Here is a 110080-nt window from a genome sequence, read left to right as displayed (position 1 = left end):
AGTTACCTACTAACACCCGATCTCAACTAGATAGTTCAATATGAAGACAAATGTAAAAATGCTCACGTCCTACAAAGACAACTATTTCAGGTCACACAATGATCAAATGATTTGATAAAGATTGCCAATGCAGACAAGACTCACGAATACCACTTCACTTTAGGTTTAAGGAAATGTAGGTGGGAAGCTGTGCATAAGTAACAAACAGAGAGCAGTTGGAGGCTTAATGATTTAGCTTTTTTCCGGGGGACAGGGGAGCAATACGCCAGCAATGCATCTGATGCTGCTGTGACTTGGTTGCAATTCACAATGACAAAATTACATACCAGCACGAAGGTAGAGGATTTGATCACTGCGTCCATAGTGTATCACTTCATAGTTCCTCATTGTCTGTCATAATGAAAAAGAACTTTCTGAGTGAAAGGCATTTCAATTTTAGCACATTTTCTTTCCTTATTTCGATTATGGTTTCACAAAAGATTTTTGATAATGTAGACACTACATTTTGAGAATCAATCATATCTCTAGGTTTCTCTAAATAAAAAGACTGTTTTTTAAAAGCTTTTGAATAAGCAGAGAACTTTAAAGTCTGCAGTTTCAAGGAACGAAGCATGAATTAAGTGATGTTGAGGTGTGTCGATGGGCAACGAATGCTACTTTCGCAGGGTTCACTATTCCAATTCTGGAATAAAGTTTTACTTTAAACAATTTTTTGATGATAAGCAAAACAACAAAGAAAGTTGTCTCGATAAATTACTTTGCTGAGTAGTCACATGCTCACCTTTGATGTTGAAGTATAATGATTATCCTGGTAAGGTTAGTGAAAACAGGGCCACCACGTGAAGGTCCCAGGATACCAGCCCCGCACGCTTTCGGCAATTAGCGGGCCCATCGCTGGACAGACTGGTGTTACCCTGTGGCCGCAGGGGCACCATCTGCCACTGTCCGGTCCGCCCTCCCGAAGGAGAGTGCCCTTGCCTACTCACGCGCGCCCCCTCATCCCCGGGAGATGAGAGGACGTACCAGCGCCCTTGCTAACCATCAATGATAACAGGGCCATGCCCCTATGGAAGAAGTCCGCGGCCCTCAACACGAGGAACACAACTACCTGCATCTTTTGCGGCTAACAAAAACGTTGGTAGGGCTAGACGGCGCGCAAGGAGCTCACGCCTAACCCCTTAGGTTCCGCACGTCTCGCATTGGAACCCCCCAGGACTCCAACTGGAGCGAGTTCCAATTTCATTTCGATCTCCGCACCCACCTAAGCCCTAACGACATAGGGATATAGGGGATCCCATAGTCTCTGCATTTCTCAGAGAGATATAATAGATCTCACTGAGCTAAAAGGGAAAAAACTCCTATAGTGAAATGTTCCATTTCACTGCTAACAAAAAATCCCTGAGGAAGTTATGTATGCCCTAGAGATGACCTTGGAGCCTTGCAGCAGGGACGGATCCAGGGGCAAGTCCCCTTACATTACTCTACACATTTTTCTCTGTGATCACCGATTCTCAATTGTCTTTCATACACCAATGAGATATTTGATGCTGTTGCTATGACAATCATGCCATTTCTTTTTTTCTCTCAAAGAGAGGTGTATGACATATGAAGCTTAATATAATTTTAACATGCAAGCTCCCCAAGGAGCCGAGTTAAAGTTGTCCTCCCTTTTATAGCCACCCAAGATCCGCCCCTGGATGGACATAGGGATGTAGCATATCCCATAGTCCTGCTGGTCTTGCGTTGGGGATGTAGGGATATAGAAGATCCCATCACCCGTCTTGAGGACATCGGGATATAGATGATCCCATAGTCCTTCAGATTTACAGGAAATGCTCAATTTGAGCCGATGACCTGTGAGAGACCACCACCCCGCACAATCACAACATGTAGTTGAACCATTCAGGGGAAGTACTAACCTGACTTACAAGTGATCCATTTCACTGCTAAAAAGAACCTTGTCAGACATCAGAAAATCGATTTGAATTCTACAGAAAGTTTTCGAAACCAATTTCAATAAAACATATTTTTTCCGCTGTTGGCCTCTTAGCAACCGTTGTGGACTAGTTACCAAACATGGGAAAATACTAGGAAAAATGCTCTCAAGAGACTTTCTTTCAATGCTTTCAGACTCCCCAAATGGTCCAAAAAGCAAAATTGAAAAAGAGGTTTCAACTTTGCTTAGACAAAAAATGAAGGGCTACTTTACCAGGCCTAGTTGCTATGATCCGGGGTTCTTGTGCATGTTCACGCCTGTAAGAAATGGTTACCTCACCTTATGAACATGCAAGTCTTGAATTCCCCGGTCTCTACTTGGGATGACCCATCTGCTGTTGTACCGTTTCAACCAACAATCCCCTTTGTCCAACATTCGATTAATCCTGCAAAACCAAGCAAAATCAATCAGGCATTGAGACATTGAAAAGTAAAAAGTATATTCAAAGGCGTGATGAACGAATTGGCCAAGACAAACAGGGTCTTTTTGGTGATAGCTTACCTTGTACCAAATTTCTTTGCCTCCACTGATTCAGGTTACTCGTCAAAGTAGAATGTGGTCCCTGTAGAAACGAAAAGCATTGATTAACTTCAGCTGACAATAATGAGAAAGTAAGAAACTATTGCACCTGCTTAGGCATCAAGAAAGTAATGACAATGACTGGTTAAAGAAAGCATATACGGTATTTTTCAGTGCTTAGAGTGCATGTTAATATTGACAAGGCACAACAATAGCTAGATATTCACAGAATTTTAGAAATCTTTACAGCTCAATTTTGTCAGATTCTCATGATATCTTTGGGGAAAAATATTTCGCACTTCAAATTGAACTTAAAGGCAATTCTTTCTTTGGTGGACAAACTGTGTGAATGGTACAGAAGCGTACATAGGACATGACTGAAACAAATCTGCTTTCTATTTCGCCCATGCGGTATAGCAGTTTGGTTGCAATGGGTACAGTCCTTAGACACTCAAAACTACAGAATCTCTGGGTAAAGTGCTATAAAAAAGACTGAATATCTGTAATGAGTAATTCTCACCTTTATGGATATTCCTTCAAGTTGAACGACAATAGCTGCAGTGGGACTGATTCCAGGCATAAGCCATTCTTTCCAGTACATCATTCAGAATCCTCTCCATCTTTTCCTCACTGACATTGTTCTGTTTTTTTCAAGACAGCTTTCTCTATTCAATCACTGGCTTGTGTCATGTCCACGAATTCTTCCCTTTTCATCTCTCAAAGTCAAAGCTCAGAGTCCACTGCGGCAGACAATCTTGATTTCCCTCGTTTGGTAAAGACTATGTATTTATTTTATCCAAGGAACCTTCTGGAACTGATTCGAGGTCGGGCCTCAAAGAATCTTTGACCAGAAAAATTGTCCGGTTACGGCATTTATAGTGATTTTATAAAGACGTTTTTCAAATTTGATTTACGACAAGTTCAACAAATTTGCTGTTGATTTTTGAACACGAACGAGCACATTTTGCGTAGTGCAGTACGTTAACTGCGTGCATTTTTTAAGTCTTTTATAGCAAGTTGATAGATCATTTTCCTCATTTTAATTAGGAAATGGGTAACCGGCAAATGATTTAATAAGGGGTAATGGCCTGTGGTTACATGTTTGTTAATGGTGGGGGGTTAGTGGAGGTTTACACTGTTCACGAAATCGTTAGTTTTTGTCAATGGTTAGTGGTTAAGTTGACATGGTAAATGGTTATGGTTAACGGGGTTATTTACCGTGAATGGTTGATGGTTAGTTGAGGTTCATATGGTAAATGGTTATGGTTAATGGGGTTGTTATTTACTACACGTATCGGTGATTGAGGGTTGGTTGAGGTTAATATGGCTTATGGAGGGTGATTGATGGGATTGTTTTCGTGGCTTTGGGGAAATGATCTCAAAATACTATTTACTGACATGACCCTCAATTCATGAATAGCGATCGAGTCAGTATATCGGAAAGAACAGAAATGGCTCGTATTTTAGAAATAAGCCAATATCAGGCTCAATTCGTTCCATGTGGCAGGCTAACGCTGGATTACGGCAAGTGCAACGATATTGTCTGATCGTAGGCTGTCTCTCTTCCAGTTCAAATGGTGGAATTTTGTCGCATTGAGTCTGATTATGCAGGCATCTTCACCGCAACATTCTTCATACGAGCTCGATATGGGCTCACTGGGCTCTGTGTGGACTATACGTGGGCTCTAGGTGGGCTTTAGGTGGAGTGTTGCTTCCAGCCTCCCTCGCTAATTGAAGTCAAGGTGCACTAGAATCATCTGTAATACAGTGTAACAAAAACAAAATTTGAAATCATTCCCCCAACAGGACTGTACACTACATCCCAATTTTATCTTAAAACTCAACAGCTTCATAAATTTGAGAATTGGAGATGATACACCTCCGTTCGTTCAATCCTTACTTTTAGAACCCTGCAAGTATTTATTTGCCAAAGGATAAACTTTCAATCTTTCTTACAAAATCCTCCACAAAATGGCTCTACAACCCTTTGTGCACAAATAAAAGCATAGATAATTGGGAAGTATATATGACCTTGGAGCAGTAGGAAGTGCTTGACACTTGACACCCTGTGCACAAACCCATGGAACTGTTGAGAAAATTTCTGTTTTCTAAGTAAACGACTAGACTATTTGCCTTCTAGATTGAACTTTTCTGTTTGTTGTGTTTGCTTTCTGATGGCTAATAGGTCATTGCAGGGAGTAATTACAGGGAGTATGGCAGCACGCGCCTTGCCACACTCCCAGTAATTATTTGATTTACACACACATTTATTTCAACATCGCCCTACAAAGACACATAACTAGTACATTGCTATACTTAAAGCCAACACTGCACGTATTGAGATTCAACTACATTAAAAAAAAAAAAATATCACACATTATTCGGCGGAGCCAAATGTTTGTGACGCTGTGCATGAACACTGTGCGATGCATCGTGTAAATGGCCACAGTATGCAGATTGGCGGATATTACTTTGTGAGAGGTTACGTCCAGGAAGAGTTAAGTTCCGTATATGGAACTCTAGCTATCGTTTACAGGGCATTTGTCTTTTTAAGTCTGAAGCAATCAATCAAGATAACATCAGGCATGTTAAAGGAATGCAAATAATTTCAAAGCAGATTGTATGGCCATGATACATCCCAGATTATCTTTGTTTCCTCAGGGAAGTCTTCCTATTACACAAAGGGTTGAAGAGCCATTTTATGGAGGATTTTAGAAGAAAAACGTGGCATTTCAAGAATTCCGTATCCAGCCATCACTTGATGGCACCCTATCATAAACGTCACAAAACTGGTCTGAAAATTCTAAATGTTTTCAAAGTCAATCCTTCAATGTTTGCACAGCTAAATTTGCCGTTGTCGACATGTCTTCGCTTGCTATATGCCTAGTAGACTGCTGCAAGGGAAAATAAGTGATTTCGTAAATTAGGGTCATGGAACGATAAAGTGAACAAGTCACAATCGAAATTGAATTTCGTGCTAAAAGCGCCCGTGTTCGATCTTTCATTAGTTCAGTTTACTCTCTAAAGGGTAAACTATACCACTTTTAATCATGGAGGCCAAAATCAGTTACTTTAGACACAGAAATGGCATACTTACTTTGACTGTGTAATGATGGCGTAGTTAAACTGATGCTCCTTCTAAGGTGCCCGCGAATTTATGAATGCCCATCAGCCCACGTGAGAATTTTATTGTTATGCAGTTACACTGGTTCCCTTCCGCATTCACTCTTTGAAATCATTGCGGCGGAAACCAACCATTGCGCAGTTGAATTCAATTCACTTGATACTCTATTTGTCGAGTAAATTTTACTAGAAGCCCTACTAGGCCAGATATTTTATTTATTTCTAAATTGTCGAATTAATTGTAAATTGACAGCTTTGAAAAAAAATATTTTACAAAGGACATATGATAGGGAAATTCTTATCTTAACACATGCAAAATTTACATCTGCATTACGAACAGCGCCCCCTGAGTGGTTCAGCCTAGACGGGTTCCCGGATCCCGTCACGTACATGTATGTATTCTCCGACGTCTTGCAGACGTCCTCCGAACGTAGTGATCGATGGCGGACAATGAAACCAATGGGGGAATCCTGGCGATTTTACGTAAATGAGGAAACGAATCCCACGAAATGCAGAATCAAACAGGAGCTGATAGAATATTTCCCCTTTTCTTCTTCGTTACAAAAAAATACAAGCTGCGCTGGTGACCACCAGGATGGCCTGAAGTTCAGCGCTGGCTTCATCGTTTTATATTTTGTAAAGTCCCAAGGTGTAGGAACAGAAGTAATCAACAAATGTCACTACTCGAAAAAGGCTGCTACAAATCTGATTAAACTAGGCACAAAATGGGACAGAGGGGTACCCACAACAATTCTAATTCTTATACACACTACAGCCTACTGTCACTTAACACATCCCCCTAGATTTCTGAAAGGAATTCCTGAGATACCAGTATAACAATGACCAACACAAAGGCGGGGGGGGGAGTCTCTCTGTCCCACCATTTGCTTCATATGAATTTGATAACATAAGATCATTGATTCCATCAGACATCTTCTTCCCTTGATTCCATCGCAAAAGCTTGTGTGTGTTTAGTGGACAGCACCATGGATTTTTTGTGGGTTTTTGGAGGACTCTCTTACCTATAATCACCCGCAGACTCATCCAACTACCAACCCATCCACCAAATCAACCTATAAGAACTATTATGCAAATACTATCAGATGTCAAGGAAATGAACACACACCTTCCAAATTAGACACAAAACAAAATAAAATAAAAAATAAAACTTGAAGTATATGCAAATAGCGTAAGGTTGAACTCTATGTGGACAATGTACCGGCTTCCACGGTAACCCACATTACCTCCTCGCGATAGAAGTCAACATATTAATATTTAAGGATGTTTAATCACACAATTAAATTCTTAGGTTGAAACGAGCTGTCTTTAGGTTAACGATGATATTAAAGTCATTAAAAATGACAGTCATGTGGCGATGAACATTGAATAAGTCAAATTCAGTCAACATGATCGAAATAATATGAAATAAAAAAGTCCACTGTGACGTGTCTTTTATGTGGTTCAGTCGAGAAGCGCAAGCATTGTCACCAACAGTTTCGAAGCAAATGAACCATAAATTAAAGACATAGCTTTAGGTTAAATCCACAGAGGTGGATGAATAATTGTTTCTTGGACTTTATGAACACGGCTCAAAAGTTTAACTGCCTCCGGGAACACTGTGACCTTGCTCACGTCTTACAAAGTAGCATTAATTCTGAGCTGTTTCTGACGCAGTGCTGGTATTCAGCATTGTTTTTTTGTTTGTTTGTTGGGATGTTTGTTTGGTTTTTGTTTTGTTTGTTTGTTTGTTGGGGTGTTTGATTTTTTGGTTTTTTTTGGGGGGGGGGTTGTTCAGGAAATTTTACCCTCTTGACTAACTTTGTAGTTTTTATGTTTTTGTCCCAAATGTGCTGAAAAGGTTGGTCCTGAGAAATACACTTCGTTGCATTCCCGGCACAGAAAACACTTCTTATTCTCCTTGTGACAGTTCTCGTGATCAAGAAGCCGAGTGTTGGACAAGAGATGTCGCCCACAGAATTTGCATTGAAGGTTTGATTTAGACCCAGAGCGACGGTTGGTGAGGGTTGCAATTGGGGTCCACTCTCTATCAGCCTCATCAGTGAGGTTGGACTCCTCCTTGCTCGATAACTCGATGAAGTCTTTGCCGGTGGTGGCTGCAGAGGATGATGTTATGGGATACTGTTTCGCACTGTGACGTCGCACGTGTCCTTCATGGTCTCTCTGCTGGGAGCCGTTTGTCCTTGAAGGCGTGCAGCCCTCGGTTGTCCCTTTGGATGATTGGGTACCCTTTTCGACTTCTGGACGTTATGAAGATTTCGTTGAGGTCGATCAGTGTTCTGGATAGACTGGCTACAACTCGATCTATCACTTTCTCTCCTACCTAAGGGCGCTACTCTTGCCTTCCCTTTTGCGGCAGGATATGGCCGGCCAGTTTGTTCATTGTCACCACAATGGTATTCCTTCTCATGACGTTTTCGCGCACATTCACCGAATAACGTTTCGAGCAGTGCCTGCATTTATACAGTTTACGACGGTGGACTTTAACCCAGTGCCTCTTGAGGCTTGAAAGCTCTTTGAAGCGCTTTCTGCATATCTGGCAGTGGTGTGGTTTCTCACCAGTGTGAACTCGCAAATGACGGGCCATGTCCCTGACAGTTTTTGAGCAAGTCTTACATTCGTGCGACTGACGATGACGTTTGAACCCTTGACGAGTTAGAAGAGTTTTGGAACACACATCACATTTATTGAGTTGCTTGTACTTTTTAGAAATCAACTTGGTCGTGCGAAGATGCTTCCTCGATTTGGAACGGTTCGGTGAACTTCTACTGGTGTGAGTACCCAGATAATTCCTGTGCTCCTCCTCGGTTTGAGTGCCACAAGCGTGACTGTCACTGCCGTCGAAAGAACTTGACAGGTCTTCCTTGTGGGCAGCATGCGCTGCCTCTCTACTAGATGTGGCCCCGCTGAAGGTGCGAGGGTTGAGCTGGCGCCCTCCAGTCGTCGAGTGAGAATCGGAGGGCGTTATTATTTCTCCCCGGTATGTGATTGGTAGAACCTCCTGACCTTGGCTCGCCTGTTGCTGAGAGTACTGATGATGGATTTGCCCATCAGCCCCAAACTTGCCTGGTTGCTCACAGGTTTCTGGCGCAGACTTACCATTAATCAACCTGGTAGCACCACTGCTAGTACCTGCCATCGGGGTTTCAACTTGAATTAGTCTCCCTTTCATCCCCTCAGCTTGAATATTCTCTCTTTTGTCAGCAGACTCGTTCCTCTTTGGCTCGTTTCTCGATTGTTCTAAGGAGAAAGGACAAAAACAGCCGTTTGAATTGCAAATAAGCAAATCGTGCACATAGTTGGCCATGTTGTAGGCTGTATGCTATTCTCCTCAATGAAATATTGCCTAAAAGGTGTCCATGCGGGCAAAGATGAGTATACGTCTTATGTTTTAACCTATAGGGGTACATATTTCCTCAATTACCCTCCTTGGTGAGATTGTTCCCTGCTGGGAAAACAATAGCTGGTTATGGAGTTGCTTACTCCACCCTACTAACCCCCACCTTGTGGTTTCATGCAAAAGCAAAGTTCAATCCGACGCGGTTATACATGTGTGTGCTACTCCCTCGTTTCGAGCGTTGACGGCGTTTGGACTGAAAAGACCCGTTTCTTAATAACAGTGAGTAGGTCTACGAGATGTCCATTATTTCCTAAACGTCAATAACCACAAATAATTATAAGGCACCTTAGTTGTTACAGGTTGGGAGAGTAGTTTCATGGTAACTCGACAGCATTTATATGAATATTTTGCAGCTCATTACAGAAGCAGACTTTCAAGACAGTCCGTATGATTTTTGAAATTTCCCCTCCAAAACTTTTTAGCTGGCCTCAAGCCAGTACTTACCTATTTCACCCCCGCTCCGACCAAATAATTGGTAGCAGTCTAAAACGGGCATGGGTGGATTTGTCAAGTTGGCCTTACTACTTCCCATTCGAGTTGCCCCAACCACTTGCTCTTTTGGACAGAACAATAGAAAAAGAGTGGGGAGAAAAGGGAAAATATGCTGCAAGAAAAACGTTCTGTGACCCAAATTGAAATTTGTGTTTCAGAACACCAGGTTAACAGCTTGCATTTTCAATATCCGTTTGGTAAAAGCGCAACAATTCTTTCACATCTGTGAGCTGGTATTTTAAACTGAAAGATTATAGACAAAGGAAAGATTCAACTTTGTACCAGAACTGCGTTTCTGGTATTCTGCTCATGGGGGCTGCATTTTGCAAGCAAGCCTTTGGTCTTTTGAAAAGGGAAATTGAGGAAAAAGGGGAACGCATTCTGGGCACTTCAGGGTCCTTTACTTCAGTTGAATGACAAAAAATCTGACAGGAACTAATGATCCTATTATGTTGTGGGCTAAAAAAAAAACAATCTATGTGTTGTTACTACACTGTACTAAGTTATCGCTAATAAAGGATGGTTCATATTAAGTTTGTCGCAAAACCGACTATTGGGATGGATCTGTGACGTCAGACCCCTCATATATTCGCTGCGCGTTTTTGCTCAAGTATAACACATTCGAACTGAAGAAAACTTTTGCTGGAAATCTTTCATGACTTCAAATTCGATTCCCTTTCACATTCACTTGAAGTTTGACCATACCTAGGGAAAAGCAAGAGCAGATCCAGAACACACGTTTTGAGGGAAACCTTTGGGGGCTGGATTTTTTTATAACCTTTGAAAACCGTATTAATTAGGGGTGAACTTTGGGGAGTTGCAAACTTTGGGATGGAAGTGAAATTAAAAAAAATCCCTTTCTCTCCTAATTGTTAAACATGGGCTCTTTGCCCCAATTTGGCATCTACTGGAAACACGATTCAAAGAGAACGTTTTTATCGTGGCCAATACAATTCTCCCAAATTTCCCCGTCCTCATGCATCATTTTCCAAGCCATAATGCACCCAGAAATCTAAGACCATATCTCCTAGCTGTGGTCTGTCCAATCAGAACAACTGTTGATTATCGAAAGACACCTACCCACCTGGGCCCGGGGGGAGCAAATTTTGAAGAGAAGGACCACATTTTAGTCTGGTGCGGTCACTTCGCAGAATTAACAGAAAATAAGTCTGGGTAATGCTTTCTTGTTCTGTTTTTGTAGTACAGAGCAAGCAGTCCTGGGATGAGTAATTAAATGTAGCAGAATGTTTTCAATATTGTAGACCTTCTTGGCACACCGGTACACAGTTTCCGAACTTCCAGTTCACAGGGAGTGGTGTTACATGGTTCTACAAATACATGTATTTGATCTTACCAGCTAACTCGTTCACTGCTATCACGACAACGTCTTCATTCCTCTCCCACGTCTCCTTGATCTTGTTCAGAACGCCGATTCTGTTGTCGAAGGTCACACCTGGCGCTTCGATCAGCTGGAGGACCAGCCTAAGAGCGGTGGTGCACCTATCAGAGTCTGTCAGCGACGACATCGAGGCATCGGCGTCGGCCATTGTGGGCGAAAGTAGGCCTAAGTCACTGAAATGACTATCCTCCAAACTGAGTAAAACAGAATACTGGGAAAATGACAACTCTGACGCGTGACATTTGGCCAGCTCATAAATGAATATATGAAAGTAAATATGAACGCCATATAACTGCGCCAAATCCATTATTAGTGGTGCGAATTTGCCCAAATGGAACGCATTTTAAATCAGGAGAACACGTTCCTGACGTCAAACTCGTTTGTCTTTGAAATCAAAGTAGAATTTAACTTTTCTGCTTTTGTGATACCGGAAAGGCAGATTTTAAATAGGTGGCCGAAAAGTGGCCATCTGCTTTTCTGTTCTCAGTGGGCAGTGAATGGGATCATGAACCGGTAGGTTACGACCGTTTCCGTTTTGGGAGAGTGAAGACGTAGAAACCAATACCTAACCATGCTTCCTGGGGACCAATCCCACACGGCAGTATCAGTGTCCCTGTGAGGCAGAGCAAATAGCAGCTGAAAGGAAATGCAGTTTTACAGCTATCATCCAATAGACACACAGGCTTGTTTGGGAAACATTGGAATCTTGTATTACAAAAGATAGGTGGACCGTATTTATTGGTAACGTCTTCAATCTCATAGAAAGGAAATGGTCATAACTAAAGGTTCACGACCCCGTTCATGGCCCTTGGATGGCACAAAAGCAAATGGCCACTTTCCAGCCGCCTAAATGTGCTTCTCTGGTATGAAAAATGTACAATTCAGGGTTGTTGTCACAACGTCTGACCCTCCTTTCTGCCTGCTCGAAAGGAGAAAAGCAGATTGGCCACTTCTCGGCTGCCAGCGATCGAACAGAAAAATTGCAAAAATGCACAACCAAACAACGCTTGTTCTGCTTTTGAGGTATAGCAGAAAAGTCGAAAACTGCATGTTATAAAAACTGTGATAAAACTTTCTTTCCTACTTTTCTGGTAGCAGAAAAGCAGGTGGCCACTTTTCGCCCTCCACGCGCCAAACACCCTGTCCACCGCACTCATAAGAACCAGCGAACCGGGAAACAGGGCTAGCCTCCCTCGTTCGTGATGCAATTGCTGACACGCTCAAACCTTTCCCTACTTTATTGCTGGAGAATGGATGACAAATGACTAACCTATTCATAAAACATGTCCACCTCTACTCCTGTTCTCTTGTGCCAAGCATCAGCTAATATTTAAATGTTTAGTTTTTACTGCTTAATTTGTAATTTTGTTTTATAACTCCTGTTACTTTGTTTAATTGTTTAAAGTTAATTTGATTTTTGCATTTTAACGTACAGCGCTTTGAGATGTCATTGACATGGAAAGCGTTTTTTAAATATTTCATCATCATTTTTATTATTATCATTAAACTTTGACTCCTAAATAAAATGTGGACTCACCACTGTTCAACGTTGATTCTAAGTTTCTCCAACTAAGAGAGAGTTGCTGATGGTTTTGCAGCGAGGAATTTCACTGCCAAGATTTCACTCGTTGCACTGAGAATTATTTTAGCGACCCACTTCCTGGAACATGGCGTTCACAGTTGGGCCGCTTATACAAGGAGTCTACGTAACGGTGCAGTATTTTGAACAATAATGTCACGTGTTGGTATCCTCCAATTTCAGTTACACGCAATGTTGCGAACCCATTACTTGGCTATGGCAAGCAGCAACACACGCGTCAATGCTAATTGGCCGTAGTCGCTACGCAGCGGCTTGCTGTGTTACTTCGTGGCTCACGTGTTATTTTAAGCTGCACCCATAACGCATAGGAGGTAGGGTATGGACTTTGCTCAGTCATAAGTCAGCGCGTCATAACATCAACACTGGAATTGTTGCCTCCACGTGAACTTCGACGTTCAGTGTAAAACTGTACGTCTAACAAAAGAAACGCAGTGTACTAACAATGAGGGTCCATTGGTATTTCACCGTACTTCTTTTGTAACATGTTCATAGTGAAAAAGCAGCCAACCATTTTCAAGCAATCTGTAAACATTTCCAATGCGCCTAACTATGGTGGCCCAAGAGGGACATCGTCAATCGTCAATATTGACGTCAATATTCATGACCAAATTCACCACTCGTTCGATCTCCGGTCCCAAATGTTTCCTGGATTTTTTTCCAGCAGGATAGGCGGAAACGAAGCGTGTCCACGCGCACGCGTAATGCGTAAACCTACCTTTTGGCCTGATCTCAAGTGTCCATGCTATTATCACCATCTGTGGTCATGGCTACGGACAGACTAGCAGGCCCAATCTACCTTGCTTGCTGAAAAAAAAAAATCGCGGCAATATTTGCGACAGGGGATACAACAAGTCAAAAAAGTCTGGAATATTGACGTCAATATTTGCAACCGAAGAGCGCTAGAGAGTCGTGAATTTCGGTCACAAACGTGGACGGTAATATTCGCTATTAGAGAGCAGGTCGTGAATATTTACTGCAATATTGACGACCGGAGATCGATTCGTGATTTTGGTTGTAAATATTGGGGTCAATGTTGACGATTTCCAATGTCCCTCTGGGCCCCCATACCTAGCATTTTCTGCCATTTTCAATATTTTATACTGCTTTCCTTACAGATTTCCTGGAGTGAGTTCCATATACGAATGTCACTTTACACCCTGTTCACAAACCCTATGAGGGTGGTCTGAAAAATTCTGTGTTTCCTAACAAAATGTTTCGATATTTTCACTGCTAAATTGGCTACAGCCTAAAAGGAAAAAAATCCATTTCTTGAAGGAACAAAGTATTAAATGAAAGCAGTCGATGTGCAAAGCTCTTCTAGCAAACACAGACTACGTACATTTTATTCATAATGCAACAGCAATGTCCCTACACTTCAGACTTTATCAAAAAAATCATGAAATACCCAAAAGGGTTTTCCTTTAGACTGTCCGATTTCGTTACTGACAGCCAGATCATATGTCACGCGCAGACAAACAAACAGGAGTAATTAAACAACCTCAATTATGGCACCCTTTAACAGCTCTCTCACAAACTTCCTGGAGAGCTGTCGTATTACGGGTCTGGTTCTTGATACGTCCCTAAGACTTCTTGATTACTGATAACGTACGGCTTTCTTCATATCACTACATAGTACAAGGGGCAACTATACAACCATACGGATAATCCAGTAAATCTGTCCACTCTCAAAACGAGTCTTGGGGCTTATTTGTTTGTCTGGCAGAGGTTTAGATGCGTGTTCAATCCTTCCTTGTGCAGGAAAGATTCAAGGAGGTCAGCCGAAAAGTAACAACTTTACCATGGGTATGTAAATAACCGTTACAATGTAAATTACCTACGTCATGATAAATATTCACATTTAAAAAAAACAAAAGGTCATGTTGCCTTTAAATAATACTCAGGCATAGTCTTTGAAAACGTTTTTATTCAGTAAGTGGAATATTGTTGTTGTCAGTAATTAAAACTATGTAAATAAAATCCACGAAAATTAAGCAATTTGTCAATAAAGCTTTTTATAACCTAAATTTCATCTTGCTTTTGCTCCTGCCACAAAGAAAAACACCATTTCAATTTATTTGAGTTCAAAAGAAAAACAAACTGAATTTTGTTTCGAAAGGAGTTGCAAAGGGGAATGAATTAATATAACTCTCCTCCAAATGGTGACATTGGGCCTGTTTTAACGAGGTATTAATTCGTAATATACATTCAACCGCAAATAAGAATAAGGCGGTTCAACACAAAGGGACAGTTTAGTTATGAGGGGAATATTCCTCCTAACATGAGTTCCACATCGACTTTCAGAAATGTACTTCACTATTCTAATGATGAGACCTTCGCTATCCCACTACTCACACAAAGTAAGCTTTTGAGAACATTAAAATTTATGTAAATCTCAATGAGAACAATTTGACTACACATATTTACATAGATATTTAATATTTTTATACTCTCCTCAATTTGATAATCCCCTGCAAGTTGTGTTCATTAAAATGGGAATGATTCTTTTGATGAGACAAGCTAACAACTTCCCCTATCTCCTGTGAGCGCTTACGGTAGGCATAACTCACCAATATTGGGATGCATTTACTACTGTTAAATGGATCTATGAAAATAATTCACATGTCGTGAGGAAATATAGTTAACAATGCAAAACTAACAAAGGAAATTTGTTTAAATGATAATCACTTTTTGTAGCTCCCATACTTTTGAATCCCATCTCAGTGAAATTTTGATGTAGTTTGCTTTCCATTTCTGCTATGCAGTAAGCCTACGCAAACCTTTGTGGATTTAATTTTCTGTTTTTAAAAATGAGTCATGAAATTGAATGTCATTGTTGTTCGCACCGCAACGGTTGCGACTAATGCTATTGCTGTTTCCTCCGAAGAAAGCGGAAGGAAATCGACTTGTTTGTGTTATATTAAACAAAGTCATAAATTTTCACTGAGTAGTAGTCTGCAACTGCCAGTTGCCCATCTGCTGTGAATGTGATTCCCAGGGGCCAGTGCAGACCCTCTGCGATGCAGTGGAGAAAGCCACCTTGAGGGTCATAGTGGTGGATATGACCGGTGTCACTGCCATTATGCATTGCAACATAGACGCCTGTGCTATCTGCGCATACACCAGTACAGCATCTAACTACTTCACCATCGATGGTTGGTTTGATGGTGAACAGTGTATCACCATTCCAATCAACAACAACGACTAACTCTTGTTCAAGGCCACTGATTACGACTCGATCATTGCTGTCAACAGCCAGAAAATAAGGTTCAATCTTGACTGGGATGGTGCTCCCGAGTTCCCCCATCAGTGGGGCTGTGTTCGGTCAGCACCATTCTCTCGATGTCACCTACCACAATGGTCCCATCCGTCTTGACTGCTACACTCTGGAGGTCCACTGCGGTCTCACTGACCTCACTTGGTGGCACTGTGGAGAACTGGAAAGCCAGCCTTTTGTCCTTGTCAAAGACTTTCACGTGGGATGCGTACTGCTCAAGAACCGCCAAGCGATTGCCGGTGCGTGTAGCTGTAATGCCACGTGGCCCTTTTTGGAGTTGAAAGACAAAAAGAAACACATGAACCAACCAACCACGTTCATGAAGAGTTATAAACCCTTGTCCCTTCCTCGAAAAATAGATCCCTGAAACCTGGAATTATTTATTATGAAACAATCAACATAAAGTTCCTGGAAGAAGTTTCAAAGAAACGGCTAACGTGTAGCTACGTCCATGCATAGCAAGTGAACAAGGATTCATGTAGAATGTATATTGAAGCCTCCCCCTCCCTGTCTAGCGAGTCCGTGGAATTTGGAATTTTTCCTTCTCTCACGACAATAAGCCCACCCGGGGCCCCTTCTCAACCTTCGTTGTTGCCAGGCTTGCGTTAAAATATTCGTAATATTAATACACTAGAATGACGGTCGCGTGGCAACGAACTTTAGGAAAAGAAAGTAAGTTTTCCATCAAAATAAGGAGCAAGAGACGTTCTCCTCCTTACCGTCCACTACCTGTGCTGCATAGTATTAAATGGATGAATGAACGCTGGCAAATAGATACTTCAAAAGAACAGAAATGCACTTTGAGCCTTTACAGGAGGAAATGTTGATCATGAACCATTGTGCAGATGCAACGTGTGCAACATTTGTTGCAGTGAATTCGAAGCGCATATCTGTTTTGTCGCTATGTGACATATATTTGCCTGAATGTTTACAAAAAAAATGTTTGATCCGGAATTGAGGTTTACTGGATTTTGTTTAAAGAATCCAGGTATTGTACAATTAAGCCGCTGTGTAGTCTTTTTGGGGAGAAGAAAATTCTCTAAATAAACTTTGCTGCAATATCTGGAAAAATGAATATGTCAATCATTTCTTTCTCTTAGAGCCTCCTCCGTCTGGGTACCATGTGACTCTGCCAAAAGCCTTTAGATTTCTTATGTGGCTTGACACCAGTGGCGTATCCAGCGGCGGCAACTTGCCACCAACTGACGGGTTGTTTAGACTGTTTGTTTTAGATTACCTCATAGCTAAGTAAGAAGAAAGTAATCAGTGTATTTACAAGTATTTATCAAACATGAACAAACCCTTAGAAAACAACACCACGAAATTGAAGCAAGGGTGTTGGGACTGTGAGTAGGCCTAAGGCTTTCGACATTTTGTCTCCCTACCATCATGTTGAATAAGCATTTTGCTTTTGAATTTGCCCCCCAACACACACATCAGGCAGGATTCATCACTGTTTGACATCGTAATTCCAAAATAAATCATTAATTTATTTACAATAAACAAAGCACCAGTGTATCGTTGTGAGCAGTTTCTATCCAAACTTACATCTTTCCATCGGGATTGTGCTTTTCTGGTTACCATCGATGCCGCAGACCACAACTCGTTCGTTGTAGCAGTCAGCCACTGCAACCTCATCCGGCTGACGAGCAGCAATGTCACAAACCCTATCAAACTCTCCTAGACAGCTTCCCTTGCTACCAAACACACATCGCTGCTCCCACTTTCCGTCCGTCACCACCTTGCCCAGACTGATGTCACCTAACCCCTTACTCGGCTTGAACTTCAGAAATCCAAGCCTCTTGTCAACTCTGGGAATAGTTTGACCTGCCAACAATGTCAAGTCTTTGTTGATTGTTGCGTAGAGTGAGAGGAACTCACTATCCGCTGCCGTCCTTGTCACCTCTCTTGCTGTCTCCAATGAATGCTGTATTCTCTCCGATGCCAAACTCATTTTTTTCTCATATTCTGCCAGTTTTTGAAGACGATTGCTTTGGATGTTTTTGATGTCACCAATGATGCGATTTTCTTGAGCTGTGACCTCTGCTCTTATCTCAGTTGCCCTGTCCTGCACTTCTGTCATGACTGCCTTCACTTGAATATCCCAGTCATACTTCATTCTTGAAACAGTCTCGTTAGATTTTTGGAGTTCGTTGAGGAGTTCTTCAAGGGGAGGAAACAAGTCAGTTAATAACTGTTTGTATGTCAGTACGGCTTCCTTTCTTTCAAGGTAGATATGTTCTGGTTTACTGTGATTAATAACGGTACAGTCTCGACAAATTAACGTTTCACACGTTGTGCAGAAGAATCGTGTAACTTCACCCTGGTGGGTGGAACACGTGGGACAATATTTTTCAGACTTCTTTGTCATTTTTATCTTCTCTTGACGAATTTCCTCTAATGGGGGTATATTGTGATTTGCTGAAACAACAGTTCGTAGCTGAGTACTTCGACAATGTGAGCAGATATTCTGTTCACAGTCCAGACAGCGATGCGTTGCCTCATTGCCATCATCACATGTCTCACAGAGCAGCTTCGTCTCACCCGAACACACCAACTTTTCCTGTAGTTCAATCTCCTCAACCAGACCGATCAGATAAAAGTTGGTTTTCAGGCCTCTAACCCCCGCCTGTGGAAGTTGTGTCTCTTGTCGACACACGGGGCAAGGAATCTCTGTACAGCCCTGGTGCTTCGTGCTGCAGTATGTCAGCAGACATTGCTCACAGAAACTATGCAGACAGTCCAGTATCTTGGGTCGTTGGAATCTCTCACTACAAATGGGGCATTCGAGATGATGTCTGCTGATCGTCTCTAGAGCCGAACTCACTGCTGATCCTGTTGCCATTTCTACGTGATAAGGAAAATTAGACACAAAGGTCCTCTATAAATTAAACTTTGAAACTTGTTCTTCTTTGAACAAACAGCCGCATGCACGAGTTCAAAGTGAAGGAAATACTTGAGGGAACAATTTGATTTCTTCTGTTTTTGGAGTCTGTTTCTCCCGGACAAGGCCACCAAACTTCCCTTCCAAATTGCATTTGAGGACCCCCCCCCAAAAAAAACAGGACACTTCAAACTCACGCATTTTTTTGCCAGGAATAATTATTAGATAATGGAAAGAAAAGACCAATGACGTCGAATACAGCAGATCCTATTGCAGCAACACGCAGACGTTTTCAGGCACACTTTCTGGAATGTGTCGGATAGTGCCATCAAGTATGGTCAACATCTCTTGGCTATTTGAAATTGATCGTGCTGATGTGAATGAAATAACGACATGATTCAATAGTTCCATTGCCTAGCCATTGGGCACTGCAATCTTGCAGTTCATCTTGCATGCTTCGTTTTACGCCAAAAGAGCGGTTACAAAATCGTAATAAAGATTACACTCAGGATATCTGAGGCGCCTATTTTTTGTGTTATTTGGAGGTCTTTTGACACATTTTGTATTCAAATGTAACGTGCATAGTTGTAAGCAGGTCTGCTCATAAATAAATGCCAATAAAGGGAGACAGGAGAACGCTTTTAGTAGTGTTTTCCTGCAGTATAATTTGACTATTTGTGGAATAGTTTCCACAGACAAAATTGTTTTTCTTTCTAGTCCGCAGTTCAGTTTCTAATTCATGACGGTAGGCCAGTGAGTCATGAAACATGTTTTTCTCGTGTTTCAATGTGACAAGTTCCGTTTCACATTTTGAACCCCTTTCCTTGCTATAACGTCGTTCTGTGATGATTTACACGGCAACATGGCCTGTCTATTTTTGTCAGAGAAAACGTCGACAATAAGAAATAAATCAGAGGTCCGTTTCATGGCCTGTGGGATTATCTGTACAAGACGCAGATACGTTACAGCTGAAAAGGTTTCCCTCAGGCTTGAAGCCAAGATGTCATAATTGGATGTGATCAGTTTACGGCCTATATCGGAAATTCTTGCCTAAAATTCAAATACAGCTCCGTTGCCCTTCTTTTCAACTGCCTCTGAGATTACATCACAGTTATTTAGGTTCCTTTCAATGTAAAACAAAAGGCCCCAAGGTAAAGATGAAATGAGAATAAAAGAAAATGAAATTAAGGAGACTTGAAACACCATAATGCTATTTGAAGTTACTGCATGGTCCATTTAACGCTAACGCGTTTTAAAAGATACGTAGATGTAGCTCTCGTCCTCTCCAACTTGTTCATGAACTGACTGTTGAGCCCCCATGGTGTGTAAATCCCGGGGGATGGGGAAATATACCCCCCTTGGTGGGGGTATGAGCTATTAAATCATCCCCACTTTTGTTTGTGATGAGAAAAAAATAAAGCGGATTGTGATGAATTTTCACGATTTCCCAACGACTGAAATGCAATATTACTGTATCAGAAAAGCGAAAGTAATTTTAGAAAGCCATAAGTATAATATTTTGGTTAAAGATTCTGCATGAATTGAATACACATCACAGAAGTACACCTTTATCAAGAACATCGCCCTCCCCCATCATGTCGAATTTTCATGACCGGGCAAATCGCCCCCCCCCCACAATTTCCCCGTCCTCCATCTGCCCAGTTTTCAACACAGATTTACTCCACTGTGAGCTCCTTTTAACATTAGATCCCTTCCCCTAATTGTGCCACCTTTTAAACTTTTTGGTTTGGGGAAACTTTGAAGCCATCGGGAGCAGAGTCTGGACTGATCTCGTAGCCCGTACTCTATGTCCTATCGCCGGCAATTACCGATGTGGCAACTTTGCCACGTACCTTTTCAAACAAACCACTGACAAGTTCTTTGAAAGGTTTTTGCAACGGAAGGTATTTCACTTACCATTCAAAGGAACGTCCTTGCTTTCCTTTTTAAATTGAATCGATTGATTTGTCTAGAGTTTTATCGAGATTCTTCCACTCTTGTAATGTAGAAATCACACCTGTAGCACAGATTTTGGAAAGTGTAGACGCGAAGTGTTTCCTGGAAAATGGCGCCGACAAGGTGTGGTGTGTAGGGATACGCAAGCAATGTACAGCGAGTGGTACATAAGACCAGGCCTGCGTTGGTTTGACATTGATGTCTATTCCAAACTGTACAGTACATTCTCAAAGCCGCCTTACGCTTCAGTGCACAGTAATTTGCAAACCACAGTTTGTCATGAACTTCAAAGTCAGTCCCTTCAATCCAGTCTCCCTTTCAACTCATTTCCACACCGTTGTGTCGAGACTCCATTCTGTTGGGACAAACCTAGCCACAGCTGCACTATAACAAACTACGGTAATACACAGTAACGTGCCATTCAGCACTAAACAGTTGGATTACACAGACTTGACGTTGCCAGTCCTGAGTGTGACAGAATGTTTCATTCTTTGTCGGTTTGCGGGGAGCTTGTCAGAACATCGCCTTCTCAGGTCAAGAGATGGATCGTTCAGACCTACCACGCGGTACCATTACGGTTATTAGAACCCCTCTGGAAATCTGCAATCAGCACAAGAAATTAACCAAGATTTGATAGCATAAATTGTCCTTGGTATTTGCGTAATAAGACGAAAACTAATAATGGTGACACATTCTCCTGAGCATAGGAAGTTGTTTCAAAACATTGATGTAATTTGGAAAAGAACAGGAATTTAGAATTATAAGGTCAACATCGTTTAGACGCTACCAGGAGACTGTCCCAATAAGAGGCGAGGACTATAAATGGCACGTAGACAGAGACGGACACAGGATGGAATTTGCCACATTCAACCTTGATTTATTTCCACCTCAACTATGTAGATACAAACTACAGCTATAGGGCCTACGTGCATTTATATCAGATAGTGCAATGTTTATTCTCTTATGAAACTTAGAAAGCCGACAGTCATATTGGGGTTTTCCTTTAGACTGTACAGTTTCGTCATTGACGGTCAGATAATGGCTGTGTCGTGCACAGACACGAAACGAGAGTCCCCAACCCTAACTGTGGCCATGCATATTACACACTCAAATAATCTTTATGGCGAGCCCAGAGAAAAAAAATTGTAGTCCGGTTCGAATTAGCGTTGCTACTACCCCGAAGGCTGTTCATTACACCGAATACACTATACAGGCAACGTACATAGCCAGCTGTGTTTCATGATCAGTTCACTGCATAGCAAAAGGGGTAACTGTACAATAATACGATAAATCTTATTCCTGGAAATTATTTTTTTCTGATGAGGGCTTAGACACTGGTTCAAGCCGTTTTTACGCCGGAGGCTTGTAGCTCACTGGGAGGTCAACCCAAACTTAACAACTGACGCACTGATATGCAAATAACCGAGGCACAACGCATATTATAGCTATGTCATGATACATATTCACATGACAAAATTGAAATGGTCAGGTTGCTTTCCCTCAAGCACGGTCCTATGAAACTATTAAAGCCTATAAACAATGCCAAAACTACAAAATCCATCAAACCTACAGGACTTTACCAATGAACTGTTTTAAAGTTTCATCCTTTTTTATTTTATCTTGAAACTTTTTATGTATTCCCGTAACAGGTCGGCTACCAAAAACAAAACTAAAGGCGTATTAATATTTACACAAGCTTTACTTTCGAGATACTCTCTCTACGGATTTCAATTTAGTTGCCAAGTACTGTGATCGGGAAGAAAACGGATATCTAGAATTATAGGATCAACATGTTTAAAATGGGACGGGACAGGGAAGCCATTCTCAACGTGAATGCAACAAGCACCGGACGTGGTATGTAGACGTAGAGAGACACACAAGATGTCGCTTGTAATACTCAACTTTGATGTATTGACGCAGACAAACAACTAGGAGTAATTAAACAACCTCAATTATGGCACCCTTTAACATCTCTCTCACAAACTTCTTGGAGAGCTGTCGTATTACGGGTCTGGTTCTTGATACGTCCCCAAGATTTCTTTATTACTGATAACGTACGGCTTACTTCATATCACTACATAGTACAAGGGGCAACTGTACATCCATACGGATAATCCAGTAAATCTGTCCACTGTCAAAACGAGTCTTGGGACTTAATTTTTTTATTTGGTAGAGGTTTAGATGCGTGTTCAACCCTTCCTTGTACAGGAAAGATTCAAGGAGGCCGGCCGAAAAGTAACAATTTTACCCATGGGTATGCAAATAACCGTTACAATGTAAATTACCTACGTCGTGATAAATATTCACATTTAAAAAATTAAAAGGTCATGTTGCTTTTAAATAATACTCAAGCATAGTCTTTGAAATCGTTTATATTCTGTAAGTGGAATATTGTTGCTGTCACTAATTAAAACTATGGAAATAAAATCCTCGAAAATTAAGAAATTTGCCAATAAAGTTTTTTATAACCTAAATTTTCATCTTGCTTTTGCCTCTGCCACAGAGAAAAACATCATTTAAATCTCTAACAAAACCTTCATTTGAGTTCAAAAGAAAACGAAATGATTTTTATTTTGAAAGGAGTTGCAAAGGGGAATGAATTAATATAACTCTCCTCCAAATGGTGACATTGGGCCTGTTTTAACGAGGTATTAATTCGTAATGTACATTCAACCGCAAATAAGAATAAGGCGGTTCAACACAAAGGGACAGTTTAGTTATGAGGGGAATATTCCTCCTAACGTGAGTTCCACATCGACTTTTACAAATGTACTTCACTATTTAAATGATGAGACCTTCGCTATCCCACTACTCACACAAAGTAAGCTTTTGAGAACATTAAAATTTTATGTAAATCTCAATGAGAACAATTTGAGTTCATATATTATTTTTCAGTTTTTATACTCTCCTCAATTTGATAATCCCCTGCAAGATGTGTGCATTGAAATGAGTCTGATTCTTTTGGTGAGACAAGCTAACAACTTCCCCTATCTCCTGTGAGCGCTCACGGTAGGCATAACTCACCAATATTGGGATGCATTTACTACTGTTAAATGGGTCTATGAAAATAATTCATATGTCGAGAGAAAATATAGTTAACAACGCAAAACTAACAAAGGAATTTGTTTAAATGATAAGCACTTTATGTAGCTCCCATATTTTTGAATCCCATCTTAGTGAAATTTTGATGCAGTTTGCTTTCCATTTCTGCTATGCACAAGCCTACGCAAACCTTTGTGGATCTAATTTTCTATAAAAAAAAGAAGTCATGAAATTGAATGCAATGTTGTTCACACCGCAACATTTCCGACTAATGCTACTGCATAAATCTTGTTTGTGTTACATTAAACAAAGTCATAAATCTTCACTGAGTAGTAGTCTCCAACTGCCAGTTGCCCATCTGCTGTGAATGTAATTCCCATGGGCCAGTGCAGACCCTCTGCGATGCAGTGGAGAAAGCCACCTTGAGGGTCATAGTGGTGGATATGACCGGTGTAACTGCCATTATGCATTGCAACATAGATGCCTGTGCTATCTGCGAATACACCAGTACAGCGTCTAACTACCTCACCATTGATGGTAGGTTTGATGGTGAACAGTGTATCACCATTCCCATCAACAACACCGACTAACTGTTTCAAGTCACTGATTACAACTCGATCATTGCTGTCAACAGCCACATAACAAGGTTTAATTTTGACTGGAATGGTGCTTCTGAGTTCGCCATCAGTGGGGCTGTGTTCGGTCAGCACCATTCTCTCGATGTCACCTACCACAATGGTCCCATCCGTCTTGACTGCTACACTCTGGAGGTTCACTGCGGTCTTACCGACCTCACTCGGTGGCACTGTGGGGAACTGGAAAGCCAGCGTGTTGTCCTTGTCAAAGACTTTCACGTCGGATGCGTTCTCCTCAACAACCGCTAAGCGATTGCCGGTGCATGTAGCTGCAATGTCAAGTGGCACTGTTTGGAGTTGAAAGACAAAAAGAAAAGCATTAACCAATCACCAACGTTCATGAAGATTTATGAAGCCAGACACCCAGGATCAACCTTTGTCCCTTCTTGACAAATAGATCCTGGGAACCTGGAATTATTTTTTATGAAACACTCAATATGAATCTCCTGGAAGAAGTTTCAAAGAAGCGGCTAACGTGTAGCTACGTCCATGCATAGCAAGTGAACAAGGATTCATGTAGAATGTATATTGAAGCCTCCCCCTCCCTGTCTAGCGAGTCCGTGGAATTTGGAATTTTTCCTTCCCTCACGACAATAAGCCCAGCCGGAGTCACTTCTCAGCCTTAGTTGTTGCCAGGCTTGCATTAAATATTCATAATATTTACGCACTAGAATGCACGGTCGCGTGGCAACGAAACGAAAGTAAATTTTCCGTCAAAATAAGCAGCAAGAGGGCGTTCTCCTCGTCCACTACCTGTGCTGCATAGTATTTAAACATGGACGAATGAACGCTGGCAAATAGATACTTCACAAAAACAGAAATGCACTTTGAGCCTTTACGGGAGGAAATGTTGATCATGAACCATTGTGTAGATGCAACGTGTCCAGCATTTATTACAGTGAATTGGAAGCGTATATCTGTTTTGTTGTTATCTGACATGTATTTGCCTGAATGTTTAAAAAAAGTTTGAGCCGGAATTGAGGTTCACTGGATTTGTTTTTAAGAATCCAGGCATTGTACAATTAAACCGCCGTGTAGTCTTTTTGGGGAGAAGACAATTCTCTAAATAAAATATCCTGCAATATCTGGATTCTTAAAATCAGTGTAATCAGTGTATTTACAAGTATTTATCAAACATGAACAAACCCTTAGAAAACAACACTACGAAATTGAAGCAAGGGAGTTGGGACTGTGAGTAGGCCTAAGGCTTTCGACATTTTTTCTCCCTACCATCTTGTTGAATAAGCATTTTGCTTTTGAATTCCCCCCCCAACACACACATCAGGCAGGATACATCTCTGTTTGACATCGTAATTCCAAAATAAATCATGAATTTATTTAAGATAAACAAAGCACCAGTGTATCGTTGTGAGCAGTTTCTATCCTAACTTACATCCTTCCATCGGGATTGTGCTTTTCTGGTTACCATCGATGCTGCAGATCACAACTCGTTTGTTGTAGCAGTAAGCCACTGTAACCTCATCAGGCTGACGAGCAGCAATGCCCCGAGCCCCACAGAACTCTCCAGGATCGCTTCCAAAGCGACCAAACACACGTCGCTGCTCCCACTTTCCGTCCGTTACCAACCTGCCGAGACAGACGTCACCTACGCCCTTAATTGGCTTGAACTTCAGAAATCCAAGCCTCTTGTCAACTCTTGGAATAGTTTGACCTGCCAACAATTTCAAGTCTTTGTTGATTGTTGCGTAGAGTGAGAGGAACTCACTATCCGCTGCCGTCCTTGTCACCTCTCTTGCTGTCTCCAATGAATGCTGTATTCTCTCCGATGCCAAACTCATTGTTTTCTCATATTCTGCCAGTTTTTGAAGACGATTGCTTTGGATGTTTTTGATGTCATCAATGATGCGATTTTCTTGAGCTGTGACCTCTGCTCTTATCTCAGCTGCCCTGTCCTGCACTTCTGTCATGACTGTCTTCACTTGAATATCCAAGTCATACTTCATTCTTGAAACTGTCTCGTTAGATTTTTGGAGTTCGTTGAGGAGTTCTTCAAGGGGAGGAAACAAGTCAGCTAATAACTGTTTGTATGTCAGTACGGCTTCCTTTCTTTCAAGGTAGATATGTTCTGGTTTACTGTGATTAATAACGGTACAGTCTCGACAAATTAACGTTTCACACGTTGTGCAGAAGAATCGTGTAACTTCACCCTGGTGGGTGGAACACGTGGGACAATATTTTTCAGACTTCTTTGTCATTTTTATCTTCCCTTGACGAATTTCCTCTAATGGGGGTATATTGTGATTTGCTGAAACAACAGTTCGTAGCTGAGTACTTCGACAATGTGAGCAGATATTCTGTTCACAGTCCAGACAGCGATGCGTTGCCTCATTGCCATCATCACATGTCTCACAGAGCAGCTTCGTCTCACCCGAACACACCAACTTTTCCTGTAGTTCAATCTCCTCAACCAGACCGATCAGATAAAAGTTGGTTTTCAGGCCTCTAACCCCCGCCTGTGGAAGTTGTGTCTCTTGTCGACACACGGGGCAAGGAATCTCTGTACAGCCCTGGTGCTTCGTGCTGCAGTATGTCAGCAGACATTGCTCACAGAAACTATGCAGACAGTCCAGTATCTTGGGTCGTTGGAATCTCTCACTACAAATGGGGCATTCGAGATGATGTCTGCTGATCGTCTCTAGAGCTGAAGTCACTGCTGATCCTGTCGCCATTTCTACGTGATAAGGAAAATTAGACACAAAGGTCCTCTATAATTTAAACTTTGAAACTTGTTCTTCTTTGAACAAACAGCCGCATGCACGAGTTCAAAGTGAAGGAAATACTTGTGGGAACAATTTGATTTCTTCTGTTTTTGGAGTCTGTTTCTCCCGGACAAGGCCAACAAACTTCCCTTCCAAATTGTATTTTAGGACACCCCCCCCAAAAAAAAAACCACAGGACACTTCAAACCCACGCTCTTTGTGCCAGGAATAATTATTAGATAATGGAAAGAAAAGACCAATGACGTCGAATACAGCAGATCCTATTGCAGCAACACGCAGACATTTTCAGGCACACTTTCTGGAATGTGTCCGATAGTGCCATCAAGTATGGTCAACATCTCTTGACTAGTTGAAATTGATCATGCCGATGTGAATGAAATAACGACATGATTCAATAGTTCCATTGCCCAGGCATTGGGCACTGCAATCTTGCAGTTCATCTTGCGTGCTTCGTTTTACGCCAAAAGAGCGGTTACAAAATCGTAATAAAGATTACACTCAGGATATCTGAGGCGCCCATTTTTAGTGTTATTTGGAGGTCTTTTGACACTTTTTTATTCAAATGTAACGTGCATAGTTGTGAGCAGGTGTGCTAATAAATAAATGCCAATAAAGGGAGACAGGAGAACGCTTTTAGTAGTGTTTTCCTGCAGTATAATTTGACTATTTGTGGAATAGTTTCCGCAGACAAAATTGTTTTTCTTTCTAATTCGCAGTTCAGTTTCTAATTCATGACGGTAGGCCAGTGAGTCATGAAACATGTTTTTCTCGTGTTTCAATGTGACAAGTTCCGTTTCACATTTTGAACCCCTTTCCTTGCTATAACGTCGTTCTGTGATGATTTACACGGCAACATGGCCTGTCTATTTTTGTCAGAGAAAACGTCGACAATAAGAAATAAATCAGAGGTCCGTTTCATGGCCAGTGGGATTATCTGTACAAGACGCAGATACGTTACAGCTGAAAAGGTTTCCCTCAGGCTTGAAGCCAAGGTGTCATAATTGGATGTGATCAATTTACGGCATATATCGGAATTCTTGCCTAGAAATTCAATTACAGCTCCTTTGCCCTTCTTTTCAACTGCCTCTGAAATTACATCACAGTTATTTAGGTTCCTTTCAGTGTAAAACAAAAGGCCCCAACGTAAAGATGAAATGAGAATAAAAGAAAATGAAATGAAGGAGACTTGAAACACCATGGTGCTATTTGAAGTTACTGCATGGTCCATTTAACGCTAACGCGTTTTAAAAGATACGTAGATGTAGCTCTCGTCCTCTCCAACTTGTTCATGAACTGACTATTGAGCCCCCATGGTGTGTAAATCCCGGGGGATGGGGAAATATACCCCCTTGGTGGGGGTATGGGCTATTAAATCATCCCCACTTTTGTTTGTGATGAGAAAAAAATGTAAAGCGGATTGTGTTGAATTTTCAGGATTTCCCAACGATTGAAATGCAATATCACTGTATCAGAAAAGCGAAAGCAATTTTAGAAAGCCATAAGTATACCATTTTGGTTAAAGATTCTGCATGAATTGAATACACATCACAGAAGTACATCTTTATCAAGAACATCGCCCCCCCCCCATCATGTCGAATTTTCATGACCGGGCAAATCGTCCCCCCATAATTTCTCCGTCCTCCATCTGCCCAGTTTTCAACACAGATTGACTCCACTGTGAGTTCCCTTTAACATTAGATCCCTTCCCCAAATTGTGCTACCTTTTAAACTTTTTGGTTTGGGGAAACGTTGAAGCCATTGGGACCAGAATCTGGACTGATCTCGTAGCCCGTACTCTATGTCCTATCGCCGGCAATTACCGATGTGGCAACTTTGCCACGTACCTTTTCAAACAAACCACTGACAAGTTCTTTGAAAGATTTTTGCAACGGAAGGTATTTCACTTACCATTCAAAGGAACGTCCTTGCTTTCCTTTTTAAATTGAATCGATTGACTTGTCTAGAGTTTTATCGAGATTCTTCCACTCTTGTAATGTAGAAATCACACCTGTAGCACAGATTTTGGAAAGTGTAGACGCGAAGTGTTTCCTGGAAAATGGCGCCGACAAGGTGTGGTGTGTAGGGATACGCAAGCAATGTACAGCGAGTGGTACATAAGACCAGGCCTGCGTTGGTTTGACATTGATGTCTATTCCAAACTGTACGGTACATTCTCAAAGCTGCCTTACGCTTCAGTGCACAGTAATTTGCAAACCAAAGTTTGTCATGAACTTCAAAGCCAGTCCCTTCAACCCAGTCTCCCTTTCAACTCATTTCCACACCGTGGTGTCGAGACTCCATTCTGTTGGGACGAACCTAGCCACAGCTGCACCATAACAAACTACGGCAATACACAGTAACGTGTCATTCAGCACTAAACAGTTGGATTACACAGACTTGACGTTGCCAGTCCTGAGTGTGACAGAATGTTTCATTCTTTGTCGGTTTGCAGGGAGCTTGTCAGAACATCGCCTTTTAAAGTCAAGAGATGGATCGTTCAGACCTACCACGCGGTACCATTACGCTTATTAGAACCACTCTGGAAATCTGCAATCAGTACAAGAAATTAACCAAGATTTGATAGCATAAAGTGTCCTTGGTATTTGCGTAATAAGACGAAAACTAATAATGGTGACACTTTCTCCTGAGCATAGGAAGTTGTTTCAAAACATTGATGTAATTTGGAAAAGAACAGGAATTTAGAATTATAAGGTCAACATCGTTTAGACGCTACAAGGAGGCTGTCCCAATAAGAGGCGGGGACTATAAATGGCACGTAGACAAAGACGGACACAGGATGCAATTTGCCACATTCAACCTTGATTTATTTCCACCTCAACTATGTAGATACAAACTACAGCTATAGGGCCTACGTGCATTTATATCAGATAGTGCAATGTTTATTCTCTTATGAAACTTACAAAGCCGACAGTCATATTGGGGGTTTCCTTTAGACTGAACAGTTTCGTCATTGACGGTCAGATAATGGCTGTGTCGTGCACAGACACGAAACGAGAGTCTCCAACCCCAACTGTGAACATGCCTATTACGCTCTCAAATAATCTTTATGGTGAGCCAAGAAAAAAAAAATGTCGTCAAGTTCGAATTAGCGTCGCTACTACCCCGAAGGCTGTTCATTACACCGAATACACTATACAGGCAACGTACATAGCCAGCTGTGTTTCATGATCAGTTCACTGCATAGCAAAACGGGTAACTATGCAATAATACGATAAATCTTATTCTTGGAAATTATTTTTCTGATGAGGGCTTAGACACTGGTTCAAGCCGTTTTTACGCCGGAGGCTTGCAGCTCACTGGGAGGTCAACCCAAACTTAACAACTGACGCACTGATATGCAAATAACCGAGGCACAACGCATATTATAGCTACGTCATGATACACATTCACAGGACAAAATTGAAATGGTCAGGTCGCTTTCACTCAAGCACGGTCCTATGAAATTATTAAAGCCTATAAACACTATCAAAACTACAAAATCCATCAAACCTACAGGACCTTACCAATGAACCGTTATAAAGGTTCATCCTTTTTTATTTTATCTTTAAACTTTTTATGTATTCCCGTAACAGGTCGGCTACCAAAAACAAAACTAAAGGTGTATTAATATTTACACAGGCTTTACGTTCGAGATACTCTCTCTACGGATTTCAATTTAGTTGCCAAGTACTAATGTGATAGGGAAGAAAATGGATATCTAGAATTATAGAATCAACATGGTTTAAATGGGACAGGACAGGGAAGCCATTCTCAACGTGAATGCAACAAGCACCGGACGTGGTATGTAGACGTAGAGAGACACACAAGATGTCGCTTGTAATACTCAACTTTGATGTATTGACGCAGACAAACAACCAGGAGTAATTAAAAAACCTCAATTATGGCAACCTTTAACATCTCTCTCACAAACTTCTTGGAGAGCTGTCGTATTACGGGTCTGGTTCTTGATACGTCCCCAAGATTTCTTTATTACTGATAACGTACGGCTTACTTCATATCACTACATAGTACAAGGGGCAACTGTACAACCATACGGATAATCCAGTAAATCTGTCCACTGTCAAAACGAGTCTTGGGACTTATTTTTTTATTTGGTAGAGGTTTGGATGCGTGTTCAACCCTTCCTTGTACAGGAAAGATTCAAGGAGGCCAGCCGAAAAGTAACAGTTTTACCCATGGGTATGCAAATAACCGTTACAATGTAAATTACCTACGTCATGATAAATATTCACATTTAAAAAAAATGAAAAGGTCATGTTGCCTTCAAATAATACTCAAGCATAGTCTTTGAAATCGTTTATATTCTGTAAGTGGAATGTTGTTACTGTCACTAATTAAAACTATGTAAATAAATTCCACGAAAATTAAGAAATTTGCAAATAACGTTTTTTATAACCTACATTTCATCTTGCTTTTGCCTCTGCCACAGAGAAAAACATCATTTAAATCTCTAACAAAACTTTCATTTGAGTTCAAAAGAAAACGAAATGAATTTTATTTTGAAAGGAGTTGCAAAGGGGAATGAATTAATATAACTCTCCTCCAAATGGTGACATTGGGCCTGTTTTAACGAGGTATTAATTCGTAATATACATTCAACCGCAAATAAGAATAAGGCGGTTCAACACAAAGGGACAGTTTAGTTATGAGGGGAATATTCCTCCAAACGTGAGTTCCACATCGACTTTTAGAAATGTACTTCACCATTTAAATGATGAGACCTTCGCTATCCCACTACTCACACAAAGTAAGCTTTTGAGAACATTAAAATTTTATGTATATCTCAATGAGAACAATTTGACGTCACATATTATTTTTCAGTTTTTATACTCTCCTCAATTTGATAATCCCCTGCAAGATGTGTGCATTGAAATGAGTCTGATTCTTTTGGTGAGACAAGCTAACAACTTCCCATATCTCCTGTGAGCACTCACGGTAGGCATAACTAATCAATATTGGGATACATTTACTACTGTTAAATGGGTCTATGAAAATAATTCATATGTCGAGAGAAAATATAGTTAACAACGCAAAACTAACAAAGAAATTTGTTTAAATGATAAGCACTTTATGTAGCTCCCATATTTTTGAATCCCATCTCAGTGAAATTTTGATGTAGTATGCTTTCCATTTCTGCCATGCAGTAAGCCTACGCAAACCTTTGTGGATCTAATTTTCTTTAAAAAAGAAGTCATGAAATTGAATGCAATGTTGTTCACACCACAACATTTCCGACTAATGCTACTGCATAAATCTTGTTTGTGTTACATTAAACAAAGTCATAAATTTTCACTAAGCACGAGTCTGCAACTGCCAGTTGCCCATCTGCTGTGAATGTGATTCCCTGGGGATAGTGCAGACCCTCTGCGATGCAGTGGAGAAAGCCACCTTGAGGGTCATAGTGGTGGATATGACCAGTGCTATCACAATTACGCATTGCAACATAAATGCCTGTGCTATCTGCGCATACACCAGTACAGCGTCCAACTACCTCACCATCGATGGTAGGTTTGATGGTGAACAGTGTATCACCATTCCCATCAACAACACCGACTAACTGTTTGAAGTCGTTGATTACGACTCGATCATTGCTGTCAACAGCCACATAACAAGGTTTAATTTTGACTGGAATGGTGCTTATGAGTTCGCCATCAGTGGGGCTGTGTTCGGTCAGCACCATTCTCTCGATGTCACCAACCACAATGGTCCCATCCGTCTTGACTGCTACACTCTGGAGGTTCACTGCGGTCTTACCGACCTCACTCAGTGGCACTGTGGGGAACTGGAAAGCCAGCGTGTTGTCCTTGTCAAAGAATTTCACGTGGGATACGCTCTGCTGAACAACCACCAACCGATTGCCGGTGCGTGTAGCTGCAACGCCACGTAGCCCTGTTTGGAGTTGAAAGACAAAAAGAAAAACATTAACCAATCACCCACGTTCATGAAGAGTTATAAAGCCAGAGACATAGGATCAACCCTTGCCCTTTCCTCGACAAATTGATCCCCGGAACCTGGAATTATTTATTATGAAGCAATCAATATGAAGTTCACGGAAGAAGTGACAAAAAACGGCTAAACGTGTAGCTACGTCCATGCATAGCAAGTGAACAAGGATTCATGTAGAATGTATATTGAAGCCTCCCCCTCCCTGTCTAGCGAGTCCGTGGAATTTGGAATTTTTCCTTCCCTCACGACAATAAGCCCAGCCGGAGTCACTTCTCAACCTTTGTTGCTTGCGTTAAAATGTTCGTAATATTAATACACAAGAACACTCGGTCGTGTGGCAACGAACTTTAGGAAAAGAAAGTAAATTTTCCGTCAAAATAAGGAGCAAGAGGGCGTTCTCCTCGTTACCGCCCACTACCTGTGCTGCATAGTATTTAAACATGGACGAATGAACGCTGGCAAATAGATACTTTACAAAAACAGAAATGCACTTTGAGCCTACACGGGAAGAAATGTTGATCATGAACCATTGTGCAGATGCAACGTGTCCAACATTTGTTGCAGTGAATTCGAAGTGCATATCTGTTTTGTCGTTATGTGACATATATTTGCGTGAATGTTTTAAAAACAAATTGTTTGATCCGAAATCGAGGTTCACTGGATTTGTTTTCAAGAATCCATGTATTGTACAATTAAGCTGCCGTGTAGTTTTTTGGGGAGAAGAAAATTCTCTAAATAAACTTTGCTCCAATATCTGGAAAAATAAACACGCCAATCATTTCTTTCTCTTAGAGCCTCCTCCGTCTAGGTACCATGTGACTCTGCCAAAAGCCTTTAGATTTGTTATGTGGCTTGACACCAGTGGCGTATCCAGCGACGGCAACTTGCCCCCAACCGACGGGTTGTTTAGCCTGTTTGTTTTAGATTACGTCATAGGTGAATAGGAAGAAAGTAATCAGTGTATTTACGAGTATTTATCAAACATGAACAAACCCTTAGAAAACAACACCACGAAATTGAAGCAAGGGAGTTGGGACTGTGAGTAGGCCTAAGGCTTTCGACATTTTGTCTCCCTACCATCATGTTGAAAAAGCATTTTGCTTTTGAATTTGCCCCCAACACACACATCAGGCAGGATACATCACTGTTTGACATCGTAATTCCAAAATAAATCATGAATTTATTTAAGATAAACAAAGCACCAGTGTATCGCTATTAGCAGTTTCTATCCAAACTTACTTCTTTCCATTGAGATTGTGCTTTTCTGATTACCATCGATGCTGCAGATCACAACTCGTTTGTTCCAGTAGTCAGCCACTGCAACCTCATCAGGCTGACGAGCAGCAATGTCCCAAGCCCAACCGAACTCTCCTGGACCGCTTCCCCTGCTAACAAACACACATCGCTGCTCCCACTTTCCTTCCGTCACCACCTTGCCCAGACTGATCTCACCTACCCCCTTACTCGGCTTGAACTTCAGAAATCCAAGCCTCTTGTCAACTCTGGGAATAGTTTGACCTGCCAACAATTTCAAGTCTTTGTTGATTGTTGCGTAGAGTGAGAGGAATTCACTATCCGCTGCCGTCCTTGTCACCTCTCTTGCTGTCTCCAATGAATGCTGTATTCTCTCCGATGCCAAACTCATTTTTTTCTCAAATTCTGCAAGTTTTTGAAGACTATCGCTTTGGATGTTTTTGAGGTTATCAATGATGCGATTTTCTTGAGCTGTGACCTCTGCTATTATCTCAGCTGCCTTGTCCTGCACTTCTGTCGTGACTGCCTTCACTTGAATATCCAAATCATACTTCATTCTTGAAACAGTCTCGTTAGATTTTTGGAGTTCGTTGACGAGTTCTTCAAGGGGAGGAAACAAGTCAGCTAATAACTGTTTGTATGTCAGTACGGCTTCCTTTCTTTCAAGGTAGGTATGTTCTGGTTTACAGTGATTAATAACGGTACAGTCTCGACAAATCAACGTTTCACACGTTGTGCAGAAGAATCGTTTAACTTCACCTTCGTGGGTTGAACACGTTGGACAATATATTTCGGACTTCTTTGTCATTTTTATCTTCCCTTGACGGATTTCCTCTAATGGAGGTATTGTGTGGCTTGACGTGGCAGCGGTTCGTAACTGAGTACTTCGACAATGTGAGCAGATATTCTGTTCACAGTCCAGACAGCGATGCGTTGCCTCATTGCCATCAGCACATGTCTCACAGAGCAGCTTCGTCTCACCCGAACACACCAACTTTTCCTGAAGTTCAATCTCCTCAACCAGACCGATCAGATAAAAGTTGGTTTTCAGGCCTCTAACCCCCGCCTCCGGAAGTTGTGTCTCTTGTCGACACACGGGGCAAGGAATCTCTGTACAGCCCTGGTGCTTCGTGCTGCAGTATGTCAGCAGACATTGCTCACAGAAACTATGCAGACAGTCCAGTATCTTGGGTCGTTGGAATCTCTCACTACAAATGGGGCATTCGAGATGATGTCTGCTGATCGTCTCCAGAGCTGAACTAACTGCTGATCCTGTAGCCATTTGCTGGTTCATAGAAAACCATTAAAAGGTCTTGAATTAAATGAAAATCAACATTATTCACCATCGATAAATGAGAACGTGCAGATGAGGTCTCTCCTAATGTGTATGAAAACCATGGGAAAAATACGCTCAAACATACTTTGCATAACTTTCCTTGTTTTACATCAATTACTCTCAGGGTAAATCCCTGTAGGTCAATTAACCAGAGCCCCAGCAGAGTTTCCTGTAGTAATATGCCTTCGGCAAGCAGGCTGCTGACTAAATCTCTGGTTAAATTTAAATTCATGATGGCCATGAAGTGGGGGGAGGGGTTGTCTGCGTCCTTGGCAAATAAAAGAAGCTGTGAGGGCAACACGCGTCATATGCAGCAAGGTATAAGACGGAGAGAACCTCCCCCCCCCCGCTTTGTGTTGGTCATTGTCTCGCAGGAATCTGGGGAATTCCTTTCAGACATATTGGGGGATGCGTTAAGTGACAATAGTCTGGAATGTGTATAGGGATTGGACATGTTGGGGGGTACCCCTCGGTCTCGTTTCTTGTTGGGTATAGCACCGGTTCATCAAAATGATTGACCATTTTTGTGCATTTCCTTATACAGACATTAATCTTCACATGTATTTTTAAAAAACGTTTTAACGTTCTCATACATAAATGACCTATTAATAATACACAGTTGTGTTGGGCAACGCCTAACGACGCTGAGATAATTTGACGGCCCATCTCCATTTAGCAGAAGATGTGCAGTGCTCATCAGACACCCACTTCCCCCAACCTCTACAGTGTAACGCTCATAATTATATAAACTTTAAACTCCAGTTTAGTCGAGTATGTCCATACGGTAATCATTAATTGATGAAGCACTGAATTGATTGGTGGATTGGCCCTGACATAACTTCTTCCACACAGCTGAAAATCGAATGAGGCTGAGGTGAGTTGAGGTGTCTCTCTCAACCCATCGGCCATCGCGTCAATAAGATACAAACGACTTTGCTTAAAACAGGGGTACTCCTCCCTCCTTCTTGAAGTAATTGCTGACACGCCCTCCTCTTCCCCTACTATCATAACTATGCTATAGTCATATCCTGCCCTTTACATTTCGTGATGGAAAATGCATAACATCACCACAATACAACATGTGCACCAGTCCACTGTCCCTCTTCTCCTTTGCCAAGCATCAACCACTGCACTTTGATTCGCCATATATAGGTTGTCTTAAATGCTGTAATTCTACTCACCGCGTTGAATGAACGTTCATAAAGTAGTAGGGATAGGAGAGTTCCGGATCACACCCCCTTTTTCACCGTTTTTATCAAAAACCCTTGTATAGGTATACAACCAAAAAATCTCAGGGAATCTCTTAAAAATCTAAAATTCTAGATTTTGTCACTTTTCCCTGGGTACCTCATCGACCCCAAAATAAGGGTGTAAATATTATACATTTGTGTCAAAATCTCTTTTATTTGCCACTCGAACCTTTTGCCGCTCGTTCTCACTCGCCCGAAAAAATAAATGGAAGAAACGTGAACAAAGATATGATTATATTGCAACCGCCTTAAGTAAATGCTCTTTGTATAAAATAGTAGTATATAAAAAAAACATGTTGAATAAAATTGATAAAAATTTTAGAAATCTATATATAAAAAGAGACATGAGCTATCAACAACATCGACCTATATTAACGAACTTTATTCGATTTAAGAAGGCGTTTTTGGAAGATTTTATTAAACGGTATAAGATCTCATTATCACCACCTAGACGCAAATATCATACACGATTAGAACTAATAAAAGCTATCAGAGAGGATCAAAAACAATTTAGGCATCTCCCGCGTCAGTCATATCGACAGCTGTTGAAAACGGTACAAAAATATAATATTCCTTATGCAAACAAAGACAGATATGTCAAACAGGACTTTATTGATGCTATTAAAGCTTATACACAACCTCAAGAACTCGAGGAAGTAGACATTAAACGTATATGGCGTTTTAAAAATAATTTTCGTAATTGGGAGTTGATTCCTCGCTTCTATGAAGATGACCTAATACATTTTTTTGATTTTTACAAGCAGTTGATAGAGAAAACAGCGTTGGCCGAACTCAAAGAAATCGGGAGTTACAAATTACAAACACATCTTAAAGTGCAGTTTAGATTGGAAAAAATTGACGGAACGATTGACTACGGCACCTTTCCCTTTCAGAGTGATCAAGACGTAGTAACGAGTAAAGCCGGCGTTAAAAATGCACTTGCTAAGCAACGCGAAGAACAAATCGAACAGGTGGAGGCTCATACACAAAAAGGCTCGGGGTGGATCTTTGACAAAATTGTCGCTTTTTACATCAACGTGGTTAAATATAATCCAGTGGGTTCTTCTTACATTCCGTTGCCTAAGGAATTGTTAGACAAAAAAGCAATCATAAATGTTCAAAATAAAGATCAAGAATGTATTCGATGGGCGTTGAGAGCAGCTTTGAAGCTGTATTCAGACGGAGTCAAAAGTCAGCTAGAAACAAATCCAAAATATAAAATAAATAAGGAGCGACCTTCGACTTATCGGTCAGAATCAGACAGTCTAAATTTTACAAACATAAGCTTTCCAACACCGATTTCACAAATTCCACGTATCGAATCGCAAAATAACTTGGCGATCAATGTGTTTGGTTACACCAAAAAAGACGGTATTTACATTCTCCACAAAAGCAAGCATACAGAAGAAGGAGCGAGTGAAGCGAGCGGACTACGAGCGCAGCGAGAACCGATCAATTTACCTTACTTTAACAAAGGTGACGAAAAACATTACTGTTGGATTAAAAACTTTTCTCGGTTGACGGGTGACATCAATAAACACAACGGTAAAAAACACTGGTGTTTTAAGTGCTTGTCGCCTTTCCAAACGGAAGAAAAGTTAGCCAGTCACAAAGAAGATTGCCAAGGCTTAAACGTTCCTACGTGTAAAGTTGAAATGCCAGTCAAAGGCGAGAATATACTCAAGTTCAAAAATTACAAAAATAAGCAAGACGCGCCTTTTGTCATTTACGCCGATTTTGAGTCTGTTTTAGAAAAATTACCGCCGACCGATACAAACACTCTCAAAACACAGATTCACAGGCCTTGTGGATACTCGTACGCTGTCGTTAGATGCGATGGAGTTTGTACTAGCCGAAAAACATATAGAGGTCAAGACGCGGCTGTTGATTTTGTAGGGTCACTTTCTCGTGAAACGGAGAATATAAACGAAACGTTTAAAAACAAAGAGCCATTGATTTGGAACGATCAATTACAAAAAAATTACGAAAAATGTAATAGATGTTGGATCTGTGAAAAGTTGATAGATCGAGCAAAAGCGGATGAACGAAGTGAGTATGAATCTCACTGTCAATGTGATATTCCAAAACCACCAGAGACAAAAGAAGAAAAAATTGCTTTTTGTCATAAAAATGAAGCTGGGTTCAAAGAGTGGAAATGTTTAGATTGCGAAAAGCCCATCAACAATTTTAGAAAAGTTCGCGATCATTGTCACGTGACGGGGAGGTACCGAGGCCCAGCGCATGCTAGTTGTAATCTCAAGTTAAGAATAGTGCCCGACCAAACACCTATTCCGGTGATCTTACACAACTTGGAGAAATATGATGCGCACTTGATTATGCAGGGTGCTCACGAATTTTACGGGAAATCAATTAAGTTGATCGCTAAAAATACCGAGAACTACATCTCGTTTTCTTTTGGTCAACTCAGATTTTTGGACTCCTTTCATTTTATGGCGGCTTCGCTAGATCGGTTGGTTAAAAATTGTTCACCAGATGATTTTAAATTACTTTGTGAAAGGTTTCTAGCGAGTAAAAGCGCAGCGGGTACGACCGAAGGGAGGACGAGTTTACTCTTGAAAAAGGGAATTTACCCCTATGAGTATATAGACTCCTTTGATCGGTTCCAAGAGAGACAACTCCCACCAGTAGACGCTTTCTATAGTTCTCTGAAGCAGGGAGGGATAACCGAGCAAGAATACACTCGTGCAGAGACAGTATGGGAAGCCTTTGGCTGTCAAAACTTGGGGGACTACCACGACTTATACGTGGAAACGGACGTGCTATTGTTAGCGGGTGTATTTGAAAACTTTCGGAAGGTATGCAAGAAGAACTACGGCCTTGACCCGGCCAACTATTATACGGCGCCAGGCCTTTCGTGGGACGCCGTCTTAAAGCATTCGGGTATACAACTGGAACTACTGACAGACATCGACAAGCACTTGTTCTTTGAAAGGGCAAAAAGAGGTGGTATTTCGAGCGTGGGTGCAAAGCGATATGCAAAGGCAAATAGCCCAGAACTACCCGACTACGACCCCGATAAGCCGGAGTCACAGATCATGTACCTAGACGCAAATAATCTATATGGTTGGGCTATGTCTCAGTTTTTGCCGGTCGGGAAATTTAAGTGGGTCAAAGACTTAGGCAAATTTACGAAAGAAAATATCACTAGGATATCACCCAAGTCGGACGTAGGCTATATATTTGAAGTCACTTTAGAGTATCCCAAACACCTACACGACGCCCACAATGATTTTCCACTAGCGCCCGAAAATATGGCTGTATCAAAGGGATGGTTTTCGGTCTATCAACAGAATTTAATTGGCCAAGGTGAGTTGCCAACCTCGGTCGACAAACTCGTATGCACTCTCAACACTAAAGAAAAATATGTGGTTCACTATCGTACATTGCAAAAATATCTCGAACTCGGGATTTGCTTAAAACAAGTTCACCGGGTGATGTCGTTTAAACAATGGCCTTGGATGAGCAACTATATTGACAAAAACACCGAATTGCGCAAGAAAGCAAAAATGATTTTGAGAAAGACTTTTTCAAATTGATGAACAATTCGGTATTTGGCAAGACGATGGAAAATGTGAGACATCGAGTTGACGGCCACCTCCTAAGGGACAAACAAGACGCCGCAAAATATAAAAAATTAACTTATAAACCAAATTATAAATCGACGGTGCCATTTGAGGACTGTGAGCTTTCGTTTGTGGAGATGTACCGAACCAAAACAAAATTAAATAAGCCAATCTATTGCGGTGTAAGTATTCTCAATATCTCAAAAACGTTGATGTATGATTTCTACTACAACGAACTAAAATCAACTTTTGGTGAAAAAGTAAACCTACTTTATACGGACACTGATTCTCTATTAGTTCAAATCGAGCAAAGCTCTGACGATTTAACTGGTTACCTAAACGAAAAGCGCCATTTGTTTGACTTTAGTAATTATCCACCGGGTCATCCGCTTTACAGCGTCAAAAATAAAAAAGTCATAGGCAAAATGAAAGACGAGTTTGGCGGTAAAACAATTTTAGAAGCCGTTTGTATCAGACCAAAAATGTATTCAATTCTGACGGTAGATCACAAGCGAGCGCCAGCGAGCAAAGCGAGCTACGAGCGAGTGGAACGAGCGAGCTACGAAGCGAGCAAAGCGAGCTACGAGCAAAGCGAGTACTTTTCTTTAAAGAAGGCGAAAGGGGTTTCCAAGGTAGTAACCGAGAAAAGCTTGACCCACGAGATGTATAAAAGCTGCCTATTTGAACAGAAGCAGCATTTCAATAAACAACAACTATTTAGATCGGATAAACATCGGGTGTTCACCATTTCACAAAATAAACTTAGTTTGTCGCCGTTGGACACAAAGCGCTACATATTGCCGAATGGAATCGATACGTTAGCTTACGGGCACTATAAATCGAGTATTAGAGGATTTAAAGCAACTCACTTTGAACGAGCTAAAGAATCTGTTAAGCTGAAGCGAGCAGGACAAGCACAACGCGATTCGTTTATTTATCACTGGGTGTATAACTCAAATTTTAAAGACAAAGAGAAAGCCCTCAATTCAGTTTTTGCACAGTTAAGACTCGGGCGGTAATTCGGTATCCTCGGGTACTACCTGAAGTTCCTCTTTGACGAAACTCCTATTCGGGCCGTTTAATAGGTAGTACAATGTTGGACCCGTTTTGACGCGTTTTCCTTTCACTCGTTTAAACTGACTAGTTCGCTTTTCAATTTGGTAGACGTCCACGGACCATATCGGATCTGTTGCCCTTCTGACGGTGCCACCCTCTTGCTCGCCCGAGTAATAGAGGTACCTAACTAATACACTTGGAGGAAGTTCTCTTTGGATAGTTCTTACAGGTGTACTCGGTATTTGGCTCACTCGGTCTGATTTGACGGCTTCTGCAGGAACGGCATCGATTAAACGCGTTTTTTCCTCGTTTAACGATTTCACGACCTGAGGCAAACGTTCCACCCATTCCACGTTACGCACACCCACGTTTAACATTTCTTGAGCGTATTGGTGACCAAATAACCTTTCGGCTAAAGTACGGTTAAACCTTTCTACGATTCCTTGAGATCTGTGTACCCCAGGTTCACCCACTTGAATTTGTACTTTATTTTTTGTCATTAACTTTTTAAACTCGCCTTTGAATTCAGATCCCGAGTCTACCATTACGAATTTGGGCCACGTCAAAGGTGATCGCCCGTTACTCGCTCCTTCCGGTCGCTTTGCAGCTCGCTTCGCTCGCTCGTAAATTTTCTTTATTGCCTCGCTAACTTGTTCGGCGGTTTTACTAGTCAACGGTTCTGCTTCTTTATACCGCGAACCCACGTCTACCACGGTTAAAGCGTACTTAAACGTTTTCCTTTTAACTCGGTCCCAGGGTAAATAAAGTATGTCCATTTGATGCGCGTAATTAGGTTCGACCGATTCCGATTGCAACATTGTAGGTCTGGGTACGTAATGTGGTGCGGTTAAGTATATTTGCCAAACGGCCTGCTTTTTTAGCCAGTTTCTGATGACCGATTTGTCAGCACCGGTCTTTTCGTGTAGACGATCGACAGCACTTTCTCCTCGCCAGTAACCCTGTGGACTATAAAATAGTTTTTTAAAAGTTTGGTCCATTTTAAAAATACTAGTTTTTAAATTTAAGCGTTACGATTTAAGAGTTACGACCGAAGGGTCTTAATTTAAGAGTTACGACCGAAGGGAGTACCGGTAAGCCAACAACCCGACTATCGCAGTTCCACCTATAATCCAAACAAACTCGCGAATTTTTTGATCTTCGGAAGGCTCGTAAAAATCGGACAAAGTAGGCTCTGGTGGTAACGGGGTAATATTTTTACCGGTTAATTCTGAATAAGCCCGCAACGCTTTGTCCACGTTTACAAATGTTTGCTGACTCGCGCGTTCTTGTCGCATTCGTTCGTTCAAAAAGTCTAGCATGTGTACGCGTTTTTGTTCCCACTCTTGTTTTGCTTGCGCCAGTTGCTCTAACGCGAGGTCGTGACGCTTTCGTTCTTCGTCAACATTATTTTTTGATAAACTGCCAAATAAAAAATTTGAGCCCGTGAATGCTAAGGCGTTTACTATCGCTCCTCCAACCATCATTAAAACACTAGCCATTTTTAAAATAAGGTTAAATTAAATATGGATAACGAAATTAAAGATAAATTAATCGAGATTCAAACCGACCAAACAGAGATTCAGCAGATGCTGGGTGATATGCGCGCCGATATAGATCACATCGGTGATAATTCCCAAAGTGAAAAATATGAAGATCTGTTTTTTGCAGCGGGTTTAACGTTAGTCGTGTTTTCTTTTCTTTTTAAAATTATAAAATAAGAATTGTATTATATAAAAGTAAGATGTATACTAAAAAGCTTAACCCGAGTCGCAGACTTAAAGTTCCTCGCGCGATCAAAGGCGAAAGGCGCGAAGTAACCATTACGCACAACCCGAGTACCGTAGACGCGGGTCACACGTTAAACGTAAAATTCCCTTCCTTAGGTATGGACGAAGTCATGGTACCCGGTACGGCAAAGTTGGCTTTTAAACTCGATCTCGACGGTGCCTCGGACGACAACAGGACGGTCTATAACAACGTGGCGAGAAACTTGGTGTCGGAAATAAATATAAGTCTCCAGGGAAATAAAATCGTAAGTTACTATGACGCGGACGTATTTCACAATTTCAAGGACAATTGGTTACCCCCGTCGCAGACCAAAAATATGGCGTATTTTGGTTTGGAAAGAGAAAACGTAGCTAAGATACGTCTAGGGGCTGACGATGCTAATGCCGCCGCAAACGATGGTAAGGACAAAGCAATTGCTGACGCTTTTAAAAACAGGTACGCGATTCCACTAGACACGCCTATGTTGACGGATCACGCTCCATTTTATCCTTCGTGGTTTAAAGAGCCTCTAACGTATCAACTAACTTTTAACAGGCACGACAAAGTGGTTAATTCGTCAGATACCGCGGCTGAATATCAAATTTCAGATCTGACCCTGGAATACGAGGTAGTCACCAACCGAGACTTGGCCCAAACCTTGAGAAATAAGAAGACGATGTATTATCTATTCGACCGTATTCACTCGTGGAAGAAGCAAGCGGTAAACAAGTCAGATACGCTATGGAACATCAGCATAGACCAGAGTATTAGAAGCCTAAAAGGGGTGTTGATTTTATTCAGAGACCCGGCGATCAAAGATCCGCAAAAATTTTATAATCCACACATCACTAAAACGGTCGTCACAGTCGAAGGAAAACCAAATCAATTGTACTCACAGGGTCTGTTTGAATATCAACACTGGAACGAAGTTACAAAGTATTTCGGAGACTCGGATAAAGAATTGGCTAGAGGGGTCGTCTCGGACTTATCCTTGTTGGGAGTAGACATGGCGGACTATCTAAAAGACAAGTACGGTCTATGGCTCGACTTCCGAAGTTCCGACGACAATTCTGCTCACGGATCGGGCAGACCTCTAGGCGGAGGAGGAGACATATCTATACAGATGGAACGAACGGCCGAAACCGCGGGACCGTTGACGATGTACGTATTCCTGGTGATGGACTCTCAACTAACGGTGGAAGACGGGAACTTTAAAAATCTTGTTTATTAAAAATGAACGAGCGAGTGGAACGAGCGAACTACGAGCGAAGCGAGAACGAGCGAGCGAGTTATGAAAGAAGTGAGAACGACCGGAGGGAGTATGAGCGTAGCGAGAACCAGATGTTTAAGAATCCCCACTGCGCCTTGATCGTGGGCAAAACTGGCAGCGGGAAGACTAACTGGATCTTAAATCTTTTAGAGACAGAATACCGATTCACCTTTGAAGCTATCGTCATTATATGCCCAACGCTTTTTAAGAATAAAACGTATTTAGAACGACTGTGGGTGTACACCGATGAAAACGTTTACCTAAGTGACCTGGACCGAGAAAGACTAGAATTAAACGAGGCCATCGAACTTTATCAGAGAGTATTTGATGGTGTAAATACATTATTTATTATCGACGATTGTGCGGCCGATCAGTTTATTAAGTATCGTAAGAAGTCAAAAAGCGGATCTGTTTGCGCTTTGTCTAAAATGGCTTTTAGCGGTCGACATTATCTTCACAGCTGCTGGCTACTCACACAAAAGTACAATTCAGTTTTAAAGGATTTTCGCGAGAATACTGCCTGGACAGCAATTTTTCATTGCAAGGACCGTGGTTCGTTTGATCAGTGTCTGGACGAGAACGACATTGTACCAGATGAAAAGAGAGGGGAAATTAAAAGGCATCTACGCACCGTGAGATTTAGTAAGTTGGTGTTAAATACCGAATCACCCGCAAGTTACTCAGTCCAGTTGTAAATAAATAATAGGTATGTTATTAATTTGCTTTACTTTGTTGATTAACTAGTTACGCCAGCTGTGCTATAATAAAATTTAATTTAGTTATAGTAAATAGATAACAATGCTACAATACGTTCAACTAGTTATTCAATTAGTTATTGCGGTTAACCTGACCTACTACACCTACGAGTATATACGACTAAAGTATACTTACAACAAATTTAAAGAGTACTTATTATTAAAATGGACGACATAAAAAGCATATTCACTGAATCAAAAAGCGAAGCAATCAGCTCAACCTCAAACGTAAAAGACCGCCTTTGCGCGATAGCTGCCTCGGGCGAAAGCAAGAAGTATCTCGGAAAAGAATACTCGATAAAAGAGATCGAAGCCATGTCACCAAAAGAACAAGAAAAATTATTCAATTTGTACGAAGTTAAGTTTGGCAAAGAAATCGTTAAAACTCTCGGTCACTCGATTTTAAGTTTGTACTCTCGCCTACTAGGAATAGCTACTCCGATCGATCTACTCGGATTCAACGTCAACTTAAAATCAGAGGAAGCGCTGACTAAAGATCTCAACGACGACCCGATCATCAGTCAAACGATGGGTCATTTACTTACAGAGGTCTGTTACAAGTATGGAGTTTATCTTTCTCCACTTACAACAATGCTGATTACAACAAAACACCTGGAGTTTAACAAAAGTTCTGTTATTATAAAAGAGGATGTCAACAAACGAAGTGAACCCAACAGAAGCGAGCAACAACGAAGCGAACTCGAGCAACCAAATTCAGAAAGCAGTTAAGTCAGTTACTAAAGCTAAGAACCCAAAGCGCGTAGAACAAGGTAAGAAGTTGGCGGAACATAACAAGAAGATGAAGCAACAACTAGTCAAGATGAAATTAGCGGACGAACCGAGTGAAGAATCTAGCTTTACCCAAACGGCCTTTGAAAACAGAAGCTTGATACTTGGTGGATTGGGTATCGCTGGTGTTGTGGTTCTCTACTTAATTTGGAAAAATAAGTCGACCAGTGTCCAGCCTAGTTCACGACAAATTAGCGTTCAACCAAAGCAAGAATCGACTAAAGAACCAGATTTGGTTATGGATTAAAAGTTCCTTATTATTAAATATGAGTAACGCTAAATCAATCGACGTAAACGGAATCGCCAATACGGTTTACCACGGCGCAGTTGTTTCAGGAATCTCACTCGGATACGCCATGCTGTCGAGTAAGCTATTTAAAATTAAACCACCGGACTTCAATAAGTTGTCCGCCGAAGATGCATTAAAATTAACCGCTTTGTCCAGCGGCGCACTCTTTACCCAAGGTTGGTTGGTGGGGCAGGGTATCTTACCCTCAACGTTTCCTATGGGCGGACCGAGTTAAGTTTTCTTATTTTAAATGGCAGAAGGGGGATTTGAAATGGATGAGACAACATCTATGTTAGAAAATCAAGATCAAGAAACGTCCTTTACAAACGATGGCTTTATTGATGATACAGCGCTAGAAGATAGGCTTTTAAATTTAAATCCTCCCACAACGAGACCCGGGGCGGGCATCGAAGAACTAAAAGCGCAGAATGATAAAGATTATGAGATTAATCGTGATAGAGAAGTAGATAAATTTTATAAACACTTTAGCGAGAGAGAAGACAAACCACCGAGTTATATCTATTCAAAGTTTGTTTACAAACCTAATAGGGGTTTATTTTATCGTGATGGAAAGGTTGATGATGTTCGCCTAACCAGTAATCAAGCGGGAAAAGTATATCAACCCATAGAGCTTAGTACAATTGTCAGTAATCTTTCAAAAGCTGACTATAAGAAGCCCCAAGCTTTTATTAGAAATGAACTAGGGTTTAAAGACTATGGGTTAAAGGCAGAAAAAGCTTGGAAAACTAAAGCTAAACAAGCACGATCAAAATTAGACACCATTCAAACCGAGAACATTCCAATGAAAGAGCTTCCCAAAACAGCCGACCAAGTAAGTGAAATCATAGAAGACCTCACCCATGACGTAGACGTTCAAACAGAAGGATTAAATTATCGCGAGTTGGCCGCTTTAGATAAAACGTTACAAACGGTAAACGGAGAATTAATTTTAAATCAAGCTAGATTAGATGAGTTAGACGTAGAAATTCAACAAACAAAAGACGAGCTAGAAGAAGCGACGTCTGAAGGAGACCGTAAAGATATCCAAGAAGAACTAGACAACTTGCGAATCGAAAGACGAAGTAGACTAGAAATCATCAATAGAAATACCAATCAATTGAAGAGTCAAATTAATCGAATTAAAGAAACGATTACGACAATATTAGATTCAGATTTAACACTACGCGAACGAATTAATATTTTATTTAGAGAACAAGGCGTCACGATCGTGAGCATTTTAACGGCTATTGGTTTAGCGATAAGTACCATCGTTAGTAGTATCGTGGCTAGCGTTAAGGGTGTCGGAGCTAGCGGAGCGATCAAACCAGCACCTAAACCAACGCCTGCTCCACCTTCCAAAGGCGGGGTCACCGATTGGATCAAACGTCAACTGTGGAACCTAGCAAACGTATTGAAGAAACTCGGGTTGAGTGCCTTAGGAGCTTTGCCCGGGGTCATCGGTAGCATTTTAAGTTGGATTTTTAACGTGGCGAGTAAAGCGGTCGGATGGGTGGCAGAACACGTTTGGACCTTGTTCGTGGGCGCGGGTGTTTTGCTTTTGACGTACATACAAAAGAATGGGTAAAAAGGGAAAAAAATATTCCTTCCTAGATTTAGGAGGGAATATGTTTTCACTTCGTTTCATTTAAGTTAAAACCTTGTATAAAATAAACCCGACGACAACGGCTCCGATGGTTAAAGATAGTTTCTCTTCGTTGTGTGCGTCGAGCGGCTTGATAGGTGCGCTTGGTGTGGTTGTAGCGACTACTGGTGAGTTAAAACCGCCTTCAGTCCCCGAGTTTAAGTTTAAACCTTGTATATATCCTGTCGACATATCTTCAGAGGCGGTCTGTAAATTGTTGTTATAACCCTCAAAGACACCGATCCGTAAGTCCATGTCTGAAGGCACCAGATATAACCCTGGAGCTAATACATAATCTAACGGTGTTTTAGCATTCTGTAACATATCTTGAAAATGATCTACCGATTTTTCTGAATCGGGGCTGTCTGGATGAATTTCCGCTTCTACGATTGTTTTAAATTCTTGTTGCGCGATTAATCCTGTACCATAAGACAAAATACTCACCCTATTTTTAACTTGAGATCCTAATAACGCGTAGACATAGGCTCGAATAGATTCATTTACCTTTATAAACCCTATATCTGTAAATTGCGACTTTTTAGGAATAAAGCCCCACCATCCGGTAGTCGCAACCTTTGGGTCTTGCAAAATATATTCTACTGCGTATTGTCCCGTTACGCCAGAGTCAACCTTAGAGTAACCGAGTTGCATGACTTTGTGCACAAAAGAAAGGTTAGGCGTTCTAGCACCTACCCCGAGACCTAAATTTGTTGCGGTCCAGTCTTTGTCTACCTCGTCTGCATCTAATTTTGGAGTATAATCGTTTCCTGGTACGGGTAACCACTGTTTAACACCCGTATCTATCAAACCGGCTCGGTCAAAATAATAAGCGGTACCAAGACCATTTGTATAAAGATCGACTTTTTGCCTAAAGTTCATATCTGGGTCAACTCCGTATAAAAGACACGTGTCAGAAAACTTCCGATGGTCATAATTATTGTTAATCACGTCAAATACGTCGTCGCTCGGAATGGGTATCACACAGTCGTGAAATATTTTTCGTACGGTATAATATAAGTGAAACCTCATTATAGCCGAGACATATGGATCGTGACTAGACAGTAGATCAGAACCCACACCGCAGGCTGTTGTCGCGCAATAGACCGCAAAATTAAATTGATTTTGATAAAATGCCAACGGATCTGAGTTCCAGCGTTCTACCACTTCATCCGTGGTTACTTTTGGTAGTTTATACGCGCGCGTTAAATTTGGAAACTCGGCTGTAAAGGCATTGTCTTTGTTTACTATGATATCTAGACTACTAAAATTACCTCCCATTTATTTTAAAAGATTTTTAAAAATAATCTTTTACAGGTGCTGTTGGAAGGGTCAAGTTTTGGTACGCAGGTGGATCGCTACGCTCATATCCAACCGACTTTGTAAAACTTATTCGCCAAGTTTTTTCATAAGATCTTTTTTTAAAACCGCCGCTAGCGCTTCTGCTCTTTCGTTGACTCGACGTTCAAATTCTTGCTCGCTGTGAGCTTTGCTCGATTCCAATTTTGTAGATGTACGCGATCTAATCTTTTCTTTCATCTCGTTAAATTTTTTCAGCTCAGATAAAATAAGGGCAAATTCTTCCTGGGATATGTCGCCGTCTTCAATCGCGTGAGATACGTATTCTTCGATTGTATTTAATTTAGCGTCTGCCAACATTCGAATTTGGTCGTGTTTTTTAGTTTTGTGGATGAGTCTACGAGATGCGTACTTTAGAACCGCATAAGCACCAAACGACCGATAGCGACGCCTTCCATCACGAGCCCGACGGGACCAGTGATCACTCCCAAAATGGCGGGAATGCCTACGGCTGCCGATGTGGCACCTAGTGCTTCCACGCCATATTCTACGTACCCGAGCGCGGTTAAGAGTCGTTTGATCTTTTTATAACTATTTTCCCTCGCGTCGCGTTCTCTTTGGATTTGAGATTTAATTTCTTCGATCTTTCTTAGCCTGTAAACCTTTGTCTCCGCTTGTTCGGTTGAAGCTCGCTCGTTCTCGCTCCGGTCATACTCCCTCCGGTCGTTATACTCACTCGCTTCAACCGAGTTTAAATCAGGATATATGTTAGTCGTCATCTTATAATTAAGAGTTTTTAAACGATATTCACCTCGAGCAAAATTCCATCTCCTTCACCGCTTACCAACCTACCTTTGTCGTTTTTTAAAGAAAAGGTGAGCTTGCTTATATTCCGATCTACGAGCCTTTTACAGGTTGGGTTGACCTCTAAGTTACAAAGATCTGTGTCTCTGGTACTGAGTATCGTCGAAGACTTCCCGTCATAAAAGTTATAATTTGGATCGAGCTGCTCGCAGTGTATAAACAGATATTTGATACTATCGATGTCATATTTGCCTTTGTGCACAACTATGCTTTGTAGTTCGTCCTGGGGCAGGCCGAGCAATTGGCCCACGCGTTCATTTAGTTTAAGTTTTAAATAAGGGTCAAAAATTAACAGGGTTACTATTTGGGACTCTTTATAAACTTTAAAAATAACACCCGGGATAGCGTTTAAAATTGAAGCAAACCAGTCAATTCCGTAATACCCGGGTTTGAGAACAAAAATACTACTACTATGAGGTGCCCCTGATGATGTAAGTGTAATTCTATTTATATACCGATGGCCCCCCGTTTTGTGAACAAAATTACTACTATAAAACCCAGATGTGCTTGATGCCTCAGACGCCTCACTAACATAAAGTTGACCAAACTCATAAGGCGTCCCAGAGTGTTTCACAATATCCCATATAAACACCTGTTTTTCTCCAGTTGACTCGGGCGGCCCCTCTACAAGATAACGTTTATAATCTAAATCATCAAAAATTTCGCGCACCGCATAATAAATGGTACCTAATATCGATTGAAAAAAGGGGTTAGTAGTAGACACGCCCAAAAAGCTCTCGTCTCTTCTTGGATCGTCATACATGCTACGCCTCCAACTAAATCTCTTATATCTAGTTGAGAAAAAAGAGTCATAATCTGAATTAAGAATAGATAGCCTCTTTGTTGTCGCAGCAACTCTATAAAGTTCAAGAGGCACATCTTCTTCGGTTGACGAGTCTGCGTCAACCGGAAAATTAATATCAAGATAATAATCTGGCTCATACTCACCACCAAAATAAAAAGAAGAAAAATCTATAAACTTGCGCTTTAATGTTTCTATTATAGTTAACATGTGTGATTTATAGATTTTTATTCGTCTAATGTTATATTCCTAATTTCTAATATATTTTTCCACGTTTGCTAAAAAAGTTCTAGAAGTATAATAAAATCCCATAAAAATATCTATTAAATGTAAAGTCGGTTCTTCAATCTCATATCTTTCACCTGTATATAAATCGCTATATTTTTGTAAAAAACCTGCGTTAATGCCGCCATACATGCCGGGTTCAGCAGGTAAAATATCCCCTAAGTCCCACTCGATCTCTGTCTCTCTCATAATGTTAAAAAACTTTTTTTCTAGCTGAATGTTTTTGACGCAGATACGTTTGCTCCCTTTTTCGTTTTTAATCTCGTTTTTTAGTTTAAATGTTTGTGGATTTTCAGTCAAGTGAAATATATGCGTCTCCATTTTATTAATAAGCATCTAATTCAATCAAGATTTTACCGACGTTGTTCAAGAGTTCATCTCGCTCGTTTCTCAAAGAAAAGGTCAACTCACTGATGTTCCGAGATAATAGCTTTTTAGGTGTTTTATTCGTTGATTCATAAGGGATAACGCCGAGCAGGTTAGAAGACTTTCCGTTATAAAAATTGATAGAGTGATCCAATTGTTGACAGTGAATAAACGTAGGAGTTGAAAGGTATTCACCTATATAAATAACGTCGGGTGAAAGTTTGTTTTCGGGTAAGTTTAACAAGTTAGCCACCTCTCTATTGAGCCGCAATTTGAGATTGGGATCCGTAATGGTTAAGGTCACCCTTTTTGATTCCGAGTGCACCTTAAAACTTACTCCAGGGATGGCGTTTAAAATAAAATCAAACCAATCGATTCCATAGTACCCGGTAGACACCACGATGCTTCCTCTTTGCGACTCGGGCAACGGTTGAGCCAAACTTGGAGCTAGCAAAGCATATATAGGTTCTTTCGTTCCCGTCAAAATAAGTTTTGGAGTCGTCTCTTTTCTTCTTTTTTCGTTTCTGCCCAAATTTGTATCCCATTGAATGTCGGTGTCTTGTGTTACATATAAACAATCAGTTTGAAGCTGAATGTTTTTGACCCGGACTACTTTATCGCCTTTAATGTTGTTAATCTCGTTTTTTAATTCAAACGTTTGAGGATTTTCAGTCAAGTAAAACGTATGCGTTTCCATTTTTAAATTAAACTATTTTTAAACTTCTCCATAGCGTTTTCCCAGTGCCTATCTGAGGCACCAAAAAGTTCTTTAACTTTAGATTCGGTTTCCCCAGTGACGTCTTGATAACAGACTGCAATTAAAGCCTCCAACGGTTTACCTCGAGAGATCTTACCGTTTAAAACTTGGTTCAATCGATATTCTATTTCACCCGCTTCGCCGTTTTAAAAACAGATATTATACTTCTGCAACGTTTTTCTCGATTTTGGTGGCTTGGGTTTTTTCCAAACGTGATGCTTGTAGTATCGATCTCCCGTTTCTGCGGCTCCAAACGAAGAAACCCACCCACAAATTTGACCGCAATTTTTACACGTGTATCTTTCACCCGTTTCAAGTATTTGGTGATCGCAAGGTGGCCTCGGTTGAACATTTCTCGTTGTCCCAATTATGTGTACTTCCTTTAGATTCAGCAAGTGACAAAGTTCCGCATCAGTCATTTTATATAAGGGTTTATTTATTTAAAGTAAAAAAAATTTAACCCTGGGATAACCGAGGTTAAATTGACTTTCGCTAACTTTTATTTACTCAAACGCGTCCAAAAGATAAGGTTTTTCTTCAACCGTTAGCATAGCCGATATGACCCTATACCTAACGCTCACACCGCAAGACAGAGAACCGTGGGCTCCATGATAGATGTCCTTAGGAGAGATCAAAGAGATCGCTTCGCATTTCTTGTTAGCAAAAAGAGCGCGATCGATTTCTTTAAATGACTTATCCACCAAAGTGGCGTCATAGGCGATCTTAACATACATCCTACTTTTATCGGTAAAAGCCGGTTTAACTAAGTAATTAATTTGATCGGGTATGTCGTCTAATCTCTGAGACACCTTAAAAGAGTTACGCGTAATCACGGGGAGTTCTTCCAGGGCTTCGTCCGTTAATTCTTCAAAATGCCTGTAAACCGCCTCATTTATACGTAATAGCAGCGATTCAGTATTGGGAGACAGTTGATAACAAATTTGTTTTTGGTCAGTAGGTTCCTTAGTACCATATTTGTAAACCGGGTTTATACCATAACAAGGGTCTTCGAGCCTAATTAACAATCGTTTCTGTTCTCCATCGTGGGAATAGAGAATCTTAGAAGAATTCTTTGTAGGCCTTAAAATGACTAGGTTTTTAGGGTCAAAGGGGCCATAAGTAATCTTTGGGTTCTTGTTGCCGTCATTTAGACGTTTGTGATCATTTGAGACGATATACATGTTCTATTTATAATAAGGTTTTTTAAATTTTTTATCATTTTTATTTAAAATATAAATTTTAGATCTGTGTCATATTCAATAATGAACCCACTTTTATATAGAACTGAGTCAAGTTTAGTAGCTGAAATGGGTAATAATTCCCCCTTTCGCACAGGTCTCAGCTTTTTAAACTTACCATCTACGCGCGCTACATAATTATACCCATGCAACTCTACACAATTTACGCAACAAGTACAATCGATACAACCAAAACACTTGATACAACTGTTACAATTGTGACAGTCCTCGCAATCATTCAACGCGGTTGAATAACTACAGTCATACGAATTAAAACAATCTACGCAATCTTTACATCTACCACAATTGATGCTAATGACGCAACCCTTACATCTAGCACAATCTTTACAATGGCGACAATTCTTACACAACTTACATTTGACGCAGTTATATAAATTTTTAGAAGCAAAACAACGAGAGCAATCTAAACAGTCCGTCAAGCTCCGAGAACTAATAACGTCTTTGCAAAAATAACAATTAAAGTTTCCAGTTTGTTCTTCCATTTATACAAAGAGCATTTACTTAAGGCGGTTGCAATATAATCATATCTTTGTTCACGTTTCTTCCATTTATTTTTTCGGGCGAGTGAGAACGAGCGGCAAAAGGTTCGAGTGGCAAATAAAAGAGATTTTGACACAAATGTATAATATTTACACCCTTATTTTGGGGTCGATGAGGTACCCAGGGAAAAGTGACAAAATCTAGAATTTTAGATTTTTAAGAGATTCCCTGAGATTTTTTGGTTGTATACCTATACAAGGGTTTTTGATAAAAACGGTGAAAAAGGGGGTGTGATCCGGAACTCTCCTATCCCTACTACTCATAAAGCGTCTGTGTTTGTCAGCCTTAAAAATGTTGCCAAGATTGATCGCTCTTTGCAATGAGAATTATATTTTAGCGATCTACTTCCTGGAACATGGCGTTCAGAGTAGGTCTACTTGTATGTGCGTGGCTACACACGTCTGTGAATTGACTCAGGAGCGCCACTCACTACGTAAACAATAATGTCACAGGTTGGTGACCTTCAACTTCAGTTGGATGAGAAGTTGGCTATGAAATGATTGGCTATGGCTAGCAGTACCAAACAGGCTAATATGAAATGGCTGCAGCCGTAAGGCAGTGGCTTGCATAAGCACATTTGTTATTTCACACCGCAGCCGTAAGACTAGGAAACTGGATACGGACATTGTTCAGTCACACGTCACTGCACCATTACCCCGGTACTGTATTTATTGTCATATGTTTCAGATAAATTTAAAAAAATAAAGCAGTGTAAAAAGGGCGCCCATAGAGGTTCCACAAAGCTCTATAATTTTTCCAAAATACGAAATGAGCCTTTCCGTCAGCGTGAGCGACTGCCTTGGGAGAAACACAACAACACCACAGACAGTAATTCAGATAAACAAAGACGGCCCACGGGAACAGTCATTTGTAACTATTTTATTCTTGAAGACAAATCTCACCTGTATCAAGGAGAGGTCTTGTACAATAAATGAATCGATTAAATGAATAAGTAGGTGATGACGTCTGGAACAACAAACAACATAAGACTGACGGAGAAAACGTCCTTTGTGTTTTTACTTCAACGCTAATTTATATTGCAGGTCAGTAATCACTCTCAAAAAAGGTTTCCGCTCTCTGAAATTCACGTTTTATCTCGAAGGTTCATTTTACGTTTAGAAATGTATAATGTTTTGTCACTAAAGAGCAGTATTATTCTTTCATGAAATTTGTTTCTTTTTTCCAAACGCCCTTACTCGTCTTGTACCTATCCCAGTCACCTTGCCCATCAGCCTGTGCAGTGTAATTGGCGGTTTTATACTCGCCAACATTCCTTCGTCAATCAGTACGTTATCTTACAGCGTTCAAAACTGGAGTTACTGCTACAACCTCAGCAAATCAACCCATGTGTGAAGAAAGAAGCGCCATCTTAGCTCAACATTGTAAGATACGAACATGTCCTGTGATTTTAATTGAGCTAACTACGGAGTTGTTCGTAAAGTCATTTACATTTGCCAAGTGTTTGATTTTATCCTCAAGACTACATCTATTCTATAGGTCTAGCTATACATTGTAAAATATACTAATCAATTTATTGCAAGAGTTGTGCAACAACAGTTGCTTCACTTAACATCCAGAAGTCAGCTTTACTTTTAATCAAACTGAATCAGTTGATTTGTGAAGACGTTTGGTGAGATTGTTCCGTTACTGCAAAGAAAAACTCGCACCCGTACGAGAGTTTTGACAGGTTCAACTCGATATGTTTTTGGAAAATGGCGCCGACAGGGTGTGGTGTAAAGAAAGATACACGATCAATGTATGGGGAATAGTACAAAATAGACCGACGGTGGTTTTTACGATATAGGCCTGAAGCTGCAGTGACACAAACTTCAACTTCCGGCTTTGTCAATTCAGTCTCCCTTTTAACTCCAATTCAACTATTTGTACACGTAGAGAAACTATTTGTTTTTAGGGACTGACACTTCGTACAGTCGGATCGTAATAACGTGTATTAATGCTGTGTGATCGGCCACACTGCACCTATTGGTTGGAATGGTAATCTTGAGTTGGGACAACAATCGTACTTGGGTGTGACCACATTAATCATTCTTTGTCGATCTCGCAAAATGACCAACAAGTCTCTGAATTTCGCTCTTTACGCTCCAGCAAAGTTCCCTCAGACCTAACGCTCCGGATCTGTGCGCTTGAATGTTCTGGAAAACCAGCATTCTGTGCAAAAGGCCAAGCTCTTTCCTGAGGACAGTTTGTTTGTATTTCCGTAACAGATCGGCTACCAAAAACAAAACTAAAGGCGTGTTAATATTTACACAGGCTTTACGTTCGAGATACTCTCTCTACGGATTTCAATTTAGTTGCCAAGTACTAATGTGATAGGGAAGAAAACGGATATCTAGAATTATAGGATCAACATGGTTGAAATGGGACGGGACAGGGAAGCCATTCTCAACGTAAATGCAACAAGCACCGGACGTGGTATGTAGACGTAGAGAGACACACAAGATGTCGCTTGTAAAACTCAACTTTGATGTATTGACCCAACTAACTACCCGGGGTACTGTCATACATACATGTAGGCAGCCTCAGAAACTACAGCCTAGAAGGAAGAAATTCCATTTCTTGAAGGAACAAAGTATTAAATGAAAGCAGTCGACGTGCAAAGCTCTTCTATCAAACACAGACTACGTACATTTTATTCATTCTGCAACAGCAATGTCCCTACATTTCAGACTTTATCACAAAAATCCTGAAATACCCAAGAGGGTTTTCCTTTAGACTGTATGATTTCGTTACTGACAGCCTGATCATATGTCACGCGCAGACAAACAACCAGGAGCAATTAAACAACCTCAATTATGGCACCCTTTAACAGCTCTCTCACAAACTTCCTGGAGAGCTGTCATATTACGGGTCTGGTTCTTGATACGTCCCCAAGACTTCTTGATTACTGATAACGTACGGCTTACTTCATATCACTACATAGTACAAGGGGCAACTATACCACCATACGGATAATCCAGTAAATCTGTCCACTGTCAAAACGAGTATTGGGACTTCTTTTTTTTTGTTTTTGTTTTTTTTTTTGGTAGAGGTTCAGATGCGTGTTCAACCCTTCCTTGTGCAGGAAAGATTCAAGGAGGTCAGCCGAAAAGTGACAACTTTACCTACAGATATGCAAATAACCGTTACAATGTCAATTACCTACATCATGATAAATATTCACATTAAAAAAAAAATGAAAAGGTCATGTTGCCTATAAATAATACTCAGGCATAGTCTTTGAACACGTTTATATTCTGTAAGTGGAATATTGTTGCTGTCAGTAATTAAAACTATGTAAATAAAATGCAAGAAAATTAAGCAATTTGCAAATGAAACGTTTTATAACCTACATTTCATCTTGCTTTTGCCTCTGCCACAGAGAAAAAACATCATTTAAGTCTCTAACAAAACCTTCATTTGAGTTCAAAAGAAAACGAAATGAATTTTATTTTGAAAGGAGTTGCAAAGGAAATGAATCAATATAACTCTCCTCCAAATGGTGACATTGGGCCTGTTTTAACGAGGTATTAATTCGTAATATACATTCAACTGCAAATAAGAATAAGGCGGTTCAACACAAAGGGACAGTTTAGTTATGAGGGGAAATTTCCTCCAAACGTGAGTTGCTCATCGACTTTTACAAATGTACTTCACCATTTAAATGATGAGACCTTCGCTATCCCACTACTCACACAAAGTAAGCTTTTGAGAACATTAAAATTGTATGTAACTCTCAATGAGAACAATTTGAGTTCATATATTATTTTTCAGTTTTTATATTCTCCTCAATTTGATAATCCCCTGCAAGATGTTGGCGTTAAAATGGGAATGATTCTTTTGATGAGACAAGCTAACAACTTCCCATATCTCCTGTGAGCGCTTACGGTAGGCATAACTCACCAATATTGGGATACATTTACTACTGTTAAATGGATCTATGAAAATAATTCAAATGTTTGAGGAAATATAGTTAACAATGCAAAATTGACAAAGGAAATTTGTTTAAATGATAAGCACTTTATGTAGCTCTCATACTTTTGAATCCCGTCTTAGCAAAATTTTAATATAGTTTGCTTTCCATTTCTGCTATGCAGTAAGCCTACGCAAACCTTTGTGGATCTAATTTTCTATTTAAAAAACAAGTCATGAAATTGAATGCAATGTTGTACACACCGCAACATTTCCGACAAATGCTACTGCTGTTTCCTCCTGAAGAAAGCGGAAGAAAATCGATTTGTTTGTGTTACATTAAACAAATTCATAAATCTTGTTTGTGTTACATTAAACAAAGTCATAAATCTTCACTGAGTAAAAGTCTGCAACTGCCAGTTGCCCATCTGCTGTGAATGTGATTCCCTGGGGATAGTGCAGACCCTCTGCGATGCAGTGGAGAAAGCCACCTTGAGGGTCATAGTGGTGGATATGACCGGTGTCATTGCCATTATGCATTGCAACATAGACGCCTGTGCTATCTGCGCATACACCAGTACAGTATCCAACTACCTCACCATCGATGGTAGGTTTGATGGTGAACAGTGTATCACCATTCCCATCAACAACACTGACTAACTGTTCAAAGTCACTGATTACGACTCGATCATTGCTGTCAACAGCCACATAACGAGGTTTAATTTTGACTGGGATGGTGCTTCTGAGTTCGCCATCAGTGGGGCTGTGTTCGGTCAGCACCATTCTCCGGATGTCACCAACCACAATGGTCCCATCCGTCTTGACTGCTACACTCCAGAGGCTCACTGCGGTCTTACCGACCTCACTCGGTGGCACTGTGGGGAACTGGAAAGCCAGCGTGTTGCCCTTGTCAAAGACTTTCACGTGGGATGCGTTCTCCTCAACAACCACCAACCGATTGCCGGTGCGTGTAGCTGCAACGCCACGGGGCACTGTTTGGAGTTGAAAGACAAAAAGAAAAGCATTAACCAATCACCCACGTTCATGAAGAGTTATAAAGCCAGAGACATAGGATCAACCCTTGCCCTTTCCTCGACAAATAGATCCCCGGAACCTGGAATTATTTATTGTGAAGCAATCAATATGAAGTTCACAGAAGAAGTGACAAAAAACGGCTAAACGTTTCGCTACGTCCATGCATAGCAAGTGAACAAGGATTCATGTAGAATGTATATTGAAGCCTCCCCCTCCCTGTCTAGCGAGTCCGTGGAATTTGGAATTTTTCCTTCCCTCACGACAATAAGCCCAGCCGGAGTCACTTCTCAACCTTTGTTGCTTGCGTTAAAATGTTCGTAATATTACTACACAAGAACACTCGGTCGTGTGGCAACGAACTTTAGGAAAATAAAGTAAATTTTCCGTCAAAATAAGGAGCAAGAGGGCGTTCTCCTCGTTACCGCCCACTACCTGTGCTGCATAGTATTTAAACATGGACGAATGAACGCTGGCAAATAGATACTTTACAAAAACAGAAATGCACTTTGAGCCTACACGGGAAGAAATGTTGATCATGAACCATTGTGCAGATGCAACGTGTCCAACATTTGTTGCAGTGAATTCGAAGTGCATATCTGTTTTGTCGTTATGTGACATATATTTGCGTGAATGTTTTAAAAACAAATTGTTTGATCCGAAATCGAGGTTCACTGGATTTGTTTTCAAGAATCCATGTATTGTACAATTAAGCTGCCGTGTAGTTTTTTGGGGGAGAAGAAAATTCTCTAAATAAACTTTGCTCCAATATCTGGAAAAATAAACACGCCAATCATTTCTTTCTCTTAGAGCCTCCTCCGTCTGGGTATCATGTGACTCTGGCAAAAGCCTTTAGATTTGTTACGTGGCTTGACACCAGTGGCGTATCCAGCGACGGCAACTTGTCCCCAACCGACGGGTTGTTTAGCCTGTTTGTTTTAGATTACGTCATAGGTGAATAGGAAGAAAGTAATCAGTGTATTTACGAGTATTTATCAAACATGAACAAACCCTTAGAAAACAACACCACGAAATTGAAGCAAGGGAGTTGGGACTGTGAGTAGGCCTAAGGCTTTCGACATTTTGTCTCCCTACCATCATGTTGGAAAAGCATTTTGCTTTTGAATTTGCCCCCAACACACACATCAGGCAGGATACATCACTGTTTGACATCGTAATTCCAAAATAAATCATGAATTTATTTAAGATAAACAAAGCACCAGTGTATCGCTATTAGCAGTTTCTATCCAAACTTACTTCCTTCCATCGGGATTGTGCTTTTCTGATTACCATCGATGCTGCTGATCACAACTTGATTGTTCCAGTAGTCAGCCACTGCAACCTCATCAGGCTGACGAGCAGCAATACCCCAAGCCCCATCAAACTCTCCTGGACAGCTTCCCTCGCTACCAAACACACATCGCTGCTCCCACTTTTCTTCCGTCACCACCTTGCCCAGACTGATGTCACCTACCCCCTCACTCGGCTTGAACTTCAGAAATCCAAGCCTCTTGTCAACTCTGGGAATAGTTTGACCTGCCAACAATTTCAAGTCTTTGTTGATTGTTGCGTAGAGTGAGAGGAACTCACTATCCGCTGCCGTCCTTGTCACCTCTCTTGCTGTCTCCAATGAATGCTGTATTGTCTCCGATGCCAAACTCATTGTTTTTTTATATTCTGCCAGTTTTTGAAGACGATCGCTTTGGATATTTGTGATTTCATGGATGATGCGATTTTCTCGAGCAGTGACCTCTGCTCTTATCTCAGCTGCCTTGGTATGCACTACTGAAATTACGTTTTCCACTCTGATATCTAGGTCGTGTTTCATTTTTGAAACTATCTCAAGAGATTCTTGGAGTTCATTCAGGATCTTCTCGAGGGGGGAAAACAAGTCAGCTAATGACTCTTTGTATGTTGAAGTGGCCTGTTTTCTATCAATGTATACGTGTTGCGGTTTGCAGTGGTCTATCACAGTACAATCTCGACAGATTAATGTCTCGCAAGTTATGCAGAAGAATCGCGTCACTTCACCCTCGTGGGTCGTGCATTTGGGATGGGTTTTTGCAGATTTGGTTTTCAATGTTATCTTCCTTTCCCGAATGTCTTCCAGAGTAGATACTGTATGACATTGTGAGATAGCAAATCGTAGATGCATTTTCCAACAAACTGAACAGATGTTCTGTTCGCAATCCAGACAGCGATGCGTTGCCTCATTTTCTTGAACGCAAATCTCACACCGCAGCTTCGTGTCACCCGGGCACGCCAACTTTTCCTGTAGTTCAATCTCCACAACAAGACCGATCAGATAAAAGTTGGTTTTCAGGCCTCTAACCCCCGCCTCCGGAAGTTGTGTCTCTTGTCGACACACGGGGCAAGGAATCTCTGTACAGCCCTGGTGCTTCGTGCTGCAGTATGTCAGCAGACATTGCTCACAGAAACTATGCAGACAGTCCAGTATCTTGGGTCGTTGGAATCTTTCACTACAAATGGGGCATTCAAGATGATGCCTGCTGATCGTCTCTAGAGCTGAACTCACTGCTGATCCTGTAGCCATTTTCTGGTTCAAAGAAAACCATTAAAAGGTCTTGAATTAAATGAAAATCAACATTATTCACCATCGATAAACGAAACGAAAGTTGGTTGATACGGATTAGGTCTACTAATGTGTATGAAAACTATCCATGGGTAAATACATCGTCTTACGTCAATTATGGTCAGGGTAAATTCCTGTAGATCATTTAAATAAAGCCCCAACAGGTTTTCCTGTAGCAATATGCCTTCATCAAGCAGGGTGCTAACCAAAGCTCTGGTTTAAATTCATGCAAGCCAGTGGGGGGGGGAGATTGCCTGCGTCTTTGGGTAAATAAAAGAAGTGGTATCGGCGACACACGTTCATCAAAAAAGATTAACTGTTGTGCATTAACTCATAGAAAAATTGAGCTTTACAGGTGTCTTTCTTTACTTTTGACGTTTAAAAGTTTCGATATTGAAATGACCTATTAATAACACACAGTGGTGTTGTGCGCCTAACGGCGCGGCGCTTGGATAATTTGGCGGCCCATCCCCATTTACCAGAAAGTGTGCGGTGTGTGTTCAGACCCCCAATTCCACCAACCTCTACAGTGTAACGCTCATACATTAACTTTAAGTTAGTCGTGTATTTCAATACAGTAGACCTAATCATTCCTTGATGAAGCAACGAATCGGTTGGTACATTCATAACCCGACATAATTACTCCACACAGCTAAAAATCGAATGAGGCCGAGGTGAGTTGATGTGTTTTGTTCAACCCATCGCCCATCCTGTCCATAAGGAACCAGCGAGCTTCTTTAAAAAAGGGCTAAGCTTTCCCTCCCCCTTGGGGATATTGCTGACACGCCCTTCCTCTTCCCCAAATGCCACGACTATGTTAACTCACACCCTGCCCTTTGCACTTCCCGATGGAGTATGAATAACATTACCACATAACAACATGTCCATCAATGTCCTTGTTGTGCTTTGGCAAGCATCAATCACTGCACGTTTGCTTCGTCACAGAGAGCGCCTTACATACTGTTGTTCCCATGGCTAATCCAGAACGTTTATTGAGCCTCTACGTTCGTCAACTTACCAATTGTATCTGATGGTTGTGCCACGGTGATTTGTTTTCGGTCAAGATATCTCTCGTTGGAAAGAGAATTATTTTAGCGATCCACTGCCTGAAATATGGCGTCCACAAATGCTTGATTATGGCTAGCAGTAACGAACCGGTTGATATGTTTTTGCTGCAGCCGCTAGGCAGTGGCTGACAAAGGCGCACGTTATTTCAAGCTGCAGCCGTAACATTCGATGGCAGGGTACGGACTTTGATCAGTCAGCGCGTCATAACAACACCCACTTTAATTGATTGACGCATGTGAGCTTGGAAAGGAAAGCTCTATTGTGGGAACAGGATTTATAGTACAGGACACACAGGATGCCATGTTAGACCATTCACGATACAAGAGCAGACAAACCTGCAGTTTGAACGCCTGGATAAAAGTTTAGTACAATCAATTCAATACAATCTCTGCAGGAAAGAAATATGTACATATTTGTCTATTGTATTAGGTTGCACGCTTTCTGCAACCAAACTACGTCACAATAGTAGGATAAACAAGATTTCGTGAGCCGCACGTAAGCGAATATCATATAACATAAAACAATTCATGTACAATGCATTGATTCTTGTGCAGTGTTTTGGGCGGTGTAATACCCGCCAATTATTCCTTTGTTAATCAGTGCTTTATCTTATACCGTTCCAATCGGAGTTACTGCTACGACCTACGCAAATCAATCCATCTTTAATTTAATAATAATTTATTTTAGACTTTATCACAAAAATCCTGAAATACCCAAGAGCGTTTTCCTTTAGACTGTACGATTTCGTTACTGACAACCAGATCATATGTCACGCACAGACAAACAACCAGGAGTAATTAAACAACCTCAATTATGGCACCCTTTAACAGCTCTCTCACAAACTTCCTGGAGAGCTGTCGTATTACGGGTCTGGTTCTTGATACGTCACCAAGACTTCTTGATTACTGATAACGTACGGCTTACTTCATATCACTACATAGTACAAGGGGCAACTATACAACCATACAGATAATCCAGTAAATCTGTCCACTGTCAAAACGAGTCTTGGGACTTAGCTTTTTTATTTGGAAGAGGTTCAGATGCGTGTTCAACCCTTCCTTGTGCAGGAAACATTCGAGGACGTCAGCCGAAAAGTAACGACTTTACCCAGGGCTATGCAAATAACTGTTACAATGTCAATTACCTGCGTCATGATAAATATTCACATTTAAAAAAAAATGAAAAGGTCATGTTGTGTTTAAATAATACTCAGGCATAGCCTTTGAAAACGTTTATATTCTATATGTGGAATATTGTTGCCGTCAGTAATTAAAACTATGTAAATAAAATGCAAGAAAATTAAGCAATTTGCAAATGAAACGTTTTATAACCTACATTTCATCTTGCTTTTGCCTCTGCCACCGAGAAAAACATCATTTAAATTTCTAACAAAACCTTCATTTGAGTTCAAAAGAAAATGAAATGAATTTTATTTCGAAAGGAGTTGCAAAGGGGAATGAATCAATATAACTCTCCTCCAAATGGTGACATTGGGCCTGTTTTAACGAGGTATTAATTCGTAATATACATTCAACTGCAAATAACAATAAGGCGGTTCAACACAAAGGGACAGTTTAGTTATGAGGGGAATATTCCTCCAAACGTGAGTTTCACATCGACATTTACAAATGTACTTCACTATTTAAATGGCAAGAACTTCACTATCCCACTACTCACACAAAGTAAGCTTTTGAATAAATTAAAATTTTATGTAAATCTCAGTTTTTATACTCTCCTCAATTTGATAATCCCCTGCAAGATGTTTGCATTAAAATGTGAGCGCTAACAGTAGGTGTAACTCACCAATATTGGGATACATTTACTACTGTTAAATGGACTATGAAAATAATTCATATGTCGTGAGAAAATATAGTTAACAATGAAAAACTAACAAAGGAAATTTGTTTAAATGATAAGCACTTTACGTAGCTCCCATAGTTTGAATCCCGTCTCAGTGAAATTTTAATGCAGTTTGCCTTCCATTTCTACTATGCAGTAAGCCTACGCAAACATTTGTAGATATAATTTTCTATTTAAAAAACAAGTCATGAAATTGAATGAAAAGTTGTTCACACCGCAACATTTCCGACTAATGCTACTGCTGTTTCCTCCCAAAAAAAGCGGAAGGAAATCGATTTGTTTGTGTTACATTAAACAAAGTCATAAATCTTCACTGAGTAGTAGTCTCCAACTGCCAGTTGCCCATCTGCTGTGAATGTGATTCCCTGGGGGTTAAACAGACCTTGTGCGATGCAGTGGAGAAAGCCGCCTCGATGGTCATAGTGGTGGATATGACCGGTGCCATCACGATTACACGATGCAACATAGATGTCTGTGCTATCTGCGCATACACCAGTACAGTATCTAACTACCTCACCATCGATGGTAGGTTTGATGGTGAACAGTGTATCACCATTCCCATCAACAACACCGACTAACTGTTTTTCCCAGTCACTGATTACAACTCGATCATTGCTGTCAACAGCCACATAATGAGGTTTAATCTTGACTGGGATGGTGCTCCTGAGTTCCCCATCAGTGGGGCTGTGTTCGGTCAGCACCATTCTCTTGACATCACCAACCACAATGGTCCCATCCGTCTTGACTGCTGCACTCTGGAGATTCACTGCGGTCTTACCGACCTCACTCGGTGGCACTGTGGGGAACTGGAAAGCCAGTGTTTTGGCCTTGTCAAAGACTTTCACGTGGGATGCGTTCTCCTCAACAACCACCAAGCGATTGTCAGTGCGTGTAGCTGCAACGCCACGTGGCCCTGTTTGGAGTTGAAAGACAAAAAGAAAAGCATGAACTAGCCAACCAACAACGTTCATGAAGAGTTATAAAGCCAGAGACATAGGATCAACCCTTGTCCCTTCCTTGACAAATGGATCCCGGGAACCTGGAATTATTTACTTCGAAGCAATCAATATGAAGTTCATGGAAGAAGTGACAAAAAACGGCTAAACGTGTAGCTACGTCCATGCATAGCAAGTGAACAAGGATTCATGTAGAATGTATATTGAAGCCTCCCCTCCCTGTCTAGCGAGTCCGTGGAATTTGGAATTTTTCCTTCCCTCACGACAATAAGCCCAGCCGGAGCCCCTTCTCAACCTTCGTTGTTGCCAGGCTTGCGTTAAAATGTTCGTAAATTTAATATACTAGAACACTCGGTCGTGTGGCAACGATCTTTAGGAAAAGAAAGTAAATTTTCCATCAAAATAAGGAGCAAGAGGGCGTTCTCCTCGTTACCGCCCACTACCTGTGCTGCATAGTATTTAAACATGGACGAATGAACCCTGGCAAATAGATACTTCACAAAAACAGAAATGCACTTTGAGCCTTTACGGGAGGAAATGTTGATCATGAACCATTGTGCAGATGCAACGTGTCCAACATTTGTTGCAGTGAATTCGAAGCGCATATCTGTTTTGTTGTTATGTGACATATCTGCCTGAATGTTTAAAAAAATGTTTGATCCGGAATTGAGGTTCACTGGATTTGTTTTTAAGAATCCAGGTATTGTACAATTAAGCTGCCGTGTAGTCTTTTTGGGGAGAAAAAAAATTCTAAATAAACTTTGCTGCAATATCTGGAGAAATAAACATGCCAATCATTTTTTTCTTTTAGAGCCTCCTCCGTCTAGGTACCATGTGACTCTGCCAAAAGACTTTAGATTTGTTATGTGGCTTGACACCAGTGGCGCATGCAGCGGCGGCAATTTGCCCCCAACTGACGGGTTGTTTAGCCTGTTTGTTTTAGATTACGTCATAGGTGAACAGGAAAAAAGTAATCGGTGTATTTACAAGTATTTATCAAACATGAACAAACCCTTAGAAATTGAAGCAAGGGAGTTGGGACTGTGAGTAGGCCTAAGGCTTTCGACATTTTGTCTCCCTACCATCATGTTGAATAAGCATTTTGCTTTTGATTTTGCCCCCAACACACACATCAGGCAGGATACACCACTGTTTGAAATCGTACTTCAAAAAGAAATCATGAATGCATTTAAGATAAACAAAGCAGCAGTGTATCGCTGTGAGCAGTTTCTATCCAAACTTACATCCTTCCATCGGGATTGTGCTTTTCTGATTACCATCGATGCTGCAGATCACAACTCGTTTGTTCCAGTGGTCAGCCACTGCAACCTCATCAGGCTGATGAGCAGCAATGCCACGAGCCCCACGGAACTCTCCTGGACCGCTTCCATTGCGACCAAACACACATCGCTGCTCCCACTTTCCTTCCGTCACCACCTTGCCCAGACTGATGTCACCTACCCCCTCACACAGCTTAAATTCCAGAAGTGCAAGCCTCTTGTCAACTCTGGGAATAGTTTGACCTGCCAACAATTTCAAGTCTTTGTTGATTGTTGCGTAGAGTGAGAGGAACTCACTATCCGCTGCCGTCCTTGTCACCTCTCTTGCTGTCTCCAATGAATGCTGTATTCTCTCCGATGCCAAACTCATTGTTTTCTCATATTCTGCCAGTTTTTGCAGACGATTGCTTTGGATATTTGTGATTTCATGGATGATGCGATTTTCTTGAGCAGTGACCTCTGCTCTTATCTCAGCTGCCTTGGTATGCACTACGGAAATTACGTTCTCTACTCTGATATCGAGGTCGTGTTTCATTTTTGAAACTATCTCCAGAGATTCTTGGAGTTCATTCAGGATCTTCTCGAGGGGGGAAAACAAGTCAGCTAATGACTCTTTGTATGTTGAAGTGGCCTGTTTTATATCAATGTATGCGTGTTGCGGTTTGCAGTGGTCTATCACAGTACAATCTCGAAAGATTAATGTCTCACAAGTTGTGCAGAAGAATCGCGTCACTTCACCCTCGTGGGTTGAACACGTTGGACAATATTTTTCGGACTTCTTGGTCATTTTTATCTTCCCTTGACGAATTTCCTCTAATGGGGGTATAGTGTGATTTGCTGAAACAACAGTCCGTAGCTGTGTACTTCGACAACGTGAGCAGATATTCTGTTCACAGTCCAGACAGCGATGCGTTGCCTCATTGCCATCATCACATGTCTCACAGAGCAGCTTCGTCTCACCCGAACACACCAACTTTTCCTGTTGTTCAATCTCCTCAACAAGACCGATCAGATAAAAGGTGGTTTTCAGACATCTTACCCCCGCCTCCGGAAGTTGTGTCTCTTGTCGACACACGGGGCAAGGAATCTCTGTACAGCCCTGGTGCTTCGTGCTGCAGTATGTCAGCAGACATTGCTCACAGAAACTATGCAGACAGTCCAGTATCTTGGGTCGTTGGAATCTCTCACTACAAATGGGGCATTCAAGATGATGTCTGCTGATCGTCTCTAGAGCTGAACTCACTGCTGATCCTGTTGCCATTTTCTGGTTCAAAGAAAACCATTGAAAGGTTTTGAATTAAATGAAAATTAACATTCTTCACCATCGATAAATGAAACGAAAGTTGGTTGATACGGATTAAGTCTACTAATGTGTATGAAAACCATCCATGGGTAAATACACCGTTTCACGTCAAATGCTCTCAGAGTAAAATCCTGTAGATCATTTAAATAGAGCCCCGACAGGTTTTCCTGTAGCAATAAGCCTTCGTCAAGCAGGGTGCTAGCCAAAGCTCTGGTTTAAATTCATGCAAGCCAGAGGGGGGGAGATTGCCTGCGTCTTTGGGTAAATAAAAGAAGTGGTATCGGCGACACACGTTCATCAAAAAAGATTAACTCTTGCGCATTACCTCATAGAAAAATTGAGCTTTACAGGTGTCTTTCTTTACTTTTGACGTTTAAAAGTTTCGATATTGAAATGACCTATGAATAACACACAGTGGTGTTGTGCACCTAACGGCGCGGCGCTTGGATAATTTGGCGGCCCATCCCCATTCACCAGAAAGTGTGCGGTGTGTGTTCAGACTCCCAATTCCACCAACCTCTACAGTGTAACGCTCATACATTAACTTTAAGTTAGTCGTGTATTTCAATACAGTAGACCTAATCATTCCTTGATGAAGCAACAAATCGGTTGGTGCATTCATAACCTGACATAACTACTCCACACAGCTAAAATCGAATGAGGCTGAGGTGAGTCTATGTGTTTTGTTCAACCCATCGCCCATCCCGTCCATAAGGTACCAGCGAGCTTCTTTAAAAAAGGGCTAAGCTTTCCCTCCCCCTTGGGGATATTGCTGACACGCCCCTCCTCTTCCCCAACTGCCATGACCATGTTAACTCACACCCTGCCTTTGCACTTCCCGATGGAGAATGAATAACATTACCACATAACAACATGTCCACCACTGTCCTTGTTGTGCTTTGGCAAGCATCAATCACTGCACGTTTGCTTCATCACAGAGAGCGCCTTACATATTGTTGTTCCCATGGCCAATCCAGAACGTTTATTGAGCCTCTACGTTCGTCAACTTACCAATCGTATCTGATGGTTGTGCCACGGTGATTTGTTTTCGGTCAAGATATCTCTCGTTGGAAAAAGAATTATTTTAGCGATCCCTTTCCTTGTACATGATGTCCAAGGTAGGCAGCTATGCGTCAAGCCACGTATACACGGAGTCTATGTGTTTGTGTCGCTGTATTATTGTAAGCAACAATGTCACAGGTTGGCGACCTTCAACTTCAGTGCGATACGAGGCTGCGTCTCCAAATGCTTGACTACGGCTAGCAGTTAAACGAACCGGTTGATATGTTTTTGCTGCAGCCGCTAGGCAGTGGCTTGCAAAGGCGCACGTCATTTCAAGCAGCAGCCGTAACATTCGATGGCAGGGTACGGACTTTGATCAGTCAGCGCGTCATAACATCACCCACTTTAATTGATTGTCGCATGTGAGCTTGGAAAGGAAAGCTCTATTGTAGAAACAGGATTTATAGTACTGGGCACACAGGATGACATGTTAGACCATTCACGATCCAAGAGCAGACAAACCTGCATTTTGAACGCCGGTATAAAAGTTTAGTACAATCAATTCAATATAATCTCTGCAGGAAAGAAATGTGTACATGGATGTCTATTGTATTAGGTTGCACGCTTTCTGCAACCAAACTACGTCACAATAGTAGAATAAACAAGATTTCGTGAGCCACACGTAAGCGAATATCATATAACATAAAACAATTCATGTACAATGCATTGATTCTTGTGCAGTGTTTTGGGCGGTGTAATACCCGCCAATTATTCCTTTGTTAATCAGTACTTTATCTTATACCGTTCCAATCGGAGTTATTGCTACGACCTCCGCAAACAAATCCATCTTTAAAAGATGAGCCATCATAGATTTATACTGTATAAGGAACGCAGGTCCCTCGGATTTGAATCGAGCTAACTACACAGTTGTGGTCGAAAAGTTAACGTAAAAAATGTTACCCATAGCCCTGATAACTGAACCTAGTTTACTATAAATATTGAACAGCTTGTGCAGCAACAAATATCCGCAAAATGGAGAGGTTTTACCTTCACTGGCATAAAGTAGACTCATCAAAATCGATTACAATTATTGATACCATGTCTTATTTTCATAACTGATTTATTTTACTGTTCGTTATAAATTTAAGGATACCAATCACCCTAACACACTAAGAAATGAAGAAACATTGCTGTTGACATCTCTAACTTCGAAAATGTTGATATCTTTATCCCTGTCGCTTAGCGGGAAAGTGCTTATTTTGCTCTCTAGATTAGCGGAGGAAATAATCAAATCATCAAGCATGGAAAAAAGATTCCAAAATTTATCATCTATGGATGCGTTCTCTTCGACAACCACCAATCGATTGCCGGTGCGTGTAGCTGCAATGCCACACATGGCCCCGTTTGGAGTTGAAAGACAAAAAGAAAAGCATTTTCCAATCACCCACGTTCATGAAGACTTATAAAGCCAGAGACCTAGGATCAACCCTTGTCCCCTCCTCGACAAATAGATCCCAGGAACCTGGAATTATTTATTATGAAGCAATCAATATGAAGTTCATGAAAGAAGAGACAAAAAACGGCTAAACGTTTAGCTACGTCCATGCATAGCAAGTGAACAAGGATTCATGTAGAATTTATATTGAAGCCTCTCCGTCTAGCGGCTCCGTAGAATTTTGAATCTTTCCTTCCCTCACGACAATAAGCTCCAGCCGGGGCCACTTCTCAACCTTCGAACGTTGTTTCCAGGCTTGCGTTATTATGATCGTAATATTAATATACTGGAAACAAACTTAAAGGTCGTGTTCGAGCGGCCTGTTATTGACGCAGGTTTCTTGTTCTCGCGCTCGAACGGCTGGAACACGACTCAAGAACACTCTCCCCAGAACAGGATCACGCACCACCTCCTTGACAGGGTTTTACAGGAACTAACTACATGAACTGTCATAAAGAGGTATCCTTACGAGCCTAGAAGGGAAAATCAAATTACCTGATACCAAAGTAAGTCCCTTGTATTTTTCACAAGCTTGCGGAGGAAACACTAACTACAATATACACGTCGAGCAGGGTAAAAAAAACCCAACATTAAAGTAACATCTCCCCGAAGCATATCCATCCTTCGAATGAAAGACTTTAAAACTTTAGGCGCGGGGAGTTATTTTCACGCGTCATTAATTTATCCATTATGAATAGAGCCTCAAAGTTGACCCCTGATAGATGGCGCGCTTCGTGAACCCTGGTACAGGAAAAATCACGTGCAAAGATTTTAGAATTTGTAACCTGTTTTTGTTCAGTTACTTCTTTAATTAAAAACCCAATTGGAAAAAAGGGCTCTGGAAATTATTTACCAGTTTATCAATTTTTAGAAAGTGAAAAAATACCTGACCTAGAAGAGAAATATTCTGCCAAAATTGACCCATCCCTTCCGAAAATCTAAAATACATGAAGAAACGGGCTAGCGCAGCGGTCTCGAATGCAGATGAACATTTACGGTTTAGATTTTATGAATGTTTGTCGGTAAAAGCCGAAACTAAACGGACATTTTTCACATGGCTGCAGGTGGCTATAAGGTAATAAACTTAGAGCGATAAAGCTACTTTTAGGAATGTTTCTAATATTTTATCTAACTTTTGCTCACAACACTAACTGCGTTATGTCAAATCAATGGAACATGGAATCCATCGACTACAGGTAGGTAAAACTGTTTTCAACCTTTTACAATCTCATTTTCACGTAGGCACGGGGAATAAAAACAAAATAAACGAGCATGAACACGAATAGATCTAGGTACGATATCGCAGGACGTAAAAGGTAGTAACATTCGTTTTTTTACCCATTTCCACTGGGGTGACTTTTCCTAAATATTGGTTGAGGAAGTCAAAGGTAAAACTCAAGCATGAGGGCTTCATGGGATGGCGTCAGGATTTATTCTTCCAAAATATATCGAACGTGATAGGACGGCCCCGACGGTGTAAAATCTCCATAGGCGGACCCCGCGGGGGTTCCGGAAGCCCGCTGCGTGACCTCTTACTTTCAGGTTTTATTTGAATCGACTCCTAGGTGAATCTCGTCTTTAGAACATTTTGAGCACGTGATGTCAATTGCCACACTGTGTGGCAAAGAAGGGGTTAAAAATTTAATTAATTAAAGTTTCATTTAGCCGACGTCGGTCAACTAGTGGCCTATCGAGGTGGGTTGAGAAACAGGATTTAATGCAACTCCCATAGGACTGTGTGCTAAGTGGCCCCTTGTGCACAATCTAATGGATTATTTACCAAACAGTGCCTGGGGCAGACAGTGGAATGTTTCTTATCAGTGACAGCTGTCTGGAACTTGTCAGAGGCCTCTTTCGGCTGTCTTTGAAGTGTTATTTTTGTGGGGGGGTGTTGTGGTGGTGGTGCGGCTTAGCTGGCGCGTGGCGAGGCCCCCCCATCAAATTGTGATGGCCTTGGATTACAGCCCCCACGGTACTGTGATGTACTTTTGGTGGTTTTTGAATCTGTAGAGGCTAGGGGACAACCACTGAAGCATTTATATACCTTGAAGACGGACTTGGGGCTCTGCAACCCTGAGAAATGATACGGACTCACCTGGCGAGGCCGCTCCCGAGACCGTTTAAAAAAACATACAGCGTCTCAGGGTTTTAATGCACTGTGGAGATGTCTTTTTTTTAATTTCTGTGCCACATTAATAAATGTCAACATAGTGAAATAGGTAATAATGCATGCTATTCCTTTCTCCCCGCTGATCCAAAGTGGTCCAAACCGTTTCCTCAAAGCGCTCATTCTATTGATGTCGTGAAAGTTCCAAGAGGGCCAAATGTTGGCCACACATTTTAACGATGGGCACCACCTACATCCCATGTAAAGGTTTTTTTTTTTTTGAAAAAAAAAGCAGTTCAGCCTTTGGTGAAAAATAAAAGACGCTAGAATCTAACCTATAACATTGATATAAAAGTAATATTTTTAAAAACATCTATCTGAAGGGAAAATAAAAAAAAAAAACAACAGTCTAAACGGGCTTGAAAAAAGAACCCCTTTTCAAATGCACCAAAGGATTTTTTCCGTTGAGCGAAACCTTCCTTGAGGGCGCTATTATTCAGTACTTGAATGGCAAGCTGCGCGCGTGCTAGCGCATGTGACGTGTCGACAGTTCGCGCATCGCGAGATCCACTCATCTGAGCTGAGGCACATGTAAGGCCATGGCTACAATAATCCGCGGTATTTAATGCATAATTTGTTTTAAAATAAAAAAAAGGGAGAGTGGAATTTTATTATCATGTAATTACCGAGAAGATACACGGATATCTCAAGTTATTTGGTGATTTATGGGGCTGTAACTAGTAAGATTAATTATGCTACCCGAAATGTTCGTCCTGTCCGCTGCGCTCCCTGGGGAGACTGCGTGCTGGATCATGGAGGTCTTTTCCTACCTCCATGGCTGGATGATGAACCCCACAGTTCTGGTAGGTACATGAACATGTAGGCCTATTACATCTTGATTCTTAGCCTGTAGGCCGTAGTGTTGTTTTCATTTCTAAACCTTTTGTCCATAAAAACTGCAGGAGGCGCCATACCGGTGCTGCCTGCCCCAGCTACCAAGCTGACTGGCATAATGGCTGTCATTAGCGCATGGCGACCATGGGTGTGGTCTACAGTGTGCATAAATGTAGGCCTTGGTCCAGTAGGTCTGCTTTACTGGGATCGAGGCTCATAGACCTTTCAACCATGTTTGCTATTTTCTTTTAGAAGCAAAGTTAGAGAGGATGTCATTTACATTTCGATATGCATGTACAGGTAAATTTGGATTCTATCGGACTCTTCAAGGCAAAGAAAACTTGGTTTGAAGCAGGGATAGTTTGAGATGTTTTATGTACAAGCGTAATGCAGAGCAAGCTGTGATTTTTTTGTGTACACACAAAAATGAGTGTGGATATTGACTGAAAAACTTAAACTTCACATTTCCATAAAATGCTTGTTCTTATTCGTGCCTTACTTCAATGAATTAAATGCTGGCTTCACTTGAAATTTTGCCCAATTCTGAAATTGGAAATTAATCGGAGGAGCTAGAGCCCGCAGAAAAAGACAAATTTTAATCACGATTTCTGATTTCAGAAAATGATTTGCCAAATAAACAGCGCCCTTGCTCACTTACGCATGTCCTGAAATGTAGTTACAGTACATGTACATGTACCTTCCGCATCTTTACCCCTCGACGTGTCTCACTTGGGAGGCCCAGCATTATGAATATCCATCTGAAACACCCCCTCGTCTGCTGGAAAGACCTGTTTTCATGGGCAGTGTCCAATCCAACCCAGTCTTGTTGGTAGCGACTCAATTAACCATTAAGCCAAATGGGTAATGAGGATTTATCATTTGTAAACAATGATTGAGGTGCTATTTCCACCAAAGGTGCCACTACGCAGGATGGATAGGAACTCCAGTCAGCATGGCTCCAGGGGGCAGCCATTATTGATGAGGGAGCCCGTGATCTGAGGCATTTACTGAGAATATGCCCTGTTGGAAACAGGTCCAAAATATATTTTGGTATTACCTGAGTTATAGAACATGAAAATGAAAGTTTTAGAATTGTGTCCACCGCCCACATGCTCCAAAACACCCCCACCAGAAAAATTATTGTCACAAAAAGGCTATCAAACATACGTTTCAAAGCCCAAATCATAACATAGCAGTAAAAAGGCATACCTGTACCTATGCGCATAGCTAGGTACCTAGGCATAGCCACCTCAGCCCTACAACATGAACGATTAAATTCCTTACTACATTCAACTACATACATCATGTACCCACTACTCTCAGTAAGCACCGCGCATGGCTAGACTCTGTGTATGTACGTGTGTGTACGACGACCGGCTTGGCAGTGCAGTTTCTGTCGACTTACCTTTGAGTCAAGTAGTACAGGATGTGGAATGCGGCTTCCAATCAAAAATTGTTTGTTGGCCACTTGATGACCTCATTGACCTTTTATGGAATGTAACTAAGGGCGTGGCATGCAGTGAGAATTAGGCAGTGTCATGCACCAAGGAATGCATGTTGACCATTGATCTTCCTTGAAATTCTTACCACATGCTTTACCTGTTCATATATTTACTGCACCAATTTGTATCATTGAAGTACAATTTAAAGATAAAAGCTCACATCAACCTGTTTTTGATCAGGTACATGCAATGTATTTTGGCGACTGTTTACATGGTTAAAAGCCTCTTTGATTACTGGAATGGGCCATGGGATTGGTTTTTACAGAGAATATAGTCCACAGCTCCCCCTAAACTTAAGTATCTTGGATGATGCACTCCCACTCAGGATACTGACCTTGTAAACTCACACAAGATCACATCCTGTCTGTGACCGGTCCTCTTGTGCCTAAGCTAGGATATAGCAGTTTGACACTAAGAGTGTTTTACCAGTTGTCATCTGGCATTTTGTCAATTGACTATACCAATGTGAAACCAACCCTACTCCAAGGTTGCAAATCTTATCTTGATCTTGAAAGTATCGGCAACCACCATCCTCTGTGGCATTGCCGATACCTCCCAGCAGTTCATCATCCCTTAACTCAGTTTTCTTATTGGATGCAGGCACTGACCACTCTGTCAGTTGGAATGTTGAGCCAAATGAACTCCACCACATCTTGGGCCAGAATTCTCAAGCCGTTTTTTTCCTGTTCTGATGACTTGTATGAGGAAGGAAAATCTACAGGTGCATCATTTGCTTTACTTAGTTACATATTTTATGATCACTGCCAACAGTGTGCCATTTGCTTTACTTAGTTACATATTTTATGATCATCGCCAACAGTGTGCCATTTACTTTACTTAGTTACATATTTTATGATCATCGCCAACAGTGCGCCATTTGCTTTACTTAGTTACATATTTTATGATCATCGCCAACAGTGTGCCATTTGCTTTACTTAGTTACATATTTTATGATCATTGCCAACAGTGTGCCATTTGCTTTACTTAGTTACATATTTTATGATCATTGCCAACAGTGTGCCATTTGCTTTACTTAGTTACATATTTTATGATCATTGCCAACAGTGTGCCATTTGCTTTACTTAGTTACATATTTTATGATCATTGCCAACAGTGTGCCATTTGCTTTACTTAGTTACATATTTTATGATCATTGCCAACAGTGTGCCATTTGCTTTACTTAGTTACATATTTTATGATCATTGCCAACAGTGTGCCATTTGCTTTACTTAGTTACATATTTTATGATCATTGCCAACAGTGTGCCATTTGCATGTAAACTCTACCACATCTTTCACATGGTTGACATTTTCCATCAACATATTCATCACTGTCCCTGTGGCTAAACAATCCTGCTGAACTTAAAATAGTGTGCCCCTCTCTGCCGCACTGTCAACCTCAAAGAAATGGTTCATAAAGAGAGGGTTCCCACCTGTGGACTTCACAAGGGCTCAGTATGGATCCCTTAAATCTATCTTAAAGATGCAGTGCACTAATTACAGAAACAGTTGCCTCACAGTTTCTTTTGAAAAATGAGATTGTTTGGCTGAAAAATGAAGGTATTTTGGAAATTTAAGCCAGGTTTGGGTGCTTCCATCCAGAGGAACAGTTGATAAGTTTACAGATGAAAAATGGTCCACAGTGAATGAGAAAGTATAGGGAAGCCATTTTAAAAATTGCTGTGAGTGGGCTGTTCTTTCTTGGGGTTGAATTTAAGCTAACCTACAAAAAGTTGAAAACAAATGAAAAAAGTAGGGACAAAACAAAAACTTGATTTTTGTTTCAAAAACTCCAGTAATGATGGCTTGCATGTAATTGAGCCCTGAACTTTACATTGATGGGCTTGGATTAGTTTATTTCACCCTTTGTTCATTTTTCCTGTTTCCAATGTGGCACAGAGATAGTTGTAGAGATTAGTGGTCTTGACCCTTGGGGCATTTCTCCACCAGCCCTTGACCGCTTAGTATCTGTCATTTGTTCAACAGAGAGACACCATCCCCAAAGCCAACTACAGGATGCCTGCCGTCACCATCCTTTGATTGAGACAAACCTGTACACGTAGAGCTGGAGATTCCTCCTTGATGTGTCTGGTACCTGCTGTCCTCGCTGGATCCTCTTCCACTACTCTAAGGTTGACTGTCTCATTTCTTGTTTCCTCTTTATTTTATTTTGTTCCAGAGTATGTGCTCTTGACCAACCAGCATTTAATGTTACATTCTTTAGAACAGGCAGACAGCACTTCAAAATATAATCTGCAATCCAACACAGTAACACCAACCCTTCAACTCAGAGTCAACGAGACAAGTTGAAATGGGATACAGTCAAACATTGATTTATGACTGTATCCTGCTTAAAGCAAGATCCATTTTAGGTTTTCCCTACATCTTTGCTTTCCTAGACTACAGTGTCCCTGTTACAACAAGGTAATCTGTGAAGTCCCAACATGCATATCGTCGTTTGGATAGTTGCTTCACCACCAACTGTCATAACAAGTGTACAAAATCTGGATGTTGCTGTACTGGTTCGTAGTGCAACTGATAGATTATGAAGACAAGTATCTTGAGCGATGATAATGTTAGGGTCATTAGGTTCATAATTGAAAGAATTCTGCTCTGTGCAGCAAAGCCTCGATAATGTTAGGGTCATCAGGTTCATCATTGAAAGAATTCCATTCTGTGCAGCAAAGCCTTGATAATGTTAAGGCCATCAGGTTCATAATTAAAAGAATTCCGTTCAGTGCAGCAAAGATTAGCACCCACATCTTGAATTTCTTATCGCATTGACAGCACTGATGCCTGACAGTGGTGTTGGTATCTGAGTGAGTATCCTGACTCATCTACTTCTCTGCCTGCAGTACCAGCCAATGTTCTGACATTGACACCATACAGCACCTGTTGGAATCACAAAGCATTGCACAGAAGCACACTGGAAATTGCAGGGGTGAGATTTGTTCAGATTTTTCATCAGGATTTTCCCGATTTCAGGGTTTTTCAAACAATCTCTTTCAAAATCTTGAGTTAACCATTAGGGTGGTTTTTAGGGATAAACGTTGATATAGAACACCAGAAATGGGTGTTTCAAGGAGTGCCTTTAGGCAAACACAAATGTATGCCGTGGACCCTAACACCTGTGGGCCACTTTAAGGCTCTGTGATTATTTTGAGGATGTTTCAATTTTCTCCAATCTCTCCTCTGAAGTTGAGAGCAGTGCATGAGGCTACATGTTGGGTGAGAACTTTCACTTTTATGAGACATGTACAAGTTAGTTGCTTCGTCACTTAGATGGGCAAAAGGAACTTTGAAATTTTGTGGAAGATGAGTAATCAATATTTCGGTTGAAATAATATGGCTGGGTCATTCCATGAAGTTGGGGCACAATTTGTGACGGTGTCCTTGTTACATGTACATGGGTAACTTTTACCACCTGTCATGACCTTTAAAACTAACACACACCTCGGTATTCAGCCTTGCAGGATGTATAACAATGTCAATTTGGAATCCACATGCAGGGAAATAACTGTTCATTCATGATGGAACCCATGTAACATTTGTCACGATCCCAAATTGTGCCCCACCCTCATGGAATGACCCGTCTACATGTTCAGCACGGTTTCCAGCATGGTCCATTTTTAGACCATGTTGACCCACGTTCACCGGCTCTCTCTGCACCCCTTCCCATCATAGTAGGCTGTCAAGTGTTCACTACTGCACTAATCCTTGCAGTACTGTCACGTTCTCCACTCCTAAGAAACGTCCGTGGTTAGACCATGTTGACCCATGTTCATTGGCTCTCTCTGCACCCCTTCCCATCATAGTAGGCTGTCAAGTGTTCAGTACTGCACTAATCCTTGCAGTACTGTCAAGTTCTCCACTCCTAAGAACTGTCCGTGGTTAGACCATATTGACCCATGTTCATTGGCTCTCTCTGCACCCCTTCCCATCATAGTAGGCTGTCAAGTGTTCACTACTGCACTAATCCTTGCAGTACTGTCACGTTCTCCACTCCTAAGAACCGTCCGTGGTTAGACCATGTTGACCCATGTTCATTGGCTCTCTCTGCACCCCTTCCCATCATAGTAGGCTGTCAAGTGTTCAATACTGCACTAATCCTTGCAGTACTGTCACGTTCTCCACTTTTAAGAACCGGGCACCAGTTTCATTGCAGCAGGTTCCGAGTTGTGCTTACTATAGCAGGAAATTGTGCTTACATGTACCTTGAGCCCTCTTTACTGGTGATTGTGTTATGAAGCAGTGTTTTCCATGGCTGAAAACTTTAGCATGGCGGTAGAAAAATTGCGAGCTCGAAGTCCTCACGGCGTGGGGTCTGGGGCCCTGGAAAATTTAGGATTCTAAATGCTCTGTGGTGCATTCTGGGGCAATTTCCAGCCCACTTTCGTCTGTAATTTGGCCCCAAATCTGATTGCATTTACAACGTGAAATATTGGCTAGGATATTCTTCAGGAGGAATTTCGTCATCAAAAGATTTGATGACAACATTAGTTTAATTTTCGGAGCATTTTTAGCAGAACCTCATGTTAGTGACTTGAGACATGCTTGAGATGAGCAGAGCATGCGGTTTTCTCAATGATCAGTTGACTGTGAAAAGGCAGAGTAAAAACAAGCCTCCAAATGCGCCCTTGAATAAAAAAGGAGAAAAGAAATATGTTCAGGCAAAGATAAGTTTACAACTTCCAGCTCACGTCATAAAAATGAAGCAACCCCTCCATTGGAGCAGAGCATTGGGGCTGCTCAGGCATGGCACTGTCCTTCCATTGGTGTCCGCGCACACACTGCAAAACAATGTTGCACCGCGGGTACCAGCCACATGCACTGCGTGTACACGTACACGCTTGCGCAATACAATGTACGTGTACATGTACAAAACACACGCAATGGTTTTTTGGGACACAAGGTTGACTATGCATAACGGTAGGCAGCCAACAATCACCATTGCCAGTACATCATAAGCATTGTCGGTAAACTCAAACTCGATCCACAAACTGCGGTAATTCTCTTTTTCATTAAAATCTTGAGAAAGGAGACATTCAGGGAAACATACACTACTCAAAAAATTAGCAGGGTGGCACAAATTTTAGCAGGGCGGCAAAATTTTAGCGGGGCGGCCCAAAATTTCGGCAGGGCAGTCCGCCCTGCTAAAACAGCCCGAGGAGAACACTGTGAAGGTTGCACATGCATGGAGATCTCCATTATTACTGGAAAGGACAAGGAAATTTGCCATCCAAGGAACAGTAAGCGTGCCTTTTTCTGTGCTCACTGTCTCCATGAACTACATATGCAGAACCTTTGTCAACGTAAAATCATGTGACTAGGAAGGTTGTAAACTTTAGCCATTATCAGGAAAAATGGGGATTTGGAAGAAGATCACCTGTACAGAGATGACATTTGTCAGGATTTTTCATGATTTAAGATTTTTATCTTTTTTCATGTGGATTTTAAATTTTGGAAAGTGCTGAGATAACCAATAAGGTGTTTGTCAATTAATTTTAATAACAAGAAATGGGTATTTGAAGAGGTACCTTAAACTCAAATGATACCTGTACGCTATAAACTCTTTGTTCCTGTGGAGCCTTCAAACTTTCTGGTGATCTTCTTCTAGCTATTGCATTTTCCTCTAATCTCACCCCTGCCTGAGACTGTCTTGAAGGTTTTTTTTGGGGGGGGATGGGTTTAATTTGTCAGATTTCCCTCTCCCTGTTGTTAGTATAAAGACATTGTGGGGGAGGGGTGATTGATTAATTGATTGATCTGTGTGATTGATTGATCAATTTGAACAGAATCTGTTGATCACATAACTATCGCTGATCAAAGTACACTGTACTCACAACAGGATCCTTTCTTTCCATTTGAAGGCTGTGGAAGACTTATCCAAGGACGGGAAGTTACATGTACGTCTGAGATTTTGTACAGAGGCCTCTACCAGCCATTATTTGGGGCGACATTTGTCTAACTACATTGTTATCACTGAAACTTGTCCTAGGTGCACCCACCTTAACTTTTAGCTTTTAGCCATACATTTACATCAAACACACGTGTATAGATTCTTGAACTCGTCCAAGTTTGTTTTGTAGTATAAGAAATACCTTCATACCGGTATCTCGGGGGAACAGCTCTTTGTTCATATTTCTATGATTTGAAATGTTAACAGTCTAATAGTGTGCTCTCCACTATATTTCTGATGGCTTAAACATATGTCATGAGGCCAAAGGCCAAGTGGTATACGGGACACAGTTGCACTACATTCCTTGTTCAGCGGGCACAAGCTTGATAACGAATTTATCTTTAAAGCAAACTTGACGTGCAGTAAAGAAAAGGGACCTATGTGTATGAGCGCTTTACATAAAGAAAGAAGACAAAAGATATCATATGGCACACAGGAAAAATAGGAACACTGATGTACCACAATTCTGTGATTTTATCTAGGGAGCATGGGATTTATTTCTGGTTTAACTTATTTCAATAATAAAAGAATAAGAACTGGGCTCTCACTAGGAAAGGAAATTGTTAGTATTGTACGTGCATTTACATGTAAACACCTGTGATGATCAGCATGAGGGAAACACGCCACTTCTGATGCAGATGGATTGAGTTAGAACAGTGCATTACGCTGGGTTTGATATGAACTGTGCAATACAGTTATACATGTATCACACTGTTTGTTGCCATGGAACGACCAATCAGAACTGAGAATTCAGGTTTGCCTGAGGATAAAATCATTTGTAAACGAGTGAAGTGTCATTACCACAAAAGGTGCCTGCACCATTGGGAATGTTTGGCCCTCTCTTGGCCCCTCTTAGGGTTTACTGAAGAGGGCAAACTCCACCAAAATGTTGATAAGAGAGCACCCAATCCGAGACTTTTACAGAGAATAGCCTCTGTTGGAAATGGGGCTGAAAATACATGTGTTATGGTATTACCCGAGTCACATAACATCTCTAGCGTCATCAATGTGGGTCGTTGGCACATAAGAAAAAAAAGGATTGGTCGAGCTGGCTTTTGTGGTGAAGGAGATGGATTAATATTGTGTATTTGTTTGAATTAAATTTCAATTTCTTTCCAGTGGGAAAAGATCTCATTTAAAAGGTCATTATAAAACACAAATTTGTATTATTGAAGTATAAATACATGTACATGTATTCTGTTTCAGGACAAAAGCTCACATCAACATTTCTTGGTCAGGTAACACCGTTATGTATTATGGACCCTGTTCTGAACAGAGGCTTTTGTCTGTAAAAGTCTCATTCATGACAGCAATGGGTAGTTGGATTGGTTCCTCGCTCCTGTTGAAGACTGTTGAAGACAGTCAGACATATACCTGTAGTTTTGTCATTACCTGTCATTGGAAATACAAAGCTGTATGCCTACTCAGTCTGGCCCTGTGCATTGAATACCCCAGTGTAAAATACATCAGTGCTGTGCAAGAATGGTTTGGTTTTTTCTAAAATTGGTTAAAAAGTGAGTGCAAAGTATAACTCTAAAAATTCCTATAGGCTCAGCCCTTGAATAAATGCACTGCGGCGACATCGGGAAGAAATGTCGATTTCTCTTTTAGGGTTAAATTTGCACTGTTTCCAATGAGGCTTGGATTAGTGCACTTCACCCTTGGGGTATTTCTCCACCTGCCCTTGACCGTTTATCTGTCATTTGTTCAACAGAGAGACACCATCCTCAAAGCCAACGACAGGATGCGTTCCGTCACCATCCTTTGATTGAGACAAACCTGTACACGTAGAGCGGAGATTCCTCCTTGATGTGTCTGGTACCTGCTGTCCTCGCTGGATCCTCTTCCACTACTCTAAGGTTGACAATTTCTCTTCCAGTTTGCTCTTGATATTTTTTCAGAGTACATGGCTCTTGGCCAGTCACCATTGAATGGTACACTCTTCGGAAAAGGCAAACAGTACTTCAAAATGTTTTCTACGGTGCAACACAGCAACATCAACCTTTCAATTCAGAGTCACTGAGTCAAATTGAACTCAGTTGGATGTACATGTTGTCAAACATTGATTTTTAAAATTCAACATATCTTGCTTTAAATTAATATAGCAAGAAAAGTGTTAGGTTTCCCTTCATCTTTGCTTTCTCTGTTTTCCGATAATACAAGGTCTCTGTTACAACGAGGTCATCTGTAAAGTCCCAACAACCTTGTTACATGCACGGTGTCCTTTGCATCAGGAACTGATGTATTGTGTGAACAAAGTTGAGATGGTACATTACTTTGTGGTGCACCAAAACTGTCATTTGTATGTTGCTTCATGGTGCCGATACGTACATTGTACCAGTAGGCATTCAAAACTGTCGTAAATATGTCACTTCATGGTGCAGCCGATACGTACATTGTACTAGTAGGCATTCAAAACTGTCGTATATATGTCACTTCACGGTGCAGCCGATACGTACATTGTACTAGTAGGCATTCAAAACTGTCGTATATATGTCACTTCATGGTGCAGCCAATGCGTACATTGTACTAGTAGGCATTCAAAACTGTCGTATATATGTCACTTCACGGTGCAGCCGATACGTACATTGTACTAGTAGGCATTCAAAACTGTCGTAAATATGTCACTTCACGGTGCAGCCGATACGTACATTGTACTAGTAGGCATTCAAAACTGTCGTAAATATGTCACTTCAAGGTGCAGCCGATACGTACATTGTACTAGTAGGCATTCAAAACTGTCGTAAATATGTCACTTCACGGTGCAGCCGATACGTACATTGTACTAGTAGACATTCAAAACTGTCGTAAATATGTCGCTTCACGGTGCAGCCGATACGTACATTGTACTAGTAGGCATTCAAAACTGTCGCATATATGTCACTTCACGGTGCAGCCGATACGTACATTGTACTAGTAGGCATTCAAAACTGTCGTATATATGTCGCTTCATGGTGCAGCCGATGCGTACATTGTACTAGTAGGCATTCAATTGTATCTTGAGCATTGAATTTCTTATTACATCCACAGCATTGATGCCTGACTGTAGTGTGACATGAATGAGTATCCTGACTCGTCTACCTCTCTGCCTGCAGTCCTAGTGAATGACCTGGTGCTGAAATCATATAGCACCTGTTGGAATCACATAGGATAGCACAGAAGCACACTGCGAAGCTCAGGGGTAAGATTTGACAGGATTTTTCCCTGATTTCAGGATTTTTCAAATGATCTCTTTCAAAATGTGAAGAAACCTGAGCTAATACCATTATTGTGTTTTTGTACCTATGAAAGTTGATGTAGAACACAAGAAATGGGTGTTTGAAAGGGATGCCTTAACCCCATTTCTGAAAGCCGCTACAAAATACTACTTAGCAAACAGCACTGTGGCTTGTACGAGAACATGACCTTGTTCTCTGAAGTCATAAATACAATTTCCATTACAGAAAACATCTCACCTCTGTTTACCTGCATTTGCATATCAGCGCGCATGCGCATCAAACCTCGCTGAAAAAAGTCGCCCAAGCCACACCCTCCGCGCCCACTGCATGTCCCCTCCATAAAAGGCTGCGTAGCACAAAGACTCGTCTTAGTTATTTTCAGTGACGCATGTAGTCGACATCGCGTAAATTTAGTATACAATAGAGTTTCACGTTTACATGCAACCTCGCTATTTTCTTTGTAAAAATGGTGGAGTCCACCAAAACCGAACACAGGACTGGAATTTCTATGTATAGTTCAAGCCACGCTCCTGGCAAATCCCACGGTTCCTCCAAGCCTTATCGGCCCTCCAAGCGTGTCATTTCCACCGTGTCGACTGAGTCTACTCTGCCGTGTTGTACGAGTGGAAATTCCCCGGGGTCTACTCCGCGACTGGCACCTAACAGGGCTTCTCCCCGTCAGGTTCCGCACACCTTCGGTAGCCTAAGTGAGCACTTGGCAGCGGAGTCCAACGTCCAAGTGTGTGCGGAACAGTGGGGCCCGGCACTCGATACAGCACATTCATCTGAGCGTCCGGCCACCCCCTCTTGGTCACAGAGGCCTAGGGCACCACCAACGCCTCAAGTCGGCAGCACATTTTTAGCCACGTGGACGACAACCTTTTTGTTGCAGATACAGGTTAGACGCAACAGCTTCAACCTCGTTCTCATCCAAGTGCTTGGTCTTACTCTTCAAACGACTCTAGCCCGCCGGTACTACGAGCATCCAGATCTTTCAGCAGTGTTTCCCGAGAACTATTCTCATTTTCTCTGGCAGATTCCTTCACCCCTTGCAATAGCCCACGATGTAACTGTCTCTCCCAATTGTGGAACTATTTTTCGGCGTCGTTCTGCCGACTGCTCCCAACAGTAGACCTACCTCTGCACCTGACTTCAGCGCTATGTTCGTGCCCGTTCTTTATCACAGCCTCGCTCCCACTCGTTGGATCATGGTGGAATCAAGGTCCGTTTCCCCGTTGACGCTTGGGGGTCGGAACACTTTCTCCTGTCATTTATCCTCTGATAAAGATGGCCTCTTTTTTCCTTAGCTGGCTAATCTATCACTTACAGTGATGACAGAAGTACATGTAGGTCAGCTTCAATCATGTCAGCTTCTTTTTTTTTTCCAATCGTGCCTTATTTACATGTCTTGCCTTATCGTCAGGTGATTGTAGCGATTTTGGCACTTGTGCATGTAGGTTTACCTCAAAATAGATTTTTGATTGTGTCATGGGGATTAGATCCCGTTTTCCTTCGTTGACCGATGTGCTCCTCAACCATTGTGGAGCAGTTCTATTCACAGTAATCAATGTGTCTTAATCTCTTTGTGTTTTTTTTGCCAATAGGCCTAGCCACCCTCTTTAACTGCACGGAATATTTTTGTATTCTGCTTGGTACCGGCACATTTATTTCCTGAACTCGCTCGTTTCCTAGTTCTTTGCATCAGAACTTGACGCAGTCATGTGGGTCCCGATACACTAACATTTATGTACAGTCTCAAGACTACTTCAGGCTTGGAAGATTATTAAATCTTCTGCAGCTGTAATAGTTCTAATTCCACTGAAGCTGTTGTCATTAGTCACCTTTGCCTTACATTTGCTTAGAGCTTCAGTCTATAGGGACTCCCGTACTCAAATTTAACTCGCAGCACTGCATTTTCCTACTCGGTGGTGTCACTTCAAGTTGAACCCTCCTGTTCAAGGTCTTCCGGCAGGGTTGCTGTGTTTATTCGGTGACTTGACATGGGCAGACCATTCTTGAATATATTTGGCTGCGCCTTTTTAGTGTGTTCCGTGCACAATCTCTAGGTGCCTTCCATACATGTATGCTCATTTCGGGTGCGTTGCGTCCTGGCGTGTTTGTGCATTTACCTTCTCAGAACTTGGCGCTCTTGCACTTTGCAGCCCCCTGTTAGAGCTGCTCCAGGAGCAGTGCGCCGCATAGGATGCAAGTTTTGTCACGCTCAGGTAGAGTGCCTTAGCTTGCACACCCTTGTTTTGAGTTATAATCACTTTCCTTGTTACAGCTCTAGCGCCGGCTCTGCCTCGCCTCCCCTACAAAGAATTCTATAGTCTTTGGGTAGGCCCCTCCTGCTCAGTGTGTTTCTTGAACAAGGTACAAGTACGCCATTCATGTTGCAGTGGTGCATAATGCTGGACCCGCAGCATCCCCCTTTGGTTACCATTTGCCTTCCACTTTATTTCTGTGTTATGAACTGGCTGCCTTTGTACTGTACTCTAGTTACGATAGCCTTTGGATGTCTAGGTGTTATGTTAGTCTTCCTGCACTTCCCCAACATGTCCAGGTTACAGTTGTACAGGTTCATTCACAGAATATGCCCCCTTTCTATGCATTCATATTTGTTCATCAAAGTTGTTTCCTTGGCGAGCATGTTCCCACAAATTTCATTAGCACAGCTCTAGGTTTCCGTCTACTTCTCGGCTTCCATGAGATTAGACACTACATGTTCATGTATGTGTGACCTGGGTTGACCTCTTTCTCCTTGGGTTCCCATAGTGGTTAACTTGACTGGCGCAAGTTGTACATTAGGACTTCATCTGCTTGTAATTCTTAGGCATGGTCAACTGTATAGTTAGGTTGCTTAAGGCAGGTTTTTTATTACCTTTGTGAGTCTTGGTTGTCATCGTCCCATTTCATGCCATGCATTCCATAAAACACCTGCATACAAGATGCATGTAGCACAGGTAGTTTAGGGTTCCTTGTGATCAGTGTTGGAATCAACAGTGCCCATACAACAGCACAGTCTATAATAGGTACTTCGTAAAGGCCCGAGCCTTCCTTACTGGTTTATTTTTGGACAGCCATTCAGTAAACTACTCAGCTTACTTTATACAATTTTAACCCTCCTTTGGTTTTACAGCACCAATATGAACGAGTGCCCACAGTCACTCTTGTGCATGTATTTTCTACAGGAAACACAAACATGCACAGGTTCAGTGTGTACACAGTTGGTTGCCAGCACAAAATGACCCAGGGTCTTTTGTGCAGTCCTCTTCACGGCATTTGGTTTACTGCACATCGATGCACATGAAACAGTGAAGCCAGTTGTTGGGCAGCACAAAAGTGCAATCTGATATTCTTGTGAGGGACCGTTGGTGCAGTGCACAACACAACACAGCTGCGCTTCTTTGAGGTGTTTACCAAATGACCCAAAGAGTGACTTCAGCTGGGGGGGGGGTTGGCAATATCAAAGTTACCCACCTTCTTGAGATGACGACCACACACATTTTCTTAACAGCCTGGGTGCCATCTCAGTTGGCCTCCTTGCCCTTCCAGTATTCTGTGAGGTTGTATTTGAGGTGCAGTGGTCTTTTCCCTTCTACATCTATGCCTCTAGCCTGTTGTTCCGTTTGATAACAAGTTCTGCCAGACCACATTACTTGAGGCCCTCCACCTCTAGACCGCAGACAGGATGGACCTTTGTCATTTTGGTTCAAGAGCTTCCACACATTTCTTCACTCGTTTGCCGACCCTACAAGGTGACATCAAGCAGTTGTTCATCACGACCATCCAACTACGTTGCCCGGCCTCTGTGACCACGATTGCTCAAATGAGATCGGAGGCAATAATACGTGTAAGCCCTGTCGATATTGAGGATCGAAATCAGGTGCCCAGGAGACAAGCAGCTTTAACATCCTCTGCCCACCAGCTTGGAGTTTCTGTTTCAGGCATAATGAAAACGACCTGCAGGGAGAATTTAATCACCTTCAATTCATGCTACCTGAAGGATGTGGTTCAAGCAGAGGGTGTCGTGAGCAGGAAAACCCTCAAGCAGGTCAGCTGATCATCAGCCTCTACACCCCAGAAAGCTACCATTTCTCACAACCAGATTAGCAGCTTCTGGGTGTGTCTAAACAACCTTTTTCATATTTGAATGGACTCAGTTTAGACCTTCGTTACCCTGCCTGTCCCTTCCCACCCAAATTGTTACTTAACGGTGCTACTCTTCAAATGTAGGTAATCATAGGTGAGATGTTTTCTGTAATGGAATTCCCAAAATCAAATGGGATTTTCCATCCCATAGTAAGAAAACACTCACTTCTGTTTACCGTCCGTCTCTATTCCAAATAAATAAAATCAAGAAACCTAAAAAAAAAACCTAAAAACAAAATAATAGAATGAGTCTTAGTGCTGTGCAGCCTTTTATGGAGGGGACATGCAGTGGGCGTGGAGGGTGTGACGTGGGCGACCTTTTCAGCGAGGTTTGATGCGCATGCGTGCTGATATGCAAATGTAGGTAAACAGCGGTGAGTGTTTTCTTACTAGAATGGAAAATCCTGTTGGATTTTGGGAATACTAAGATAATGCACCATTCAGTGCAGTGGCACTATGAATGCACAACTTTATTGTTCTCTGTACGAGTAACAATGGAAGTGCCCTACGCTGCAGTAGGGCACTTAAAACCTGCATTGATTATTCTGGGGATGTTTTCAGTTTTCTCCAATCTGTCCATTGAAGTTGCATGTAGATAGGGTGAGAATTGAAACTTTTACAAGACATGGAAGACGTTACAGGTGGGAACCTACATCAAGATGAGAAAAAGGAAATTGGCATTCCTTGGAAAATGAATACTCAATGTTTGTGGTGAAATGGTATGATTGTATGTTCAGTTTTCCAGCATGGTCCGTCGTCAGACCCTCATGTTGACCCACATTCACTGGCTCTCTGTGCACAAATTCCCCCAATCATGTTCAGCTTTCCAGCGTGGTCCGTGGTTAGACCCTCATGTTGACCGACGTTCACTGGCTCTCTGTGCACACCTTCCCCCTTAATCATGTTCAGCTTTCCAGCGTGGTCCGTGGTTAGACCCTCATGTTGACCCACATTCACTAGCGCTCTGCCATACCTGCCAACTAGTACGATTTTGGCGTATTTTGTACAAAAAATTAATAAAAATACTACTGTATGTTTTTATCACCACAAAATATGGATTTTGATAATTTTGACATGGACAGAAAACGAGGGCGCTGTGTGAAATCAAAGCTAAAATAGCTAAAGCGGTTGCGAGCAGGACTAAGTCACATGTCACGCAGTTTGATATTGCGAACTCGTAAAGTAGAGCGTTTGTGAGTGGTGTACGCGATGTACACATGTCCCTGGTAGCGCGCGTATCGACCAATCGGAACGTTGCATGCGAAACCGATCGGCATGCATTTTGGAGTGTACCTTCATGTGCATGCAAAAAAATTTCCCGACGTAATCATAAAAACTGCGTGAATGAAGATGGCTTCAACTTCTAAAAAGGACACCCCAAAACGGAAGCAATCTTTCAAAAGGGAATATACAGAGAAATTTGAATTCGTATTAACTTCCCAGAGAGGTAAACATTACGCTCACTGCACTTTGTGTAGTTCTGACTTCAGTATTGCGCATAGTAGGAGTTATGATGTATCTCGCCACATCGAAAGCAGTAAACACCATGACATGCTGAAACCATGCTGAAACAAAGAATGCAGCCCACAGCATTGGAAGGCTCATCTCTTCTGAAGATTTAAGCACCATCGGAGCCGAGACCCTTTGGACAGATTACATAGTTTTGCACAATCTGCCATTCGCATCGTCGGATGATTTCCAGACAGCAAAATTGCATCCCAGTTTGCTTGTCGTAGGACAAAAACTACTGCTATTGCATGACCCCAAGGTGAACAGACTAAAGGTGAGTAACTCACATAACTGTTATTTGTTTTAGAATTTGGAATTATGAGTCCGGGAAAATTAGGCCTAAAAAATTGTTGGGTTGGCATACATGTAGGCCTAATGGGTCACAGACAGATAGGGTGCGTCGGTTGCTAATTTTTTTTTTTAATTTTTTTATGTCCAATTTTTTATGCAATGCAGTCACTTTTAGTACACAATAAACACATAAAAACAAAAACAAAAGCCAAAAAATTCTAGGGTCGGCGATAATTTTTAGGGTCGGGCAGTTACAGAACGTTTTTTTAAAAAAACCCATAAAAACACTACGTTGGCGATATTTTTTAGGGTAGGTCGGGTTACGCCAACTCAATTTTTTTTGTAGGGTTTACTTGCCATGCATGCAAGTTGTTTGTGATTTTTTGTGTGAATTTTAATTCAGTGCCATGCAATGATGATGCATGATTGATGATGTAGCTGTAGCCTAGGCCTTTTGGGGGGGCCAACATTTCTATTTCAGTCAATCAATTAAAATTGATGCATAAATGCATAATGGATGTATGTTCAAAATGTTGATGGGTTTGTAAATCATGTAAAAGCATGAATCAATCTGAAGTGCCAATTGGAATCCAAGACATGTATGTGAAGATGGGATTGTGTCATTTCTGTGTCTAATTAAATGACCTCTTGCAGTTACGACATTCACCTGCTTAGGCATCATAATCTGTTTGCACTTTTTAACTTACTGTCTTGTGAGATTTTTCTTACATATCCCCATTTGAGGTGTAGCTGTGTTACTTTATTTGGTTTTAATTTTTGATCCTCAAACCTTGTGCTTTGTGTGTTGTCATTTCTGTGCTCAGTTAATCAAAATGAGTTTCAGTAATGACCACTGAGGTCACATTTTGCCAGTTGAACTCATTGAAAATATTGCTAAAAGCTTATTGCATTTTCCTGTATCTTTTATTTTTTCCCCAGATGATATCAAACAGAAACTGAGACAAATACCTTTCTCCTTGTCAACGGATGGTAGCTTTGATAGCCCTTACAAAAATCTCCCATGACGGTTTCCCATGGGAACACCATAGCATTTTCCCATGGGGTTCCCATGTCAAATCCCAATGATGTCACCATGGGATTTTCCCATGGGTTCCCAAGGAGGAATTGGACCCCATGTACCCCATGGTGCAAGTCCCCATAGATTTTCCCATGCAGAAATGTTGTTTACCCCATGCCAACCCATGGTGTTTCACCCCATGCCAACCCATGGTGTTTCACCCCAAGGCATTTCACCCCATGCCAACCCATGGTGGTTCACCCCATGCCGACCCATGGTGTTTCACCCCATGCCAACCCATGGTGGTTCACCCCATGCCAACCCATGGTGGTTCACCCCATGCCAACCCATGGTGTTTCACCCCATGCCAACCCATGGTGTTTCACCCCATGCCGACCCATGGTGTTTCACCCCATGCCAACCCATGGTGGTTCACCCCATGCCGACCCATGGTGTTTCACTCCATGCCGACCCATGGTGTTTCACCCCATGCCGACCCATGGTGTTTCACCCTATGCCGACCCATGGTGTTTCACCCCATGCCGACCCATGGTGTTTCACCCCATGCTGACCCCTGGTGTTTCACCCCATGCCGACCCATGGTGTCTCACCCCATGCCGACCCATGGTGTTTCACCCCATGCCAACCCATGGTGTCTCACCCCATGCCGACCCATGGTGTTTCACCCCATGCCGACCCATGGTGTTTCACCCCATGCCGAAACATGGTGTTTCACCCCATGCCGACACACGGTGTTTCACCCCATGCCGACACATGGTGTTTCACCCCATGCCGACACACGGTGTTTCACCCCATGGTGTTTCACACAAATACATACGCATGTATTCCATCGCATTGTATCTACATCCAGTGAATCCAGTGGCACCTTGCACATGTATTAGGAAATCCACATACATTCTCTAAATTTGAAGCAAATAATTAACATTTTTTGAAACATGACAGTTACCTTTCCAATTCTTTAATCGATGTATTCTGCATATACTTTGAAACACTAGCTGCCCTTGTTAATACATTTCGTGAACTCTTTATAAAGGCCATATACAGGTTCTAACAAAGAATATGTAACAGTGAAACAATCTCAGCACCCCTAGGGGTGATGAAGAACAGCTATATCCAGTCGTTGTTTGCTACTTTGATGAAACAGCGAACAAAGTTGTGGGTGTGTTACTGGACATCGCTCTACTGAAGAAAGGTCAACAGGGGAAAACATCTTTTAACTACTCAACAAAGCCTTGCAAGAAAAGCAGATCCCATGGAAGCATTGCATTTGCTTCTCCGCCAACAACGTATCTGTGATGATGGGCATTCATGCAGGTGTAGCAGCATTTGTGAGGAAGGAGAATCCAGATAGATTTGTTCTTAGATGCCCCTGCCACCGTCTTCACTTAGCAGCAGAAAAAAAGAAGCTTCCACTTTGCCTTTCACTCCAGTTGATGTACTGATCTCCATCTACTATTATTTGGAGAAGTCGTCCAAGCGCCACAAAGAACTCTGTAACAATGTTGCAATTTTGTGAACAGGTTTCCAGAAAAGTGTAGTGGTCAATGAGTCAAACACCAGATGTTCACCAAGGCCAGTTGACCCATTGATAAAACTTGGTTAGCTACTTGGAATGTGGGGGCGGAGGCCAGTGCACCCACAACTTTCCTTGTTTCAAGGAATAATATTTCTTTTAAATGAAGGGGTGAAACTTTATTAAGTAATTGATATAAGTCATGGGTTTAAATCATTTGGTTTTATTCTGATTGATCAATGGAATTAGTCATCAATTTAGAGCAGGGTGATGTAACCTCACTGCATAATTTACTTGTGACTTATATTCAGTAACTATGTTAATATAGTTGATTTGTAGAGTGTAAAAACCCTGAAAGTGTGTTGAGAAATCGAGTTGGAACTTTGCGAGCAGAGAGCTAAAGTCTGATGAGACCAGCTTCGATGCTTTGAGCCTGTGAAGTGTTTTCATGTTGAGAAAATACTTGCTTTGTGAAGTATTTTGCTGCGGTGAAATACTTCTTAGCAAACAGTTTTCCTCACCAACTCCCTGTTTGACTGTGAGGAGCTTTGCATGAGGCGAAGTTTTGAGAATAAAAGAAACTCGTATTCTTAACCAACTTCTGTTTGTCAACAAAGACATCTTTTAAGTCTGAATTGTTTGTGCACTTGGGCCAGGATGATTGCTTCGAGTTCGGTTACTGAGACTCAAAATTCAGCGCTACTAAAAACATCTTGCGTCAGTTAAGGAGTCGAGGTTGTTACAAAGTGAAAGGAGTGCAGAGCCTGTGTGGCACAGCAGATCACAAGATATTGAAACGTGTGCACCCGATGGCTCTCCCTTGAGAAAGCTTTGAACAGACTATTGGAACAGTGGCCTGCATTGCTAGAATAATTCAAGCGGGAAGCTGGTCATGGGTCAGCGAAAAGAAAGAATGAGGATGATTCAAATCAACCAAAGAAACAGAAATTGAAGCAAACCAAAGAGAGTGCAAGCATTACAACAGCATCATGTGCTGGAAAGAGCTCCAGAGTTCACAGTTCACAGAGCAGCAGCAATGGTTTTGCCAGGGCAATCGATGCCTAACCAATCCCCAAGAAGAAACCTACATCAACTCCCATGGCCAAGAGTACAGCTGCAGTCCTAGGAAAGAAAGCAGTTCCCCTCAAGAGAACAGTAAAGCAAGCACCACATCAACCACTACCAAACCAACTGGTAATGCAGCCTCAATGCCAAAGTCTGAAAAAAGTGCAACCACAAAAGCTGCAAACATTCATGCAACACCTCTGGATGACTGAAATAAACTTTATTGTTTGTTTTTAAAACAAACATCACCACTCTTCACCCATCTGAATTTAGAACTTCAGAGAGATGAACCAATGATACAAGTGCTTCATGAGACACTGAATGGTTTTCTCAAAGATGTTATGCTGAGATTTGTGAGACCAGTCATCCTCAAACCTTTATCAGACCTGAGGGAATGCCAGTACAAGGATCCAAACAACCAAAAAGCAAATGCAGACCTAGTCCTAGGTCAGGAAATCAGAGGCTTCATTAGTAGTCACCAGTTTACATCAAGTCAACTGGAGGAGTTCTACAGGTCTGTCAGAAAGTATTTCACAGCCATCTGTGAATACGTCATCAGAGCATTCCCTTTGAATGATGAGATGTTGAAACATGCAGAGGTGGCAAATGTCAACAAACGACTTGCAGTAGGCTTCTCTCCCGTGCTGTATTTTGTGAAGAGATTTCATATCATAGAGGACAAACTTGACCAGTTGGAGATAGAGTTTGCAAACTACCAGGTTGATGTGGAACTGGCTATGGACTCATTATTGGAGAAAAGGGCAGATGAAAGTTGGCTTCATATTTCCCATATCAAGGACAAAGCAACCATCCATCTCAAGTATCAACACCTGTCAAAGCTGGTTCTCACCATACTGTCCATCTCCCACAGCAATGCTGAAGACGAAAGAATTTTCAGCATAGTGTGCAAAAGTGCGACCAACTCAAGATCCAGCCTAAGCACTGCAGTCCTGTCAGACTCTCTCACAAACCAAATATACACCCAAGTCACAGCCAGGCCACGGCAGCAACGTGAACACCAAAATGAACTGTTGCGTAAATGCAAGAAAGCAACTGCTGTGAGCAACACCAGGAAATTATAAGGTCCATTTAACCCTGCACAAGTTAGTCTTAAAGTTCAAATAGTATGTAGTCCCACAAAGGTACTTGTAAGCTTGTCTTTCCTGTTTGTTTGGGAAAATACACATTTTATTGAAAAATAAACATTTTGAAACCTTCAAATACACTTTTGCGATTCTAAAAGTTGGCAGGTCTGCACACCTTCCCCCCTAATCATGTTTAGCTTTCCAGCATGGTCCATGGTGAGACCCTCATGTTGACCCATGTTCACTGGCTTTCAGTGCACACCTTCCCCCCTAATCATGTTCAGCTTTCCAGCATGGTCCATGATTAGACCCTCATATTGTCCCATGTTCACTGGCTGTCTGTGCACACCTGCCCCCCCCAATCATGTTTAAGTTGTCAAGTGTTCACTGTCGCACTGACCCCTGCCGTTTATTTTGTCTTGTTAAAGTAAAGTGTACATGTACTTGAAAGCACTCTATTGCTAAAAACTGGGGCCTTGCTTCATAGACCTCTCTCACAGGGCAGTCAGTTTACTTTTCTACCATTTAAAACAGTGTAACCAAATTGAGGCTGAAAGGAAAAGCTGGTCTGTTCCCTTTTATCAATATGTCAAGTTACATTATTTCCAGTGGGCCAAAAGGGAACAAGACAGATATGGCAGCCTTGTCAAAAGGCCTATAGAGCTGCTTTAAAGTTGTACTTAAATTCACTACAGTAGAAATTAAAGTTTACTTACCTTTCTAATGGTAATACACTCACACAGTTCTTCATTGTTATGTCACTGATGAGTTGAGCAAATTTTTCATCAGAGAAACAGTAAGTGTGCCATTTGCCGTGCTTACTGCTTACGGACTCCATGGAATGTGCGCAACATCAGTCTCTGAAATTGTGTGGTTTAAAGGACTTATAAGATGACCTGTGGACGGTCTTGCATTTAACTTTTTTATAAATCTTTGACTTCCTTGCCTGATTGCACACTTCCTTGTTGAGGCATCGTGGTTTCGCTGTGCACACCCTCCCCCCTCTGGAGGCATCGTGGGTTCTCTGTGCACACCCTCCCCCTCTGGAGGCATTGTGGGTTCTCTGTACACACCCTTCCCCCTTCTGAAGGCGTCGTGGGTTCTCTGTGCACACCCTCCCCCTCTGGAGGCATCGTGGGTTCTCTGTGCACACCCTCCCCCCTCTGGAGGCATTGTGGGTTCTCTGTGCACACCCTTCCCCCTTCTGAAGGCATCGTGGGTTCTCTGTGCACACCCTCCCCCTCTGGAGGCATTGTGGGTTCTCTGCACACACCCTCCCCCCTCTGGAGGCATCGTGGGTTCTCTGCACACACCCTCCCCCCTCTGGAGGCATTGTGGGTTCTCTGTGCACACCCTCCCCCTCTGGAGGCATTGTGGGTTCTCTGTGCACACCCTTCCCCCTTCTGAAGGCATCGTGGGTTCTCTGTGCACACCCTCCCCCTCTGGAGGCATTGTGGGTTCTCTGCACACACCCTCCTCCCTCTGCAGGCATCGTAGGTGCTCTGTGCACACCCTCCCCCCTCTGGAGGCATTGTGGGTTCTCTGTGCACACCCTCCCCCTCTGGAGGCATTGGGGGTTCTCTGTACACACCCTTCCCCCTTCTGAAGGCATCGTGGGTTCTCTGCACACACCCTCCCCCCTCTGGAGGCATTGTGGGTTCTCTGTCCCCACCCTCCCCCCTCTGGAGGCATCGTTGGTTCTCTGCACACACCCTCCCCCCTCTGGAGGCATCGTGGGTTCTCTGTGCACACCCTCCCCCTCTGGAGGCATTGTGGGTTCTCTGTGCACACCCTCCCCCCTCTGGAGGCATCGTGGGTTCTCTGTGCACACCCTCCCCCCTCTGGAGGCATTGTGGGTTCTCTGTGCACACCCTCCTCCCTCTGGAGGCATCGTGGGTTCTCTGTGCACACCCTCCGCCCTCTGGAGGCATCGTGGGTTCTCTGTGCACACCCTCCCCTCTCTGGAGGCATTGTGGGTTCTCTGTGCACACCTTCCCCCCTCTGGAGGCATTGTGGGTTCTCTGTGCACACCCTCCCCCTCTGGAGGCATCGTGGGTTCTCTGTGCACACCCTCCCCTCTCTGGAGGCATCGTGGGTTCTCTGTGCACACCCTCCCCTCTCTGGAGGCATCGTGGGTTCTCTGTGCACACCCTCCCCTCTCTGGAGGCATCGTGGGTTCTCTGTGCACACCCTCCCCTCTCTGGAGGCATTGTGGGTTCTCTCTGCACACCCTCCCCCCTGTGGAGGCATTGTGGGTTCTCTGTGCACACCCTCCCCTCTCTGGAGGCATCGTGGGTTCTCTGTGCACACCCTCCCCTCTCTGGAGGCATCGTGGGTTCTCTGTGCACACCCTCCCCTCTCTGGAGGCATTGTGGGTTCTCTGTGCACACCCTCCCCCCTCTGGAGGCATTGTGGGTTCTCTGTGCACACCCTCCCCCCTCTGAAGGCATCGTGGGTTCTCTGTGCACACCCTTCCCCCTCTGAAGGCATTGTGGGTTCTCTCTGCACACCCTTCCCCCTGTAGAGGCACCGTGTTGGGGTAATTGATTGATCTCTACAATTGCAGGATTGTGCTTCACTATCAATACGTCCATCCTGCACAGAAACTCTTGATCCTGTTTCTATCGCCATTGAAAATAAATAGTAGCAGCATGGTGCTTTCTTTCTTATTTTTTCTTTTCTTTTCTAACCTTTTCTCTTTTCTTTATACTCTTCATCATTTGGTTGACATTTATCAAACTTGTCTTTAGGTGTAACCACCTTAACACAGATTTACCCTTTTCTTTTTCTCATCAGAATTCACTGGTTTTGTCTTCTATAGTTCCTTTCACCAGCAAACTATCTCAAGAATGACCATCCAGGTGATCTGACCTATATGTTGATGTAAGTATCCCATTGAAATGGCCTGAATAGCTCCATCTAATATGCTGTTATTATAGAAAGGGTGAAATGTCTTGTTCATGGACACAGGCACAAACCAGCTGTTGAACTTGAACATTTGCAAAAACATTGAAGAAAAAAAATAGTGTTCGAGAACAGTGTGAAAAGTTTGCGAAAGCAGTGCGAAAGGTTCCAAAAATTATGCGGAAACTTACAAAAATGAGAAGCATTGTGTAGCAAAAATTCTCCACACGCCTTCTATGCAGTGAAGAGTCCATTACGCAGGCTGTGCTGCGCTTGGGGCCGGTCGAGGCCAACTCACCAAGTGGAGTGTGCTGTTGTAGTCTAGTAACGATTTCCTCAGCCAAGCCGTCCGGTCCTTGCAGTGCGATTGCGGGGATGTACTCTCCACGGCGAGCCGCGCCTGCATGGCGCAGTTGTTTTCTTCGATTACCATAAATAAACACTCGTTGATGTAGGAGAATAATTTTTTAAAAAGTTATCTGGATTTTGAGTAATTAAACTGGAGTCCCCAAGTCTTGAAGTCACAAAGCACTGGTGTGGCGACATGGGTTATTTGCCCACTTTTTATTTATTCTCGTGGTGTAGTTTGGCTCACCAAAACAATCAACATTGAAATACTACATTTATTGTTTTGTTACCGAAAGGTTTCTTTTGATTGATAAAAAAAATCAACTGCTTAAATTGTACGTGTATCTTCATGTAGCAAATCTGTTTTTTTTTGCCGATTGTGTTTGGTGTGACATACCGGGTCTGTTTTCACTTGGGTTTCTGATGACATGTCACTTTCTGTGGTCCCATGGTTATTGGAAAAAGTCAGCGATTGGACTGTCCATGAATGGGCATGCACTAGCTGTCAGGATGTCGCGGTAGGTGTAGATGCAGTTTGTGCTTCGCGATGTGGTGGGGCATGCACAAGGTCCCGTGGCGGTTTTTGAAGAGATGTGGTGATATTTTTTGGTCGGCATCGTGAAAACATCGAGATAACCGGATACAAGGCATATATTCCGAAATTACAGTACGTACATCTGCCAATACATGTAAATGCGCATGTTTGAAACCACAGAGAACAAAAACTTCCTGATGTCTACATGTACATGCACAAATACTACTTAATGAAGAAAGCTTGCCAAATTATTTCCCCATTGCCAGAGAAAATCTGTGAAAATCTTTTCCCACTTGTGAGAAAAAGTGTGAAAATCTTGTCTCACTTTTGGCCAACTTTTTCACAATTTGTGAAATGAAAAAGAATTCCCTTGGAAGAGAAAAAATGTGAAAACAATTTTCCCATTTTGGTGTTAACTTTGAATCGCAATGTACTGTAGCTCTAGTCTCAGCAACATGAACCAGCGGGTGGACTTGAGCCTCTAACCATCCAGGCTTGAGTGACCAATTCCAGCTCTAGTCTCAGTAACATGAACCAGCAGGTGATCAAGAGCCTCTAACCATCCAGGCTTGAGTGACCAATCCTAGCTCTAGTCTCAGCAACATGAACCAGCGGGTGGACTTGAGCCTCTAACCATCCAGGCTTGAGTGACCAATCCTAGCTCTAGTCTCAGCAACATGAACCAGCAGATGAACTTGAGCCTCTAGCCATCCAGCCTTGAGTGACCATTAGCTCTAGTCTCAGCAACATGAACAGCAGGTGAACTTGAGCCTCTAACCATCCAGGCTAGAGTGACCAATCCTAGCTCTAGTCTCAGCAACATGAACAGCAGGTGAACTTGAGCCTCTAACGATCCAGGCTTGAGTGACCAATCTTAGCTCTAGTCTCAGCAACATGAACCAGCAGATGAACTTGAGCCTCTAACCATCCAGGCTTGAATGACCAATCCTAGCTCCAGCCTCTGCAACATGAACCAGCAGATGAACTTGAGCCTCTATAATCATGCTACTTGAGTGACAAATTGTACAGTACATTAGCTGTCACTCTAACACGATAAGTGATGAACCTGGCATATGATGATCAATACACGCTTTGCAGTTTTTACTTTGCATTGCTGGTCCAAAGCATGATAAGCCTGACCCCAGATCGACCTCATTATCTTGGCAGGGCTTGTGACCGCAGACGGCAAATGTGACTGACAACAGTAAACCACTGCACACACAGAGCCGTCGCTCCAGCTTTGTGCATGTACATGTATAAATGTACACTGTATGGCAGCGCACTGAATACGTGAAATCATGTACATGTAGTGCCTGGCTGACAAGATGGCCATCTTAAAGTATCGAAATATGTATGATACAGCCTTTTTCTTTCAGTTTTGGATTGCAAATTTGTTCAGTCGGATTACATCTGGAAAATGCCCAATTTCATTGAAGATGGCCAATAGTGCACTGTGTGTGTTTAGATACTACAAAACTTTTTCCCAAATGTAAGCTTTGAATTTGAAACTTACAGGATCGACTGGAGTGGCGACAACGCTTTTCCTGCCAATTCTAATGCTAGATTGGTTTCAGCAATTCCTGATTGTGTGAGAAACTTTTTTCACAAATAAATAGTAACCACAAAAGAAATCCATTCCTCAGCCAGAACTATTATAACAAGCTGATTTTACAATGAAGTATTTCTTAATTTATGGAAATTGAGTTGATGTATAAGAATTCCATTAATCTAAAAAAAACCTACTGAACTTGCATGAATTTTAACTTGAATTTTTCATTGGGTGCCATGCCAATAACAGATGTTCTGCCGCAACCGTGTTGCGATCATGCCACTACCAAGCAATCACGAAACTACAACCACTCCAGCGCTTTCATCCCAACCACCAATCATAAATCGAAATGAGTGTATTGCATATATTTATTTCAATACAGCGCCAACATATGCAAAGCTACAGCCCTTTCACATCACACATATGCATATTTATGAAGTTGTGGATAGGGAGACGCTATCTGGGCGCAAGCCGGGTATGGTCATGAATAATGCAACATATGACATAGTAGTAGTCGGACCGTCTTATCAGACGATGCCGGCATGAGGTGTCTCCACAGCATGGGCATGCCTGCGTGCATGCCGTTCCTCCTGTGTGCAGACCCAAGCCTCTTGAACCCTTTCTGCCCCCGTTGGACTTGGGCCCACCATGTCTGATGATCTTGGGTTAGACGCTCGCAGTCTGCTGGGAGACCGGCAACACTAATGTTGCGTTTCAACACGTCTTTGTAGCGAAGAAGGGGTCGTCCACGATTTCGCTTCACCAGAGACAGTTCGCTGTTTAGAAGGGCCTTATGGATGCGGTCATCAGACATACGTAGGACATGACCAGCCCAAAAAAGCTGCGTTTGAGCCAGGATAGATTCAATGGAAGGCATGTTGGCTCGTTTTAGAACTTCAACATTAGTGATCTTATCCCTCCAGGAGACACCCGTGATTGTATGAAGCTGCCTTAGCTGGACGGCAGAGAGCCTGTTTATGTGCTTTCTGTAGCGTGTCTAGGTTTTAGCCGAGTAAAACAATGCGCTCAAATTCCGTCTGCACCAGGGGCTTTTCCAGCGCTGTGTTCTTGACTGCCTTGACGAGTTCCTCCAAGGACAGTGGGACATTAAGCCCATTGTGCACAGGGTTGGCTTTTATTCTGTCAATCGCTGCTTCATCAGCACAAGATGGCTGATTAAGTAGTGTTTGGGAGTGTTCCTTCCACCGACGCAGAATGTCGTCAGGTGATGTGAACATATGTTCACTGTCTGCACTCAGTACAGGAGTCGTACCTATCTGCGACGGCCCATAGATTGTCTTAAGGCAATCATAGAAGGCCTTGGTGTTGTTCGTGTCTGCGAAGGTTTACAGCTCATCAGCCTTTCTCAACCACCAGTTGTTTTTCATAGCTCGAGTTGCTGCTTGAACTTTTGCCTTAGCTTCTCTCAATTTGGTGGTGGTGCTGCGTGTAGCTCTGCCTGACAATATTTGTTGTCCTAACAGCAGCAAACAAAGGGCTGATTGTGATGTCATTTTCGTCAAACCAATCTTCATGCTTTCGTTTACGGAAACCTAATACTTCTTTAGCCACATCATAGGCTGTTGAGCTCAGTTCTTCCCACTAAGCATTGCAGGACTTGTAAGGACCCACAAATTTCTGCACATTCTCTATATGAGACTCTGAGAGCTGAGCACCATTTGCCAGCAACGTAGCTTGAGAGGTATCCAAATGCGGTTGTTGGTCCCTTTTTGCACTGGAGTGGTAGATTTTCCTGACGTTTAGGAGTCATCTCAAATTGTGGGGAGAGTGAATACTTTCCCCACAATTTACCCGCAAGTAGCAGTTTATTTATTGAGGGGAAGTTGTGGAGGAATTTTGCGCTAGTAGGTCACTTACTATGAAGGACTGTTTGCATTACCAGTGGGCTTGTAATGGGTGGTTACTGTCTTAAGTGGTTTGCTGTTTCCAGAGACTGGCCTTGAGTCACTCAACACACCATGATTTTTTGTCATGTGTTCAATACTTGCTGTAGACTGAATCAGATGGTTGTTTGGAAAAACTTACAGACTTTGTCAATCCCTCAGCTTAGTTTGCTTCATTTGCTTGTTCATGTACAAGTTGTTTTACCTCTGCCCCTTGTTATACATGTACCTCCATATCCATTGACTTCTGAATTCAAAACTGGAAGTGTTTACTATGATATATTTTTAAAGGTTCCCTCTCCAGAATTGTCCAATCCTGATTTTAAGTAATAACAGATTTTCAGTATTTCACATCAAGAGATCATAAAATGCAACGCAACAATAGCTTTCCGTAAATACGCCATAATTTTTTGGCTAAGAAAAAAGATATTACGGGAAGATTTATTGAAATACAGGGCCTGTACACGATCTTTTCTTGTTAGTGTCTTTTGTGCAGTAACATTGCCGTTCCTGACAGTCTTTTGAAGCAGTTCACTCTTTCGATCGCAGTAACTGCGCCCCGCCAGATGCGATAGTCTGGCAAGGGTTAAGACGAGCAGGCTTTGTGTACCCCACCTTTCCAGGGGCATCCTCTGAATGAGGCATGCAGTGCTATCTCTAAAAACAGCTGCCTGGTCGCACAGACAGGACCGAGCACCGCCTCTGCTCGTGGTCGATGAGCACACGACCATCACGTATGGGCCGCCCACGTGCAGGAGTCTACCAGCTTCCAGCTGCTCAAGCCTGCTGTTATCGCCTTCCTCACTGGCGCCGTGGGACTTCCTCTGCTGACTTGGCAAAACGTTCGACCCCAGAGCAGAGGCCAGTTGCCGTGGGGCCCTCTCGGCGTTCCCAGTGGGACCCAGATTGAAAGGCGGCTACCAATATGGCCTGGCACTGGTGCTGCTGCAGAGGATGCCGGAAGGGAGCTAAAACGTGTCCTCAACCACCTAAAGGGGCCCAGCCCTCGTGGTGACTTTTGCCATCTGGTCAGCGTGTAGACCAACGCCTAGAGCCAAATAGTGAAATTAATCAACAAATCCACCATTCCCGCTGCCGAATGGTTTCGGTGGGTTGCCGTGGCTAATGGGTCTCACCAGCCCAGGTTTGGAATCAGAGATTTCCTTCTCTAGGTTGGCTGCCTTCCAAGGCTTACGTGCCCCACCTGCTCGGAGCAATCTGGTTTTGAGGCGCAAGAAACCCTCCTTCACACCTCTGCCATCGGTTTTAAACAGGGTCGGCACAAGAAGCCAAGCAGAAGGAGTTTGATTAGGAGAGGCTTTTTAAGACGCAGGCCGTATGGGAAACTTCATGGATAGGAGGATAGCTCATTTTCCTCATACCATCCCGACCATCCTAATCCTTTTGACCCCAACTGTATGAAACATGTGACGTAACATAAATAAAACATGTACTATACGGGTAGGCTCCTGTATCTGACTTGCTCTGTTTAGACTCCACGTGCGCCCACAATTTCATACTTACTATTTCTTGTTCTCAAATGTACCTGACTTGCACCCGTTAGTTCTCCACAAGGGCCCACAATTTCATACTTACTATTTCTTTTTCTCAAATGTACCTAACTTGCACCCGTTTGTTCTTTACAAGGGCCCACAATTTTATACTTGGTATTTCTTTTTCTCAAATGTACCTGACTTGCACCCGTTTGTTCTTTACATGGGCCCACAATTTCATACTTGGTATTTCTTTTTCTTAAATGTACCTAACTTGCACCCATATATGCTCCACATGCACCCATTATTTCATACTTGGGTTTTTTAAATTGTGGGCACATGTTGAGTACAAACAGGCGCAAAATATCAGGCACATTTTGATAAAAAATATTAAGCATGAAACTGTGAGCGTGTGTGGAGTACAAACGGGCACAAGTCAGGTATATGTATGTGGTAGTGGTCCTTTGGATTCAAAGAAGACGTCATCGTTTTATAGCAACTCGAACTCAAAGGTGGCTGCGCAATCTGAAGCTGGATGCGCAAAGTTTGGGACAGTGGGGGCACCGCAAGTCAGTCATTGTCATCAGCCGGCTGTCTCGCTGGTGGCATTTTTCCCTCGTTACAATCACATTTTGTTGACAGGACTCCTGGAACCTGGAGCTGGCTTTGTGCACAAGTGATTGCCATAGTGGTCTGTTGCTGGTTCGAGACTCAAAGTCCTTAGGGTGTATGTCGCACATCTGAAGGTTATATTTGACACAGCCTTTGAGCCTCTTCTTGGGCCGGCCTTGCTTCGTTTGCCACACACCAATTCACCGTACAGCAGCTGTCTTGGCATCCAGTGCTCCTCCCGTGATGAATTTTCTTTTCGTTTTCATTTTGCTTTCACTGTTATTATTCTAGGAGGTTATTTTATTATTCTATTCTATTCTATTCTATTAGGATGAGTCTGTCAACCGCGGTAAGCTGATCAGACTTGAAGGGGCAAGGCATTTGCTTAGAGTTCCTTTTCTAACCCCCTCCCTCATACAATGGTGGGCAGTGCTGTCCTAAAGAGGCTGCCGGGTCGCCCTAGGTGCTGCCGACCTCTCCTGGTTGCACTCAAGTTTAGGAGGAAAGTGACCACTCTCCCAAAGGCCGCCTACGTGCAGGTTTGTGACTGACAACTGCCAGTACTCACCAAACAACTGTTGCCACCGCCACTTGCCCATTGTCGCAAGACTTTGAAAGGGACGGCAGATCAATGATGAGTTGCATAACGGACCTGTGTGTGAGTGTTTTATAGTGGGAGAATCATTGCACAGGGGTCGTCCCACTCTCTCGACCTGGTGAGTCTTTGTCCAATGGCACAATGAACCGTTACAATTGGAGATCGCCTGCCAGGCTGAAGTGGATGACCAGGACTTACTACATGTCCCGTCCGTGCTCTAACCCACTCCAAAGCGCTTGCTGACACCACCTTCACGACCGTTGGATCCACTGTTGATCTTATCCGTTCGTTCTGCTGGGAAACAGTCTTCACATGCAAAGACTGATATATCCTTTAAAACTAACTTTGCCAGGGGTGTGACTGCTGTCACATACAAACAGCTACGGGAATAGCTAGACTGCCAATTAATAAGGTTAACGAGCTCTATCTGCACAGGTTTATGATCAGAGTTGTCCCTCTCCTAGGCAGCCTGCCGACCTAGGCTAACGAGTACTACCTACCCGGGTTGGAAATAACATTGCCCCTCTCCTAGGCAGACCGCCAACCTAGGCTAACAAGTACTACCTACCCGGGTTGGAAATAACATTGCCCCTCTCCTAGGCAGCCTGCCAACCTAGGCTAACGAGTACTACCTACCCGGGTTGGAAATAACATTGCCCCTCTCCTAGGCAGACCGCCAACCTAGGCTAACAAGTACTACCTACCCGGGTTGGAAATAACATTGCCCCTCTCCTAGGCAGCCTGCCAACCTAGGCTAACGAGTACTACCTACCCAGGTTGGAAATAACAATGTCCCTCTCCTAGGCAGACTGCCAACCTAGGCTAACGAGTACTACCTACCTGGGTTGGAAATAACAATGTCCCTCTCCAAGGCAGCCTGCCAACCTAGGCTAACGAGTACTACCTACCCGGGTTGGAAATAACATTGTCCCTCTCCTAGGCAGCCTGCCAACCTAGGCTAACGAGTACTACCTACCTGGGTTGGAAATAACATTGTCCCTCTCCTAGGCAGCCTGCCAACCTAGGCTAACGAGTACTACCTACCCGGGTTGGAAATAACAATGTCCCTCTCCTAGGCAGCCTGCCAACCTAGGCTAACGAGTACTACCTACCTGGGTTGGAAATAACATTGTCCCTCTCCTAGGCAGCCTGCCAACCTAGGCTAGCGAGTACTACCTACCCGAGTTGGAAATAACATTATCCCTCTCCTAGGCAGACGGCCGACCTAGGCCTAACGAGTACTACCTACCCGGGTTGGAAATAACATTGTCCCTCTCCTAGGCAGCCTGCCGACCTAGGCTAACGAGTACTACCTACCCGGGTTGGAAATAACATTGCCCCTCTCCTAGGCAGACCGCCAACCTAGGCTAACAAGTACTACCTACCCGGGTTGGAAATAACAATGTCCCTCTCCTAGGCAGCCTACCGACCTAGGCTAACAAGTACTACCTACCTGGGTTGGAAATAACAATGTCCCTCTCCAAGGCAGACCGCCAACCTAGGCTAACAAGTACTACCTACCCGGGTTGGAAATAACATTGCCCCTCTCCTAGGCAGACCGCCAACCTAGGCTAACGAGTACTACCTACCCGGGTTGGAAATAAGGTTGTCCTTGTCCTAGGTGGACTGGCAACCAAGCCTACGAGCTCCACCTACCTGAAGTACTTGCCTATAGCACCAGGAACACGCTGGCACCCTCTGACGTTCAGTAAAAACAGGTGTGAGAAGCCAGACAATAGGATTTGGTTAGGAGAGGTTAATGTTGAGACACTGTGCTATGTAATGGGATATTTCAATGGGAGAGGAGCTGCTTGCTTCTCCAGTCCACCTCAGCACATTCCAACTCATTTAACTACATGTACATGTGTGTACAACTGTACACACATACATGTACATAATCTGAGGAAAAACATACCCTTGTGGCGCTGTGCATGGCAAATGCAGTATCGGCTCATGAAACATCACATGTTTTATTTATGTGTACACTGTACGTCGTATGCTTTATTATTCATTACTGTACCTGGTTTGCACCCAGATAGTGCCTCCCATGCAGATATGTACATCGCACGTGCAGATCCGACTTCCTATCATTTTGGTACGATCTTTGTCGTTTAGTTTGGTGGTAATTTTGTCACAATCATAGCGATTTCTTTTGGTAGATTTTTCAGCTCCAAGGTTGAAAATTGATGGGAAAAATCCCAACCTGACATCGAATTTATATTCATGCGATTTTGAACACACTCTTCTCTAGTATGGCGAGTATGGCAACAACTATCTATGTGTATGCTAGGATTTCTGCCATGTGGGCTGTCTTGACTAAAATTGGGCTTGTGGACCGGTGAGGTCAAACCCCGTTTATATTTTGTGGATTTCTTACAAAACAGTTTTCTCTAATTTAGGAAATGCTTTATCATAAAAACTGCTAGTTATAGTTCTCGGCTAAAAATTGATTTCACGCTCGAATATTTTCTGTGCCTGATTCAGAAGTTTTGGAACAACTTAGACATAAACCAAAAGTGTTGCTTGCATGGCACTTTCATCGATCCTGCATGGTCAAACAAAACACTTTATCTTCAAATATGATTTGTGACGCCTGCTTCATACAAGGTAAACTACTGACCACATTTCCCTTGGATTTGAAGATAACTTGAGTTGCAGTCAAACTGAATACTTATTGTTGTTGGAAAATGGGAAAATGCCATCCGGTCATTAAAGGCCTGTTCTAGGGTTTGCGGTTAGCGTGTGCATGTTTATACTTAGTAGATTGGATTGCTGTGTCAGCGTTCTCTGTTATGCAGGGTCAGCGTGTTTCGTCTTTGCGGTTATCTCCTTTCATGTCTGTTTGACTCGGTACATGCTGACACTAAGCATGTTTACATGTCGGCTAAAATTCTAACCTGTACTTTAGCTCTAGTCTCAGCAACATGAACCAGCAGGTAAATTTGAGACACAAACCGTCGAGGCTTGAGTGACCAATCCTAGCTCCAGCCTCTGCAACATGAATCAGCAGGTGAACTTGGGCCTCTAACCATCCAGGCTTGAGTGACCAATCCTAGTTTTAGTCTCAGCAACATGAACCAACAGGTGAATTTGAGCCTCTAACCATCCAGGCTTGATGAGTGACCAATCCTAGCTCTAGTCTCATCAACATGAACCTGCAGGTGAACATGAGCCTGTAACCATCCAGGCTTGAGTGACCAATCCTAGCTCTAAGCAGTTTCATGGAGGGATCATTTACACTGCTGGGACTTGTTCTTCAAGAGTTTGGCCTTGAATACACCTCCAGTAAATATGAAGTCATGAGCTAAAGTGTCTTGTGTTTCTGGAGTCATTTGCAAAGGCACCATGGCTTGAAATTGCTGAAGATTTAACAAATTCGATTCTTCTTGTATTCGTTTCAGTGTTGTGTTTACTGTGGCCTTTCTTGGAGATGAAGTTACCTGGCTGAAGGAGCATAGGTGAGCCATGATTGATTCTTTTCAAACCATGAGAAATTTTATCTGCCAACTGTCCCTGTATGTTTGATGTTGTGAATAGTGATCATAGCTTCCCATGTATTCAAGGTACAGTCCATCATTTGTCTGATCCTTTGTGCATCATGTTCCTTTGAGACAACAAAATCACTCAAAATCTAAAGAAAGTTATCTGAGAACAAACCTGATGAAGTTTTAGCGCAATGAATACTGTCTTGTGAGAAAAATGGTATTTAGGAATTGGACTTCAGATCAAAGGTTGCTGAGTCATGTTTGAATTACGCTGGAATTTGAGCCCCAGGGACAATTCTCCCATTCACTCAAATGCAGCTATGCAATAACACAAACTGAACCAATGACTTACAGTAACTGATACATGTATTTGTCGTGTGAAGGCCTGCGCATTTCCAGTGGTAATTTTCTAAAAATGTGTCCCCGATGCATCATCAGAAATGGCCTTCTTTGTTTATTTTCTTCAAAATGACAAATCGCCAGAAAGAATAACTTCACAGGGAGTTTAGTTCCACAGCCATCTATCAACCAAGTATGTTTTTCAACAATAATTTCATCAGTTCCTTTTTTGGCTAATTGCGAATGATGGACTGCACCTTTAAAAGAAATGTGTAACACTTCATTCTTAGGGAGGCAGAGGTTTGACAAGAAGATTCCTAAAAACTAACTAAATTTGAAAATATTTGATTTAAAGCACTGACTTTAATCGTGATTCAAATGACTCATTCAAGAAAATTATGCTGCCTGTTTCATGAATACTTCAGGAATTTTTTTGTTTGAAATTTTAAATGAAGAATTGGCTGAATGTTAACATTCTGATTCCTCTAAATAAACTTTAATTTAGCTCATGGCTGTAACGGGCCCATATATAATTATTTTCTATTATGTGCCCACTGGCCTTTAATCGCAAAATGGCCATTTTGGATTGTGTTCCCTGAATCCACTTCATTTATCATCCACTCTAAAATCAAAAGGAGCCTGACTATTCTGCTTCATCCCCCGTATAACCACGATTCCTTTTTTTTTTCATTTAGAAAGTCAGGGTGACTTAACTTTGATTTACTGAGGCCAATTGTGATGAAATCTTCATTGTACATGCATGATATAACATATATGCTTTCCATAAGAATGGACATTGATGGATGTTACAGTATCTCCCAGGATTCCCATAGTCAATAGGTTGCCTTCAATAAGACAGTTGAAAAGTCAGTACAAATAAAGAAACCTGAAGCTTTGCATTGAATCTTTCAAATATGGATGGCCCAAAGCAAGATTGGATATGGCTGTAGTTTGAGAGTAAAACAGGAGTGGCTATGAAAACCAAGAAATCAGAGACTAGTCATAAGACTAAAATGCACTTTGCAGAATGTCAGATGACAAACTTTACATGCAGCTTCCATAGCTGTCCTTTTCTATACATTGGTCTGTGATAAGGAGTGTTTGAATAATTTTATACGCGGTTAATTCGAGAACAAAATGTGTTGGACACTTCCAACATATGAGTTCTAAGAAATTTCAAAAATCTTCTTCACATAAAAAAATCTGACTATTGCTTAAAAGGATGATTTTTAACAACCCTGCAAATTTGGTTGTTATCCATATTGCCAAGGATCT

At 42.0% G+C, this 110080-nt stretch overlaps 5 protein-coding genes, 1 long non-coding RNA gene and 1 pseudogene across 12 annotated transcripts; 1 reads left to right on the top strand and 6 right to left on the bottom strand.

Moving 5' to 3' along the window:
* Nucleotides 1–5819: 5819 nt before the first annotated feature.
* On the bottom strand, nucleotides 5820–12669 carry LOC147795414 (uncharacterized). The gene is made up of 4 exons (XM_087131959.1): nucleotides 12485–12669; nucleotides 10903–11141; nucleotides 9501–9611; nucleotides 5820–8896 (listed from the first exon to the last, which is right to left on the bottom strand). The coding sequence occupies exons 2-4, from the start codon at nucleotides 11093–11095 to the stop codon at nucleotides 7989–7991; spliced, it is 1212 nt and encodes a 403-aa protein (XP_086988085.1). The 5' UTR covers nucleotides 11096–11141; nucleotides 12485–12669; the 3' UTR covers nucleotides 5820–7988.
* A 1193-nt stretch (nucleotides 12670–13862) lies between these two features.
* LOC147795413 (E3 ubiquitin-protein ligase TRIM33-like) lies at nucleotides 13863–21129 on the bottom strand (annotated as a pseudogene). Its single transcript, XR_015423916.1, has 3 exons — nucleotides 20623–21129; nucleotides 17370–18668; nucleotides 13863–16088 (listed from the first exon to the last, which is right to left on the bottom strand). The product of XR_015423916.1 is annotated as an E3 ubiquitin-protein ligase TRIM33-like (transcript).
* Nucleotides 21130–21512: 383 nt separating this feature from the next.
* Nucleotides 21513–29417, bottom strand: LOC147795412 (E3 ubiquitin-protein ligase TRIM56-like). Its single transcript, XM_087131956.1, has 3 exons — nucleotides 28988–29417; nucleotides 25732–27030; nucleotides 21513–24625 (listed from the first exon to the last, which is right to left on the bottom strand). The coding sequence occupies exons 2-3, from the start codon at nucleotides 27026–27028 to the stop codon at nucleotides 24006–24008; spliced, it is 1917 nt and encodes a 638-aa protein (XP_086988082.1). The 5' UTR covers nucleotides 27029–27030; nucleotides 28988–29417; the 3' UTR covers nucleotides 21513–24005.
* Nucleotides 29418–29879: 462 nt separating this feature from the next.
* LOC147795411 (E3 ubiquitin-protein ligase TRIM56-like) lies at nucleotides 29880–35594 on the bottom strand. Its single transcript, XM_087131958.1, has 3 exons — nucleotides 34286–35594; nucleotides 33179–33184; nucleotides 29880–32989 (listed from the first exon to the last, which is right to left on the bottom strand). Exons 1-3 carry the CDS (start codon nucleotides 35592–35594, stop codon nucleotides 32370–32372), a joined length of 1935 nt encoding a protein of 644 aa, XP_086988084.1. The 3' UTR covers nucleotides 29880–32369.
* Nucleotides 35595–56830: 21236 nt separating this feature from the next.
* Nucleotides 56831–69345, bottom strand: LOC147795410 (tripartite motif-containing protein 2-like). 2 transcript variants are annotated; one of them, XM_087131954.1, is made up of 3 exons: nucleotides 69220–69345; nucleotides 60406–61705; nucleotides 56831–59108 (listed from the first exon to the last, which is right to left on the bottom strand). In XM_087131954.1, the coding sequence occupies exons 2-3, from the start codon at nucleotides 61700–61702 to the stop codon at nucleotides 58489–58491; spliced, it is 1917 nt and encodes a 638-aa protein (XP_086988080.1). In that variant the 5' UTR covers nucleotides 61703–61705; nucleotides 69220–69345; the 3' UTR covers nucleotides 56831–58488. The 2 variants fall into 2 exon arrangements, with proteins under 2 accessions (XP_086988080.1, XP_086988081.1); XM_087131955.1 differs by lacking the exon at nucleotides 69220–69345 and adding an exon at nucleotides 62760–62931.
* On the bottom strand, nucleotides 63121–69335 carry LOC110990981 (E3 ubiquitin-protein ligase TRIM56-like). 2 transcript variants are annotated; one of them, XM_087131953.1, is made up of 3 exons: nucleotides 69220–69335; nucleotides 66870–68169; nucleotides 63121–65582 (listed from the first exon to the last, which is right to left on the bottom strand). In XM_087131953.1, the coding sequence occupies exons 2-3, from the start codon at nucleotides 68164–68166 to the stop codon at nucleotides 64960–64962; spliced, it is 1920 nt and encodes a 639-aa protein (XP_086988079.1). In that variant the 5' UTR covers nucleotides 68167–68169; nucleotides 69220–69335; the 3' UTR covers nucleotides 63121–64959. The 2 variants fall into 2 exon arrangements, with proteins under 2 accessions (XP_086988079.1, XP_086988078.1); XM_087131952.1 differs by lacking the exon at nucleotides 69220–69335 and adding an exon at nucleotides 69071–69212.
* A 6468-nt stretch (nucleotides 69346–75813) lies between the features above and the next one.
* LOC147795409 (uncharacterized) lies at nucleotides 75814–108559 on the top strand. 4 transcript variants are annotated; one of them, XR_015423912.1, is made up of 7 exons: nucleotides 75814–75929; nucleotides 77194–77339; nucleotides 77995–78148; nucleotides 82881–83025; nucleotides 84197–84347; nucleotides 97835–97921; nucleotides 108383–108559. It is a non-coding gene; the product is annotated as an uncharacterized LOC147795409 (long non-coding RNA). The 4 variants fall into 4 exon arrangements; XR_015423913.1 differs by lacking the exon at nucleotides 108383–108559 and adding an exon at nucleotides 104714–105605; XR_015423915.1 differs by lacking the exon at nucleotides 97835–97921.
* Nucleotides 108560–110080: the final 1521 nt, after the last annotated feature.

This window comes from Acanthaster planci, unplaced genomic scaffold (genome assembly GCF_054643075.1).
Source record: "Acanthaster planci isolate LZ-2023a unplaced genomic scaffold, COTS_SCS Contig35, whole genome shotgun sequence".
NCBI classification, from domain to species: domain Eukaryota; kingdom Metazoa; phylum Echinodermata; class Asteroidea; order Valvatida; family Acanthasteridae; genus Acanthaster; species Acanthaster planci.
Note: the sequence above shows the minus strand (reverse complement) of the source record. Positions and strands in the feature narration are given on the sequence as shown.

Excerpts from the sequence above, each read along its gene's own strand:
- LOC147795414 (XM_087131959.1), bottom strand. The coding sequence starts at position 11,095 with ATGGCCGACGCCGATGCCTCGATGTCGTCGCTGACAGACTCTGATAGG. Across the intron at positions 9,612-10,902 it reads AGCAGTGAACGAGTTAGCTG|AGCAAGTGGTTGGGGCAACT; the intron begins GTAAGATCAAAT and ends TCTGTCCAAAAG. Across the intron at positions 8,897-9,500 it reads TCGGAGCGGGGGTGAAATAG|AACAATCGAGAAACGAGCCA; the intron begins GTAAGTACTGGC and ends CTTTCTCCTTAG.
- LOC147795412 (XM_087131956.1), bottom strand. The coding sequence starts at position 27,028 with ATGGCGACAGGATCAGCAGTGACTTCAGCTCTAGAGACGATCAGCAGA. Across the intron at positions 24,626-25,731 it reads CACAATCCCGATGGAAGGAT|TGCCACTTGACATTGCAGCT; the intron begins GTAAGTTAGGAT and ends AACTCCAAACAG.
- LOC147795411 (XM_087131958.1), bottom strand. The coding sequence starts at position 35,594 with ATGAACCAGCAAATGGCTACAGGATCAGCAGTTAGTTCAGCTCTGGAG.
- LOC147795410 (XM_087131954.1), bottom strand. The coding sequence starts at position 61,702 with ATGGCTACAGGATCAGCAGTGAGTTCAGCTCTAGAGACGATCAGCAGG. Across the intron at positions 59,109-60,405 it reads CACAATCCCGATGGAAGGAA|TGCCCCGTGGCGTTGCAGCT; the intron begins GTAAGTTTGGAT and ends AACTCCAAACAG.
- LOC110990981 (XM_087131952.1), bottom strand. The coding sequence starts at position 69,118 with ATGCTTGCCAAAGCACAACAAGGACAGTGGTGGACATGTTGTTATGTG. Across the intron at positions 68,170-69,070 it reads GGTGGACATGTTGTTATGTG|AAAATGGCAACAGGATCAGC; the intron begins GTAATGTTATTC and ends TCTTTGAACCAG. Across the intron at positions 65,583-66,869 it reads CACAATCCCGATGGAAGGAT|GGCCACGTGGCGTTGCAGCT; the intron begins GTAAGTTTGGAT and ends AACTCCAAACAG.